The sequence below is a fragment of the Tiliqua scincoides genome, chromosome 2 (genome assembly GCF_035046505.1).
Source record: "Tiliqua scincoides isolate rTilSci1 chromosome 2, rTilSci1.hap2, whole genome shotgun sequence".
NCBI classification, from domain to species: domain Eukaryota; kingdom Metazoa; phylum Chordata; class Lepidosauria; order Squamata; family Scincidae; genus Tiliqua; species Tiliqua scincoides.
The window spans coordinates 184,880,359-185,024,537 of record NC_089822.1 but is presented as its reverse complement, the minus strand read 5'-3'; the positions used below and the strand labels follow the sequence as shown (position 1 = coordinate 185,024,537).

General features: G+C 44.1%; 1 protein-coding gene and 1 pseudogene across 4 annotated transcripts; both read right to left on the bottom strand.

Moving 5' to 3' along the window:
• Positions 1-43,881: 43,881 nt before the first annotated feature.
• Positions 43,882-43,997, bottom strand: LOC136642868 (5S ribosomal RNA; annotated as a pseudogene).
• Positions 43,998-55,317: 11,320 nt separating this feature from the next.
• P4HA2 (prolyl 4-hydroxylase subunit alpha 2) lies at positions 55,318-113,525 on the bottom strand. Of its 4 annotated transcripts, none has more exons than XM_066613819.1 (17): positions 113,469-113,525; positions 113,039-113,092; positions 108,834-108,890; positions 96,061-96,160; positions 89,171-89,267; positions 87,483-87,634; positions 81,470-81,607; positions 78,753-78,992; positions 74,771-74,970; positions 74,383-74,559; positions 67,961-68,031; positions 67,597-67,696; positions 65,512-65,565; positions 61,737-61,802; positions 60,241-60,309; positions 57,906-58,002; positions 55,319-56,236 (listed from the first exon to the last, which is right to left on the bottom strand). In XM_066613819.1, the coding sequence occupies exons 4-17, from the start codon at positions 96,140-96,142 to the stop codon at positions 56,166-56,168; spliced, it is 1,614 nt and encodes a 537-aa protein (XP_066469916.1). In that variant the 5' UTR covers positions 96,143-96,160; positions 108,834-108,890; positions 113,039-113,092; positions 113,469-113,525; the 3' UTR covers positions 55,319-56,165. The 4 variants fall into 4 exon arrangements, with proteins under 4 accessions (XP_066469919.1, XP_066469916.1, XP_066469917.1 ...); XM_066613820.1 differs by having other exon boundaries at positions 113,446-113,486; XM_066613822.1 differs by lacking the exon at positions 61,737-61,802 and adding an exon at positions 61,868-61,927 and having other exon boundaries at positions 55,318-56,236; positions 113,039-113,524.
• Between the last annotated feature and the right edge of the window lie 30,654 nt (positions 113,526-144,179).

Genomic DNA, 144,179 nt, shown 5'->3' with positions numbered 1-144,179 from the left:
TGAGGAAGGTAAGACTGCTGCCATGTTTTCAGCCCACCACATAGTCATCCAAAGAGGAGTGATGGGCAGAGAAATAACCACCCAGTCCTAAATCCGGGATCTTCTTCATAGGTGCAGTGATGCCAAAACTGCTACCGCTACACCCAGCGGCACTGCAGAGGCCGCCAGAGGTTTCCTCATGGGAAAGGGACTTTTATCCCCTTCCTAGGGAAAGCCCCAAGTCCCTCAATAGGGCTTCTCAAATCAGCTCCAGCAATTTTGCTGGTGCAAACTTGAGAGACCCAGTGTCAGGGCCTTCTGGCCCAACAAGGAGTCCCACCCCCCCCAGCTCCAGTTCCTCCCTCGCCCTGCCCTTTCCTTGCTCTGGACCGCCTCCGACCTCCCACCCCAAGACCCTTACCGCCACCCAGAGCTTTTACCTAGCTCCAGGTGGCATCTGGTTGGCACTGGGCTTAGTGCTGACTGATGCTGGGCTCACGCCTGCTCTGACTCTGCACAGCATGTTGCGGACGTGCCTTATGGCATGTTTGTGACACCCAGCACCAGCACTGGAGCTCAGCACTGGTGCTGCACGTCTTTAGGATTGGGCCCTAAGCCAACTGCCTCTAGCAACAAAGTGACTTGGAAATGATGAGGTGATCAGTGGTTCCACAGCTATATGGGTGAGGATGTTGCCTCACTGGAGAGACCTCAGAGGAGGCTGGGCATGTCTTGTGACCTCCTTCCTGTCATACTGTGTGGCTTGCCATGCTCTTTGTGAAGGAGACAGGAAGAATAACAAGGGCAAAAGTTAAGCAGACAATTAATAGCTCTCAGAAGAGGAGTGAGCTGAAGGAAGCTATCAAACAATGATGGAAAAAGATACAGGTGATGGCCAACTCCCTTACCTCACCTGTTTGAGGTATTTGCAAGGGCAGACTGAAAGAGAACAAAGGACCCCCTGGGTTGGTGATACCCAAGCTGGGAAGGGTACCTCAAAGAGGGACTTATTTTTAGTTAGACTATTGCAACATGCATTCTGCATGGAGCTGCCAATGAAAAGCACTCAGAAATGGCAACTAGTGTAAAATGTTACAGCGGTTTGGTGTCAGAGGCCTCACTTGTGGAGCACATTATTCCCATTTTATTTAATATTCCTTGGCTCTCTCGTTTGTTTTTGGGGGCAGTTCAAGGCCTGGTCATTACTTCAAAAACGTTACCTATTTTTTATTTACCTCAAGGTAGGCCACCTGGCCACTTATGGGTCTTCTTGGACCTCACCATGTATTTAGGTGGTGTAAGTCTGAGGAGACGGAATATGCAAGGAAAGTTCTGGATCAAAGAGGGAGATACCTTGACCCATACCTTTTTACGTACCTCTCACTGGCCATCTGATTACACACACCCCACCATAGCATGCAGTGCATGCTCATTGGTGCAGTTTCATGCTATCTCAGGGGATAGGATTGGGCTGTAAGCTGATGAGCATTTAACCAATCTTGCTCAGCTATCAGAGGCTGAAAAATAGGCCTACATGAATTTCGTAGGCAGGGGACTTTGAGATCTCACATTCCTCAGTGGAGAAGCAGTATGGCTGAGCACCTGTCCCAATTTTACCTTTAGGGTCAGCTGATGCCAGAAGAATTAGTGCACTGTGATTTTAGTTCCATTTGACTGTTGCTGTGCTTTTATTGTTAATTTTATCACTATATTTTATTTACCGTATACTGTGAACCACCAGGAGGCTTGTATCTTAATGGCCCTTCCTCTGCAGCCTTTTGCACCCCTGAAAACCTGCTCCTGAGGGTTGGAGGACCATTCAGAACAAGATGGTGTGTGGCAATGGACTGCAGCAGGAAGAGGGAAGTGGTCAAAATGCCCCCTCCTTTATCTCATGAATGGAAATTCTGTTCCCAGAACATTTTAGGATATAGCACAGTATGCTTATTTTGGATAATGAAGTAACTAGGATGATCTTTATGTCAACAGGGAAGATTGGTTAGGGTCATCAACTTACACTATCATTCTAATAGCTATGATGCAGTGCTATGTACATCCTTATGATGACTCAGGAAAATTCTGGATGGCAAAACAGTAAGATCTTGAATTTCTGCAACACGAATGAAGGTGTAAACATCCGAGAGATGTCAGCCCCCAAGTCAATATGGCTCAGTTGGTGAGCACATGATGGTTATGTGCTACCTCCTGGCTTAGTGGTAATATGTAGTGGGACAATCCCAGAAGCAGCAGTGTATGCCAGGATGCTATCCCCTTTTTTTGTAGCCCAACATGCCCCCTTCATATCCTTGGATTTACACCAGCAGAGTAGCTAGCATGGGTCCAAAGAGACCCACAGGTAATCAGGCAGCCTATCAGGAAGTAGTTGGCAACCTTCAGTCTTGAAAGACTATGGTATCATGCTCTGGAAGGTGGTTCTGGAACAGCGTCTAGTGTGGCTGAAAAGGCCAATTCGGGAGTGACAATCCCTTCCACACTGGGAGCAAGTGCAGTCTGTCCCTGGTCTGTCTCCCTGGCTATGGGCCTTCCTTCTTTGCCTCTTTGCCTCAGACTGTTGGTATAAATGTTTTTTTCTACCTTTTTCTGGCCATCTGGTCACCCTCCCATCCCCATAGCACATACTCTGTTGTTGTGGCTGCATGCTGTGGACTGGCAGGGAATAGGATTGGGCCTTAACAAGGTCATTCAAGGTCATTCAAGATCCACTTATTAGAGACTTCCAGTCAAGTCTCTAGTACTGCTTTAACTGAAAATGGCTTAAGATCTGGCCTAGGATGGTCTGGGAATCTGGCATAAGCCAGCTCCCTCTGTTGACACTTTTCCATATTGCTACAATCAGTACAAGTCAGTCAGTAGCATCAAAATGGAGATGCAAAGGAGAAATTGTGTTGTTCTGTCTCAGTTTGCTGGTGTGAATTGTTAATGATAGATCCAAAATTCAAACACTAATGCAAATGACAAAATGTTTGTAACAAAGAAAATAGTACATGGACATGTGACTCCAATGAATGCAGAACTTTAAAAATTGTCAATTAGTAATACAAACATGAGTCAGGTAGCTATGATAAAATGCTATATTCATCTTGATGATGATTGATGGAATCCCCAGAGATCCAAGCAGCAAGCTGCAGAATTTCCACTCACTAAAAGGGTGTGACTTCCTAGAAAGAGACATCAACACCCAAGACAGTATAATTCAGGTGGCAGTGATGAAGATGTGAGATAACCTTTAGTGTTCACTAAAATGTCTCCAACTAAAATTGCTTGTGAAGATTTAAGGGAAGCTAGAACATGAGGAAATTTTAACATCTGGGTGGAACATCATTGCATTTGAATATAGTTCTTTAGTAAAAATTCACAGACTTGAATATGCACAAAACTGATTCAGAGCTGTTGGCCCTATTTACCTTTTTCTAATAGGATTTGACTTAGATTTGACTCAATATGGATACCTGACCAGTGCTGAATGGCCTCACCTGACCTCCCAGACATAACTGGAAGCACCTTGTGTCCAAGAGGATTTCTGAGGTCCAAGAAGACCACACTTGGCCTCACTGGTCCTCAGAACACTTCTTGATGCAGCCAAAAGGCACTTCCAATCATATCTAAGAGGTACAGGGATGGCCAATCCGTGGTTTTGGTATCTGGGGGGGGGGGGGTCTGGGAACTGAGGTCCAACTGTAATACATTTTGATTTTTGGCAAAGTTTGAAAATCTATTAGCAATTCTATTACACAGCTCTTGTATCCAAGTTATGTAACGTTTTGGATACATTTCAGAATTTAAACAATAGAATTAAAAATAGGTGAGACTGGGTCTAAAACTGGGTCTTACTTCAGAATGCCAGATGCAAGGGAGGGCACCAGGATGCAGGTCTCTTGTCTTGTGTGCCCCCTGAGGCATTGGGTGGGTCACTGAGATATACAGGAACAGGGAGGTGTGGTGGGTGGGGAGGCAGGTGAGGCACTAGAGCTTCCCCACTGGAGTCCTTTGAAAAGTGCTGCTACTGTGGGAGGTGTGCAAGCACACACAACACACCTCCCCACCCACTTCACATCCCTGTACAGGAAGCTGGACTTGATGGGCTTTTGGCCTGATCCAGCAGGGCTCTTCTTATGTTCTTATAAAATGCCTAGCTATTTACTTATAATAAGGGAGCTTGTGCTCTCCTGTAAGGACTCTGAGCCAATGTTTCAAAGCCTTTACAGATGCAATCCTAACCTTGGGTTAGGCTGGTGCAAGTTCCTTGTGCCGGCCCAGGAGGGTGGGTCACAAATGTGCTGTAAAGCACATTTACACCACCTTGGGAGTTGGCTGGGCTGGCACAGGGACGCACCCTGGCCCACTGAGGCTGTATCCACCCTCTGTGCTGACTTGGGGAGGGAGGCGGACACAGGGGAGGGTGGGGAGGAGGCAGGAGGGAGGCGTTCCAGGGCAGGGGAAGGGCAGACAAAGGGCAGTCTTTGGGCAGGCGTGGAGCGGGAGGTGAGGCTGGGACCTGGCTGTTATGCCGGATCCCTCCCCTGTTCCCAAGGCATCGTGGAGCAGCTTGAAGCTGCTCCATTCTCCTTGGACTTGTGCTACCTTCGGAGGTGGTACAAGTCCAAGGAGAACCATTGGGGCTGTGGTGTCTTACCTGGGGGTAAGGGGAAGAGTTTTCTCTTGCCTCCAACTGAGCCACTTCTGACTCAATCGTGCAGTGGATACAGCGTAGGCCTCTTGGCCTGCCTGTTCTAGTGCAAGATAGGATTGCGCTGCACAGGAGAGAACATGTGTTAAAAATAGGAAGAGAAATACACTAAACACTAAATAGGGAAAAAGACCATGCAGTTCACAGGTTCATTCATGAAGGAGGAAGGTCCAATAGCCAAGAAGTTTTATCTATTTCAGGGCCAATCCTATCAGGCCTTGTGCAGCTGAAACTTGAGCTCTGGCATCACAAGGCATCACATCACAAAAATATTTTCCCTCACCTCTCCCAGGCTTCCTGATCACACACACACACACACACACACCATTGGATGCAGCACATGCCCCACTGCACAGCAGCAGCAGCAGCAATGGTGGGGGATAGGACTGGGTTGTCAGGCTGCTGTGATGAGTTGGTACCTGAAGAGCCATGTTGAGTTGCTCAGGCTGATGCAGTTGAGTAAACCTACTGGTCATTGACTAGGCCTATCTGCAGAAGAAAGGGAGAGATATAGAAGGTTTGCAGAAAGAGACTTGGCAAGCCCATTCAATTTATCACTTGGTGTTTTGTTGGCATCCATCAGTCTCAGAAGTATTGGACTCTGAATGATGGTTCTGGAACAGTGTTTAATGTGACTGAAAAGGCTGATTTGGGAGGGAAAATCCCTTCCACACCGGGAGCAAGTGCAGTCTGTCCCTGGTCTGTCTCCCTGGCTATGGGCCTTCCTTCTTTGCCTCGCTGCCTCAGTCTGTTGGGCAAGTGTCTCTTCAAACTGGGAGAGGCCATGCTGCACAGCCTGCCTCCATATAAAGTTATAAAATTGGTGTGATTTGTGTTTTTTCTCAGCTCTGCTGTGATTTCAGCTTATAGTGATCTCACTGTTATCTCAGCTTTATAGCAATTTCCTCTCAGCCACTGAAAGGGCAACATAATGTTTTGCAAGCAGGCCAGCCTAGATCCAGGGAATGAAGAGGAGATGCAGAGAGAGAAGGAGCGCCATAGGTGGGCAGCTAAGTTGGGTTCTTCCAGGGTGAGGAGGAGTGAGGGAGGAAGAAGAGATGGGGATGGCTGATAGTCCTATAGCTGAGCATCTAGGCTTGATACTTCAAGAGTGAAGAGGAGGTGGGGAAGAACTGGGGACAAGAGAACAGGAAGCAGAGAAGGAAGAAAGAAGAAAGGATAGGAGTCCACTGAGAAGTGAATATTACCTTCCTGGCTCCGTAGGAGCACTGCAACAAGGGAATGGGTTGCTCTCTAATGTAGCACAATGAAGATACTTCAACTAGGGAGGATATGGAATTCTGAACCGTGGCTCTGTCACTTATTCCTTTATAGATTATTTCCCAATAGACTAGCATAGGCTCAGTAGCGTCCCCCGAGGGGGAACACAGTGCTAAGTTTTGCAGGGCTCCTCAACGCACTAAGTAAGTTGCCTCTTCCTCTCACTGTCAGAGCTATTCCGGGTGGTGAGAGAAGCACAGAGGAGATGCCTTTGCATTGCCCAGAATGGCTTCAAGGGGAAGGGGCAGCGCCTTGAGACAACCAGCAAAACGTAGTGTTGTGCCCCTTCAGTGGGAATCCCACTGCATGGGCTCTTTTGTTTTACCAAAGCTCAAGTCTTCTAAGCTTGACTCTCAGGTTCATCTTTTGTTTTACTCTCAGTTCCTGCGCCTTGTGCTTGCTGGCCTTTTGGTAGATAATCAGGTTAAAACTACAGCCACTGATTGCTTCCTTCATTCCTCACAAAGGTTTGAGCCATTTGCAAGGGCACAGCAAATTTAATCAAGATTTGATGGGGAGATGGTTGGTTTTAGTCCCTTGCTCTATTGTGGCATCAAATGGCCACAAGGCATTGTGCCAAAGGCTTCATGGAAAAGGGTGATTTTGAGAAGGGATTTGAAGTGAGAGAGGAGACATCATGCAGGTGTTCCAGAAGGCAGCTCCATGCGTTGTCATTTAATTTAGCCCATGTCTTGTATTTTTAAAATCTCAAGGCAGCATAATAAAACAGGATAGCTCAGAAACCTGGCCCAATGCTTTCTGGGATAACTCTCCTGTCCATTGTACTCCTGCACTGCTGGCATTTGTGGATTAAATTCCCTTTGTGGTTCTAATTCATTTCACTTCCTTTGATTTTCCAGAAACTGAGCCAATGTGAAGCAGTTGCTCAACTGCTGGCTGTTAGATATGGAACATCCTTCTTCAGACATGTAGAATTAACTGAGATGCTGGACATATTGTTAAGGCAGTGGTGAAATTCTTATTTTTCTTGCTTAGTGCCACCTGGTGGCTCTTGTACTTAAATAGCTTATGCAGTGTTCGGAGAAGGAAAGATCACAACTGAACAATAGATAAACAAAACATACCAAACTATAAAATACTGTTTTTTTTCAGACTGAACAGGAAGATCTGGGCGGATTACCTGAGCCTTCAGCTTCATGTCAGGGATTATTCGCCTTGTGCAAGATTCAGCTACTAACAGCTGAATCCTATCCGCTACCAAGGTAGCATGCACTGTATGCTATGGGGGGGGGGGGCCTCAATCAGACAGCCAACACGAAAGAAGTAAAAAATGTACCTCCCAGCAGGCTGCCTTATCACCTATGGGTCTCCTCTGACCCATGCCAGCTATTTTGCTGGCATTAAGTTCAAGGAGAGGAAGGGCCAGGGTAGCTTGAAAAATTAGGGGTAGAATCTGGCATGCATTTGTGCCACCAAGATACCCACTTCCACTGCTGCCTTCCCCCCCTTCCTGCCCCAAACCTCCCCCTGCTTCCCTCTGAAGTATACTAGATACAGTTCTGGACTTTACATTTCTTCACTAGGTTTTCTGCTCCTGGCACTTATTTCTATTTCGAAACTTATTATATTCATTAAAAGATGCTTCTCATCTCATTCCAAATTCTTGGGAGTGAGTAGCAGTTGTTCAAGAAATGTATAAACATTTGAAGGTGGTATAAAAAATATCTGAAATATTTATTTTATTTAAATGCTGTAGAGACTGCCTTTCTCTCTGAATACAGCATGTATTAGAATGCACTCCTATGTATTTAGAAGAAGTAAGACCCACTGCTTGAGTTTTCTCACCCAGCAAAAAAATGTGCTTTTTTTTTTTTAAAGCTGGCAGTCTCCTCTGTGGGGGCATGACCCAGTTGTACCATCTTTCCAATCACTGCCTCCCCTCCCCCTCCATCTCATTTGGGGGCAGGGAAGACTTAATCCCCTAGGTCAGTGTTTCTCAAACTATGGGTCAGGATCCACTAGGTGGGCCATGAACCAATTTCAGGTGGGTTCCCATTCATTTCAATATTTTATTTTTATTCTATTAGACTTGATGCTACACAGAGTGTGAATGCATTTGGGGAAGTGTTACAGACTGGTACTTTTAACAAGCTACTATTCTTTTAACTATGATAGTAAATGGGACTTACTGCTGGGTAAGTGTTGGTAGGATTGCAGCCTATGATGGTTAAAAATTTTCCTGCTTGATCATGTCACTTCCAGTCATGACATCACTTCTGGTGGGTCCTCCTGACAGATTCTCATTCTAAAAAGTGGGTCCCAGTGCTAAATGTGTGAGAACCACTGCCCTAGGTAAATGTCTCAGATTGCTTTCTGTTGTCCATGGTTCCTGCTCAGGCCAGGTCTTTTGAAGAAGAAAAAAATTCAAAGACAGCACACTGAGTGCTCCTGGTGTCCATACATCCATGGCTGGAGATCCCAAAGCCAGAGATGCCAGGAGCAGCATTCTGAACCAGAAACTTAGCCCCTTGCAGGCACCCTAGCCTGCATATCAGCACTGACAGGAGGCCAGGAAATAGGGCCTAGGAGAGGGGGGTGAAGGGGGTAATTCGTACCTGCGTCCAAGGGGGGCCCAAGATCCAAAGGAGGGGGCCCAGAAATTTCCTGGGATCTGACATTTTCCTTTCTACTCAGACTTGTTGCCTGTACGGGATGCTGGGGACATTACCATGACTGGGGATGCTGGGGGCACTACTGATGCCACATGGGTGAGTAGACCTGGGCTCCAAAGACTTTTCCAGCTGTCTCCCTCCCTTCACCCTGCTTCGCCCCTCCCTGCCCCTATTCTGCTCACCCGTCACCACTCTGCCCTGCTCTGTTTCGCCCCCCCCTTTGCAAAGGGGCCCAAAAGAAATTTTGTATCCCCTGATAAAATTCCTCTCAGAGGCCCTGCCAGGAAGAATATGATGCATGACTCCAAGGCAGAGAACGAAATTTTTCCAATTTTCAGGAGAGAGGTGGAGCCTGTGAAGGGTATTGTACTCTGAATCTAGATCTCTCAGGCCACCTCTTTTCCTTGTTGGAGCAAGTTGCTCCTTTGGTGCTTTCTGTAGCTCTGCAAACTTCAACCTGGGCTCCCACTTGCAAGACTGGAAAGCCTAACTTACCATACTACCTCATGAGATTGTTGAGATGCTACAGCAATGCTCACCTACTTTAAAAAGGGTAGAATATCCTTGCTACCTCTTTAAGAGGCGAGGCTGGAAGGACTCAGGATAAGAAGAAATGTCCCAGTTTAGCTCTTACTTAGACTTAGGGGGCAGGAGGTCTGGTCTAGAGGGTAGAGCCTCCATTTGCCTGAAGATTAACATCCACAAAGTCGGCAGTTCGAGGCCACCGGCACCGTGCGACCTTGAAGCAGCTGGCAAGCTGCAGCTGAGCTGTTCCATCTGCTCGGAGCGTGGGAGGATGGAGGCCAGAATGTTAAACCAGATCGGAGCGTAACATCTTGAATGTGGTGGTTCTTGAAAGAGAGAACCTTCTTTCAATTTGTAAAAATCCCTGCGTGGATTTAATAAGCCTGCCTGTGTAAACCGCCTTGAATAAAGTCTTGAATAAAGACCAAGAAAGGCGGTATATAAATACTGTATATTATTATTATTATTTTTTATATATTATTATTTTTTTTTAAAATCCTTTAGTTTCCAGTAGAGAATGGAATAACCCCTGAGTTTTGGATTGTGACAGTACTGAGTGATATAAATAACTCAACCTTTCTTCCCCTGAATGTTCTCAACAGAAGAACTTAAGACAGCACTGATGTGTGATCTTGTAAGTCATTTCAATCTATGTATCATCAACTTGAACCTGACCACACAAACCAAAATAGTTATGAAAAAGTCAGATCTTGACGGAGGCTCTGGCAATTGGGAAGGGGCAGGGTGGAAAGATATAGTAGTTTGTCCCTCTAAGCAAACACAACCAGAGGCAACCAAGGCAAGAAACCTCAGTGCTTAAAATAATTTACATAAGTGACAAGGCAAGTCAGATTTTAAGCTTCCCATGTCTGGATTTCAAATTTAAATCTTATATTAGCAAGTTTGATTTAAGATTCTCTCTCTCGCCTCAGATTAACAGCTTTAGTAGGGGTTGCCTCACAGCTTGGGCCTGTTGGGACATAGGCCAACATATACATAGCCTGAGGGGGCTCACATATACATATACATATAGGGACATAGGCCCAACATATACATAGCCTGAGGGGGCTCACAACAGACACAACCTGGGGCCTGGGGCCCTCTGAGGCAGCTTGCCTCTAAAACCAAGAGCTTGCACATACTACTATGACTTGTAACCCATAGTGAACTTCTCCAGAAATGTGTCCAGTCCCCTCTTAAAGGCATCCAGGCAAGATACCATCACTACTTCTTGTAGCAAAGAGTTCCACAAACTAATTACATGCTGGGTAAAGAAATATTTTCTTCTGTCTGTTCTAACTCTTCCAACACTCAACTTTTGTGGATGTCCCCTGGTTCTGGTGTTATGTGAGAGGGAAAAGAGCGTCTCTCTATCCACTTTGTGCATCCCCTGCATGATTTTGTACGTCTCAATCATGTCCCTCCTCAGGCACCTCTTTTCTAGACTGAAGAGGCCCAAGCCTTTCCTCATAGGGAAAGTGCCCCAGCCCAGCAATCATTTTGGTTGCTCTCTTCTGCACCTTTTCCTTCTCCACTATATCCTTTTTGAGATGTGGGGACCAGAACTGGACACAACAGCATTACAATATTAGCTGTCTTATTCTCAATGCCTTTTCTAATGATCCCAAGCATGGAATTAGCCCTCTTCACTGCCGCCGCACATTGGGTTGACACTTTCATTGAGCTGTCCACAAGGACCCCATCTTCCTTGAAGATATTTGAAGATATTGTCCTTGAAGATATTTGAAGGCACATAAGAGCAAGGGCCAGGCTACCTCATTTTGGCATCTTGTGGGTTAAAAAGAGAGGGGGAAATGGTACCTGGCAGTGATGGCCACTACAATCAGAACAACAAACAATTGAATAAGGGCCAAAGGGGAGCGATGGGTGGGATGGTGCCTGTGAAATTCTTTGTATTCAACCACCCAATGCCTTCAGTTGAACCTAAAAAGTACACCTGCAAATGTCCAACTCAGCCTTAGTTTGGCCCATGGAAAAATACCTCAGAGGCATATATAGGTTTGTGACTTCTGGTGCAGAAGATGCTATTTTGGTGCTCACACCAAATGCTTTCCCTCTGCCATGATTCTTTTGCAATTCTCCCTATATTTATTTGTTACTGTGTATTTGTTACCATTGTGATGCTTTGTATGATTGTGTCACAAAGTTGTGTGATGGCTATGAATATTTAGCCACTTTGGGTGCCCTCGGGGGAGAAAGGCAGGTTACAAACAAACAAACAATATTTACTGTAATGGGTTTGCATTTGTGACCCCATTCCCTTCTTTGCCAGCCTAACTAGTTTATTGTTCTGCAGCTCAATCTAATTTACTTGAAAGAAATGAAACGCGCTCAATGGCATTTACTTGGGATTTAGAAATGGGATTTAGAAATGCCTACCTATGAAAACTGCCTTGAATAAAGTCAGAGGAGTAATCCGATGACCAGAAAGGCTGTATATATATACCGAGTTATTATTATTATTATTATTATTATTATTATTATTATTATTATTATTACTTCCAAGTAGCTACACTAGAGAGAAGAAAATCTGTGAGTTTGATTATAATATCTTTGGCATGATGTGTGGGGACCTATGAACAATAGATGCCAGGCGAATGATTCACAGTGCAATCCTATGTGTGTCTACTCAGAATTAAGACCCATTGTGTTCAGTGGGGCTTACTCCCAGGATAGTATGTATAGGATTGCTGCCTCAGTGGTCAGGCAGCCCAATCCTGAATTGCCCCATTGCACCTGGACTGCCGCAGCGCTGAAACGGCTGCTATGGCATCCTGTGCACAACAAGGCAGCTGCCGATGGCTCCCTGGTAAGGGAAGAAGCCCCACAGTGGGACTACTTGATTCTGTGGCAGCCCTTGGACTGGCACAGAATCAAGAGACTTTGTGTTGGGCCCACAGCCCGACAAGGAGGCTCTGGATGCGGTGGAGCAGAGCTCCACCAGTCCCACCTCCCTTCCGTTCTGCTCCTTCCCCTGGCATGCCTCCTCCCTGCCCTCTCCCACCCCGGAACGCCTTCTCCCTGCCTCTCCCACGTCCCCACCCACCTCTCCGCCACCCCGCAGTCCGCACAAGCAGCTGAGCATCGGCAATCCACCAGCAGTAGCCCAGTGCCAGCTGGCGCTGAGCTACCTCCAGTGCTGGGCTAGCATTGAGGGCCATGAAGTTGCTTTATGGCACGTTTGCAACACTCACCACTGGCAGCGTGCCTGTGGTACAAGCTCAGGATTGGGCTCTAAGACTCTCTCTTGATTTCTGGTACTTTCTGGAACATATCACTTTCCAAGTTTCCCTCAACAATCCTGATATTGAGAAACCTGGCTTTAAGAACTAGTGAAAACTACTTTTAAATGAAGACAAATTCTGTGCTGAGAATCCAGTTTTTCACCAAAGGGATGATGAAATGAGTGCTCAGAATGTACCCATACCTGGATGGAGTTCCCTAGGTAGAGAAATTACATGGTAAGGTAATTTTCTTAATATAATTTTCTTATATTTTCTTAAAAAGCATTGCTATTTTGAGAGGAAAAATCTACTAGTATAGAGGAGACGGCTGGATCCCTCTGCAGAACTAGAAACTGAAGAGGAAGTGTAAAAGAAACTAAATAGAAATAATTCATTAGACCAACTCATTGTATAAATGTCTAAGTTCTGTTATATTAAGTACTCTGGGCCAAATCCTATCCAACTTTCCAGCACTGGTACAGCTGTGCCAATGGAGCATATGCTGCATCCTGTATAGGGAGGCCTTCGTGGATGCCTCCTTCAGGTATGGGAACATCTGTTTCCTTTTCTTAGTGCTGCATTGCAGCTGTACCAGCACTGGAAAGTTGGATAGGATTGGGTCCTCTGGCATTTAAGATCACTGGTTAATACAACAACATCAAGGGTCTATAAGGATGCCCAAGTGTGCTCTATTATCAACCAGCTCTGCTTATGAGAGTTATAGCAGCTCAATATAACACCCAAAAAATGCCCAGCTGGATGAGTCCATCTAGACCAGCATCTTGTTTCCTGCAATGACCAAACAGCTGCCTTTGGGAAAGCCTGGAAGTGGGACATATTAACAAGTTACTGTCTTCCACTGCTGAGTCCCAGAAAATGATATTCAGAGGGCTGCTGCTTCTCTGAAGGAGCATTCATAAGTCAATGAACAAACCAGACTTATTTTGTGACGTGTGTATGTAATAGCAGGTCACATGTCTCCTGTCACTGCTTGATTTTAATCAATCTCTCACTTTTTTTTTTAAAGTTCCTGTGGTGGTTATAATCGAAAACTGCAATCTGTAGCTGTTAATGGAAATTTGTCTGCCAATCAAAGATGGTAACATCTTAATCATTTTATTTTTTCCAGCTATGAAACTCTCTGTCTCCATGATTTCACTCTCTCAGTTCACTCCTTGCCACTGCATTTCTGATTATCAGCACCAGACAAGGAATTTTATATCGTGTCATCGAACTTAAGGGCTACAGAAAGTGCTTGGTGACTCCCACAAACCACTGACTGAAGAGTACTTGCACTGAAATTGCCTGGTTTCTTGTAGGTTTACTTCAGTGGGAGTATGTTTACTTGCTGCCTGGTTTCTTGTATGTTTACTTCAGTGGGAGGTAAATATCTTAATGGGGCTTACTCATAAGTAGGTGTGCATAGTACTGCAGTCTTCACTGAAGTCTGTGGGACCACAGAATGTCTATAGCCCATTTTAAGAAAGTTGAAAATCAAATATTGAACAGGTCCATCATGTCAGCAAAAAACTGGAATAAAACCTGGTAAACAGTGCATAAAGGAACCATTTTCTTTGACAATTATGGGGGAATCCCTCTCATATAGACCACCTTGAATGCGAAGGCAAAGAGGTGTTATATAAATGCACTATACAATACAGGTCCAGCCTTGTCATACACAGATTTTTTATGCATGGATTTGACTCAGTATGAATGGCCACTGCAAATGAGAATGAATGTGCTGATCCCTGGAGAAGGGGAAAAATGCATCCCTTTAAAATCAGTTTTAAAAACAGAACAGTCCTTTAACAATAGCCTCCTTAATGAGAGAGGGAGAGAGAGGGCAGCTGGCTGACAATCCATCAATCCTTCTCTCTCCAGGCGACCCCTCCCATCCCCGAGCACGTGAAAGAAAGGTGATCACTTTGCATTGGTGAAGGGAGGGGCTGAGTGAAGCGCCTTTCTAAGCCCTTGGAAGAAGATGATTGATGGATCGTCTTCTTAATGACTCTTATCTTACATCACAAAGGTCAGCAAGGCTGTTTTTCAATCATCAGAGCAACGAAACTTTGTTTTTTTTAAATTGATTTGCTATCGTGCATTTTTTTGCCATCCACATGAGTGCTTGGAACGGAACCCACATGAATAATGAGGCTCAGCTTATAAATGATATTTTCTCTACTAGTCCCATTTTAGCTATGGTTTTTATGAAACCCAATGAAAAAATCAAGGTCTTGGATCTCAGCCCTTTCTCACAAGAGAGCCCCTTGGGACAAAAAGGCAAAGAGCCATCTCTTAAAAGTGCCACTATTCCTATGCATACTCAGCATATTTTCCAGTGGCTATTGCTGGTGTTTCTTCTGCATGGGCAGAGCACCATTTATTTATTTATTTATTTATTTATTTATTTGGCAAAACATTTTGCAAACCTCTTTGTTGAAAAGCAGGATATAGATTATAATAAAGTAACGGCAGTCCAAAAATGTCCAATGTGGATAGCCGTGAACAGATTGTAAATATAAGTTGCACTCCTGTTCCCCACAGATAGGAGAATCAGTGGGAACAGAATGCATGAGTAACAAGGATTGACTGTAGTTGAAGCTACCAAATATACTGCGTAAAAATCTTCTGCAAACAATTTTTCTCCACAACCCCTTTGGGTGAGAGTGGGCCTGTAGTTATGAGAGTGTCTTGTTATTAGGTTATTATTAGGATTGTTTTCCCAAATAGTGTGGAAGAGTTAAATGTACCAATGCTATCTGAACACAGGATATGACATTTGACACATCCTAAGCCTGTCCTGGCAATGCCCGATCGATAGCACACTGATATTGGTGCAAAAAAGGGCCAAATGCAGTGCCTGTCCTTGTAAAGCAATGCTAATGCAGCCAGTGGCACACCTCCCCAACCTCGCACCCCAGTTCAAAGGTCTGCGATGGCGCCCCCCACAGGCTGTCGCCAGCCTCCCGTGTGCAAATCGCCCCCCCCTCACCTGAGGCTCATGGAGCCTAGCGCAACCCATGCCCACGTCGGGGAAGCCTCCTGAAGGTTCCCCGATGTTATAAACTGTGCTTCCAGGAAACCAGAAGCACAGTTTCCAATCCTATCGGGAGCCTTAGAGAGGCTTCCGTGGGGTCCTAGAGGCTTGCGCCCAGGGCATTTGCCCCAGTGTCCACTGAAACACTGGCACAGGCTAGTATCCACAGAGTGGCATTCTGACATCATCACATCATTGGTGTCACACCCATGTGTCACACCATGACACTGAGTTCATGGCAGAGAGTAAGATTTGAACGAGGGAAATTCTGATTTGTTGCCAAGTTTCTTCACCACTGTACTTTGATCACAAATACTGCAGATATCCTCATTATAGTCTTAATTCTCTAACAAATGATGTTTCAATAGTAATGTTTAAGTGAACAGACTTAGGGCGCAATCCGAACCAACTTTCCAGCACTGGCATAGCTATGCTAGTGGGGCATGTGCTATATCCTGCTGTTGGGGGGCAGTCATGGAGGCCTCCTCAAGGTAGGGCAATGTTTGTTCCCTTACCTCAGAGTTGCGCTGCCCTTATGTCAGTGCTGGAAAATTGGTTAGGATTACGGCATTAAGGCACAATCCTACCCTGCAATGGAACAGGCAAGCCAAGAGGCTTGCGCTGTATCCAGCTCAGGAGAGGAGCCCAAAGTGCCTCAGCCAGAGGCAAGGGGAAACTTTTCCTCTTACCTCTTCCTCTTACCTTACCTACCTTCCACTTACCTCCTCTTGCCCCTATCGGTCGCCTTGGACTTGTGCCACCTCCTGGTACAAGTGGTACAAGTCCAAGGAGAGCGGAGCGGCTTGAAGCCGCTCCAAGCTCCCAGGAACGAGGGTTGGGATCCAGCATAAGTGCCCCACCTCCCGCTCCCCACTCACCTGCCCCCGGGGCCACCCACTGCCCGTCCTCCCCCTGCCTAGGAACACCTCCCTCCCACTTCCTCCCCACCCAGCCCAGAGCCTTGCGTTGGCATGGAGGCTTGTTTCAGCTTCCACAGGCCGGCGCACCTCTGTGTGCCGGTCTGGCTTACTCCCAAGGAGGCGCAAACTTGCTTTACGGCACGTTTGCAACCCTCCTGGGCCGGCGCAAGGGACTTGAGTGGGCCCAAGTGAAGGGTAGGATTGCGCCCTTATTTACTTTTGAAAGCTGTTATATTCATGGGAATAACTGCTGGGAAGCTGTGCCTTTGACCACAGATATGCAAGGTCACACACATTAATCCAGCATGCAGTTTCCAGTACACAGCACACACTGGACATCAACTCAGGACACAGTGCAAAAAGGTGTTGGGAATAGTGCAAACTGACGAAACAATGAAGGGTCCAATCCTGTCCAACGTTCCAGCATCAGTGCAGCTGCAATGTTGCCATACCTTGAGGAGGCCTCTGTGACTGCCTCCCCACTACAGGATCCAGTGCATGCCCCTTTGGCACAGCTGCACCGGCACTGGAAAATTGGATAGGATTGGGCTCGAAGTTGGGATGCAATTATAGCATTCACTATTTTGTACAATAAGTAAATAAATAGCTAGGAAGATAGCTATTTGCTGCCATCAGATGCACTGTAAGGTCACAGCTGCAAGATATTTCACACGCACCCCTCCCCACACACATACAGTTATGGCTTCTTTTTAATTTTATTTCGAAAAAGCTTGCAAAGTCAAAAAAACAAAAACAAAAACAAAAACAAAATAGCAGGATGTGACACAGAACTATGGATTGCAATAGGGTTATCAGCTCTGACAAGCTATTCCTGGAGATCCCCCCCCCCCACTCCCAAACATGATTTCTGGGAGCCCTTTTGAAACTTCCAGAATTTCTTTCAGTAGTCAGCTGAAGATTGATACTGGTTCATGAAAACTCCAGATCAATCCTGGTGGGTCAGTAACTCTACTGGTCAAATTCTTTTAAAGCTGCCACAAAGGCACTACACAGTATAAGGTGCTGTTATGTAAAATCTATGTTGAAAATGATCCAGTATGAGATGCACAGTTGTTCCTTCGAATAAGTACTACACATGAACCACCAGGGCTTTAATCAGCATTGACATTGGTTGGAGGTGACGCCCCAATTCCAAACCCTCTCACTTTCTAGCCTTTTTAACATTATATTGAAGTATAGGGCATAATTAACCAAAGGTTAAGCACATTTAAGTCCCATTGATTCCAAGGGAGAAGATGTTAGTGCATCTGCCTTTCACTAAAGCCAGTGGGCCCAAGTGCTTACCTTTGTCTGGATTGTGCCCATATATGTATATATTTCCCTTTAAAATTGAAGGAGATGTCTTATCAAGTGACATACACCTCAACATCAGATAAGCGACTAGGAGATTCCATTATTCAAGGTAAATTCCCCCCTCCTCCTCCCTTAAGATGCTTGACTTTGTGGTGAGATATTAATCATTTCCTTTAGCATTCATGTCTATATAAAAGAGCAACAGTCTTGCCAGGTTTAGTTCAAGAAAGATGAAGCACACTGCTGTTGCCAAAATGCCATCCAGCTGTTTGATCTTCCTTTTAATGGGAGCGTTCATCACTTGTAGGCCAACGACATCCAAACCTCAAATAAATGTACTCCGTGCACTAAATCAGGAAATTCAGGACCATTTGAATGGAATAATAGAACAGGTATGCTCTATGTAGAAACAGGAACAATATTTGTCTATGTTTTAAAACCTTTTACTTGTTAATGTTTTTTTTCCCCCATTATCTAACTTCATTCTGTATTTTCTTATTTTCAGTCTCCTGTGGCCCAAAATCTCAACACGGTAAGAAACCTGAACTGTAATCTTATATACACTTAGCTGGAATTCGTAAACTATGACTCTCCACTGATTTCAGTGGGCCTTGGTTCTGAGGACAGGATAGAATTGGACTTTAAATGTCTGCCTAAATAAATTGGCAGGAGGACTCAATAAATTGATGAGGACTCAGAGCAGAGAAATAAATAATGTAAGTTCCATAGGTACAAATAAATATAAGAACATCCACACTTTATTCTTCAGCAGCAGCTCAACCAAATTGAGGTGCTATCTGAAATTTTTTTTTTTAATTAAGAGACACTGAAGTTATTGCATTCTGAAATAAAAGGACATCCATTTTAAGTGCCACAGGTGTGGAAATGGAAGATGGGGAGAGGGGAACCAGGTCAATAACACACAATGGAACTGGGTTTCTGAATGATAGCAAGGAACTTTCCTACAGCATTCACAAAAGGGCCCATAGAAATGAATGTGCTGCTGGTTCTGGAATGTTCTTAAGCAGCAAACAATACTTCTTAGAAGGCAGTAAATTAAAACTAGCAGGACATGGCTAACCTTTGCTACTATGACTTTTGTGTGTCCACTACTTAACTATGTTTTATCATTTGCTCTTTGTAGACCACATTCCATATCCCAGTTTTAACAAAAAAGGTAAGAAATTAAAATGAACTTTCTGAAATTAGAAATGATGACATAATTTTATAATGATAAAAATGTTTAAGGTGTTTCAGCTGCTTCAGGGAATAATATGAGGAAAACAAACAGCCAGGGTATGGAAATGGAAGAACACTGGTGGGCTGTTAGGAGGGGTGTCCTGAATTGAGAGATATTTGGAATAGGTTGGTTCTGCAAATAGAGCTATTTATGACTATGTTTTATCCTTAAAACAAAGGATATGATGCAGCCAAAATTAGGTTCCATTGTTTTCAATGGGACTGAAAAATGCTTACTTACGTTACAATCCAGCTGATATATATTATACCTTAACTGGAGATAGACAATGATGCCATTGTTATTCAAGCTTCAGCTCTTTTAAAAACTATGTCTATCTCCCTTAGAAGATAGCTCCAATGACTTGTAGAATGCAGAATGTCCGTAGTCAAAGGTGATGGCCATTATTTTTGAACCAGTATTCCCCTGACATTCTTAACCTGGGACAGATAACTTACAGACCCCTTTGACACAGCAAACACTACTTGTGAAAAGAGTAGACATAAAAATTTCTGTGTGGAAGTTTTACAGAAATAGATGTGAGCTACACAAGAATAGTAGGTTGAATCCTTTCTTAAATAACTGTGGGCTCAATCCTTTCCAGTGCCAGTGCAGCTATTCCAATGGGGTGTGCACTAAATCCCCTGTGGTGGGTAGGCAGTCACAGAGGCCTCCTCATAGTAAAGGGACACTTGTTCTCTTATCTTGGGGCTGCACTCGGCTGCACTGGTGCTGGAAAGTTGGAAGGAATTGGGCCCTGTGGCATGTACAGTTGCTCTACAATAGCCTCTGAATTCCAATATCTATGACACAGTATATAGGACTGACAAATGTATGAATGTACATTAAATTTAAGGAAATGGTCTCATTTCAGGAACAATGTGTAATGCTTAGGTTGAAAGAGTTTATCAAGTTATTGAACCGAGAAAAGATTGAAGATGACAAAGAGCTGAACTTTCATAGATTGCGCGGAAAACTTCAAGATTTTGACGAGCGGTCTTCACTGCAAGTAAGTAGATGTTTCAGTTGCCTTTTAAAATAATACTATAATATAGAGTTAAACATTTCATTTATAGAGTTACAGTCAACTGTAACTTCAGTGACAGCTGTTGGCAATGATTGTTATTATGGTGCCACAAAATTCAAAGCCTTCACTAGAACCATGCACAGACATTCAGTTAATGTAATTTTGGGTTTTTGTTTGAAGCATGGTTGTATCACAGGTAGGCAGCCTGATCATGAAGACCTGCACTATTTAAAAAGCCACAAAAGAATTGTTTGCACAGTTGAGGCAAAGGGTCAAAGAGAACTGACTCATTCCTTTCTGTTTATGAAAGTGTAATTCTCTGAATGCCCATGAGCACTTCCTTGACATCACCTTAATAGTCCTAAATCTAAGGTGCTGTTTTGTGCTAGTGCTGGAGTCCAGAAGCCACTTCAGTCATTCTCAGTGATGCTGCTCATTCTTGCAATACTTCAGTAATGACCAAACCCATGTCAGCATCTAAAATGCACAGGAACTACAGAGATGGAGAGCTGCTGCAGCCTTGACCATGTTACATGGCTTGCTGGACCATGTTCCACTGGGAGAAGGTCCCCTAACTGGTACCATGGAAGGGATGTTGCCTTTTCTCCATGCAAGGTCTTACTGCCCCATTGCTGTAACACACTGTGTCAGTGCATTAGCTCACAGAGAACTAGCTCCCAAAGAAATTAGCTCCCTAAGAAAAATTAGCTCCCTAAGAACTAGATTCTGTCTTCTTCTATTGACATTTAACAATGTAGGTTGTAGAGTTCACTAGCCAGAAAGATTACTATCGCTGTAGGTTTCAGATTTCAGATTCAGGAACCTTTACTGGCATTTCATTACACTCTTAATAAACCACATACATATAAGGCCCCAACGCTTCAATAGGTTACCCCCAACAATCTCAATCAGGATTGGTGTGATTGTGCATTGCACTAATCACGGTATGTAATTAATCTGTTTGGTATATTTGTTTAAGATTATGTCCCTGATTCAGCTCTAGTCACATAGAATAACTAGTGGTCCAGATATGAACACTCCCACTTTCATCAAAAGTGCCTTCAGTAGGCATCACAGTGTGGATATGCACATGATCCCTGTTGGATGTTTGCATTCACATTCACTGAATATGGAGAAGCCTCTTCCTGCCTATGGACTTCCCTTGTTTGGTTCAGCATCCAGACATCTACTCTTTGGGAAGAGACCAAGCATCAAAGATCACTTTGGTGAAGTTGATCTACACACTGTGATGAAAACAGCTTCTTTGACTAAAAATGACTGGTCATTTTTAGAAGTTCCTAAATGACTAGGTGCAGCATGCTATTGAAATGAATGGCCACCAGTCAAAATGTGGGATAGGTGGGAGAAGAGAGTTCTGATACTTAGCCGGTGGTACCATAGAAGATAGCCTTCTAATACTGTACAATGTTCTTCAACCTTGGGGTTGGAACCTCAATGGGGTCGCGCAGCCTCAGTTGTGGAAACTTACAGAAATGAAAGAGGTTGAAGACCACTAGACTAGAGCTCCACCAGGTAAAGGGAGAGACATCTGATGTCTGACCCCTTCAGGTACCAGGAGACTGTGTCCCAATAGTGCTCAGGTTCTTAGCAATTATGCTAAAATTAGCTTTCGCCAGTGCCAGGTTTCATGGTAACTTTTTCTGCTCTAATAAGGATATTTAGTTACAGTGGACAGTGTTGGGAGGGCGTAATAGGGGTGGGGAGTTGACGGTGACAGGGATGGGGTTGGGTGGATAGAGTCCTGGGAATGGGGCAAGATCACTGGTGGAGTCCCCAGTCTCATACTTATTTATTTATATACTGGGTCGTGGCATGAAAAAGGTTGAAGACCATTGTTCTAATACATCCCCCATGAACAGAAAGAGTGGGAGGAACCATAAACAGTTTGAAATTGATCACAAACATGTTTTGTTTTTCTTAACAGCAGAAAAGTGACCATGAATGTGAGACTGAAGAATACCTGCACCGTGGATTCAGGAAAGTTCTAGAAGATCTTAGAAGGCTCATGCGGGAATTGTACTGTATACAAGAGAAATGTTAATGATTAAGGCCCAGCATTAGTTCTTCCAAAGACTTCTTCCTTTGCCATTCTCAAGAAAGAAATCATGATGTCTGCTATTGGACCAAGTTTAGTGAAGAAAGCTGAATGCATATAGACTCTCAGCGACATGTTTTATATGGATGGAAAAATAACTCATATTCTAACATATGTCTAACAGCAGGTGGTTTAAAAATGCAAGTCAGGGCTTTGATCTTAGGCATGTTTACTCAGATGTAAGTTCCACTGAATCAAGTAGGACATACTTCTGAGGAACCATGTAAAGGTTCAAGCTGTTTGTCTTTTTAAAAATGTATGTTGGTGGAATAATTTGCCATTTTCAAATATTTATTTATTTATTTATTATAATATTTATTTTTACTCTTTCTGATGTATTTATTTCTTCTAGTGAAAGGATGGGTGGTCATTCTGGTAATCATGCTATTCAAGTCATCAAGCTGACATAAATATATTTATGATATTTATATAACATGCTAGTGTGAGTTGATGCTCTTATAATTCTTGTGGATACATAAAGCATCTTATATTTCCGATATAGCCTCATGTTGAGGACTAAAAAAAATGTAAGTTTCGTAAAATCCAAATCTAAATTAAAGAAAAAAGATATATAATTATGTATATAATTGATGATTAATGTTATTTATATGGCATTAAATGTTCCTTTGTACTTGCCAAAGAAGATCAACAATGTGTTTATGAAATTTTTGTAGTATGTGCATGTATATTCGAATAAATTCTGATGCCCAGGATTTTAGTTTTCTTTATTGTGGAATTATTGTGGAATTGTAGATGGAATTGCTAAGAATACATTATAAATATACTTTGTTCACCGTGGGTGGCTCTTCTCCACCTCTGTCACCATTTCTACCCACATTCACTGAGGTTTGTATGTAAGTGCTTTTGACAAAAGGATGAAGGATGCTTTGGGCACAAGATATCTTTTAATGATGGCAAAGAAAATTTCAGAGCCAAAGAAGAAATGCCAAAGAAGAAATGCAGTGGTTGCTAGAGCTTCAGTGCCTATGCAGCTCTATCACCTACAAAAATTGACACTTAATTTTAATAGATGCAGAAAATCTCTGAATGGTTTCTTTTGTACATTTGGATCAGCCAGTCCCGTCCCCCCATTTCTGTTAATGGACAATTTCATATGCATAACACAGCTGGAACATAAAACCTATGACTCTCATGCCCCACAGTGTTATCACCCAAGTCTTATTGAGCCCTCTGCCAACAGCTGCTTCCAAGTGTTTAAAAACTTTCAAGAGATCTGATCATAGGACTGCTACGAATCATGAACTCCAGCCCTAACAATTACATTACTGAGCCTCCCCAACAGGGGGCAATAAACACGCACACATTACATGGAGGGACCCCATGGGGGACAGCACCAACATGCTGTAGGCTTGCATCACATCCATAATGGCTAGAGATTATTCATGATTTGGAAACTCCCTGCCTGATATATAGAAAGAACGTTATAGATGCAGTTTTTCCATAGATTTTGTATTAACAAAATCATCTGTCCAGATAAAATGTAATCAGCCAAATGTTAATGTGACACCTCCAAGAAGAAATTGCCCCATGTTTTATTCTGCAAGCAGCTACCAGAAAGGGAGGAGGCAGCTAATTTGATCTGGAGAGGGGCACTGGGGAAAGGAAGTTAGTCTGAAGTGGTTATTAGTCCGGGGGGGGGGGGATAGCATTATGAAATAGTTCCCTTTGTCCTCTGCCTGGCCTAATAGCAGTTTTAAGGAGAGTTCATTTGGGGAAATTGTATGGGTTAATCTCTCTTTCCCAGCACTTTGCTGCTTGGAAGTAGTGATCCATGGCTCAATGGCAGAGCACTTATTTTGCAAGCAGAAAGTCCCATGTCCTAGGATCAGGTGCACCAGAATCTAGAAATAGTCCTCAAAGAAGTTAATTTTTTTTCTATCCAATTTAACATTTCAGTCTAAACTGTATGTACTAGGTTTTTCTAACAAGCCGTGAGCAATAAATAATCAAGGTATTAGAAGTGGTCTGTTGTGTGCTGCTTGTTACATTTGTAATTTAGCCATTCCTCGAGGCCGGTATTCGCCCTAGTTTAGTCACAGACCAGAAGCCCGTTCCAGGATTTCTGTTAGGTAAATGGGGCAATGGGGATTCCAAAACGAGTGGACAGCAGTTTGTCTGTTTCTGAGCATCTACAGAGAAAGAACCGCAGCAATAAACCATGCCTTTTGATAATTAAATTCCGTTTACTAGATCTCATGTTTCAGAGCTCCTGACTTTCTGCTACACTCTTGTCCTTAAGTGGCACTACTCTGTTTAAAAAGACTGTCCTGCACATAGAAAGCTAGCTGTCAGAAAGATTAATATTAGCCCCATTTTCTGCCTTACATCTTCCCTTTCTCTGTGTGGAAACCATTTTTTTAAATGGGGGAAACATATAATCATATAAGCCTCCATCTGCTTGCTGAAGTGATGGAGTCACACAATTTTAGCAGCTTAGCTGCTCTGTGAGAACTAAGACTTTAATGCAGAAGTACACTGTGGGTCATGTGTGAAAAAGAACTTTTTCTATTGGAAATGTGGAGAGATAGACAGAGATGTATTCTTCATGCATTACTGTACACCCACGTTTTCCTACCCCAATGATATCACTGTTGGAAAAATTCAGTGTAGGAGCAGCTCCAAGGCCGACTTGACACATCACGTGATACATGCAGTCACAGACGTGGGAGGAGTGGCCCTTTGTAAGACAGCCACAGGGTTCTCCACATAAAGAACATTTCCGTGAAACGCACAGATGTTCCTTCTGGCTGTTTTCCAGATTTGAGCAGTCACTGCAAACTTTCTTTTGAATGCAGTCGTGCAACCTATGGCAACTCTGCTCCTCCATTCAAAATACAGTTTCAAAAGCAAGTCTCACTTGCCTGCAGAGTAGCTTTTTCAGACACTTGGAGCCATTTCCACAAGGTTGTGTTTGGAAGAGCCGTAGCACATGGGTCATGCACGGAAAAGTTAAGGCCTAACTTGAGATTGGTCTGCTGTAATAGGGGAAATTGTAGCACAGAAAACCTGTATTATATACGCATATTTACAGTGTAGGCCACAGAACTGAACTTGTGGCCATAAGGCCTGAGCTTGGAATGTAGCTGGAACTGCTCAGGCCTGCTCCCATGCTCACACAGGGCAGGGATACAGCCCACCCTAGAGATGCATAACCAATCCTATGGATGATTTTCCCCCATTTTATATACACAAGGTTTCTTACAGCCCAATCCTATGGGCTTTTAGTGCTGGCAGAACTAGCGTCCCACCAGCGGCGACTGCCTCACAGCAGCCACAAAAAACACTCTGACAACAAACAAAGGAAGCCTGGAGCCTTCCTGCATGCATTGGGACCGTGAGAAGAACTCTCTGATGCAGCTAAGGCAGTGAGGGAAGGTGGAATGGAGGCAGGGGAGGGCAGAACAAGGCCGCAACGGGGGGTAGGGGTAAGGCAGAATGGGGCAATGTTGGGGGCACTGGAAAAGCAGATTAGGCCCATGATGAGGGTAGAATCGGCAGCGGCGGCAGCTGCTAAACATCTAACCCCTTTTCTGGACCCAACGCCACATCGCAGGCAGGATCCCATCAGTTGAGGAATGTCTGGAGAAAAGAGTTTCCTTCAACATATAGTTGTTAGGGACAAGCACCCCTCTCACAGAAAACTTTTTTTTTTCCTCTACAAGACAGCTCTTTGTAGATGAGGGTGACTTAGAAAGCATTCTGCCCACAGTTCTAGTCACGTATCACATATAGCCTCCCTCATTCAGGTGTTAACTGGGTCCTGTGACTGCTCTGTAACACCAGAGAAGAACTTGACCAAAACTGAGCTCACACCTGGATTGGACCTGTTTTGCTCACCTGACTTGAAAGCAGGACACTTGAATGTCAGTTACCATAAAACCAGAACTTTGGGGGCTAGGATCACAAAAAGGGGATAAAAAATAACTGCCTTGCAGGGTTGCTTTGAGGGGCTCCAAGAAACCTGAGTTAAAGAAAGGAATTAATTAATTGAAAGATCCTTCTCTCTGGTGCTACAGTCATACTGTAGGTGGATGCTGAAGTCAGGTAAATCCTAGTTAGACCCTGTTTTATTTTGGAACTTTGCTTCTTGATCACAAATATCAAATTTGTCTGTATTTTCCCCCTTGTTCTATTTTGAACAGTAAACCTTTTCCCTGAGTGCGTTAAAACAATCTGCCTAGCGCTTTTACCCATAGAATACTTGACCTTCCACCTGGTCAGGATACTCCCCTTCCTCCACAGGTAACTTAATGTGAAGGCTGTCAGTGGGCAGACTGGCTCCCAGTTGGTTGCAGGGGTGGAAATGTGACTCTTTATTCTACATTTCTAGTGACAGGGACTCTACCCTTTGTGAATCCAGAGCAAGACTGTACAGGTGGTTTTGACATGATATCAGGGTAGGCTGAAACACCAGATTTCCTTCTTGGTGCTACCCTGGAGATCACTTCAGTAGTTTCCATAGGCCCATCTTCTGCTACAAAAGGCTACCCTTAAACTGTGCCTTGCAGGCTCTTTCCATATCCAAAGACCACACAAACCAGTGAACACTCCCTTTATAACTCAATCCTGACATTTTAGGAAGGCAAATTAACTTGACAGGCAAAACTTTTTCCTGACTATGGCTGCCAACCGAGCATCAGAAGCTGTGCTGCATTCAGGAGAATTTCCAAGCTACGTAGATGAATTTCACTGGATACAGGTGATCAGCAGTCACATCTACCCCACACTGTTGCAAAGAGATGGAGGCCATGCCCCCACACACCACTGGCTCCATCACTTCCAGATTCCATTTCTAGTGCTTGCTGCAGATTTTGCTACATAGTCGTGACTCCTTTGACCACAAAGGCAGGCAACATAAAATGGTGGAGCGAAAACACCCAAGAGCCTTGAAGCACATTAAAGAAAAGCAATTTCAGCAGAAGTGATCATAGACGATTTCATCAGATGGCATCTGATGAAGTAGGATCTAAGGCCTAAATCCTAATCAATGTTCCAGCACTGACACAACTGTGCCAATGGGGCATGTGCTGTATCCTGCGGTTGGGTGTCAGTCACAGAGGCCTCTTCAAGGTAAGTGAATGTTTGTTCCCTTATGTCGGAACTGCATTGTCCTTACCTCAGTGCTGGAAAGTTGGTTAGGATTGCACCATAAGTCACAAAACCTTATGCTGAATTAAATTGACTGATCACCAAAGTGCTACAAGCTCTTGGCTGTTACTACTGCAAGCAGAACTTATGGGGTGACTTTTTCAAGTATTTTTCTCAATAGTTTTCTTTCTCCTTGGCAGTGAAACAGTGCAAAACTTGTCCTTCTAACTGCCTTGTCTTTGAATGAAGATATGTTCAAAGTGCTTTTTCTTTTCTTAGGCCCTGTGTTCAGATCAAGATAAAATCAGAAGCCACTACACGAAGCAGAGCCTATCTGCACTGAAACCACAATGAAAAATATCCGTTCTAACATTGGTCTGTTTCCTGGCAGATGTTCCTGCCACCTTGCAGAAACAAATGCTGACAGGTCAGTGCATCTGAAGGGATCCAGGAATGGATCGCTAGTCACTGACCCTTTTCCAAAGAGGCTTAATAAATGCACCTACAATGCAGTTGAAGGCAATATTGTAGCATGTCAACTGCAATGAAATTAACAAATGAATTTGCAACTGTTTATGGTTAGATATCTGGTCAGGTGACAAGATTCACTTGTGCAGAACTTGAAGATGCCTGGAGATCCAGTCATTGGTGAACACCCAAACAAATGTTTGCAGGATTTGAGCAGCGCTTCTGAAGATCAAATGGTAAATGTGCATTGCAAGAGAAAATAAGATCAAATTGTTACTACATACAACACTTCAATCTGGTTTGCAATTAGGGCCATCCTACCCATGAAGTCACTGGACCATAAGGAGGACTGAGTGCCGAAGAATAGATGCTTTCAAATTATGGTGTTGGAGAAGACTTTTGAGTCTCCTGGACTACAAGGAGATCAAATCTGTCAATCCTACAGGAAATCAACCCTGACTGTTCATTGGAAGGACAGATGATGAAGCTGAAAGTATTTCTTTGGTCATCTCATGAGGACTCTTTAGAAAAGACCCTGATGCTGGGAAACTTTGAAAGCCAAAGTCGAAGGGGACAGCAGAGGATGAGATGGTTGGATAGCGTCATGGAGGCAATGAACATGAAATTGGACAAACTCTGGAAGTTAGTGGTAGACTGGGGTGCCTGGCAAGCCGTGGTCCATGGAGTCATGAAGAGTCGGACACGACTTAATGACTGAACAACAACAACCCATGAAGTCAACTGAGACTGTCACCTCCAGTGTTGGGTTCGCAAGGAATGCCTCTGCAATTTGCAGGAGAGCCCTACAGCTCATCACCTCTGGCTGGCAAAAAATATTCTGAAGGAGTTACTTTACTCACTCAAAGGAAAGAAATGTACATGTTCCAACCATTTTCCCCTTTCACTTGTAACAGCTAATTATGAACAACTGCCCGAGCTCCTTGGTTACAGGAAGTGGTTATTTCCAATTATGGCTCAGTGAGAACTGAGCAGTACTTAGGGGAAAAAGTTATAGGCTGCCCATTTTCTATGCAAAGGTCTATATTAATTATTAAAGAATATTAATAGTAGTTAGCCTAATTACTATTGGCCTTAATTATTATCAATATTAATGAAACAATATATTAATTATAAATCTTAATTGATAATATTAAATATTAATGCTGATTAAAGAATAATTCTTCTTATTTATTTCTCTTCCTTGATTTTGTCATGAGCTGTTGCCACCAGAAATGTCTATGCTGGATGTCAAGAGTTCTGCAAGGTTTTAAACAGGAGGACCTTTCTCCACTTTTCTGGGAAATGCTGAGTGGTTGAGGCTTGCATGCAAAGCATGGCTTTACTAGTTGCATCCCCCCCCTCCCCTCTTAGCCATGGAAAATACTGCTTGTGAGTTGATCTTCGGATATTATTTTGGTACTATACTTCTGGTAATATAGTCTCTAAGATAGTTCAAGGATGTCACAAGATCCACGTTTTAACTGATTATAATGTAGCTTTCTTATCTAATGTAATAGTGTATCATGTTGCTAAATATGTCCCGTTTCTTCCCCAACTTCATACAGTGCACACTAATACAGCCACTTGAGATAGTACAAAATAATAGTTATGCTTTGCTTGACAAATCTTCCTTTCTTGTAAACAGTTTTTAAAAAAACACATTTTGATCAGTGGCTATATTTAATTTCCTTGTAATTAATCTGTGGAACTCCTTGCCACAGGATGTGGTGATGGCACCTGGCCTAGATGCCTTTAAGAAGGAACTGGACAGATTTTTGGAAGAAAAGTCCATCACAGGTTACAAGCCACGATGGGTATGTGCAACTTCCTGGTTTCAGAAACAGACTGCCTCAGAATGCCAGGTATAAGGGAGGAAACCAGGTGCAGGTATCTTGTTGGTCTTGTGTGATCCTTGAGGCATCTGGTGGGCCTCTGTGAGATACAGGAAGCTGTATGGGCCTTTGGCCTAATCCAGCTTAAGAACATAAGGTTCTTAATTTTTTTTATTGAGTAAAAAGTAATCTTTCATTACTTCTGATGATTAGATTAGAAGTGATGTGCTTTTGCTTTCTTAGAATATTTAGGGTATGAAAACAAAATTTCAAGCTCTGAATAAGTTCCCTACAGCCTGGACTTCAGAATATCTTTCTTCTATTTATTCAGTCTGCTTTTTGTGGTTAACATCTCAGTTTCTCTAAGCCCACAAAGGGTGGTTTTCTTTTTCATTTTTCAAATGCCATTTAACTATTTGCAACCTGCAGTTTACTGCTATTTATTCCGCCTCAATAGCAGAAGCTGCTGCTGGAGCAGAAGCAATTCACACTAGTAAATAGTGTTAAGAGCTTAGAAAGCTATTTGCTTCCAAGTTCTATTTTTATGACCTACTATGGGAGTGCAGAACCTGCATGTTGAGGTTCTGATTGCACCTCAAGGTCACAACTGACATGAACTCGACTCAGGTTTCAGCCCCAGCACTGGCAGAGGAGCACTTGGCCATGCTTCAGATCCCCTGACAATATTCCCTGCAAGCCTATCAGGTGGAATTAAGTTGGAACACCATTAAGACTGTGCCCATACCCAGTCCTGGCTGCTGCTCAGAACATAAGAAGAGCCCTGCTGGATCAGGCCAAAGGCCCATCTAGTCCAGCTTCCTGTATCTCACTGTGGCCCACCAAATGCTTCAGGGAGCACACAAGACAACAGACACAACCTGCGTCCTGGTGCCCTCCCCTGCATCTGGCAATCAGAGGCAGCCTACCTCTAAAACCAGGATCTTGCACATACCCACCATGATTTGTAACCCATGATGAACTTTTCCTTCAGAAATTTGTCCAATTACCTCTTAAAGGCATCTAGGCAAGATCCCATCACTACTTCCTGTGGCAAGGAGTTCCACAAAAGTCAAGGATGATTAGGAGAGAGAATATATGACGGGGCGGGGCATGTTTCCCATGCTGGGGTGTTGGAAACACTATTGCTTCCACCAGGCTAAGCAACTGTTACCCTGCAAATGCCTGATCTCGGAAGCTAAGCAGGGTCAGGCCTGGTTAGTACTTGGATGGGAGACTGCCAGGGAATACCAGGTGGTGTAGGCTTATACCATAGTCTTTTGAGACTGAAGGTTGCCAACCACCAGGCTATTTTAGGCATATGATTCCTGCCAGATCTGTAACTGGATGCCCATAAACCTGCCAGGCACTGGCCAGGGAGGATCAGCCTCAGTGCCCCCAGCAGTCCAAAGAGAACAGGGAAAAATGAAAATGGACCAGGGAAGAGAGCAAGAGGACTAATATAAGCCCCCTTCTCTCAGCTGTAGCTGGAATCGGGAATGAGCCATGAGGAAGTCGGGTTTGCTGCTCCCCACCTACCATGTCATTGAAGGCATGGTGGATGTACAAGAGCATATTATGCTGCTCTGTTAAGGACTAGATAAGGGTGGGGTGGGATAGGTTCTTCATGTGACACCTTTTGCCCTCTTTCAGAGCCATTCGAGGTTGGGTAGTGTCACCAAGAACGTACTAAGGATCATACCCATCCAGTATCCTTTCTGACATTTGATAAGTTCACATTACTTCCCTGGAGAAAAACTTGCTGTTGTGATATACAAAATGACCCACACTTTAGGTTCTGGGATGGTCTGGTTATCTGACCAAGGAAAATAGATACTAAAGGCCAGTGGCTTGTTCTAATAATCTGAAATGCTAATCACTGTCTTCTACAAGGTCTTGCACAAGGGGGAAGATAAGGAGAAAGAAAGCTGAATAGCAGCACTTTGGATTTCATATTGAACAGCCTCACTTCAGTGTAAGGGGACAGGACTAACAGCCCAATCCTAATGGGGCTGGGCAGCAGTGGAGTGTGTGTTCTGCTGGCATGACTGCCATAAAGGTGCTCTGGCAGCGCACGAACTCACAAGCTGCTGGAAGGCCTACGGGAAGGCTGGAGCCTTCTCATGTGCTCCAGAGCTGCTGGAAGAAGCCACTGAGGGAAGTAAGGTGATGGGGAAGGCGGGATGGAGTTGGCGAGGGTGGAATAGGGCAGGGGGAGGGCAGAATGGAGCAGCAACTGGGTGGGGGATTGGTAGATTTGGTTTGGGAAGGGGGCAGCTCCTGCAGAATCCTAACACCTTTCACAGAAGCAATCCCACAGCACAGGTCCATGCAGATCTGCACTAGCAATTTCAATACTGCAAATGTGAGTAGACCTCCACATGCTACAGAGGCTTACCCTGGGTAAGGTGACAATTGCTCCCTTACCTGGAGGAGACTTCCTCAGGGTGGTCTGAGGGAAGCTATGTTTTGGCTTCCACATCTCTGTGCATAGATCCTCTTTTCCTCTTCCTTATAGTTCCCCAAATCTGTTTATGTGTGATCCACAACATCACCCAATGTTTATCTTGAATCTCCCTGGACCCCCAACCTTTTTATGACTGAACAGCTTTTAAGTGCTTCCAGGCAAACATGAAGATCTTCTCACTTCATCCACAAGCCTTCCTTAGATTCCCTTGGTCTCTCTTTATCTTCAAGTTATCTGTGCATACATAGAGTATGCTTTATTCTAGGATTAGCATCTTCCTTGAGACATGGGGGATGCAATCACCCTCCCCCCAACTTGTAGCTCACTCCCTCTTCTGCTTCCGTTTCCGGACCTATATCATCATGGCTATTCCTCCACTCTCAGTACACCCCAGTATTGCTATAATTACTCTATTCTGCGGGCTGTAGACACCAGGTGTTTTTTCCCAAATGAGTGTGTGTGCATGCGTGGGCATGTCCAAATTTCCTCTTGCTAATGGAATATAGGCACATATAAACTAAAAAAAAACGTCAGCTGCCCACAATTAACATAATCCCTCTGACTGTACTTAACAGCTTTGAAAATCCTCTTTTTGCTTCATAATTAGAAAGAGACCAGAAATAAACCTACCTGTTCCAGGTAGTGAAGGTGCCATAATAAATGCAGGCTCTTTCATGACTGTGTCTCTTATGAATCAAGCATGTATATTTCAACATTTCGTGTCTCTGGGTTCAACAGAAGCATGGAGAATGAATGTTGCTAACAAGAAGAAGCGCTCAGCAAAATGCCTGTTGTCTAAAACAGAAAAGGAAAACGATGTGATGTGTAGATAGGACCATACCTCAGGCACAAAGTTACAAATAAAACTGTGGCTAGGAAGGGAAGTCACAGTGAAAGAGAAGGATGTCTGTAGTGGTCATTGCTGCTTCTTATTGTTTCCTGCCCACTCTTCTTCAACAAAGTTGTTATAAAGTTGAGTTTTCTTGCTACTTAAATTTGTTTAGTTTTTCTAAAAGATGCCCGGAGGCTAATATTTTCTTTTTTCTAGTTGCGAGGACAAAAGGATACTTAAAAGAGTACAACTCTGTGTCAATTCAACAATTCCCCAAGGATCCCCTGAGTCAATTCAACAATTCCCCAAATGGGTTGAGTGACTGAGGGCGCAATCCTAACCAACTCTCCAGAACTGGCATAACTGTGCCAGTGGGGCATGTGGTGCATCCTGCAGTTGGGCGGCAGTCATGGAGGCTTCCTCAATGTAGGGCAATGTTTGTTCCCTTACCTCGGAGTTGCATTGCCTTTATGTCAGTGCTGGAAAATTGGTTAGGATTGCAACCTGACTTAGAACCCAATCCTATGTCACTCCCAATCCTATGTCACTCCCCATGTGGCAAAGCATTGGTGCCAATGTGGTTTCTGTTGTATTCCGCAAGGGAGTGTCAACATATTGAGGCCTCTTCAGGGTAAGGGAACATTTGCTCCCTTGTTCTGGGGTAAGTCCAGCAGTTGCCACAGGACTATAGCTGGTGCAAGTCTGTGTTGACACATGAAAGTGGATCAGGTCCAGGCAGGGGGTTAGGATTCAGCAGATGCCGCTGCTGCCAAATACACCTCCTTTCTAGGCCCAACCTCCTCCCTGCCCCCATTGTCTCCCTGTTGCAATAATTATGGGCCTTGTAGCAATACCACCAATGGGGCAGTTTTGTTTTTGTTTTTTGCAGTTCTTAACTAACGGGTTATTTTGTATATATTTAACTTGTTTTAATATTTAATGTGCAAATCAATTGCAAGAAGTTTTGTTTTAATAAATCAATGTAAGTGGTGGCTGATCTGAATAAATGCCACTTTTCTTTTGTTAGGCTGAAAAAAAACTGAGCATCCGAATCCAAGCCACAGTGAAACTGCTAAACCATGAAACTGACTGGCACAGAACAATCATGCTCCAGAGAGCTGCCTTTGGATTTCTCCTGCCTTGTTCATCAAGCCCTTCCGTGCCTTACTGCAAAATGCTTCTGAAACACTATCAAGTGCCCTAAACAGGTTGCGCATTCTGTGTGAGTGTGCATGCATGCAGAGGCTATTGCAAAATGAGAAATACAAGCCCAAGACTGCTCTGGATTGTGGCTAACATGTTCAGAAAGGCGCTGCAAACTACATAGTCCCTGTCAGACACCTAGCAGAAAAATCAAACAAACCTCAGAAAGTGAGATGATAATCACAACACCCCTTTTCAGAAAAGAAAGCAGCGTGCAATCTTAGTTTCAGAGTTGCAGAATTGTAGCCCTGGGGCTTGCTCCCTTCAGAGATAGGCCAGACCTCTCCTGTTCATTCATCTTTCTTGAAAAACTCAGGGCCCAATCCTATCCAAATTTTCAGTGATACTGTAGCTGTGCCAACAGGGCATGTGCTAGATTCTGTGTTGGTATGACAGTCATGGAGGTCTCCTCAAGTGCTGATGCAGTGCTGATTTTCCAGTTTTCCAGTGCTGATGCAGCCCTGAGGTAAGGGAACATTTGTTCCCTTACCTCAGGGCTGCATCAGCACTGGAAAATTGGGCATGATAAGGCCGGATTCTCTACCACCTTTTACTTGTGGAGATATTCAGCAAAGTATGCAGGCAGGATTCTACCCAGGCCTGCTTCCACTTTCAAGTGTTCTGGTCAATCAGTGAAAAGAGACTGGAATAATTTTTTAAATCAAATTTTAATTGTATTAACTTTTTATATTAAGATTTAATGCAATTAACTTTAAACATATCAGGCTACTTTTATTTATGCTCTGCAATTATTCTCCTTACCACAACATTTTTGGCTATGAGTTGTTACAATGGAAAAATGGCAGAGATGGCTTTTGATGAACAAGAGGCTCAATGGAAATCAACCAACTAAGAAGCCTTGCCAGTAACCACTTGATAATGCAGAAAAACCAACCATCTAACCAACCAACCAAGAAGAGCAGCTGTCTAAGAATATCACTGATTGTTCCAAGAGCCAATCAGGTGTTATTATGACACATAAGGGAACCAATAAGGTGTTAGTATGAGTCAGCTCTCATTTCCATGTATCAGAGGTAGTACTAGAAGAACTCTTATTCAGTAGAGTGAGTGTCATCAGGTTGGCCACTGGCTTTTTGTTGGTAATTGATTTGTTGGGTGACCTGTACTGTTCTATATTAACAAAAATAAATAAAGTTAATGGGGGTTATACCAACCCATGTGATCCTTCTAAATTTAGGTTGTGCATAAGATATTGTAATTTAATCTGTATGGTCTGGTATGGGAGGAGGTCCATCATGGGGGTGACACAATGAACTCTTGCATTGGGTGATGCAAACCATGTCTGCATCAAGGAGTACTGAAACGATTACTCCTAGCCATCGCCTTTTACAAGCAGGTCATGCAAGAGTTCCCTACTATACAGTCCCTTCATTTCACAGTCTGCTCTGAACAGCAACAAAACTCATAATCATATTTCTTCATGTGTATCAGTGGAGGATTTTTTGGGTTAATTTTGGCTCATTTGTATCTCCAACCTGCGATATTAAATTTTTGCTCTGCCATTTTATCAGGGGTTCAAAGTTTCTTTTGGGCTCCTTCCCAAAGGGGGAGGGGAGGGCAAAATAGGGCAGGGTGAGGGTGCTGATAGCCAGATCTACCAGGTCCAGGTCTACCAGGCTTCTTGATGCAGAGCCTAGGTCTACCTGACCATGCTGCACCGGCAGCTAGATAAAGTAAGATGGAAAACCAAACACACTCCCATTGGCATAGCTAATGATTGTGTAGCCTGGTGCCAAATTCAAAATGTTGCCCGGGAAGTGATGTCACAACCAGAAATGGCATCATGCCCAGGCTTTTTAAAAAGTGAAAATTGGGAGGAACCCACCTCCTCCCCCCAGCAGCTCACCATCCACTTGCTCTGCTGCCTACCCCCAGTCAGTGGCATAGCTAAGGTATATATCTACTACCTGAGGTCAAAGATTTTGTAGCCCCCCCCCCCGCATGACAAAACCAAATTCAATTAATTAAATAAATAAAAAGTTATTGGTTCCATGCTGTATCATAATATCCAACTGGCACTCAGAACAATCAGTCTCACTGGTCAGTTTGGAGTTAAGCAAATCCACTTTTTGTTTCACAAGGCAGTTGTGTTTTCATTTTCTGGTTAATTGACCATAACTTTTGATAGAATACATATATTCCAGTGCAGTTTGTTGCACTGCATTCAGTATTAAATTACCTTTCCAATTATATATAACGTGATGGTATGGTTCATACATACCAAGATTTTTACAATTTTGGTCACTAGTGTCAAGCTCAACTTGTTGCCCCCCTAAAGCTTGATGCCCGGTGCAACTGCTACCCCCTGCACCCCCTTAGCTACACCACTGCATAATCCTAAGTGTCTTTAAAATCTTTGAAATATAGAAAAGCTATTGCAGAAAATTTGTATCTACATATTTGGGTTCATACTAAGAACATAAGAACAGCCCCACTGGATCAGGCCATAGGCCCATCTAGTCCAGCTTCCTGTATCTCACAGCGGCCCACCAAATGCCCCAGGGAGCACACCAGATAACAAGAAACCTCATCCTGGTGCCCTCCCTTGCATCTGGCATTCTGACATAACCCATTTCTAAAATCAGGAGGTTGCACATAAACATCATGGCTTGTACCCCATAATGGATTTTTCCTCCAGAAACTTGTCCAATCCCCTTTTAAAGGCGTCTAGGCCAGACGCCAGCACCACATCCTGTGGCAAGGAGTTCCACAGACCAACCACACGCTGAGTAAATAAATATTTTCTTTTGTCTGTCCCATCCAACACTCAATTTTAGTGGATGTCCCCTGGTTCTGGTATTATGTGAGAGTGTAAAGAGCATCTCCCTATCCACTCTGTCCATCCCCTGCATAATTTTGTATGTCTCAATCATGTCCCCCCTCAGGCATCTCTTTTCTAGGCTGAAGAGGCCCAAACACCGTAGCCTTTCCTCATAAGGAAAGTGCCCCAGCCCCGTAATCATCTTAGTCGCTCTCTTTTGCACCTTTTCCATTTCCACTATGTCTTTTTTGAGATGTGGCGACCAGAACTGGACACAATACTCCAGGTGTGGTCTTACCATAGATTTGTACAACAGCATTATAATATTAGCCGTTTTGTTCTCAATACCCTTCCTAATGATCCCAAGCATAGAATTGGCCTTCTTCACTGCCGCCGCACATTGGGTTGACACTTTCATCGACCTGTCCACCACCACCCCAAGTTCTCTCTCCTGATCTGTCATAGACAGCTCAGAACCCATCAGCCTATATCTAAAGTTTTGATTTTTTGCCCCAATGTGCATGACTTTACACTTACTGACATTGAAGCGCATCTGCCATTTTGCTGCCCATTCTGCCAGTCTGGAGAGACTTTTCTGGAGCTCCTCACAATCACTCCTCACAATCACTAGAATGGACAGTGTGCTGTGTGCACCAAAATGAACTTCTGCAGCAGCTGTAGCCCCACAGCTGGGTCCCTAAGCTCCTATACACTCCTTATAGTTATCGGATCCACAAGCTGTCCTGTCCAAATATTCCAACTCCCTTCTAATGCCCACTTTTTGGCTAATTAACACCCTCCTTTTCCAAGAACAACAGCTGTAGTGTGCAAAGAAATGAACAGAACTCCTTATCAGTTAAGCAATTAACAAGAATTTATTGCTACCAACACAGACACTCCCTGCAAGTCCTCTTGTCCTGAAGCATTCCCTCCCCAAAACTCCACTTAACTCAGTAGATAAAAAGGTCCAAAGCCTCCAGTCCAAGTTCAATCCAGTCTCCAAAGCACAGTCCAGTCTTTCCAGTTCAGTCTTCTGCAGCAGAGTCCCTCCTCTGTGTCCTCTCCAGCAGAGAGTCTCCTCCAGCAGGGTCCTGGCAGTCCTCTCTTCTGTGTCCTCCAGCAGAGTCCTGGCAGTCCCCTTCTCCTGTAGGTCTGGGTCAGGGTAGCTCTTGGTCAGGGAGCCTTTGCTCCTTCTGAAGCTGGCATTTATTCCTGCAGCCCCTTGTTAAGTCCAAATGCAGCTTAGCTGTGAGCTACCTTCAGTCCATGTCCATTCAAAGTCCCATCAAAGTCATATGAAGCTCAGGTGTCCATCCAGGTCTCCATTAGCCTTGATTGATTACAGCTGTGGAGCCAGCCCTGCCCTTCCCAGAGCTGTCAAACAGCTGTCAAAACATGGAATCGCTGTCAACACCACATCATCCACCTGATGGTCTTCTGATCTTCCATCACACAAGCCAAAGAGCTACAGTAGCAGATCTGTTCCTTCCAAGATTTGACACTGTGTTAAGGAGGGTCATGGATGCATTCCTGGGCTGGGTGTGTATGGCTTGCAGCTGCAGTTGCCCCTGCATGCCCGCAGTTGTGCCTCCAGCATCATGCATAGGCAGCAAATTCAGATGAGATAGGAAAATGTAAGATCCCAGGAACTTTCTGGCCCCCCTCCTTTGACTCTTGGGACCCCTTTCTGACCCTGGGCCCATGTACAAATTACCCCCTTTACCCCCCTCTCCTAGCCCTTCTGCCCACAGGTATACACATTAGGTCCCTGTTGCATATATGCAACATTGTCAGGATTATTTGGCTAAATATCCCTGAGAAATTTACTGTCTGAATAGGGCCTTGATGCCTGGACCTATGGATGTAAGCCCACGTAACTGTGCAACTCTCTGTGTCCCTTGTGACTCCAAGCAAACCAAAGGAATGTATGTAAAACTGCTGAGTCACAGTGACTATGCATCTGTAATATAAGTGAATGTAAAAGTATGAGTAGTGCATTATGGGAGCTGATGTAATCAGACACAAGAGTGTTGCGAGGTCCGCAACAAAGTTCAAAAGCAAACTTTAAAAGTAAAGTTGAAAACAAACTCAGTAGGCAAGAATGGTGATCATCTGCAAGCTTTTATTTCGTTGCCAGCAACAGGCTTCTCAGGGACTCCTTGTCCAAAGTAGTGAGAACATTGGGAGCTAGATGGGAACTCTCAATGTCTCCAGAGAAAAGCAATATTCCAATCTGAACCCTTTGCTTAAATAGGATTCTGGCTTCTTTGTTTGAAAAATCTCACTGTCATTGGCTAGGGGCTCATGACATCAGAAATGGAAATTTTCTTAGGATTGGCTACAAGATTACAAACATCTGATTGGTCAGTCTCAAGTTACTATTTCCTTTTACGGCAAAAGCATACATATTTTAAAACCACTAGGTGGCACTGTTTACCCATCCATTACAGGACTAATTTGAATTCCCTTTATCAAACAATGTAGATTCTCTATAATCTAAACCTTTGGTCTTCTATCATTCTCAGTATGTATATTAACACAATTCAATACAAAACAAACTAAATTCTTCCTGCAAACAAGGATTTTTAAGAGACTTTCTCTTTGTTAAATCCTGCTTTCTTTGTGAACTTTAGAGTTCAGACAGAGTTTCTCTGGAATGTTTTTGTTAATCAGGGCTTCTAATGATATTTTCCAGATCAGGAGACGCTCTTAGGAATGCTCTTTGCTTATCTGTTTTCTGTCCAGCAGATTTGTTGGTGTTTTGTATCTACCAAGCACTATCTCTGTCTGTCAAACAAGATAGACTGTCCTTTACATTAAACTTCTTCTGAACCCAACTAACTACTCTTGGCGCCAGGGGAAAGACATAAGTTTTCTGATCACTCCCTAATTCTCTGTATGTTGTACTTTCCTAGTTCCAATTATAAGTCTTTAAATCTGTCACCTGAGTCTACAGAGTTCTTATCTGTGAGATGCAATAAATTCTGAAAGACTTGGAGTTTTCAAGGTAACAGGGATACATTTTCAAACTAAAGGCTTTAAGTAAAACTTAATAGCTTTCTCCTTTCTGTGTATTTCATCTAACTAATTTTAACAGAACTATTTTTAACAGCTAAAATTCACTCTTTCATTTATATTGTTAATTGTATTCTCTAACCATTAACGCAGTGAAGAATATTAACATACATGCTGTCTTTCATGATTCATTTGGTATTTCTATAAACCTTTGGGTGTGAGGCTTTGGCAGCTTCCAGTTACCTTCTTCTGTTAATTTACAACCCTAGAGGCATTACTCATTAGACTTTGCACAGTAGCCTGTCAGTAGCAGGATCTGTAACATTTTCCCAAATGCAGTCACACATCATGATGTTGCTTTTGGTAGAATGCATACACAAAACATGAAACCTTCCTGATAGCTTTGCCAGTGCACAATTTGGTTTTTAAAGAAAGCTTATTTAAACCCTAAATTGCTCTTATTCAGAAGCTGGCATTCAAGTTTGAAAGTGTAATTTTAAAACAAACCTACTCTGTTCAGCCTAGCTTCATCCATCACTTTGACAATTAGCCTGATAGCTGGTAATTCCAGTCTCCTCTTATCTGATGCTTTTATTGCTGATGCTTTTATTGCTTAGCAATAAAACATCTTCTGATTTATGACTTTTGCCTTCAGCCTGCTGTTTTAAACTTCTTCAGAGAGGGTAAACATGAATCCAAGCCAGTTTTTTTGTGGGCATGCTGAATATAACATTTCCATTATTTCTTACTTAACTAATTCACCCATTGCATTAACATTATTAAGCATTTGTTTTAAACTGATTCACTTATAAATGACTTGGATGCTCTCTGGCAACTTTGTCTCTATAAAAGAGCAGGAGGGAATGTATTTCTCCCCAAAAACTCCCTTGTGTTGTCTGCTTAGAAAGCAGAGGAGACATTCCTCTGCTATTTCAGTAAAACTGCTAATTAGCCTGCACTTGTAATTTCAGACTTTAGACTCAGAGATGGATTTAGCTGGCTTTTGGGCATGCTAAACACATATAGGCTTTTTAAACATTTGAACAAAACATATAAACTATAATGTGTGAGCATGGCATTACATTTGCTTCATTGAACCTTTGTACATTTGGTCTGTTAGCATATGTTTGTTTGTGTTTGGCTTTTTGGCTTTCACCAGCATGCATCTAGAGGATTAGGTAATGGGATGAGGTCATCCCAAATATGATTGGTGCACTGCAGTATATAAGGGAGGCAGGCACAGCCTACCTTAATGGGTTGTTGTGTGGAGTCATTGTTGCTGTAAATACGTTTGCTGCTTTGCTTCCAGAGAGACTGCTTATCTGTATATAGTTTGTAAATACAGCTTGGTGGTGGACATCTGCCTTGTCTTTGTTCCTTCTTCCTGGGACATCTTTGGTGCCCTTGGAGCTAGCAATCCACTACACTCTGCTAGAAACTGGCACAACACTATCTACATTCTTCAACAAACATTGGGCAGAAATGGCGTAACAATGTGTCATGTTGTGGGGCTGTTGTGAGCTCTATCTCTTCATCACAGGCTCTCCAACCTGCAATACGAGCAATATGGACTGTATTATGTCCATTAAGAAGCAGACTTTTTACCTACCTGAATTCTACTTTGGCTGTCCTGAAGACCTTTGCTAGGGGAAGCAGCAGTAGGATTATTTGTGCTTATTGGCCTATTATTAATTATTATTATTATTATTATTAACAGTATTTATATACCGCTTTTCAACTAAAAGTTCACAAAGCGGTTTACAGAGAAAAATCAAATAACTAAATGGCTCCCTGTCCCAAAAGGGCTCACAATCTAAAAAGATGCAAATGAATACCAGCAGACAGCCACTAGAACAGACACTGCTGGGGTGAGGTGGGCCAGTTACTCTCCCCCTGCTAAAAAAAGGAGCACCCACTTGAAAAAGTGCCTTTTACCCAATTAGCAGGGTAAGAGGCACTGTGTCTTGATGCTTCCTAAACTTTTATTTAGCTTCCAAAACAAATTAATTTTAAAGAGAAAAAGCACATGCTTTTTGTGGGTCTCTATGTTAGCTTAGAGCCCAATCCTATCCAATTTTCCAGTGCTGGTGCAACTGTACCAATGGGGTACACTGCATCCTGTGGTGGGGAGGCAGTCACAGAGGCCTCCTCAATGTATGGGAACATTTGTTCCTTTACCCCTGAGCTGCATTGTGGCTGCGCCGGTGCTGAAAAGTTGAATAGGATTGGGCCCTTAGTCATTCCATTGTCTGTGGTAATCCTGTAGTTACCAACCTCAAGTTTGGAGACTGGAAGGGGTGGGTCTCAATGGCAACAGCTCCCGCCAGGATCCTATCCTTGTTTTGTTTTTCCCCCCAACTCAGCCAACCTCCTTCCTCATATGCCAGCAAAATAGTCATCCAAGGAGACCCAATGGTGACCTACTAGGAAACAAGTAAAGATAATTTTACTGACCTCTTGCTGACCATATGATCAGCATTGCATGCAACCGTGCCCTATCAGCAAGGCTACCCGGCAGAAGATGGTGGGGGATAGGACTGGGCTGCAAATATTACATTAAAAAAATTAGAATGCTAAAGATAAAATATCTGGCCACTATGAAGAAGCCTGTGGGCTTTATTTCTGTGTCTAATGGCAAAGGCTCATACAGTTTTTTACAAGAAAACTTCCAGTAAAAATAAACATGATGACGTTCAGTCAACGAGTACAGGATTTGGGCTGCGATCCTATACATATTTTCCTGGGAGTAGGCCTCATTGGACACAATGGGGTTTACTTCTGAGTAGACAAATAAAGACTTGTGCTGTTAGGAACGAAAATTTGTATTTGTGTTCGTTCTAATTTCTATGAACCAAAACTCTGAAAATCTCTGGCATGCCAACTTTTCCAAAAACCATCCTCAAATCTGACATGGTAATTCAGATATAAGAAGCCACCATCAGATATGGCACCATCTGTTGGCAGGAAGTGGAGAGTAACACTTCTTAGCAGCTGCTTTTTGGGTATATCACTTTGTCATCTCCTGCTTTAACATTTTGGAAAATCCCCACTCATTTCTGAACTGAACTGCTTTTGCCTCTCGCCTCTCAAACTAGGTTGTAGGATATTAAGGGTAATTTTTAAATACGGTGGCAAAGGGAGAATGAGAAAAACTGGTCAGTGAAACTTGTTGGGTGCAAAATACTTAGAAAACCCTCATTTATGAATGGAAATGTGATTAATCTAAAGGAAGCAAGATTTATGTTAAGATTTCAATGAATTTTTGTTGGGGGTTTCTTTTTCAAAAATTCATCCTGTTTGTTGTGACTCTTGATCTAGGTTACCAGACATATGACATTATGGTTGCTGGCCAGTAGATTCTTTTAGGTAGATTGCTGGTTAATAGCACAGGATAGTTGGCTAAGCATTAGTGTCACAGACTGGTAGCATAACTAGTACCACAAAACCATTCATAAAACAGCTGCGTGTACTTGCAACTTTAAAACTGGAATGCTTTAAATCTGGAATGCTTGGAAAACGGTCTTTCCTCTGGAATAGCTGCCTTGTCAGGGGAACATCGTCAGAATCTCCTGCAAAAAAACAGCAGTAGTTGTGACTTTTTCTTGTTATTTGGCTTTAAGGAAGTAACTCTTATTCTTGATAAAGATTACATATTAAGTTAAGCTACGTATAAAAATAGAGTACCATGGTTGGTTGGTTGGCAACCTTCAGTCTCGAAAGACTATGGTATAAGCCAGGGGTGCCCAAACCCCGGCCCGGGGGCCACTTGCTGCCCTCAGGGACTCACAATCTGGCCCGCGGGGAGCCCCCAGTCTCCAATGAGCATCTGGCCCTCTGGAAACTTGCTGGAACCCATTCTGGCCTGACATAACTGCTCTCAGTGTGAAGATGACTGATCTCTTGCATGAACTGTGGGACAAGGGTTCCCTCCCCTGCTTGCTGTTTCACATCTGTGATGCAGCAGTGGCCTTGAAGGGAAGGCTAGCCTTGCTTTGTGCAAGGACTTTTACAGGCCTTGAGCTATTGCAAGACCTTCATTCATTCATACAAGTTCCATCTCTAATATATTCATTTATGCAAATTTATTCAAATTTGAAAATTAATTTAGCCCCCGACACAGTGTCAGAGAGATGATGTGGCTCTTCTGCCAAAAGGTTTAGACACCCCTGGTATTCCCACGCAGTCTCCCATCCAAGTACTAACCAGGCCTGACCCTGCTTAGCTTCTGAGATCAGACGAGATCAGGCGTGTGCAGAGTAACAGTACTAGAGGCAAAGTACCATGAAGTGTCTGTATAAATAATCTCTAGCTGATCCAGTAGACAAATGGATAAGACATATAATGATATTAGACCCGACTGATAGAACCAAATATTGTCCATTTTCAATAGCATGGGAGAGAAGAGCATGGGAATTTTCAATATTGAGAGAAACAGGTTCTTCTCTTCTTCTAAGTAAGATTTTTGTGTTAATACCGTGTCATCATGACAACTTCCACAGGGTCAACTGTGTTAGTCTTGTGGCATCTTAAAGACTAGCGATGTTATTGAATCATAAGCTTAATTAATTAATTAATTAATTAATTAATTAGCTTGCTAATGCCTGCTTGCTTGCTTGCTTATTGGCAGCCCAATCCTGACCTGAAAATGGCTTCTGCTGCATCCAGTGCACCCCAGGCATCCACCACTGCCTCCTCGGGAGAAAGGAACTTTCATCCCCTTCCCCTTGGTACTTGATTCTAAGGCAACCCAAGGGTGTAGTATTTAAAGCCTCTGTGTTGGGGGAGGGGGTGGCCTAATGCAGAGGCTCAGGATTTGGTCCCGCTTCCCCCCACCCCGCTCCACCAGTCCCACCTCCCTCCCACCCCACTTCCTTCCCCCGCCCCAGAACACCTCCTCCCCACCTCCCCACCTACCTCTCCACTGTGTGACCTCCGAGCTCCGGTGCTCCACTGGTGCTCCACTGGTGCTCCACTGGTGCTGAGGGCTTCAAACGTGCCTTACAGTGAGCTGGCGTGCATTGCGTAGGATTGGGCCCTTGCTTACTTACTTACAGAATTTCTGCTCTGCGTTCTCTTCCTGCCAGGTACGCAAAGCAGCATCCAGAAAATTATCAAAAATACACACACACATATATATAAATATTAAAAAGTCGTAAAAAGAGTAAACTCATTAAAAGCCCAGAGTATGATTTTAAAAAAATTTCATGAACTAGAGCCATTTCACCAGATATATGAAATGTTATTCTCAGTTTTACATCACCCCGCTTCAGAGAGAGCCACTTTGGAGAGATTCCTAAAGAGAACACAAAGAAGTCTTCCTGCCTTCTCCTTGTCTCAGACTACCTAGATCCTTTTCTACCACTTATGAAACATGTTTTCCAAATAGTGACAGGGATTTGAAGGGGGAAGTCAGGCAAGTCTGATAGGCAAGGATCAATGTGATTGATAAGCCGGAGCTGTCTGTGAAGCACATAGCTCAAGGTTCTCCAAACTTTTCAGTACAAGGGGCACATAGTATATTTTACATATTTTTGCAGATAGAAAAAAAATCAGTTTTATAAATGAATGAATGTATGAATGAAATTTAAATGAATGAAGACTTTTACCTGGATTTTTTTTTTTTTTGTAACCAGCACAAAAGAGAAAAGTGACAATTACGAAGAAGCAATGCCATGCTTAAACTGAGAAATGATATATGAGTAAAAATGTCAAACATTAGAAAATACTCTGACAAAAAAAAGTTGCTGGGGACAATCAGTTCCTTCCAGTTATCAATTCATCCTCATCCATTTTTCTTCTATAGGTATGTAATTTAGGGCACAATCCTAACCTCTTATGTCAATGCTTTCCAGCACTGTCTTAAGGGCAATGCAGCTCTGAGGTAAGGGAACAAACATTCCCTTACTTTGAGGAGGCCTCCATGAGTGACACCCAACTGCAGGATGCGGCACACGTCTCATTGGTAACACTATGCCAGTGCTGGAAAGCACTGACATAAGGGGTTAGGATTGTGCCCTTATTTATAGTGTAAGATTCCCCCCCCCCATTAGTTCAACCCAACCATCCCAAACATTTTCACTCTTCATTTTTTTAGTTGTTAGTATTTTGTTTGTCTGTGTAGTGTAGTGGATGTAGTTTTATCTTTTTTTAATGTGAGATGCAGTTCCCCCTGCTTGAAGGGACAGGAAATTATTTAAAATGGAAACAACCAAATCAGGAACAAAATGAAGCAAGTTGTTGATCTGAGCCAACAAAATCAAACAGGCTATCAAACAAAGCACCAAACAAAATAAATATACAGTATATAGATATATATATATGTTTACACATCCCATATCTATCTATTCACCCAAGCACATGCATGTGTTCACACACACGCAGGAAAATAGCGAGAAAGTGTAAACAGTAGCACCAAAAGGCCACGAGAAAATGTCTGATCTGTACCAATTCTGTGTAAAGCCTACATATATGCAAGATAAGTATGGTGACCTTTCACAACGGTAGTAATTGGTGATAGTATCTGTAGCTTTGTTGTGCTAACTAATTTCAACCCTTGGGTGGCACAGAAAACCATACTCTTTCATCAATATAATATAATAATAATATACAGTATTTATATACCGCCTTTCTTGGTCTTTATTCAAGACTTTATTCAAGGCGGTTTACACAGGCAGGCTTATTAAATCCACGCAGGGATTTTTACAAATTGAAAGAAGGTTCTCTCTTTCAAGAACCACCACATTCAAGATGTTACGCTCCGATCTGGTTTAACATTCTGGCCTCCATCCTCCCACGCTCCGAGCAGATGGAACAGCTCAGCTGCAGCTTGCCAGCTGCTTCAAGGTCGCACGGTGCCGGTGGCCTCGAACTGCCGACCTTGTGGATGTTAATCTTCAGGCAAATGGAGGCTCTACCCTCTAGACCAGACCTCCTGCCCAAGCCTGCATCATAGAAAGTTACCGAAAGGTACTGAAAAGTTCTCTCTGGAGTCTCCCTTAGAAGAAAGGTGACTTCCAAGTCAGCAGCACAAAATGTCCAGTAAGCACATACGTACTGAAAAGCTCTCCTATTGGTTTCTGGACTGTGGTCCATAACAGCTCATGCTACAGATGTGTCAATTTTTAAGGCACCACAAAATCTGGTGGTTTTTGCCACTAAAGCAAACTAATACAGCAATGCCTCTTGCAGCAGTTCTACTTGGTTGCCAATAGGTGGCAAAATTCACAGACTTACAACACCTTGCAGCTTATCCAGCCAGAGAAAATTTAATGAGAATCTCCCCAAACACTGATCCCAGACACTGAACATGTGTGAATGCAGGAAGAGGAATGAACAGGAAGTGTAGGTGAGATTCTAGCTTTAAAAAACACAAACATTTTCCTGAAAATATTCAATCACAACAGATCTGGGGTAAAAACACTGTTGTACTTCAGGTTAACCAGGCAGATAAAAGGAGGACACAAACATGATCATTATTCCTCCTGACAGTGATTAGCTTCCCCCCCTTCCCGCCACAGCATTTCCTATTCCTCTCACCCTACCCACTGCTGCTATCTGTTGGTGTCCCTGCCAGCCAGCCTACCCAATGGTGAGTGGGAATTGTGACAGCGGGCCCATAGCAGAGGAACAGATTTGGCTTCTATGCGCATGTGTGATACCAGGACACAGTGGCTCAGGGTCCACGGCTACACCAGGTGGTTGCACAGGGTGCTGATCCTGAACGGTTATTGAAAACACATGTGACTGCCCAGAGCACCCAAGAGCCCAGATCTGCCCAGGAGAGGAGCCGCACAGAGGCAGAATGGAAAGCTGCAGCCTGGACAGGGACTGCATTCTCCAAACACAGCAGTTGCAACTTTGGGCAGTGGGATGCAGCTGCAGTATTATGGTGGCTACACTGGTGGCAGCAACCTCCTTGCTCTTCTTCCAGCTTTTCTGCCACCATCTTGGATAACATTACTGGAGATTGCCCCTCCACCTTGGCCACCCACTGACCCTTCTTTGACCTCCTCCATCCTTACTCCACTGCTCTGTATTTTAAAATAGAGAGGCTGAGCTGAGACCAATGAAGCTGGGAGAAGACCGCCACACTCCCCGAAAGGGAAGCTTTTATGGAAGTGGGGCGATGAGGCTTCCTTGTTCTAACACCACTATACTCTGTTTCAAAACACAGAGTGGCAGGGTGAGGATGGAGGAGATTGCAGTGGCAAATGGAGGCTGCAGAGATGGCTGATTGATGTACAGTGTTGCCATTGCCCACCCAGTGCCTGAGGCAGCCCATCTCAGCTTGCCTCATAGATAGGCCAACCATGGGCAAGGGAAGACTGAAACACAAGACTGCTGTTTTTAGCAACAGAGCCATGCTCACCATAATGACTTGTTCTACCCATCGGGTACATGCCACAGCAGAATTAAGTTCATGCTCCAGAGTGACAGGAGTTCATCACTCCCACCAGCTGATGCTCCTTCTCAATCACTCTGTCTCTAGTGCCAGAACTCCTGAAATATACACCTGGGCCATATTTTCAAACTTTAACTGTGAAGATTTAACCCTTTCTGTAAGAACTGTCAACTAATTGAACATGTTAGGATGATCAACTTTATGGTGAACTTTATCCTATGACCACAGTGAGCAGCCTTGGCTAACTGGGTTCCCTGAGTTTTGAAGACACTTTGAATGTCTCTTTGGACATTTGGAACTTTGCTACTGATTCAATTTGTGCAAAAGCAGCATACAGCATAGAGAACTGGTAGTGACTAAGGGCACAATCCTAACCAAGTCTACTCAGACATAGGTCCTATTTTGTTCAGTGGGGCTTACTCTCAGGAAAGTGCGGTTAGGATTGCAGCCTAAGTGAGCTTCAAATTATGATTCCTCTGCTTCAACCGCCTACCTCTATTTGCTTTGTTGTTACCATACATCCAACTTAGAAAACTGGAGTTGCAAAGAAGGTTATTGGTCAGAGAAGAATTTCTGGGGTAATAATTGTAGCTTGTGGCATTTAGTGAATTGATTTGGGAAAACACCGTACATCTCATTATGAATCAGACACTCTGCTGACATCATGCCCTTCATTCACTAACTGAAAGCAGCACGTGGTTCTTGAGGCGAGGCACTCAGATGCATGATCAGGATGGGAGGCCGAGGAAGAGCCTGCAGTGCTGTGGTCTTGTCCAAATCTTCATGTTGAATACAGTTAGCCACATACTAGACATTTTTTTACTCCTTTAATTTCAAAGCTTTGTTAACCAACCATAATGTACAATACACTGGGAAGGATTTTTGGATGCAGTAATGCAAAGCAGGCTTCTGATTGATGTGGCTGGCTTGACATCATACAATGGACGCAGAAGATCCTGTTGAAGATTGCCTGAGAGGAAAGCATAAGCCAAGGCTGGTCTCTTCAGTGTAACCCTTGAGACCAGCTGCCCTACACTGTGTCAGAGCACTTCATGTAGGAATAGGGAAGGGGTTATAGGATCCTAAGTAGGTGAGGCAGAGAGGCATACAGTAACTTTCATTCAGGATCAGTTTATTATCTCTACTCCGGTCAAGACACCGTATCCTGATCAAGAGAAAAGCAAAGTGTTTCACCTTTGCCGTATTGAAAGGAACAACCATTTTCCATGAGCTAAGGAACAATTTAACCAGTTTTGCATAATCACAAGCCTGTGTGGCTTTCTCAAGCAGACAGTGGTGGTCCACTTCCCTATCCACTCACCTGACTCCTTTTTCATTCAGTCCCAAATAAAACAGATAGTGCACTCTCCAACTTCCTCTTTTGAGGAAAGGGATCACACCATTTGAGTTTATGTCAGGTATTTGGTCTCCTGATCTTTCTATCCTGTGCCTGGAATCTCACTCAAGTACTTGTTGGGAGGGGGAGGGGGGAGAAGAGATTCAATAAGGAAAACAGAAATTGGTGTCAGTGAGAAGGGAAAGGGAAAGAGGAAGATTGGTTAATATAAACAAGCCAAAACCTTCTACAATGTTTTAATTCTTTAGCTAGTTAAGGGATTCATGTCTCACATAAGGAATGGAATGAGGGGCAGGAGAGAATGGTGGGCTAGAGTATCTCTATTCTCTCCACCACACTTTCTCTTCTGTTTCATTCCTCTCCACGTTTTAAAATCCATGGATGAGGTGCAGGAAGAAAAGCAGTGACAGAGAGAGTGTTTGGCAGGCAAATGGAAGGTCTTGGGGCTGCACCTGCCAATGGTCTCAGTCAGCCTTATGGACAGCATGGCCCTGGCTGGCATCCCAGGCATTGTGGAAAAAGTAACTCATAGCCATGGCTACTACATATTCCTGTCATTTGCCTAAATAAAGAATGCTGGGGACCGGCCAATAATTATTGACTTTTAGCAATTCTTGAATCAAACAAGCACAGAGAACCTAGTGCATCTCTCTCTCTTTCTCTCTCTCATATTTGTATACTCTTGCTGCTTCAGCATTTTAGCTTGATGTGTGTTTTTACCTATCGCTACCTAAAGGTTTTTATTGAAATGCTGATATAACTTGTCTGCTCTGATTTTTAAGTATGCTCTGGATTTTAGATTTTCTTCTTTGAACTTGACATCTTATACTAATTCTGAGTCCTGTAAGCTGTCTTGAGCTTCTGAAAAGGCAGGGTATAAATGTTTTAAATAAAAATGAATAAATCTGTGCAATAAAGAAAAATACTGAACTAAATTCATAGCTGAATATGCATTGATCAAATAATGAGAGATTATCATTCTTTTATATACAGTTGACTATAAGATTTAGTTGGGCACATCATTTAAATGGGAGGGGAAGCCAGCAATTTTTCAGAGCAAAAGAAAGAGCAGATGACTGCCATACCTTCCTATGTACAAAGTTGGAGTAGAACCTCCTTAGTCATTTGGTGAGGGGCTTGATATCCTGTGCAGGAGAAAAGCAAAGACTTGCAGCTTAGAGGGCCCAAAGCAGATAACTAGATCTTCTATAATATAGTTTCTGAATAACAAAGGAAGTAAAACCCAAGGGCAAAAACTTCTGTTGCCCTGTCAAATAGTAATAGATAGTCATTCAGTTGTCTCTAAGTAACAATCCAAACTCATTTTTGTGACTTTTTCTTTCCCTTGAAGTTGGATCTATTGGTACTGACAAGTGAAATAACTGAGAAGGTGATTGTTGACCACTTGGTCAGTTGCTAATTAAAAAATAGTTGTGTGTGCAGATTTTTTAAAAGTAGAGTATTTTTGCTTATACAGTACTTGGATTTTAGGTGATTTCCTACATTGGTAAAAATAATAGATTTAAAGATTGGCATTCACACTATCTTGGAAACACATTTGTAGCGTAAGTGGGAGGGTTGTAGAATGAGCAAGCCTCTTTCCATGGAGTCAGGGAGCAAAAATACCCCAGGTCTTTGATAACATTAACATCAAATATATTAGCTTGGGCAGTTTAAAAAAATTATATTTTCACATTTAAATATCATACATTGGTACAGTTTCTCATAATATGTTCCACTTACCAAACGCTAAAGGTTTTGGAACTTTGTAAGGCGAGATGCACTCAATAAAAATAAATTGTGAGATGAGCAGAGCGATCCACAGCACCTGTTGTGGCGGCACCGGCCCCCTGAGCTGGCCTAGGAGTGTCGCAAATGTGCCACAATGCACATTTGCAGCTACTTGAGAGCCAGGAGTACTGGTAGGGAGGCCTGCATCAACTCCTGGAAGCTGGATCCAGACCTGGATGGGCTAAATTTCAGCCAGCCGAGGCAGGTCAGTGGGAGGTGGGAGAGGGTGATGGGAGAGCAAAACAAAAGCAGGGAGGCATGTTTTAGGGGCAGGGAAGGGTGGACTGGGGGGCAGATTGGTCCTGGGAAGGGGGCGGGATCGGCCGCAGCAGTGCAGACAAAATCTTAACCCCCACTCCCGGCTTGATCAGCCTTTTAGAGGCTGCTCAGATTTGCACCAGCAAAATCACTAGCGCAGATCTGAGTAGCTCCGTAGGGGTGGTTCAGACTCAACATGGGAGAAGGGGAAAATTATTCCCTTACCCTGAGGTGACCTCCAGCCAGCACCTAACTTGCACTTGATACAGCGCAGGCTACCTGGACTATTTTCCAGGTCTGAAGCAGTACAGAATGCTGAAAACGGCAGGTGATGACAATATAGTGCACCTTGTAATTAGCTTTAGCAATTATAGGACTCCAAAAGCATAACCACTAGAATTTTGATCCCCCAGCATTACATTCCAAGAACTTTCAATTTGAAGCTGTGGTTTTGGATGAGTCTCAACTTCACCCCAATGTTTATGTCTGCCATATGCTGCACACATTGTCAAAAAGCACAAACACATTGTTCCCTGTGCTGTTACTGCTTGCCTAGAGCTTTTGTTCTTGCTGCTTCAGTGCAAGAAAGGCGCTGCATGGATAGCCAGAGCCACAAATATGTGTAGCAATTATTAATGGCTGAGAACTGTGAAAAGCCACAGAAGGCAAGTTAGCAGGCTTGCTTAGAAAGAGGAAAAAATGTGATGTAATTTCCCCCCCTTTGAGTTTGGCAGTGGGGTCATGTGTGTAGGAAAAGCAAGAGGGTCACCACTATTTTCTGCTCTTTATTGCAATTCCAGCTTACGTGGTGAAAGTACGTAGTTCCAAAAGATTCATTTACATATTACAGCCACTCAATATGTGACCGTAACTCTGGTCATTTGCATTTTGCACTTAGCACCAGAATGCATTTACTCTTCTCTATGCTTCCGTTTCAACACTGTTAGAGTTGGTATCATCTACGGATTTTTACACAGCATTTTTAATTGTTAACAGGCATATTTGCAACAACAGTAAGTGTGCAGTTCCAGTCTGTCGCTGCTGTAGTGAAACAGGATTTTCAAACCCACAACTGTTTTCTACGCCTCTACTCTGTGATCAATGGCAGGCCACCACCGTGAATTGAGCGTGCAAACCTCCAGCAACACCATACTACAGTTATACCATACATCTTTTCTCAAGGTGCCATCTAAAGCTTTCTTACTACACAAGCTGGTGTAACAGGGCCACAAGTGCCATATGTGCTGAAAGGCATCTGAAAGCAAACACTGGCTGCAAAACATTATGTGGATCAGTTTCTTAAGTAACAGGAAGGTGCTCCTTTTCTGGTGCCATACAGAAACCTGGCCTCTGTAGTATCACATGTGACAGCAGCTCTTCTATGATCACTAAGGTGAGTGTTTAACACTCAGAGCTTGGACATCACCAGTAATCACCGTTGTACTTTCTTGCAACAACATCTGGTTTTGAAAACAGGCTTCTAGACTGTATAAATTATTTTATGTGAAACTTGGCTGAATTGTATAACCAACTGTTATAAAATAGTCAGAAATGGACATCAACTTCAGAATCTTGCATGTTTGCATTATGGTCAAAAATGGATAACACACTTTTCAACTGCTTATCATTTAAAAAAAAAATCTAAACTAGCTGCAATGAGAATCATGTCAAATATTAACACATTACCAGTGGTTCCCAAACGTTTTCAACTGGTGGCTCACCTGATCTACTGGACCATTGGCTGCAGCTCCCCATTAGGACTTCAATCCTAAACATTGGCTAGGATGGTGGATTTTTTGGGAGGATTACACGACTTCCCTAAATGGTTTCTGCAGCTTCCTAGGAAGCCACAACTCACAGTTTGGGAACCACTGTATTAAACAATTAGTCTTATCCGGGGTCTTCAAATTCTGGCTCCTGTTTGGAGACAGGTCAAGACTTATAGTAGCTTTTTTGGGCTGCCTAGGCACTGCCTAGGTCTCAGCAGCCAAAGAGCAAGCCTCTCTGGAACCAGAGGGGAAGACTGGGGCTTGTTTTGGCACTTGCTCCCAGGAACTCCAAGTGCCTCAGCAGTCCAGCACCAAAACAGCAACCCCAAGCATTCTTCTCCAGCTCTATCAGAATTGCACTTCTGAGCATAGTGCATCAGTAGGGACAATTCCAGCCCCTTCCCTAACTCCAAACTGGAGAAAAGAGCTGACACTCCTTTCATCATACCTGTCAAAAGGCGATGGAGCACTCACCATGGGAAGAGTGCGATTGTGGACTGCTGGTCTTGTAAAGTATAGAAGGTTGGGAGGAAAGAAAAGAGAAAATATCAATAAAACCACCCTGAGTTCAGGAATTAGTAAGAAAACTGATGAACCCAGTATTAAAAAAAGTTCGCACATGAGGAATGCAATGGCTCATCTAGATTGGTCCCTGGATCTCCGATACAGAATATTTGGGAAGCAGCAGGACAAAACTAGAGATGGAAATAGAAGATGTCACAGGAACTGTGGGGCAATGGCATGAGTAGGTTCACTAGTAAGTCACTATTCATGTAGTCATCTCTGAATTGCAAATATATAGGGTGCGTTTCTCCTAAATGTCCACATAGCATGCTATCGGTCCTGCAATTGCATGGGATAGTAAACATAGGCAACATCTTTCTGCATCGCTGAAGATTCAACTCCTAACCTTATTTCCACAGTCTGCCTAATGTTAAATAGTAGCACTTCTTATACCAATTAGTGTACCTTCTTGTTAGTCTCAAATGCTTGTGTTCTAGTGAGCTAAAGGAGAGAATGCAGAAAAATGTTCTCATTAATCTGTTTTGTGAATCTCATTACCCAGGGCCAGCTTCATAAATGTGTTCTCTGCTACTGAGAAATCCATGAGTACTTGCCTGGAAGGTCTGCAGTCTTTCCAAGCACAACTGTGACCAAGGATTATGCAATAAGATGATTGTTTAAAACAGAAACAAAACTTGGAGGCAGGGACAAGCCTGAACTGTTAAGGCACTGACAAAAATGTATGGTGCCCAACGGACTGAGGGCCAGCACTGCATCCAAATGTGCTCAGTTTGCATTCTCTAGTGGGCAGCAGCCCATAGATAACTGAGTAGGCTGAAAGCCTTTGCTTGTTAAGAGGATAAGGAATTAAGGGCCCAGTCCTATCCAACTTTTCAGCACTGATGAAGCCATGCCAATTGGGTGTGTGCTGAATTCTGTGGTGGGGGGCAGTCATATAGGCCTCAAGGGAGGGGAATGTTTGTTCCCTTACCTCGGGGCAGCATTGTAGTTGCATCAGCACTGGAAAATTGGATAGGATTGGCCCTAATACAATTGTCATAAATATCCAACATAGGCCTAAATCCTAACCAACTTTCCCGCACTGACATAGTTGTGCTGAGGCCTCTTTAAGGTAAGGGAATCTTTGTTCCCTTACCTCAGAGCTACATTGCCTTACTTCAGTGCTGGAAAGTTGGTTAGGATTGCACCCTAAATAAATAAAGTCTAGTTCAAGGACACAAAGACTCTCTTTAGTGGAACTCAGTGCTAAAGTCAATTTGAACTGAGGGAAGCAAATGCACTTCCAGAACCTAACCTCTATAAGCAGGATAGCCCAATCCCAACCCATAGTGTGCAGTAGTGCTGGTGGGTGCACTGCGTGCTATGGGCTGGTGGGAGACCATGATGTGATGGAGAGGTCCTAAACGACGAATATGACGCACATTGTATCTTCAACTGCAGTAGCATATTGGTTGGAATAGACTGTCTTAGGGAGACACCCACAATTTTCCTTCCTCTGAGGCAAGAACTCTTTGCTCCATTGGAAGAGTCCTTGTTCTGGAAGAAAGGAAACTGGATGCCACCTTTTTTCTTCCCCTCAAGACTTGTCAGAGCCAGCATCCTTTCCTCAGCAAAAGCTTCCCACAGCATGTGATCTAAATCTGAGGGTGTTGTATTCCTTAGCAAGTGCCATAAAGAAGCCTGACCTTTCAGCCAAGTGAGGCTCCAGTCTTCTAACACCACAGCAGAGGAAGGCCTGAACATGAGTTCCCTGTTATCAGAGTGGCGTGTAGGTCTGGCATGGTAAGTAGATAACCTTTGCCACCAACAAAATGCACATGCCATTTTTTTTAAAATAACATTTTTTTTATTTTTTGTTAAAAGTTGTACACCCTAGAAATACAGTAAGATTAAAACTGTACATTTGAAAAATTGGTTCAGTGACAATATCTAATGTTCAGAAGGCACAGGGCTAGTATACCCAAACACACTAAGGCCCCAATCCTAGGCATGTCTACTCCGAAGTAAGTCCCACTATACTTAATGGGACTTATTTCCAGGTGTTGATAAGATTGCAACCTTAGTCACCAACAGGACAGTTTCTGCTGCTGTTACGGAAAATGGATAGGGCTGGATAATGAAGAATGGAGACTTGAGGAGAGGAAAAAACCAAATACAACATGTAGCACCAAGTGTACAAAGAGCTTTCTTCTTTCATTGACAGACACTGCCTTAAATTTAAATAAAAAGTACCATTGTTCTTTCATAGTAGAGTAGGGGTCATTTCTCAGAAATGAACTGGTTGATGCACAAAGACATGGGCAGGCTGGAGGAAACCAACTTATTCACAAGCCAGCTTCAGTCGACTTCTGTTCTCCCACATGGTCTTAAAAATTCATTTCCTCTTTCATGGAACCATTTGTTTGATACTGGGAAGAAAAAACAAATCACAGTTGCAACATTGGGCCTGTTTACAACATTGGCATTATGGATATTCAGGAACAAAATTTCACTACATGCCAGGGGCAGCATCAGGGGTCAACCAAGTTAGGCACTGGCCAAGGACCTAGACCCATCAGAGAGCCCACCTGGTCAAACCCCCTGAACCTCCCAACATCATCACAGGAAACTGCCTTATACTCAGACCATTGGTCCATCTAGATCAGTATGGTCAAAATAGGCTGGCAATGGCTCTTCAAGATTTCTGAGAAGAGGTTTTTTTCTGCCCTAAGTAGAGATGCCAGGGATGGAATCTGCAACCTTCTGCATGCAAAGATGATGCTCCACCATTAAGCCACAGGCCCTCCCCAAAGGTCAACCACCACATAATTCCTCTGTACATTTGCCTCTGCCACACATCAGCCACTGCCAATAAACTTGACAAGGGGACTACTGCAAAGATTTCCTCCCAGCCTCCAGTGACCTGATGCTGGCACACATCTGCCATTTTAATTCTCCTTTTGGCATTACACACAGAACAGTAATGAGAAGCAACCGTAATGCCTGTGTTTGCTGAGACCATCCAGCTGAAACTTCAAAATTAGGAGCATCATTGCCCTCCCACCCTAAGGGTGCAGATGTGTATACAGGAGTGGATCAGGATAGGGATCAAGGGAGCTCTCTTTTCTCCCTTCCTGTATGGTTTCTGGCTTATTTGCAGATGCAAGTAATGTGGTCTGGGATTAACAGCATGATGCATATATGGGCTTCCTGCTGCAAGAATTGCTGATAAGCTGCATCCCAGGACGGGCTGTGTAGAAGGCTGGGAAGAGACATCATATGCCAGTCCCCTGCTGCGTCCACAGCTGCGCCCACAGACTGAGAGATGACCAAAATTTTTCAGCTTTAGACCCTTCATAGAATGCCCAGTTCCTCCTGGTCATCCATGTGCTTTTTTCATCCCTGAGAGCACAGCAGGTTTTTACATTATCTGGGGATTGAACTTCAGTATCATGATTATAAGTCCAACAACAAGGGCAGCTTAACCCATTTTTGCCCAGCCCATAAGCAACATTGGGCAGAAATGGTTTAATATCAGTGCTATTCAAACTGGTGCGTTGCGACACCCCACCGTGATGGCCCTGGTCTGTGCCTCCTTAAGGGGCAGGGGCAGCCTAGAGGCTGGGGGAAGGCAAGCTGGGGGCTGCAGGGGCTTGGGTGCACTTACCGAAGCCTCCTGCAGCCTCTCCGGGATGCGGGGAGCCCGGCACAATGTCTGGCAGGGCTCCCCGCAGCAGGGAAAGTGGATGCAGAGTGATCATGCTCCACTTCCGTTTTAGGGGGAGGCGGGGCGCAATCGCTCCGGTAAGTGCACTCAAGCCCCTGTAGCCCCCTGAGCGGCACGATCCTGGCGATCGCACCGCTGCTTTCCCCCCACCCCCGCTGCCTCCTCCCCCCGTCCCTGCAAGGACTTACTGGCTCTCAAACTCTCCCAGAGAGTTTGAGAACCACTGGTTTAATATGATAAGAGATTATCTGAGAACATCTCATAGCAAGGGCCAAGTATTAGGCCAGGAGCTACCCAGCTCTTTATCCCTTAACTGCTTAGTGAGCCTGCAATTTTGGCTGCTAAGACTAAAAAGAGAGATTTTGACTTACCCCACTTGCACCCTACTAACACTGGGCACGCTGCATGCCTTGTTCGGTAATCACCCTCTCCACTTCTGAAGAGATTATACCAAAATACTGCTGTCCCCTGAAAATACAAGGAAGTCACTAATTTAAGTAATGTGCATATGCATATGTACAGGTATTATATCACTTCTGTTGACAGATACTGCAAACACATTGCCATTGCCAGCTCATTCGAAGTGGAACTGAAGGATCCTGAAAATTACCCTCATGGCCCAATCCTATGAGAGCCCTGCACTGCTGGAATTACCATTCTGCAGTACAAGATCCATTATGGCTGCCATAAAACGTGACATGCCATTCAGCATGGCTGGGCTGCTGCTGCAAGCAGCGTCAAAACATGTCTGTCTTCAATGATTTTTCAGCAATTTTTTCCCCAAATGTGGTTGCTTTGTTGCCTTCTCTTGATCTGTCACTGTGAAGCAATTTCATTTTTTCTCAGTGACACTGCCAATTTTGCTTGGCAATATTACATCATGATGTCATTATGTTCAATATATGATCTTTGATTGGCTGGGATCACCCATGTGATGTTTCCAGGAAGTAAAAACAACAAGGAGTGGAGCAAAAATGTTGCTGAAGTAGTGGCAATAGCTAAAGGAAATAGTAGCATCAAATATTGGGGGGGGGGGAGAAAGGGAAATGTTCTTACAGTTGAAGTAGTATTTTGAAGTTACTTTATTCATAACCACTTTTAATTTGAAAGACAAATAAGAGAACGTTTGGCACAGCCATACTTAAACCTTACTGGTCACTATCTCGTGAAGGCTAAGGCACATCACTAAACCAGTCATTTTTTCAGCTTATGCATGACATGAGTTGTTCTAGTTCAGGTCAATCACAGTTTACTAACCAAATTGGAGCTGTCTTATCCAGACTGAATCTGTTTGCACTGGTTCAAATACGAAAACTGTAATCGTGACAGTATTGATTAAAGCTAAAGAATTTATGACTAGATTTGACACAATGAAATATGTTTTCAATTAAACAATCAACACATTGATCAAGGCAGCTGCCACACGCCTAATCAAGTAACCCAAATTTGCCTCGGGCATCTCTCCAGGGCCTCCACATTTTCAGTGTGTTCAGTCTAGACTTGATTTTACAAAATTGCCTGTTCACATATACTGAGAAACTACAGAGGTCAATGGCCTTAAAGGAACAGTGCTTCTGCCTGCCTGTTGCTTACTGGAGACATTTGGGAAAATTCAACCTGTATAAATATCCTTCCAAATGTAGACTTGAAACGCTAGTGACATTTGTTTGGTGGGTTGTTGAACTGTATCAAGAGGTTACACAGGCTGTCTGATCCCCTATTAATTTTCATTTCGTGTTTTCTGCTTTCCACCAGAGGACAATGATTGCTCTCTTCATTTCCATTCCAATTTCCGTTCAGCAAAGGCTCTGAAATAGTACATGAATTTGTGTCCAAAGGAAAAATGATTGGGGACTATTTTTTGGTTCATGTCCTTTCCCTGCCAAAAATGTGTCCTCTGGTGCTGGAGAAACAGAATTCACACTAGAATTAAATATAGAAGGGAAAGGTATGAAAATGCTAGGGGTCTGCAATGGGGGGGGGGGGTTTGCAGCTTTGCTCATGTTTACCAGGATTTCTTGCTCCTATTTCAAAAGCTTTCCTATGATGAAAAAAGTGATCCCATTGGACAGTGTACACAGATAGCTGAGCTGCAGAAATGAACCCAGTTGCAGTTATTCTCATGGAAATGTGTACTCAGGTACAGACAGATGGATGTAACATCATGTGAGAACAGCCCTAACATCAGAGATGCCAGCCAAGAGATATACATGATACTTGTAGTACCATACAACACACAAATGCCAAAGGCTGCTGGGGTGGGAGTAAGAGAACACAGCAAAAATATTTCTATTTAACACTGGAAAATGAAACATGTCAGTTGTGGGAAAGTTTTTGGAGTGTATATAATAACTGAGTACAATTGAACATTTATTATGCAACAAGCGTCTATGTACCCCTTTAAATTGTGTACCTCTTTCATGCAGGCGCTGTCCAGGGGTAGGGATTATCCCTGGACACAGCTCAGCACAGGGCCTCATATTTTCATTAATGATTTTGGTGGCATTTTCTTATCATTAATGGTATTTCACTGTATAGATAAGCCCAGAAAATATTTCAGTGCACATATTAATCAAATTAATGATAAAAATTGCAACACCAGATGTCTGACTGGTTGGAAATAGCGTAAAACAGAAAACTACTAGGCACATAGTATTCAGGCAGTTTTACACAGAAAAATTCTTAACTGACACGCTCAGCTGCTACCTTTTTGGGCCAAATTGCTGCTCCAAAATCTGGGAAAACTGTGGCACCTCCAGCTTCTACATCACTCATCTGAGAAAACAAAATACATATAAAAGCACACAGTTGATAATTTCGCATCACAGCCAGCAATAGATGCTATAAAAATGAATAGGTTAGAAATGTATTTTTCTATAGAGATATTAGAATAAAGGATTACATAGTATGTTAATCAACATAATTTAACTGTTAATTAATTAAAATACGCTAATTTAGCTAGATAAAAACACAGACAGAAACGTAAGCCTATTTAGGACTCTCATAATCATTAGTGATTTTAGTTATTCATTTTTAAATGAGTCTGAATGTCAGCAATGATGTAGAATTTGGTATTAAAAACAATTTTATATTATCTCAGCTGAGATTAAATTCCTTCCAAGGGTATTTTTACGGTACACACCAAGGAGAAAGAGCTACACAGCCATTCAGCTACACATTTCCATTGCAAACTGGAAATATATACCATGGTACCAACTTAACACAGCTTAATTATATGTCTCTGTTGGCCCAGTCCTAACTGGACTGGGCACCAGTGTAATGCAAATTGTGCTGGCAGAGGCAGCTTTATGGCAGTCACAAAGCTTGCATTTTGGGCATCTCCTGTTGGGGAGGAGAAAGGCAAAATATAAATATCTTAAATAAATAAGGCCCAAATCCTAACCAACTTTCCAGCACTGGCATAGCAGTGCCAATGGGACGTGTGCTGCATCCTGCAGTTGGGTGGCACTCACAGAGGACTCCTCAAAGTAAGAGAATGTTTGTTCCCTTACCTCGGAGCTGCATTGCCCTTATGTCAGTGCGGGAAAGTGGGTTAGGATTGCGCCGTAAATGTTTCCGTCAACTTTCAGTAAAAGTTCTTCTCTGAACCAAATTTTCACACTGCCTTACTTACAGTCCTTAAGGAAAGCTGCATAATTATACCAGCGCAGCGCAGGTTGCATTTTTTTATAAACAGGAAAAGGAAATTAATTCACATTTGCTGTGACTGTGTCCAATGCTGAAAGAATCAGAGAATCCCCACATTCAAGGTATCTAGAAAGCTACTACATTTCATGTAATTCCTACATATGAAAATTGGCAGTACAGCAAGTCCTCAGTTAACGTTGTCGATAGGTTCTTGGAAATGGCAACTTTAAACAAAATGACTTACAATGAAACCAATTTTACCATAGGCTAGTTGATATATAAAAAAAGAGTTTAAGTTCCCACATTGTATTTCATGTTGCAAGAACATCACCAAACCTCTAAATAAAACCCCCAAACATGTCTAATATTAAACACTGAATTAAATATGAGCTTTCAGGGCTGGAGAAAACCACATAGACATGGAGAGAATATGCAAACTCCAGACAGACAGTGGTCCTGGCCAGGAATCAATTTTTTTCTCAACAACTTTAAAATAAAACTTGCTGTACAACAAAAAGTTATCAATCTGCACATACAGGGTTGTTCATACTTACATAGTTTAAAAAAGTAGCCACACGATTCCCAGTCCCTAAACTCTTGAAAGCCTCTGGCTCCTCTTTCTACAAAATTAAATAAAAGTAAACTACAAAGCTCAAGCACGCAGACGAGACACAGAGGTACTTACATAGTTAAGAAACGTCGCTAGCCTATTTCCATCCGTTTTGAGTGTGCTGTCAAAGGGTCGCTGAAACAAACAACAACTTTAACCCCACTTTCAAACTGGTGCATCTTTGTAGCTTTGGAAATAGGACAATGCAACCTGATCCTAATCTGTGGAACTATTCAATGGGATTCACTCCCATTCAAGGTTGTGTATAACTGCAGCCTTCACCAGGCTAAACAGGTTGATATCACATAGAGTAACCCAACACAGTTTTACAAAGCCAACATATCCTGTGTCCAAATGAGGGCCACTCAAAGCAGGCACCAGGCGCACTGAGGAGGTATAAGAAGAATGAAGTGAATTCTCGTTTGTTATCCATCTAAATGCCCAACCATTGATGATAAATTTGTTGCTGAATACTAACACTGCTCAGGAAAACTGTAAAACCCTCAGAGGGAAACTCATTATAAGCACCTGAACTATTTTTCTAAATCACATCCAGATGGAACAATAGAACAGTTCTCATTAATCGGAGATTTGAAAGCTGTCGTGGATATATGATGAAACAGCAGCACAAGAGGTTTCCTGCTGGAAAAATTCTGTCTTACGTTTTTGTTTGCTGATCTCAAAATGTTGTTTGCTTTTCTCCCCTCTTTGCTCAGCCTCACTGTCAGTACTGTGTTGATCACTTTGTAATAACAGTGTAATAACAGTACATCTTACAATAGTTTTCAAGCTGAAATCTGTCACCCTGTTAGCACCAGGGCCACGTAAACCAACTTGAGTAGCTTTTCAGGGAAAGGGGATTATTATTTTTTAGCCTTTCAAAACTGTACACTTGTGTGGCAGTAATGAAGGAGGCTCATGATATTTTACTGATGACTAACTTCATTAAGTTCAGAATATTGGCAGCGTCCTGAGCTGAGATTGTCATTGCTGTTCTGGTCCATCAAAAACAAACAAAACAAAACAAACATCTTTTTTTCAGTGGGAAACCTCTTGTGCTGCAGTTTCATCATATAACTGCTACAGTTTTCAAAGGAAGGGATACAAAGCACTATGCAATGGAGATAGACAAAATAGCCAATGTTAACAGAGAGTTCTATGGTAGCGCAGAAAGAGATGGTGTAGTATGGGAAGCAGATAGAAAAAATGTGGTAAAACATTCTTTGTTGCAATTGTCACAAGGTGATCTTCCAAAGGTACAGGAATGTGGTCCTCTTGTGGAAGTATAAAGTGGCCTTCAGAATTTATTGTGGGCTCTGACAGGCTGCGTCCAAAAATGCACATTTGGACTGGATAGCAAAACAATTTCTAACGTAACCAGGATTGCAAAACAAACAAGCAAACAGCTGCAGAACTGCTTGAGAAACGTTAATCACTGTAAAGTAACACCAAACAGCTTCAAGTTTTTAATCTGTGCTACATGCAGAGCCTGGAGGACCAGTCCAAGCCCATAATAAATCCAGCTCTTTACTTTCCTTAACCTTGGCAGTTCACTGTTAGCTAAATTCCAAGTGTGACTCCAGCCATCAAGTCCAAGGGTGAAGATCTTGTTGGTGGTTTGTGATGCTTCTATTAATCCATGTTGTGCAGAGGCTTTAAATGTACAGCAGTGTGTATCCAAAGCACAGTATCTCCACTGGGAGATTCCTGTCCTCTGCCCTTTTTCTCTATGCAAGAAGGCAAGATCTCGATTCATCAGTGTGCACAGGGAGAGGGATTCTCATCCAAGCCCTTCCAATGCAGCTGCAACAGCAGCAGCAACAACAAAATAGAAAAGTGTTTCTAATTTAACCCATTTCTTCCAGACCCAGGTGTACACATTTGGTCCCTGTTGTGTATATGCAACATTGGGCAGAAATGGCTTAACAAGCTTAGCTCAGAAGTCCTGAATTATCAATATTATGCTTTAGGACTAATTTTTTGTTTCAACAACAAAGATCCTGGTCCTGCATTTGATTCCCTTTGATTTGAGTGAGCTGATGTGATCATGAAACTCAACACAAAAATGAAAGCTCACCAAAACGAGTTTAAAGCTGCAATCCACATAAATATTCACCCTCATCCTATAAAAGCAAATGTTAAACCAGGCTATTACAAACATTCTTAACATGAGATGGAGCATTTAAGCTAATGCTGGCAGAGTTATGGCACTCTGACCTACCTCAAAAAGGAATGTTGATAGAAGTTAGTTTGGATGACTAAAACATGAGAGTGGGTAGTTATAGGACTTTGTTCTGCCACCAAGTTGAGGGAGGCTCCATATTTTAGGCACAACTTCACACATGTCTAGATGACACATATAACCCTCTAGCCTAATCATATATATGTGCCTAGGAACCAACACTAGGCTGCGGCATGTATATGAAGTGCACAGAGCATGTACATGAGTGTTCACTCAGTGTATACGAGTGTCATGCGCATAATATCCACTTTTTATCTGTTTGCTGAAGAAAAGTATGCTTGGGTATCTGTAGCAATTTTTTATGCCACATGCAGATGGTTAATTATCTTGGTCCTAAAACAGAGACAGGCACATAATTTATGTGCTTTTCCCTTATCTTTCCCTTACGAGCTCAGAACCTTAGACCACAGTTTCCTGTGAAAACTGAACATGAGAGGTCTGTTTTAAGCACTCCATAAAACAGAGCATCAAGCCATATTCAAACTGTGACTTTACACCCTGGCCTACATACAATAGTAAAATCAAGTTTCTATGTTTGGATGTCATGGAAACCCCTTTTTTAAGAAGGTGGAACATTTCCAGTTTAGCAAGGGGAGGAAAAATGGGGACGGTAGATCAAGGAGTGATTGAGCTCAGCTCTCTTTCCTGGTCCAACAATGTAGTTTGTTGGACCAGGTTCATTATATCTCCATGACTTCTGCCAACATGTAGTTCACAATTTTACAAGGAACATAGGGCTGCCTCAATCAACTTCTCGTAGCATTTAATTAAAGAGGATACGTCAAGCTATTATGCTCAGAGGTTATCCACTTCCATTTCACTTCACTGACTGCTGCTTTTCGGGGGCAAGAAAACAAACAAGTGCCATGACATCACATTACATGTCACTAAGAAACCCTAACTCCACATTTATGAGAAATGTGTGGCTGCCACTGATCCACCTCTCCTCCCATATTTCCCACTAATATTCTGTTAAAGACACAGGAGGAGAAGAATGTTGGAGGCAGCCATGCATTCCTCGTAATATAGTCTGAGTATGAAAATTCCTCTTAAAGAGCACTATGGCCATTTACATACTGTGCATAAGTTTGGAAAAACTAGAAGGATAGCATATTGCAAGAGAGAAACTGTACCACTTGCACTAGAACAGCTGACCTTGTCACATATATACCCTTTTCAGAATAGCCACCACATTGCAAAGAACTGGAAATGTGACAATATATATTAGATTCTTAGTTAAATCCATCCATACTGTTCTCAAGACTGGCCCTCCAGGGTACAAACGTTTCCCAAATGCATCCAATGCCACCAGCAACAACAGCCACTCATACTTCATTGGTAACACTCTCTACCCACACGCTCCATTTTCACAGACCACTGGTATCTGAGAAGAATTTTGTCTGTTGATGGTCACCATCTACTTTCAATATTAAGTTTATCAATAACACAGAAAGAATTTTAAACAGAGAAATCTTACCCTTGAGAAGTCAAAGTGTGGCTCATATTGTCCTCCCATGCCATAATTCGCAACCTAATGTGTGGAGAAAACGAATGTTTTAACACAATAGAGTATATGGAAATATATTCACTAAAGCCTTACGACAAAGTAGACTCACATGCAGAGTATGATGCTTTTATACATATTACAGTTAAGTATCTATGGCTTCTTTTACCAATTATAAGTATTTCCTATAAATTGTAATTGTTAAGGACATTGCATTTATCGTACATCGCTCACGCTATGCAAGATGAATGTGTACCATCCCACCTAGCAGAAGGGGGAATGTCAAGAAACTCACCGAAAGGTCTCAATAGGTGACTTGCTTGCAGCTTGATCATTCACCAACTAGGAGTGGTGTGATGGAAAACATTCTAAGCCGACTTCTGAGAAACAACTTTGCAGGGTCAATAAAATGTCATGACCCTGGTATATATGCTGCTCAATATCACTTTTGTGTGTGGTGGCACACCATGCAATAGCTGTAATATCTGAACATTTTTTTCCCTGTGATTTGCCAATCATAAGGAGATTCTCCTTGCCAGCAGCAACAGCAGCTTCCAGAATCAATACATTTTTGGTTAAACATTATGGAAAGCAGCTTTCAATCATTTCGCAGAGCACTGCCATGTGGAAGTGATTTCTGGCTGTTTCCACCCAGACACCATACTAAGTGAAGTGGCCTTCAGACTGGCCTAAATGAGCTGGAAGCCCACCGTATTTCAAGTTTTTCCAGAACTGATGAAAGATCCAAATACTTGAAATAGTCTATTATCTTTCTAGATAATATTGTGTCCATCTTTTTAGATTGTGAGTCCTTTTGGGACAGGGAGCCATTAGTAATTTGATTTTCTTTGTAAACTACTTTGTGAAATTTTTGTTGAAAAACGGTATATAAATACTGTTATTATTATTACTAAGTCAATTCCCGACTCTTTCCCACTCAATATGAATATAGAAATATGTAATTACAGTTAGAGGTGATTGAGAAATGACATGTGGTCCCTGCCCCCCTCTCTTAAAATACTTGGCAAAAATTAGATTAACATCATCTCCCATCATCTCTTCCTTCCACTTTCTAATTCATAGCCTGTACTTGTGCTGGTGGTTTGTTCATAAATGTCTAGGAATACAGCCCCCCCCATATCCATGGAGGAAAAGTTTCCGGCTGCCACTGCAGATACCCGAAATCGCAAATAACAGCAAACCCTACAAAAAATGTTTCACAAATTCCCTTCCATCATGTAAACGACTTATCTGCCTCTGACTGCAGCCCTCCTGTTGCTGTCTCCCATGTCTCACTGTCTCTGCACTGTCTGCAAACACTACTAACAAGAAGCATTAACAGGAAGTGGGTTGGAGGGATGAAAACAACACGTCCTGTTAGCAATTCCTGCTAGTGCCAGCACTGCCAATATCCTAACCCCCTTCCTGGGCCCAATCCTGTGGTGCAGGTCAACACAGACATGTGACAGCAAAATACCTGTCACAGGTCCAAGCAGACCACCCCCTGCTCAGTGGAGGCTTACTTCTGGATAAAGAAATGATTGTTCCCTTACTTAGAGGAGACCTCAGCAACCACCCACCCCCATAATAGGACACAGCAGTTGCCATTGTGGTGCTGCTGCATCAAGTGGGGGGAGGGGTCAGAAAGGATAAGATTGGGCTGTTAAATGTCCATTTCCATTGGACATTTAGAAGGAAATGCTTTCCATTTAGAAGGAAGACTTCTAGAGCTAAATCAAAACTGAACCTAGGAATAGGATGGAGACTACATATAAGCACTTTTAAGGCACTACTGTGGACACATCCACAATTACAACACATACAGAGGTGCACTAGAAATCCCAGCAAATACCATCAAGGTGCCCCAGCAAGGGCTGCTCGTTGGCCCTTCCTGTCCTTGTGGACAGCTCTGGCTGAAGTGGTAAATGCTTTCCACAGGAGCATGGAGGGCCAGGTCTTGCTGCACCTGTACACACACTGCCTCTGCACACTGAAGGGAACAGACTCTTGAATCACTGGAAATGTACTTCTGGTCTGGAAATGTACTTCTGTGCCTACCTGCAACAATTCAGCTGTTGTCACTGTTAATCCTGTGATCTGTTCCATTCGATAATTCACTTTGGCAACAACTGGATCATCTTCTTCCTCCAACCATGAACTTGCAGAAATAATTTATACAAGAATTAGAAAATCTAAGATCATTATGACATGCAAATAGAGAACCATGCAGCTTGAAAAGGTACCCTACCAAGCATCTTTGAGCCTTTTGCAGTCTTTATCAATTACTCATTTCTACAAGTTCAGTTTTTTTGTTTCCCAAAGCAAAATATAAGAAGCAGACTTTGCAAATAAACTTAATTTTTTTATCAAAAGATTTTGAAATTTTTCATAAGAAAACAATACATATTCTTGGATGACTTACCTTTTAGACACCCTGTAGTTGGCTACAGTGAGTACACCTGTCTTGGGATCACGTACTGTAGCTCTTGCCAACTGCAAAAAGAAAAATGCAAAAGGTTTAAGAATTGAATTAGCACCAAAAACACATTACAAAAACTAATGGAAGTTTCACTTCCCTTCTTCAATTTACAAGCTTCACACTCCTACAACTGCTTTTAAAAACATGCTGGGAATTATTCCATTCTTCCTGAAAGAAGTAACACTGCAAGCTCAGATTTCATTTATTGGAATGGGGGGGGCGCATTTCTGGGAGGGGACGAACCAGGGACTGGGAGAAGGAGAAAGGGGTGGATCCAATGGCAACAACACACACCAGAGCTTATCCCCTCTTTTTGAAATCTCCCTGCCCCTTTTCTCTCTTCTGACATACGCTACCAAAATAGGTGGTGTATTTCCAAGACCCACTGATGATCGGGCAGCCTACCAGATGGTTAAGTGCAAAATGTCTTCACTTACCTCCTGCAAGCTATTTGATTGCCGCCATCCCCCACCTGCTACAGATGCAGAACACGCCTTTTCGGCATGGCAGGGGATAGGATTGGACTGCTAGTCTCACCGCATACAATGGAACTTACTTCTGAGTAAACATGCACAGATTGCAGTGCCACTTTTTCATGTTAGATATTAAGAATATGTTCCTTATAAAGAAAGCATTTGTCTTTTTTTTTTTTTCTTCCTCCAAATCTCTGCATGGTCACATATATGTATTTATCCCATCTGTTTCTACTTTAGAGATGCCACTCTCAAACAGGCAAATTACACACAGCCAGAAATGCTGAAAATGTTTGAGGGTTTGTGTAGCTCAGTTTGGATAAGGAGGATTAATTTTGCTGGAAAGCTTGGAAGGAGGATCCCTTTGCACTTTGAATATGCCCTTCCAGTAAGCTTTTCTAGTGAAGATGAGGTTAGAAGTGATCTAGAATCTCTGAAGATGGGCAAATTATACAGATCAGCAACTGGCACTCTCAGAGAAGTGTAGAAAAGGGAAAGCAGAGCCCTAGCACTCCTCCCACAGCAGGAGCAGTGTCATCAGCAGCAGAAGTGCTCAGGTGCTACTTTTGAAACTTTTTTTTCACAGAATGTAGCTGGGAAGAAGCATCAGGTTCAGCAGGAAGCAGGCTGAGAAATTGGCTGAGGGATATAGGAAAATGTCTCTAGGCCAGTGGTTCACGAAGTCCTAACTGGACATTGGAACCGCTGCGAGTACTTGCAGAGCCGAGTGGGGTCAGGGGGGCTGGTCCAACAGCTCCACAGTGCTCATGGTGCTGCAGGGGCCTTGGGCGTCCCCATGTACCTGGAGGGGTCTTGCAGCCTGCTGGGTGGGGGGGGGGTGCCCGCAGTTGCAGTAAGCTCCGTTCTGATCTTGGAGTTCACTTTGTGCAAACCGGAAGTGAGCTCTGAAATCAGAATGGAGCTCGTTGCAGCCGCACAGAGGGTCATGGAGGCTGCTGCAAGCCTCCAGGATCCCCCAGGTGGCTGCAGGACACCCTAGGTTCCCACAAGGGAACCAAGGGTTCCCACAAAGCAGAGATCACAGTGGCGCTACTGGGGACCCATTCCTGGGCCACTCCCCTTAAGGGGGAATGGCCCAAGTTTTGTTCCCAATGGTGGGTTGTGACCCACACTTTGGGAACCACTGCTCTAGGTCATCATCTTACCCAAAGGCTACCTGAGAGACCATATGCAGCTCATGTTGCAGCAGGGCCACAATCACATGCAAATCTATGTGGGATCATTGGTGTGGCTGCATCAGCACTGCAAAGTTGGATAGGATTAGCCCTCAGTGGCACTGGAAGCAGGTTGCACATCAGGGCTTTGTTCTGAGGAAACGTGTATGACTGCAATACATCTTTTATATTTATTTGGAATAATTTTAACCCCATTTTTCCACTGTTATTTATTTTTAAAACTATTGCAATTTTCTTCAAGGGTTTCAGGTGAAATCAGCTAGAACTTTAGATGAAGGATAATAAGCTTCAAAGTAGAAATAAGTGACAGGAGAAGCAAACAGTTTCATGAAGAAATTTAAGGGTGAATTTTTGTTGAAGCACATCTATGGTATGGGGTGTATGTGTCACAATGAGCTCCTGCACTTTCAGCACTAAAGAAATGATACCACCCAGTAGTTATGAACAGGAGATTTGTAATCCATTTTGAAGACAGTACACAAGAAGATAAGAAAAGCCATGATGGTTTGGATCAAATGTCCATCCAGTACACTTCTAGGGGAACAAGGGCCCAATTCTGATCAGTGTGCGCCGGCTCACTGCTGGCGTGCACTGCTGCAAACATGTCATAAGGCACATCTGCAACCGTTATTGCCGGCCCAGCACTGGATCTAGCCCAGCACGAGCCTGCGCTTGGACACTGCCGGTTGGAGGCTGGTGGACCGATGCCCAGTGCTCCGTGAGAAGCATTGGGCAGTGGAGAGGTGAGTGGAGGCATGGGTGGAGACGTTTCAGGGTGGGAGAGGTGGGGGAGGGCAGGGAGAAGGCGTGATGGGGAAGGGTGCAGGGCGGGAGGGGGATCCAGAGCCCTGTGTTGGGTCGTGTGGCGTCTTTTATCTACGCCAGCTAAATAGCTGGCGCAGAGTCAAGTAGCCCCATTGTGGGGCTACTTTTCTTACCTGCAGGAAGGAGACAAATGTCCCCTTACCTCAAGGAGCTACTAGCGGCTGCCGGGCACATGTAGGATGCTGCGGCAGCCATATTTGGTGCACTGCAGCCTTTCAGCTGGGCAGCTCAGAATTGGGTTGCACATCTGGTCCATTTTGTTTAGTTCCCATAGTGGCCCACCAGCTACCTCTAGGAAACCCACAAGCAGGAGAGAAAGGCATCCTCTTCTCCCACCATTGGTTCCCTGCAACTGGTTTTTATACTGCAGCTGGATTTGCAGGCAAGCCCGAGGCCATCATAACTAGTAGCCACTGATAGACCTGTTCTCCATGAACTTGTCCAATCCTCTGTGAAAGCCAACCAAGCGAGTGACCATGACCACAGCTCTCAGTCTCATCATAACCATTTCTTCCTCTCCCAGTTGATAAAATTTTCCTCTCATTTGTCTTTTAATCCACCTACTAGTTTTCTTGTCTCCATGTGTAGTTCTTGGCACAACCCAGAGCCAAAGTTCTGACTCATCTGTTATTCTCTTGCCCGACAGATCCTTGCCAAAAACTCAATCTGCTGAACATTGCTTAACCGGACAATAAAACATTGCTTGCAGTGTTACAGGCTAACACTCTGAACTCCTCATTAAGCCTGCAATTGTCTTTTAATTGCAATCATTCACCATATGGTTCCTTTCCTTAGCTTCAGTTGCCCAAAACTAAAACTAACTTAAGATCCAGATGCATTCTTATACTAACTAGTTACGGTGAACTCTCCTCAGCTCCATTCAGAATTGGGTCAACAATTAGGAGCATCACTGGAGCCCTGCTAAAAAACACTCATTTTTCCACTTTCAGACAACAGATAATGCAGAAGTGGCTCCAAAAGTTAGCCGTAGGGAAAGTCGATTCAGATCCTGCCTGGAAGCGGATTTAACATCTTCTCCTGCACCATTTTCATGCTCATCCGTCCCAAGTGGTGGTTTGCCCTCAAACACCTGTTCACTGCTAACAACCATTATAGGGGCAAACTGCCACTTCAGGAGACAATTTTTCAGCACAAACTGGCACAAACATCTCCCCTCACCATACACCACAGTCACAGGTCAGATTGGGCTCTCTGCAGCTAATTGTTCAGAGACAAAAAGACAGCTTCAAGTTCACTTCTGCATGAAACCCATTTTTAATGACACCTTTGATGTCACATGTAGTGTGGCCCTAAATAAATTCATGATGCTGGTTGCACCTTATTATCATTTGTTCATTCTTTCATTCATTCAATTTGTATACTGCTTTTATATTGCCTTAATAGTTTATCTCTTCTCCAAATCCTAGATCCCAATTTAAGCTAAAAAAAAAAAAGAAGCAAATTTGTACACATACACATGACTGATAGGTACAGGGACCCACAGGCAAGCCTGGCGATGCTCCTGAGACTTGGGCAAAATGTTACATAGTGTTATAAGGCAGACGTAATAAATTTTTTGCAATATCAGTAACACTAATTGATAACATTCTATCATCAACCAAAAAGAATATCTCAGCAAAAATCTTAGCTTATAGCCTCGCATTTATTGGAAGGGGGATCAACACCTGATTGCAAATACGAGACAAGAAAATGGCATTCTTTCTCAACCCAGTCATACAGGAATTTGACAGAGAAATTACATGCTTTGTAGAGTTAGTGCTAATAATAGTGATGCAGAAAGCTTGGTTTTACGATAAATCTTATGCTTTGCCCATTTATAAAACACCTTCTTCTGAGCAATCATGGTTCTGAAATTTAGTCATTTTTTCCATTTTCCTCTATTTTTCCATGGGCCAGGACATCTAAAACTAGAGCGCCGCAACAACCCAGCCTGAGGGCCCTGATCTCTGCCACCTTAAGAGGTGGGGGAAGGGGGGAAGCAGTGACGTGATCTCTAGGGTCTCGTCACTAAGGGGTGTGCAGGGACTGGTATTTGTTTACCAATCCCCTGCAGCAGGCTCCCGGGGGTGCAGGGAGCCCTGTGCAACCCTCCGCAGCGCTCCCCAAAGCTTAAAAAGTGATAGCGGAGCGATCATGATCCACTTCCGTGGAGGCGGGGTGCGATCACTCCACTTTCATTTTCTAAGCTTCGGGCATTTTCTAACCCCCGGGAGGCTACTGCAGGCACTGTAAACGTGCTGTAAACCACACTTGCGAGGCCCTAGCACCGGCGGAGATTTGCCCAAGGGCAAGTCTGGATTGCGCCCTTAGTTTCTTATTTTGGTCCCAGCAGTGTCTTTATAGCACTCATTTAGTAATAAATGCAGAAGAGTTATACTGACCCTGTAATACTGTTTTTTGGCATAGGAGATCCATATGGACAATAAATGCCATTAACATTTCAGCCCGACATAGGAAGTTGCCTTGTACTGAGACCATTAGTCCATCTAGTTCAGTATGTGCTCCACTGCCTGGCAGTGGGTCTCACAGTTTCAGGGAAGGCCAGGGATTGAAGCAGGGACCTTCTGCAGCAAACCATGTGCCCGTCTACAGAGCTACAGTCATTTCCCAACCATAATACTGTTGCTTACAAAGCTAAAGAATACTTGGGTGCAGTAAAAGCCTTCCTTCCACACCCCAGAAGTGAGAAGGTGTGGTCTTCACCTGCTCTTTGAAAGTGTCCAATGCACTTTCTACTTCAAATCCAAGTCACCATATAGCTGTATTCAAGGGAGCTTTAGATACAAGATTTAATTTGGATCTGAGCTCAGAAGCACTTGGAACTGTTGGAACTAATAACTACGCAGCTCTTGTGACATCATTGCTGACCATCCACAGGCCCCACCTCACCACCACGCAGCCACGGAAGGGCTCCGTGGATTCTTACAAGGCTGGCCACAACTACTACCCACTTGGGTTGATTATTTTATACTCATGAGACATTTGGAGCTGGTTGGTTGGTTTGGGCACACCCAAGTTCCCCATCTTAAGTTAACAGATCATACTAATTGAATACAGTCGGCCCTCATTATGTGTGGGGGATCTGTTCCAGGCCCCCCTGGGGATAATGAAACCCTCAGTTGATGAAATCTGCAAGTCTCGGGTCCTCTAATCCTCTGGAGGTGATGGGAACTGTGCTCCCATTACCTCTGGAGGATTTTCTGAAGGCCAGGGAGAAGGCCTTAGAAGGTCACTTCCAGTTTATAGTAAAAACTGGTTGTGACATTTAAAGGCTTTAAAAGCTTTAAAAGGCCTTCAGAGGGCCAGGGAAGCCCTCCATGGTTCTCCAAATAAATGTCACTTCCAGTTTCTATGACAAACGGGAAAAGCAGTGGTTTTCACATGTTTAGCACCAGGACCCACTTTTAGAATGAGAATCTGTCAGGACCCACCGGAAGTGATATCATGACCGGAAGTGACATCATCAAGCAGGAAAATCTTTAAGAATCCTAGGCTGCAATCCTACCCACACTTACCCAGGAGTAAGTTCCATTTACTATCATTGTTAAAAGAATAAACATAGTAGCTTGTTAAAAGTATAGGTCTGTAACATTTCCCCAAATGCAGTCACATACCATGGTAGCATCAAGTCTAATATATTAGAAATAAAATACTGAAATGAATGGGGACCCACCTGAAATGATCCACCTAGTGGGTCCTAACCACAGTTTGAAAAACACTGCTCTAAGGCCTCTGGAAGACCTCCAAACCCCTTTGGAGCCAAGTGGAGCACACCTACATAGTGAAATCAATGTGCCCTGCATCCACAGATACAGCAGACCCACTGTACTGACCCACTGTACTGACTTACTTTTGGTTTAGCCAGCTCTTTAATCTTCTCTATTTCTTCATCAGACAAGACATCATAGTATCGGACAATGTGTGGGCTGTCCCATTCATCTTCTTCTTTAAAAGGTGCAATGAGCAGGTGGGGATTTTTGTTTCCATCATGGTACCTACAAAACAGTCTCTTCTGTCTTCGAGGTGTCTGTTGAAAAAAAACAAAAACAGATAAACAATGATTACTAATGTTGACCTGTAAAGCTACGATGTCCTGCACACCTGGAACTACACATGAACTTTCTCTTAAGCTAGAGGAAGTGTCAGCAAGTTCGCATACTGCATATTTTCTCTGCAAATGCATTTTGAAAGAAGAGGCTCAACCTTTACCCTTCGGGACTTTCCCCCTTCTCTCTCACCATTTGCACACCTTCTCCTCTGCAAAGGGCCTCATAGATCTCACGCTCTGGTAGGTAATCCTGAGGACGGTCATAAATTCCACCTTGTGCTGCTGGTTCTGTTGTGTCCGATGTCTCATTTAGTGACTTAGCTTCTTTTTCTTTCTCCAGCAGCTTCTCAAAGTATCGCAAGTTGCTACCTGCCCTCTCATGACTGGGATCTTCATTGGAAAATAAGAATAAAAGAGAGAAAGCACTTAAAATTGATACTGTCCCAGGAAGTGGATCAGAGGGAGCCAATGTTAAAATCTTATTTTAAAAAAAGCAATGGAACAGATCCTCTGTGTTGACTTAACTGATTATTGTTTTGGGCTGGGTGAATTAAACTCTAATGCAATTGCTGGACTATGGGCACAATAATAACCAGGTCTACTCAGAAGTAAGTCCTATTTTGTTCAATGGGGCTTACTCTCGAGAAAGTGTGGTTAGGATTGCAGCCTATGCCAACCAGTACCAGACGCAAAGGAGAAACTAACAGAGCAATTCTACCCATGTTTACTCAGAAATAAGTCCCACTATGTTCAGTGGGACTTACTTCTAGGAAAGTGTGCATATGACTGCAGCCTAAGAAACTTTCCTTATCTGCTATTCTGCAGATAACACAATATGATTCCAGAAGGAACATACTGTATAAATGTGTGATAATGTTGATGAACTGTGCTTGCTAGAGAATATATCTTTGCATAGACAACCATACTGCTATTCACCGTAATGTCAGAGTAATGGCGCAATCCAGAGGCGCAATCCAGAGGCAAGCGTGGCATAAAGCATGTTTGTGCCACCTTGGGAGTAAGCTGCATCAGCACACAGAGGTGTGCTGGCACACAGAGACTGAATCCCCGACTGGGCCGACACAAGGCTCTGGGGTGGGTGGGAGGGAGGGAGGCGTTCCTGGGCGGGGGGAGGGTGGGTAGTGGGCGACCCTGGGGGTGGGCGGGTGGAGAGCAAGAGGTGGGACTGGGATCCGGCAGTGCCAGATCCCAACCCTGTTCCTACAGCTTCAAGCCACTCTGTTCTCCTCAGACTTGTGCCACTTCAGGAGGTGGCACAAGTCTGAGGAGACCCATTGGGGCCAAGGCACCTTACCCAGGGGTAAGGGGAAAAGTTTCCCCTTGACTCTAGCTGAGCCACTTTGGGCCCCTATCCTGTGCTGGATACAGTGCAAGCCTCTTGGTTTGCCTGTTCCAGTGCAGGGTAGGATTGTGCCCCAAGACATTCATATTTTATACAGCATGACACTTCAAAGAGCTTTTGGCTGCCATCCGATACATACTAAAACATACTGGTCATTCCCTGGGAGTAAGCCCCATTGAACACACTGGGACTTACTTCTGAGTAAACATGCATAGAATTGCACTGCTAAGAAGCTAAACTAGTTGAGTATCATGTAACCCACTTTTAGGGTGCAGCCATAATGGTTAATAGCCTCTTCATGGCTATGAACGGATTAATGAGATTCCAGGGAAAGCCTAGGAAATTCCAGGGGAAACAGCCTTTTACAAAAAAACCTTTCGAATCAGAGCTGTTTTGGTATAGCATCTGCATGTGACTTTAAATTTCTGCCTCTGCTAATCTCACAGGGTAATAAACACTGAACCATTTTGAGCAAAATGCAAACACAAGCCAAGTCTCTATGTTTGTGGGAAGACAACTTCTTCAGTATTGGAACAAAAGACTTTTTAGTTGGCAAAAAATCCCCAACCTCCAACTCAGACAACCCATGATCCAACCCTGCCTACATTTATAAGACCAAATAAAAAAGCAATGAGATCTACTCCCAAGTAAGATTCTGCAGCTTTAGAAAGGAAGTGAAAAACCTGGCAGGATTAAACAGCAGAAGCAAGACTTACTCAATACAATGAGCCAACAAATAGCTCCAGTTCTAGATATTTAGAGCAAAGTTAACCCATATCTGCCCACATGCCCTACAGGCAATACCTATATGTTGCATGTGTACACCCATGGACACAGATGAGTTTTAAACTCTAGTTCTAGCCTCCAAATGAGTTCTTACGAAGCAAAACCTCACATAAGAACCCCATCGTAAGAGTGGTTAGGCAGCTCAGTGGGTATAACCACGGCCTTGTCAGTGATAACCCCACCATCCTGTGACTCTCTACCTAGAGGGGCCCAGCTGTGCAATCCTTCCTTGCAGAAAAGCTTCAGGAAAATGTTATGAAATGTGAAATACAGGGGTTTGTTTGTTTTTCAAATGGGAATTCAAAATCGTACAACAGACCTCTATGACGATTAGGCCTTGTTTCTTTTTTAATGGTTTCTACTAAGTTTTACCAATTACAGTTTTATGCTTTACCATGTTGCTTGGAACTGTGGAGTATTTGTGATAAGATGGCATTAATAGGGAACTGAATTCTGTTGCTGATTTCCTGCGTTAGCAGTAATGCTATTCCTTGGCATGGGAACATCCTATTCTTCCCTTTGGGCTTTCAAGGAGAAAACTCTCTCTAGTTCCCATGACTGAAGAGGAAAAATTTGGAAACATACTCTCTGGTGAAAGTTCAGAAATAAGAGGGGAACTAGACTGTGGCTGCAGTAATTAGAGGTGAACACTATATGACCTGTCTAGCTTCCTGTCTCAGTCTCAAAACTACTATTTTATCATCTATGAAACCAACTTCCTTCCCAGCATTCCCCTTTCCTTCCCCTGTCACCATTATACTTGGACAACTAAACCTTTCCAAACTCTCCGTGACCCTGTTTCTCACAATCAAGACTATGCAAAAGTGTATGCGCGCGTGCACATGCACACGCACACACACACAAAATTTGTGTAAGTTTTTCCAAGTATGATTTTGCATAACTGAGTCATTCAAACACATCCAGCACCAATGAAGCTGCTATGTGGTCATATTTCATGCTGAAGAGAAGGTCACGTGAAAAACATGACCACACTTGTTGGTCTAATCACAGTGGACTTTCCCGTGCAACAAATAGCCCTCCATCTTTCCCAGGTACATGTAAGTTTTGCATGAAATATGAGTAACTCAAAAAGAATGGGGTAGGATGGGGATGTAAGAAGCACATACAGATCTTCCATTTCAAGGCGAGAAAAAACTGTCTGTTGTTGACTACATGGGAAAGACCCATGGTATCAGACACCAAAGCACTTGCATTATTCATGTACAACATGGAATCATACCACAATGAAGTAGTTTCCATACAAAAATGGATATTTTTCACTGCTGAATATAAGAACCCTTGGGTTTCGTCACTCAGTTCCTGATGACGAAACAACCTAAACTCGCCACAATAAGACTCTGCATTGGTCAGTAAAAATCATCTTTAATGAAGACCATTATCCATTATATTAGCAGACCATTATTTCTAAAATAACGACACAATTTACTGGTGCCACAGACAGCGCTGATGAAAGGGAATTTCAGATGCATGGGAGGTACAATAAGGTATTTTGGGAAATCTATCCCATCTGTCCTAACCTGCCCACAAACCACTATTTATGGTTGCAACTCCAAAACCAGGCGGCAGCAAAGGGGGAATGATAGGTTCCAGGGTATGTTCTGAGGTCACATGATACAGTCACCTCACTGAAGCTAATCTGGTCCAGGTCTAGTCAGTGCCTGGATGGGTAAGTACCTAGGAACTTCATGCATGCCCACCTTGAGTTCCAGGCTAGAAAAAAAGGCATACATAAAATAGGGGTATGAGAGAGACACACAGGCCTCCTATTCCCTCCCCAACATTCCATTGCACTCTCTGTGAATGCTGGGTGGGGCAGAGGGAAAATAAGGCTGCACTGAATCCTGTCACAAACCACCAGGAGTGGGCACTGTTCCTATTCAGCAAATGGATCATCTCCCAAATGAGATACGTATCACAGAAGGTTCAAGTTTCTTCACAAACAATAGTGAGGTACAGGAAACTTTCCACTGCATCAGGAGAATGGATTATTTGTCTTTCTTACCAAGAGAAACCAGACGCCTGGTGAGCTCCATAGCCCTTTGCATATCACCAAGCTGAAAAACAGCATAGCTGAGGTAATCCAGGATCTCCGCTTTCGTGACAGTTGCTTCTTCACTCTCATCGTGCTGTTTCAAAGCCTGTTGCATCCACAGCACAGTGTGGTAATAATCTCCATCATTATAAGCCGTTTTCCCCATACCAAAGCAATCACCCACTGTCAAGGTAGATCTGTACTTCGTTCCTAAATTAAGAATTGGAAATGTATTAAAACCACGCTTTTTTGTAACTGTGTGCAGACTTCATTAAAAACTGAAGACATCTATCATTGCTTTCATATGTTTTATTTATTTATTTATTTGATTTATATTCCGCTTTTCTCCCCGAAGGGCACCCAAGGCGGCTCCGAAGGGCACCCAAGGCGGCTTTATCTTTAGTATTATTTTTATTCTTTATCGTACACTGTTCTGAGCACAGGAATATATAAGTATATAAATCTTTAAAAAAATAAAATAAACAAATTGTTCTATCCTGTTTAATCTATTTCTCCCTCCATTTTCAAGCTGGGCAGGCTCTACATGGGGGAGGCTGGACAGGAGAGGGTCGGAATGAGTTCATGTCAGGGACCCTGCCTATCTTCCTGTCGGGGTTCCCCTCCTCCCCCGAGTTCCCAGCTTACCCAGGGAGGAGGCTTCTGGACCAGAGCAGAGGCAGCAGCCTTCCCAGCCCTCTCAGGAACAAGCCTGGCAACTCCAGGTGAGAGGAGGAAGACAGAGAGAGGAAGGGGAGGAGTTGTGGTAAGCCCAGGGAAGGGCAGGCCCAGAGACAGGCCCTTTTTATACCTTCCCTGTGAGGGAAGGGGAGGGGCCAAAGGGGAGGGGTTTGCCCTACATAAACCTGGAGGCCAGGGATGACAAGGCAGTTGGTAGTTGGAAGAGCAGGCAGGAGGATCTGCTGACAGCAGCCCCTGCTCCTGGCTAATGAATGCTGCCAACCCAAAGAAGGGGAACTGGGTGACGCAACCCCCCCTTCTTGTGGGGAACAAGTCTGAGGCCTCCACCAGGGGTCCCCCTCGGAAAGACTGGCCGGGCCCTCCCCTCCCCCACAGGGAGGCCTCACACTTCCCATAAATCCCTCCGGAGATGGCCAGAGGAGGAACTGGATAAGGGGCCCTATTAGGCCTTGATTAGGCCCTATTAGGCTCATCCAAGTTCCTTGTTTTCACATAATCCTTTAAACTGCAAGACAGAAAGGCCTCTGTATATTTCTAAGGGGGCAGTCCTAACCATCAACATACAGCCAAATGCCTATGCACATTATGTACAGCACATTGCTTCCAACTCAGTGAGCTTCCACGTGCACGTGAGAAAGCAAAGCAATGGAGATATACCTGGATGCATGTTTCGTTATCCTGGCACAACCCACTTTTTCATGAGCATGCACTTGGATTATCCTGCTTTGGATTCTATCCTGCCCTTCCCCCAAGAAGCTCACCAAAGGCATATACAGGGTTAATCCTCTATGAAAGAGGTGAAGCTGAGAATCAGACCACACCTTGAGCTTGAGGGCAGAATAGGGATTTGGACCCATGTCTCTGCTTAATAGCAAGGTTTGAATCACAGCAAAGTCAGGGAGTTCCTAAAACTAAATAAACATGGGCCCTCTCTCTCTCACTCCTGCTTCAAGCATTCTATTCTAGATACAGTGAAGCGGTAGAAACCAAGGTCCAAGCTCACCACATGCAGGAGTTCTGGGTGCAAATATCACCTAAACAGGCCTTCTCCTTCAGCCTAAAGAACCTCACTGAACTGTTGTAAACACAAAACTTCTCTGAGCTCCTTGGAACAAGGGCAGAAAGCAGTTTTGATAAACACCTTGACTCTAAGCCACCATAACCTTGGCTGTATCCTATGTTTTCAGATTTAAAAAATTAGTCATAACTAAGTCTTATTTGGACTCAGGCCACGACTAACTAGGATTAGGACACAACCTTTTGTCTGGAACCAACAGGTCACACCTCTCACACAGACTTTTAGAATTGTATTTATACAATTTCACAACTTGCGGACTTTCTTGTCATCAGTCACCAAATGCATTGCCTGCAGTGAAAAAGTGGAACAAATCCCAAATTTCCATAACTCAAAGCTAAACAAGTCTATAAACATGCAAACTGTGCCAGAGTTAGTTTTCTTACTTCAAAAACTTTTAAGCTCCTGTAAATCTCTGTTATCACTGAAGTGTTAATACAAAGCCTGCCAAGTTCTTGTTCTGCCTGACCTTAAAACGCCCTCTAGTCCAGAAATGCTGAGCTCACATGCCCATTTGAAGTAAAACAGCTCTTAGCAGTGACCTGTATTAGCAAAGGAATTCAGCTTAACAATTTCAATTGTGTGTCCCTGTTTGAAACAAGTACACCACAGCAAACTCCATTACATATATTTCCTGATCCCTTTCTGTGACTACATGATGATGTTTTACAGAATAATAAAGCCAAGTACTGTTACTGAGCCATTTAGGCTTTACTGGAAGGCTGAAAATTACAAGGTTTTCATGGGCAACCACAGTTCTGGAAATGCAGAAAGAAACTGGTTTGGACCTATAAGAAACATGGCTAAAGAAGAAGCAGGTTACATGAAGCATGTCATTATTGGTGGTGATGGGGAACAAAAGGAGAAAGAACCAACAGGTTCAATCAAGCCTGTCAAAGAGCAGAACTATCACCTGGGAATTCTCCTTTAGAAATGGTTTCAGCATCCAGCTTGTAGGTGTCCTGCAAGCGCATTAATGCTTTGGCAGCTCCAGTCTCATCTTCTTCATTTGGGAAGAACTGACGCTGAATTGTGAGGTTTGCAATAAAACCTTTATAGAAACAAGACAGAAACAGCTAGAATCATGTCTCAGTTGTGTATAATCAATACCAGGTGAAACGCAACTGGGAACATCTGCTTTGTTCCAAAGCATATCCTTTGTGGGATTCAAATCATTGAAATTGAAACATAAACAATGTGCTCACCAGGCTCTCTAAATTATATAGAATACATTTGTTCTTTGTTATTTGGCATGAAGATAAAAATCCATAATATAAACATGAAAGAAGCACTGATGGGAAAAACTCTCTATAAGAAATTAAGTATGACTCAATATAGACGTTGGTCAAGGACACTTGAAACTACCTTCAAGTAGGACCCAGATATAGGAATTACATCTCCTAAAAGAGTCCAAAGTATGAGCCACACACTAGTCCAGTTCAGATGTAATGACCAACTCACTGTTTTCCCTCCTCCCACTTCCATCCTCCCTCATGTGCTCAGATTCTCTCCCTCACTTCCTGATTTGGTCATTACATCCAGACTATGGTTTGCAGAAATAACAGTTTGCCTCCAAACCAAAATTAGAAACCTAATTCAAACCATGGTTTGGGCAAACCACAATTTGCCCAGACCGGGGGGGGGGGTGAGAATGAGAGTATATGAAGAGAGGAGAGAAACAGATGATAGAATGTATCATCTAAGGATCAGCCCTAAGGGCCAAACCATGAGTTAGTTTTTATGCTGAGAGTATGGTAGACTTCATTAAATGATCCTGCTCCACAAGGATGTCACCTAATGGTAATTTCACGGTGTGAAAAATGCTGAATATCTGACAGCACAATCCTAACTCACGCTGGAACGGGGAGTCTGGCTGGCCTGCTCTGAATAAAATGCAGGCATGGCATGGGGAATGCAGTCCCCTTACCTGGGGTAATGCTGCAGCGGCCCCAATGGGGCTAGTTGGTTCTGCGCCACTTAAACAGGTGGTGCAGACCTAAGCAGCCCAGAGTTGCTCTGGGTTGCCTGGGACTGATGTTAGGCCCCACTGCCTGGCCCACCCCCTGCTCATTGTGTCCTGCCCATGGGCCTGCCAGCTGCCTACTCTCCCCCCACTCCAGAACTTCTCCTTTCCACCCTCCTCCCACCCTCCCCAAGCCCCCATGCTCGCCTGACTTGGCTGGTGCAGCCTTACTGTTGCACTGGCTCTGCCTCCCTCCTCCCTTGGTGGTGCAAATGTGCCTTACGGGACATATGTCAGCCATGTGCAGGTGACATGTGCTGGCCTATTCCAGGGTCAGGACTGCATCCCCAATTTTTCTTAAAGTAATAGCAGAATAACAAGTTATGTATACTAACTAGGTCTCTTTCTTACACTGGTGGTTTTGTTCTCAAGCAATACCGCAAACAAAAGTAAGAGTGGAATTTCAACCATTGTGATTTAGATTGATGCTACCAAACAGCTACTCTAGACATGGTTTATTTATTAATATGTATTAATGTATATAGCACCAAGAGTGTATATCACACATTAAACAGCAACATAAACCTCTCTAGTAAAGGCATCTAATCTGCAGTGACAAGGATGACAATGGACTTAGTTTAGTCATTAGACATAATTTCAAGAAAATTCCAAGATGGAAACAAGTAATAAAATCAGGGTTATTAGAACAAATGAGGTGTTCCCAACAATGAGGCTTCTTGAAAGAAATAGCTCTAAAATATTACATATCAGAAATTCACATAATGATGGCTCAGATCTATTGATGAGATGATCCGACAATAGGGGGCATAATAAATAAAAATAGAGTGGGGTGGGTCAATACCACAGCCCAATCCTATGCATGGCTACTCAGAAGTAGGTCCAATTGTGTTCAGTGGGGCTTACTCCCCGGTAAGTGTGCATAGGATTGCATCCTTAGATTGATGTGGGTTGCAAGGATAAGACAGCACTTTTTTAAACTGTTCTCCTCGCCAAAGATCAGAAATAAAAAGGAAAGAAGCCGAAAAAGAGGGCGGATTCAAACTCACAGTCCCAAGGGCTGAGATCCAGAAAACAACATAGAACAGCTAGATCTCATTGTCATCTAAGGAAGGCAAAGAACCTTATGCACAGCAAGCAACAGGCAAGGATGGCAGCACTCCCAGGCTACACTCACATATGGCCCATATCTTAAAAGCTTTGGAAACATGAAGCATTAATTGCAAAGAGACCTCTCCCACTCTCATTTTTGTGCTTGCAGCATGAACCGATTCTCAGCAAAGACAGTCATCTCCTGCACGTGGCAAGTCTCAAGAGTTCATTTTCTCTTGGAAAACAGCTACAACATATGCTATAACTTGGAGCTGAAAAAGTCCACTTCAAAGCCTTTATGCTGTCAGTGTAAGCAAAATGAAGGGGGGCGGGGAGAACAGAGAACAGATGCAGTTGCGTTCTGTGAAAAAGTATTTCTTCCTTAATACTCAACTGTCAAGGAAGCAAGGCATTCTTATCAAACAAGATTTTTGCTTCAGAAGACAGAGTTCGTATAGGGAACATTAGTCAAAGAAAAAATAGTGAAAAATTAAGAAAATATAATCACCTTACGTGGCATTTTAGAATATAGCAAGTACCGGGGGGGGGGGCTATATCTACAGTTTCACTTAACTGTGGCTGCGGGGAGCACCCCGCACTCCCCACACCCTTTGGAGGTGAGTTGCGCTCCTCTCACCTCCAGAAGCTCTTCTGAGCCCTGCAGTGACTATGCTCTTTCTTTGGTCCTCTGGCTTCCCCAGCCCTCATAATGCCTTTTAAAGGCATAAAAATGTCACTTACGGGGTTTTTTCCCCCCATAAACTGGAAGCAGCTTTTTTTGGCCTAAACAGCCATTCTGAGCTCCACATAGGCCATGGGTGGAAATACGCAGCCTCTGCAGGACTCAGAAGAACCTCTGAAGGACAGGGGGCAGGGCCTAGGAAAGGGAGGTAAAGGGGGTAATTTGTACCCAGGCCCAGGGTCAAAAAGGGGGCCCAGGAGCCAAAGGAGGGAGCCCAGAAATTTCCTGGGATCCTACATTTTCCTATCTACTCAGACTTGTTGCCCACACGGGATGCTGGTGACACTACCATGAGCATGCTGCTGCAGTTACTGCAGCTTCAGGCAAGCCATAGATGCTGGGCGGAGGAATGCAAATAATGACACTCCTTAACACAGTATCTGATCTGGGAGGAAACTGACCCGCTACAATAGCTCTTTGGCTTGTGGCTCTGCTTACCATGAAGAGTGGATAGGAGCTCAGGGACACAGCTGTGGGGCTACAGCTGCTGCAGAAGTATGCTTTGGTGCAATCAGGACACTTTTCATTCTAATGTGAGCCTAAATGTGATGATGCTGATTTTCTGCATGATTTTCTATATTTAAATTTTTTTATAAAAACTTGGAAGTCTTTGAACATAAGAACATAAGAACATAAGAACAGCCCCACTGGATCAGGCCATAGGCCCATCTAGTCCAGCTTCCTGTATCTCACAGCGGCCCACCAAATGCCCCAGGGAGCACACCAGATAACAAGAGACCTCATCCTGGTGCTCTCCCCTACATCTGGCATTCTGACTTAACCCATTCCTAAAATCAGGAGGTTGCGCATACACATCATGGCTTGTACCCCATAATGGATTTTTCCTCCAGAAACTCATCCAATCCACTTTTAAAGGCGTCTAGGCTAGACGCCAGCACCACATCCTGTGGCAAGGAGTTCCACAGACTGACCACGCGCTGAGTAAAGAAATATTTTCTTTTGTCTGTCCTAACCCGCCCAACACTCAATTTTAGTGGATGTCCCCTGGTTCTGGTATTATGTGAGAGTGTAAAGAGCATCTCCCTATCCACTCTGTCCATCCCCTGCATAATTTTGTATGTCTCAATCATGTCCCCCCTCAAGCGTCTCTTTTCTAGGCTGAAGAGGCCCAAACGCCGTAGCCTTTCCTCATAAGGAAGGTGCCCCAGCCCCGTAATCAGCTTAGTCGCTCTCTTTTGCACCTTCTCCATTTCCACTATGTCTTTTTTGAGATGCGGCGACCAGAACTGGACACAATACTCCAGGTGTGGCCTTACCATCGATTTGTACAACGGCATTATAATATTAGCCGTTTTGTTCTCAATACCCTTCCTAATGATCCCAAGCATAGAATTGGCCTTCTTCACTGCCGCCGCACATTGGGTCGACACTTTCATCGACCTGTCCACCACCACCCCAAGATCTCTCTCCTGATCTGTCACAGACAGCTCAGAACCCATCAGCCTATATCTAAAGTTTTGATTTTTTGCCCCAATGTGCATGACTTTACACTTACTGACATTGAAGCGCATCTGCCATTTTGCTGCCCATTCTGCCAGTCTGGAGAGATCCTTCTGGAGCTCCTCACAATCACTTCTGGTCTTTACCACTCGGAAAAGTTTGGTGTCGTCTGCAAACTTAGCCACTTCACTGCTCAACCCTGTCTCCAGGTCATTTATGAAGAGGTTGAAAAGCACTGGTCCCAGGACAGATCCTTGGGGCACACCGCTTTTCACCTCTCTCCATTGTGAAAATTGCCCATTGACACCCACTCTCTGCTTCCTGGCCTCCAACCAGTTCTCAATCCACGAAAGGACCTGTCCTCTAATTCCCTGACTGTGGAGTTTTTTCAGTAGCCTTTGGTTTTCCATATTACCGTACCTAGCTGCTGATGTCACTTGGGTGGGTAGACCTGGGCTCCAACAACAACAACAACAACAACAGTATTTATATACCGCTTTTCAACAAAAAGTTCAAAGCGGTTTACAGAGAAAATCAAATATCTAATACTCCAAAGACTTTTCCAGCTGTTTCCACCCTCTCCCCACCCTGCATCACCCATCCCTGTTCCTGTCCCCCTGATTGTGTAGCCCAATAACTTCCGCAGCACATATATGGATAGCAGAATTTGATCATCATGTGCCACTGTGACCCAACAAAGACTAAACAAAAGAAAACTGAATAGTACAGATTTATGTTATCATGTTCCAAGAATGGTCTGCCTACTACGAGACCAAATATGGGGAGAGAGCACAGAGAACCTGCCCATGCCCAAATTCCAGCCTGGCAGCTTAAGCATGGTGAAGGGAGAGGAATGAAGCAATCTTCTCAATTGCTACCTTGCTGGTACCGAGTTTTTTCCTTGAATGTCTCCAGCATGTTTAGTTTGTGTACTACTGATACCATTTGACAAGAAAGATTTGCAACAGCAGTGATTCCGCATTGTTAGGTTGCCAGCTGTGGGTGGTTTGCCAGGTTGCCATAATAGTTTTGAGGACAACACAGCAGAGCTGTAGCTTGCTAGTCAAGCAATAGATGGTGGCCAAAGCAACCACTTAATGAAAACTGGAAAAAAAAAATTGGGAACTTCTTTGCTGTAGAAACATCCTGCACCCTTTAGTATATAGCCTTGTTACTACAGCACCATTGTTCCACCCCAAATTTCAGATAGTCAACATGACAATTTGATTAGCGAGAAAAGAAAAGATTAAGCACGTTCCTTGCTGCCCTATTTCTTCACTCACCTATTCTAAAGAGAAAAAGCACAAGACCCTGCTCTCATTAAAGGGAAAGTAGAAGAAAAAGTATCCCAAAAATATAAGTCAGGGGGAAAAATATCTTGGCACCATTCAGCATCATTCCACCGTGACTGAAGTACCGTGTACAGTTTGACTAATAACAACCTGAAACAGAACCTTGACAGCATTTCTTTGGATATTTGCATCATTGGATAAACTCTTGTGAATGAAACCAGCAACTGAACTCCTTAACAAGTAGATATTAGTTAACATGTTTTGGGAACTAATGTAGATTTTGCAGGGAAACCTAAGTCCTGAGTAAGATCACTCTTAACACGTCATTTCAAAACTTTAGTTCCCTTAAAGTCCTCACCCTTAGCCGAATCTTCAAGAACCAGATTCTCCAGCTCCAGCCATTCAGTGTTTAGACGCTTCACCAGTTTATATGCATTGACTGGGTGTGCAAGATAACCCTCTGGATCAGAAGTGGATTTGACGGTCAGGGATTCCATCTTCTCAGCCCAACTGCAAAATAGGAGCAAACACCTCAATGCAAAAAAGGATGTATTTGATTTGATGTTTATTCCACTCCATAACTCCCCAGATGGGTAACACTATATTAATCCAAAAGCCCCAGTAACCTTCCCTATTCCATTTAGGTAAACACCCTTTGGACATTTGTGATCATTTCATAAGCCAATATATGAAGATGTTGCTGCATGAGTGGAAGGCACTTCCACTCATGTAACGGGGTGGGTCCCTGATTTCTGGCAAGTCATCTCTTTTGCAGTAGTTCCCCACATCACATGCCATTCTGTTAAGAAAGACAAAGGCCCCATGGAAATCAAGATCCAAACCATTTTTGAATACAAAAATGTATACTGCAAGAGGGATCTGAAAGCCTTAGGAATGAACCTCAACAGATGGGAAACTTTGGCCTCTGAGTGGCCTGCTTGGAGGCAGGCTGTGCAGCATGGCCTTTCCCAGTTTGAAGAGTCACTTGGCCAACAGACTGAGGCAAAGAGGCAAAGAAGGAAGGCCCATAGCCAGGGAGACAGACCAGGGACACGCTACACTTGCTCCCAGTGTGGAAGGGATTGTCACTCCCGAATTGGCCTCTTCAGCCACACTAGACGCTGTGCCAGAACCACCATTCAGAGTGCGATACCATAAGTCTTTCGAGACTGAAGGTTGCCAACATTGTATACTGTAAAGTGTATACTGTATAAAATATATTTTTGAATACAAGAATTCAGAAAGTCTTATTTTTTACAAAAACCATAATCTGAAATCAGGTTTTCCTGTACCATATAAGCTATCTCATTCAAAAGAAAAACAGGCTATAAAATATTACAGCAGAGCAAAGTCAACTCAGTTTTGCTGGGGTTAGGTATTAACACCGTGAAATAAGTTAGGATAAGGCTATCCCTAGTTACATGGAAGGTGGGCAAGAGTGCTGAACCCTACCCAACCACTGGATTGAAGTTTCAGGCTACAAGAGCATATAGCAGGTGTGGCCAAATCTGTTTAACATGAGCCACATATGATAAACTTCAGATGTTTAAGAGCCACAAGACATGAACAAATATTACACACATGTTTTTATTGTTATAAGCACATTTTGCTATAAAACTTTTTTAAAAAATGTGTACATAAAAATATTTATTCACCATTTGTATTAATTGGGATGCAAGAAGGAGCTCAGCTAACATATTTCCACAAGCCACACATTCCATGTCAAAGAGCCACACGTGGCTCCCGAACCACAGTATCAACCACAGGATATATCATATTAGTATAATTGGACAAACTCTTCTGAATGAAGCCAGAAACTGAACTGGTTTCTGGCCACCCCAGCACATAGCAAGAGAGCTGCTTCATTAGTCTCTCCACTCACAAAAGTGATGCTAATCTGTGCTGAAAACATCCTCATCATTCACATCTATACGCCCTCCTCGATCACATCCAAAAACCAACATAAGTGTGTCAATGTCCTGCAACACATCAGAGGGGTGTAATACATTAACCTTTGAAAAACACACACTTGTCCCATCCAGTTACCTTTTAATTTTAGCAAGCTTAGATTCTTCTTCTTGGATATATGACTTGAGCGACTGTACCAGATCTTTTTCTGCATAAATCAGGTCTGTCATCTGGCCTTAAATTGAAAAACAAATATTATTACTGATTCAAAACAGAAGAGGTCATCATCCTCCTCTGTGAGTACAGGGAGAAAGTAAATAGATTCTGCAGGTTAAGAGATAGGTTTGTCTGCCATGATCTGTTTCATAATGTATGAAAGGCTAAGCAGGCTGAAATTTAGAATGCCAATGAAGCACTTGTTCAAACCTAGAAAATTCCTTCTGCCATGTTAATGGAGCAATTTTATGCAATCTCAGTTTCTAGGGAAGAAAATCTCATTATTTAGGAAAGGAAATTTTCCTAGCATTTTGTTACAAGTTCTGCTTTGAGAGAATACTTCAGAGCACTCTAGAAGAAGCACAGTAGTGTGTTTTATTGACCCAGTTAATCTTTAAAATGTTACATGAAATCTTTAAAGAACAATTCTGAATATTAATTCAAGACATTATATTCGCTTACTCATTCACTCCACAAATCTTGTTCTACTGGATAATACTTATTGGTCACAAAGCTGTCAAGTGAGCAGTGTGAAAGACCTAAATTATTACCATGGCATCACTCCTACAAATAATTCCCCAACATCACTATGGTCGTCCTAGCCACAATCCTCCTTGGGTAATTGCTTGGTGACTAGGTAGACTTGACTGATCAACTTGGTAGATTAGGGGGATGCTGTGGACATAATATATCTGGGTTCCAATAAAGCTTCTGGCAAAAGGAAAGGCAAAAGTCTTTCCCAATGACATTCTGGTGGACAAGTTGGTGGAATGTGGGTTAGACGATGCTAGTGTCACATGAATCCTTGGCTGGCTGACAAACCATACTCAGAGAATACTTGTCAACAGCCTGGAGGGAAGTGACAAGTGAAGAACCTCAGGGTTCTGCCTTGGACCTAGAATTCGATATCTTTCTGAATGACCAGGATGGGGGAATATAGGGGGTGCTTATCAAATCTGCAGGTGCCTTCAAACTGGGAGTAAATAATATGACACAGGATCCAGGATGAATTTGGCAGGATGGAAAATGGAGCAAATGCAAATCAAATGCACTTCAACAAGGATAAACTGATAAATAATCTGCATTTGGGTAGGAAAAATCAGAAGAACATATACAAGATTGGGGATACTTTCCTGAGCAGTAGGACCTATGAAAAAGATCTAGGCATGTTAGCGGAAAATAAGCTAAATATCAGCTGGTAGCGCAGTGCAGCAGCAAAGAAGGCTAACACGTTTCAAGGCTGCATCAACAGAAGTATAGTATTGAGAAAAATAACAGTTACAACTGGATTCAACTTTAGCCAAAAACCCACTTGGACAACTGGGCACTTAGGCCAGATCCTAACTTTTCTCCCAAGCAGCCCAGCCTGACACTGGGTTGTTTGGATCTGTACCAGCCCCATTGTGGTGGCTGGGGCAGTGCTCAGGATAGGGGGAAAAATAGGGGGAAAAATCCCCTTGCCCCAAGTTGTGCAACAGCCACCTCCAACCCTGCACTGGATACAGCACAGGCCAGCCGGCCAGCCTGTTCCAGCAAAATGGGCAAGGAGGCAGCCAGATATCTCCTTGGGGGAACATCAGTTCCTTTACCCCGTTTCAGACCCCAGCAGCTCCTATGGGTCTACTTGGATCTGCACTAGCTACTTAACTGGTGCAGAACTGAGATGACCCGTGTAGAGCTCCAAGGCCCAGAAGGGATATAGGATTAGGCGGCAGTCTTTGCTGCTGTCCCTATCCCCTCCTGGGCCTGAACTGCCTCCCCAGGCCACCCTCCCCCCAGCCAGTTTCACCTCCTCCCCACCTTCCCCACATTCCAGAATGTCTCCCTGAAGCTCAGTAGGATACTCACTGCTACAGAAAAAAAAAGTTTCAGAAATTTTAACTGACTGCACTTCTTGCTTGAAAGAATTTTGTCTATCTCAAAAAAGGTACTTTGAAAGTCATCTTTTAATATCAGAACACAATGTTTTTTTAATTAAGTCTGCTCACACATGGAGAATGAGAAATAGAAAAGCAATCAACCAAGGCATAAAGCATCTACTGTAATCATATATACAGAGAATATATTATTTTAGTATTCCATCTGCTTCTAGTATAGAACAAATGATGCAATTCTATCAACAGCAATTATCAGTTCCGGCTATGGTTCATATTTATTTGTTCAATCACAGAGTTACATTATAAACAGTTTATTACTCAATTTGTCAGAGTAAACAGAAAAATAATAATAAGGAAAAGAAAAATGGCATTTGTAACTTGATACGGTCACAAGCACAGCCACAGAGCATCACGGTAACTGTACTCACACTTACAAGTTTAAGAGCAAGACATGCCAGTCAATTTTACAATCAACCCTTAGCAAGGGCTATTAAATTTAATGTGATCTTTTTGTTTACCAGAGTCATTGGATTTGTCATTGCTCTTGCAAAACTGTCATACCTAACACAAAACCTGCAAACTGGTCTTTGAATTTATAGGTTTTTCTAAAACAGGTTTTTTTTTTTAGAGATTGATTTAGTATTAGAGACTGGATATATTGTGCCTAAGGAAAAACAGGTGCTGCAAACATTAGTAGAACTCTGTGTCCTCCCCCCCCCCACATTCCTAAATTTACTAACTCTATGGTGCTGCAGGTAAATGACTGAGGGCCCAATCCTATCCAACTTTCCAGCATGGGTACTGTTGCAATGCAGCTCCAGTTCACATATGTTGAGGAGGCCTCTGTGACTCCCTCCACACCACAGGATGCCGTGCATGCCCCATTGGCACAGCTGCAGCGGCACTGGAAAACTGGATAGGATTGGGCCCCGAGTTAGGGACCAATCCTACTGTGCCACCAGAACATGTTTCCCAGCAGCACAGTGTGCTTTAGGGCAGTCACAAAAAGTGACCCACCATTCTGCAAAGCTAGACTGTCCCTGCAAGCAGCAAACTGCCACACACCAGAGGCCCCTGGAAAAGCCCTAGTGTCCATACACTGGCACAGAGGTTGGGTGGTGAATAGGGGGTGGGAGAGAGGGGAAGGAAAGAAGAACAGGGAAGGGTTTGTCAGGGCTGAGAAGGGAGCAATATTGGCGGCAGCAGCTCTACCAATGTCCTATTATCCTTCCTGGCCTCAAACCACCTACCCAGGTCCACTTGAACATGCAGCAGCAAAAAACAACTGGCACAGTTCTGAACAGAACTAGCAGGGAAGCAAAAGTTTACTCTGAGGCAAGGGAACAAATGTTCCCTTACCTCAAGGAGGCCTTTGCAGCTTGAAACTCTCCTGCAGGATACAGTACACCCGACGTTGGCACGGCTGCACTGGTGCTGGATTGGGCTGCCCATTTACTTTCAAAAATGAGACAGGTATAGCCTCTACAATCATGTTTAGAATGGTACAATGAAATCTGTATACTTTCACTGGCACAATGCTCCTAATGTGGATGGAGCCCAAATATCATGGTGCATAGAAGGAAGAAAATTAAAGCAGAACTTTCTTAATCACTCAGGATAACCCCAGTGAGTACTCAAAAGACCACATCACATGGTTTAAACATCCTTTGTTTAACGTGGTTAAAAATGATGGAAATATAAAGCAACCTTACACTGAATCAGACCATTGACGCTGACAGGCAGCAGGTTCCAGGCAAGGGTCTTTCCCCAACATTATGTGGAGATGACAGGGATTGAACCTGGGATCATCTGCATGCAAAGCAGGTGCTCAACCACTGTGCTCTATCTCCTCTCCAAGTAAGTGGATTGGTTTTTTACTTTTCAAAGTGGAGTAACAAGTCTAAACTAGATTGATAATTTTCAACAAAGCAGCAAGTTGTCTTAAGGGAGCCTTGTTCAATGGTTAATTTAAAGAGGGCAAAAGGATACCTCCCCAGTTCCCACTCCTTACACTGGAATCCAGGCAGTGGTGTCACTAGGATTTGCATCACCCGGTGCAGGAGGCCTGTGCGTCACCCCATGCAGTGGGCGGGGCAAAGCCCCAGGTGGTGGGCGTGGTGTACCATCACCCTGCCCCCACTGGTTTTTCGGCTGTACCTTCTGTTAGAACACAGATATTTCAATGTGGTTTGTTTCACTGCATTCTGCATGAAATTACGCATTGATTGATATCTAACACGATGGGATTATTCCTCCAAATTCTGATTTTAGTGATTTTGAAAACTTGTAGAGTCTCACACACACACATCCCATGTCAACTTACTAACACCTTATTGCAGCAGTTCTCAAACTTTTAGCACTGGGACCCACTTTTTAGAATGACAATCTGTCCAGGACCCATCAGAAGTGATGTCATGGCCAGAAGTGACATCAAGCGAATTAAAATAAAAAATTATAAATTAAATCAAAAGAAATAATTAAATAAGGGGGAGCCAGTCCTGTTCCACCAAGTGAATCAACTCTGAAGTAAGTCCCATAGTGGTCAATGTGTGGGTCACATGGGTCAATTCTACCCACCAAAGTGTGGGTAGAATTGCAGCCTGTGAGCCCAATCCTATGCATGTCTACTCAAAAGTAAGTTCCATAGTGGTCAATGGAGCTTACTCTGTAGTCTGCCTGCAATAACATCCCCAAAAGAATCAGTGAGATTTGCAGCCCTCCCCACTGCCCAGTTTAAAGTTCAGGCATATCAAGATAAAGACCCACCTGGCTTTGCAGGTGCAAAATAGAAAACTTTCCCCTTACCAGTTCAAGCCTCTTTTTTGAACTTTTTAGTAGGGGGGAAGCTGCCTTCTGGAGCATTTGTTGCACTCCAGCTCCATCGGATTGGGACCATTCTGGTTTCCTCACATTCCCCTTTGCCTGGCCTGACCACCAACCAAGGCATGTCTGCCTACTCACGAGTAAACGCAACCATGAGGCTGCTTTGCTTTCCATAGGGCTCCATAGACCACAGCTGGGAAGGAGAGACCTCCTTCTCGGGTGTTTTTGGGGGCTGCATTCATTGGATCTGGACCATTCAGGTGTTGTTGGATTCCTCTCAGCCTGCACTTTCTGAGGAACTAAGGCAAGTTTGCCTACTCACGAGTAAACACGCAATACGGCTCACTTTCACTTTCCATAGGGATCCATTCATTTTTTCTTTCTGGTTTTTTGGCCGTAACTTTTGAACGAAAGGAGCAATTTCAATTCCGTTTTTTGCACTGCATTCCTCTGGACATTCTGCATCCAACAGTGTATGGCACGTGGGGTAGCTCCTAATGCTGCGATTCTAGCGCATCACCCCCCTGGTGGCCCCCTGGCGCGTCACCTGGTGCAGCCCGCACCCCCCTAGTGACGCCACTGAATCCAGGCTTGACATTTTGCTCTCCAGAGAGTTGGTGGGGAATTAAAATCCCTATCCAACTCCTGCAGGAGGGAACCCCTCCTCCTTCCCATCAGAACAGCCAAAAATAACCTAATGTCATTTGTTGAACTTCCTTGATATCAAGAAAGGGAAGGAACTGTCTACAAACTGACTTTAAACAAAATACCTTTATGTTAAGTTTAACAGAAAGTCAGAAGTAAGTTGCTTCTTCTTTTCTGGTGTGATATTACCTATGCAACTTTTCAACCACAACTTTACTGATTCTGACATTTCACATCTTAAGGCCAAACCGGATAAAATGTTGGAGACCATGGTCTGATCTCCATCACACTGCTTTTATAAGCAGTCACAAGAAACTGAAACTGGATCAGGCCCATAGTGTTGAAGTAGAAAGGAGTGCAATCCTTTCTCCCTAGTGGTTCCCAAACTGTGGGTCCTGACCAGTGGGTCACAACCTGATTTTTGTGGGATGCAAAACTGACAAGCTGATAGTTGACAAGGAAAATTTATTGAGCCCTATGGAAACCGAAACTGTGTGTGCATGTTCATTTGTGAGTAGGCAAATATGCCTCAGCTCTTATCAGAGGCCAGGCAAAGGGATCACAAGGCCACCAGAAAGGTCCTGAACTAATGAATGTGGAGCTCAATAAACACTCCAGAAGGCACTCCCACTATTGTAAAAAGGATAAAAACATTTGAGTGGTTGATAGTGAAACTTTTTAAAGTCTCATATAGCTAGGTGGGTCCTAACTGAGTGTCATTTTAAAAAGTGGGTCAAAAAAGTGAAAAAAAAGTGGCTAAAATGTTTGGGAACCACTGCCACACACTATTTCCCCCTCATTGTAAATCTGGGGCTATATTAAATTTATATTTTCTTTAACCAGATAAATAATTTGGGGCCCAATTTACATATGAAAAAGCATGGGGCAGAAGGGGTTAAACCCCTGTCCTACCACACAGCTGATCCAATTTGGGCTGCAATCCTATCCACACTTACCTTGGAATAAGTGTCATTGACTATAATAAGATTTACATCTGACTAGACATACATAGGATGGGGTCTAGGGCTCCCCCACAGCTGCTTTTAAAAGATATTTGAAGAGAGATAGGAGATCTAATCACAGATGTCTGTCCATGTAATGTAACCTTAGCCAACTTTGTTGTCACTGGACACAAAAATCTCAGAGAAAGCAAGTTTACGCACAGTTTAAAATCATTCTAAACTTTGGAATAAAAAACATGAATGGATCCATTGAGCATTATGGGAAAACACAAAGACAAGCTTTAGAAGACTTACCTGTTTTAACTACTCAACAATGTAGTTAAAATACTCTGGATTCAATACATGATCATATGAGTTCATCTCAAAGAGTGGAGTGGCAGTTCTATTTTTATAGAGGGAAAAGAAAACCACTGGACAGAACATATTCAGATAGTCTTAAAATCAAACCTTTTATAGGTGTAACTACATTTTACAATTCTGCTATCTTGCCTATGCTTTGCCATACCTATAGAAGTGAAAAATTCTGCTTGTGTATGCCATGTGCACATAATGGAAACCAACAACAACGGTGTCATCCAAAGAGTCATCTTGAATCAATGGGAAGCCTGCAAGATATCAAGAAAAAGAACATTAAAAAAAAAATACATCCAGCCCAACACCAAATGTGTGCAATACAAATTAATAATGGTTTTTAACTCCATCAATCAAATTCAAATACTTGGTCACATGGAAAGGAAACCCATATAGCACAGTAATTAGTTGTTACTAACTAAAATTCTCTGCTAGCTATAAATACTCATTTATCACTTTAATAGATCCACACCTCTAACAAAAACTAAAGCTAAAAATCCAAGCTTTAATTTTTCAACCCTCAGACTCAACTACAATGTCAAAGGAAAACACTGTTTTTTGTTTTATGCCTTCACTTACTTCAAAGCCATACCAAAATTCAGGAACATCACAGGAGTGACCAGCAAGACTTCTGCACCTGGGCAGATATACCAGCCAGCCCAGAGTGAAGCCTGGTCATCTCAAGTGACTTCCTACCATCTTACCCCAGGCCACCTCTCAGGGACTGGAAACCCCCAGAGGACTGCTGCCACCTTAGGAATAAATTGCAGTATACTATAATTCACACCACTTCAGGAAAGCCTCGTGGCAGGCAGGGAACCATTTTCTTTGCAAACAGAAAGGCTGAGGCACTTTTTGTCATCAGTTCTTAATTTTTAAACTCTACTACTTTCCTCTTAGAAACATATGCTAAGAAGCACTCAGCTTGGCAGGTACTATGTAGTGGGGAGGTGCATTCGAATCGCAGAAGATATTTCGAGGAGATAGGATGTGATGTCAGTAGTGGCCCTTTGCACTGGTGAGTCTGGGGAATACAGGGCTAAGGCCTGGAAGGTGTGCTGCACAGCTGTAGCCACTAGAAGCAATGGGGTCTTCAGGGATATAAGCAGCACCTGATACAGCAAGAATGTGGGGGTTGTAGTTGGAGAGAAAGTGGAGGAAGGAGAGGAGACTTGTTCGCTAAATGGACTGACCTTTTGGCTAACTGGCCTGTTGACTCACAGCTCTGCTTATCAGACTGACTCTCTGGCTAACTGACTTTCTGGCACACTAGCTCACAGACTGGTGAACAAACAACTTCCTGGCACACCAATTCATGGACTGGCAGACAACAAACTGGCAACCTGACTGACAGACTGGAGGATGGACAACTAACTGGTACACTGACTGACGGACTAATCAAACAGACTGCTGAATAGTGGAGAGCAGAGATGGTGCTGCTGTACCTGAAAGGACTGTTGCTTGGAGAACTGGGAGGAGGGACCCTGCAGACTTACAGTCAACCCATCTACTAGTCTTCTTCTTGCTGGTGCTGGGGTACAGCAGTAGGTGTATACGCTGGTAGAGCTAGCTGTGCTTGAGCCGGGTGAGGGGTTAATTAGCTTGAAGTGGGCATAAGTTCTTTAGACCAAGGCTAGAACAGGAATTTGGCTAAACAGGAGAAGAGAAGCAGTGCCCCTGTCCAATGCACAGGCCTTTCATTCTAGAACTTCAAAAGGCCAACATGCAAACATGAAGTGCTGCCAGTCCTGGTTTTTGTAGTGTGAGATCTGCAGCTCTGCTTTCCTCACCCTATGGCTTAGAGATTCACTGTCCCTCTCTTTTTTTCCTTCCCTATTCTCTGCCTATCATAATCATGGTTGTTATACACTTAAAAATGTTTATCATGAAATATTTGTTCTGAACCACAGAATACAATGTGCGTGTGTCCACACACATGGAGCATGTTCAGCTTTTAAAGTAATCCACAGGTAATATGAGCATTTTGTAAAGCTGAGTGACAAGTGCCATGAAAGGGTCTGCCAAGAGTAAAACCATAGTAAGTGATATAACAGAGCTGGGGAAGATGCCAACAGAATTCTGGAGGTGCATATATTTGGATATATCAAGCCCTGACTGCCCATCTGAAGTGCTTGTTTATGTCTTGAGACATTACACACCACTTGGCTGAAGGACAATGAAGGAATTTTCCAGTTATAATAGCAAACCCCTCCATACCCCACTCCACCCAGACATCTTCCGCACATGCTTCCTTGGTCCAGGGGATTTGCCAAGCCAAAGAACAGTGTTTAACTCAGTCAGGGCAGGGTTTGAATCGTTAGCAGTTTTGCCATCGGACACCGCTTAACAGCATCAAGAAAAGCAATGGCCAGCTGGACTTTGTTTGGGAGAGGGAAGACTCTTGGACTTGTATTGTTTGTGTGCATTCTTTTCACAGCAGTTAAACTTCAAACATAAGTGACAATTCTTTATCACACCAGAACAAACATGGCTTAGCAGATGGGTTTGGGAATAACAACAGAATGCATATGCACATATATACGTGCAGTTCATGTACTCTCACATCTCACCAAAGTTTCAATCTCTTGGAAGGGAAAATGGGTGTTTCGGGACAATCTCTAACAGGAACAGCTATAAAATGAACCTGTTCAGTGAGGCACAGAACTACACAGTACCCCACCAGCCAAAAATGTTTTGCATGACCAGATGAGGAGCAAAAATATTCAGAGCAATTATTTTGATATTACATACTACATTTAACTTACATTGGCAGTTAGCAGGAAAAATGTCCTGTCTTGACCGATTTAATAGATCCTTTTATTTGCCCAACACTCTATATCTATCCTCATAAATTTCAAAGGCCACAGTCACCTGGTTGTCTGATAGTGCACTCAGAATTCACTTCCTCAGTCACTCATGAGGAATGTTGGGTCATTCCTCAGGGGCTGCTGGCTGCAAGAAGGCAGAAATACACAGCATTCCATAGAAAGGGCTCAACAAAATGGGAGTGGTGTTACCCCACATTCACAGTTTAATGTGTCTGGGTTGCATATTTGCTATTTTTCCAGCTGTTAAAATTTTTGCTTGACTTATTAGTGACTTACGCAAGTGTCTGGGGAGATCATGTCTTGAAAGCCTCCAGATTCTGAAACACAAATGTATCACCCTCCTAGACATCCAGATTGAAGCTTGCTCAGAAACCAGACCATTACACACACCTATGCCTAGCAAAAAGTCTCAGCCAACACAGCAAGAGCCAAAACCCAGTCATTTGATGGACAGAGAGTCACTAGGCACAGATTCTCCCATAAACAAAGGACCAACAAGAAGACTCTATTCTCCTTCTAGGACAAATTTCAGGACTGTCAATGGAACTGAATTCCAAATCACATGGAAGTGCTCACTAAAAGTTTGCTTATTCCTATTTCCAGTAGCATATAATTCAGTGGTTACATTCCATTACAAATCAGCATATTCCACACCTGGTTCTTAAGTTATGGCCAATAATCCATGTCAAGCAAGGGTAAATTTTTCTTTCACATTTTCCAGTAAATAATCTGGTGGTTGAACCTCCAAGCCCCTTTGTATCAACCTGCTCTTTGCAACAGCCCACATTAATCTGTATTAACAAATCTGAAGCTGAAGCAAAGCATTCACTTTCTCCAGTTTTCGCTTCAAAACAGAACAAAAAGGTTAGAAAGAAACACCAAGTCAGACTGATCTATTACGCTTCTAAATAAAGCTCAAAATTGGCTTACAGCAAGAGTTACAATCATATCTTTCTTCCTGCCACAGGAAGAGACCTCTCACATTTTTGCACTCTATATAATCATTGCTCATTGCGCAGAAGGTAGTTTACACACTATTAGCTATCAAATATACAGTACAGATCTCCTGAGAACATGTTTCAAAAGACAGACTTTTAAGAGACTATACAGTTCCTCATATCTCAGATGTGGAAACCTATAAAAACAATACTGACCCATGTGTTCTCCATATGGCTCCATCTCCATTTACTTACTCAGACTTGATATATTTTTTTTAACAATATGCATACAAAATACAGAAACTATACAGCACTTCAACATCTCCAAAGCAGACCATTTCAATCCCACAGGAAAACCAAGACTCTCTATATATGTTCTGTAAAATGTATATATTGATTTCATGAGAGAATATGAGCAGCGATATAGAGCAGTAGCAGCAGAGAAGTGGGTGAGGGACTTTCCATCGCTACCATTCTTACAGTCAACGAGGCAAGGTGACACCAGAGACCTAGGACAATGAGGGCCCAAATCTCTTCTGGCTGTGCCAACCCAACGCCAGTGTGCAACGTAAGTTCCCTTACCCTGAGTAGCCCAGCGCTGCTTCCCAACCCCATGGGATGCTACAGTAGCCATTTTGGCGCTGCTGCAGCCCTGGGTGCTAGGAAACACAGGATTGGGCTGTAAGCACAGTGAGTAGCCAGCAGTTTGCACATGCTCCCCAAGCTGGAAGACTGTCATCAGTGCCTTGTGAGCATGCTTCAGGCTCAGCCACAAAGCCTTGTAGCTATTGTCTAAAGCAGGGGTCTCCAAACCCTGGCTCGGGGGCCAGATGTGGCCCGCAGCAAGCCTCTATCTGGCCCATGGCCAGCATGTGATCCCCTGAGAGCCTCTGGCCCAGCTGACCAAATACAACAGGAATTGTGCTTGTGGGGTGAGGGAATGGGGGTCCATTTAAGTGTGTGCTTTATTTCTTGGGCCGTATTGGTGCTTGGAGAAATCCTGAACATTTCAGCCCATTCATTCATCTATGTTGAGTCCCATATGTTTTTGTTTACATTTTTTATTTAATTTTTTTCCGGCCCTCAACACAGTGCCAGTTATCTGATGCAGCCCTGCACATGCCCGATCTCATCTGATCTAGGAAGCTAAGCAGCGTCAGGCCTGGTTAGTACTTGGATGGGAGACCGCCTGGGAATACCGGGTGCTGTAGGCTTATACCATAGTCTTTCGAGACTGAAGGTTGCTAACCAACCTTTGGCCAAAAGGTTTAGAGACCCCTGGTCTAAAGGACTGTCTCTTTGGGCAAAGAGAGTAGGTGACAGACCCTATAACATATTTTTGACAGATCTGGGAAGGGCTCATTGTGACAGTGTGGGCTTCCTTTAGAAATACTGAAATGTATGGCCCTTCCCTTTTCCCCAGGAATGTTAGAAGCAATTGATGCTGTTTAATTTGTTGGTACCTTTACACTTTTATTTGTTGGTTATTTGGAATTTTGTTGCTTTTTTTTTTTTTTTTTGGTCTTCTGCAATATAATAGCAGTAACAAAAGAGGTCTATTTTTGAGATTGTTCTTTATATCTTTAAAAATCCTTGTAAATATTAATTCCTGTTTGGAGATACTGCTGTCTCATTGTTACCCACTTTTAAATTTTCAAAATAAAGCATAATATAAATCAAGGGTGTCAAGTTTATTTCATATAATAATAATAATAATAATAATAATAATAATAATAATAATAAAAACTTTATTTTTATCCCGCCCTTCTCCCAAAAAGGGACCCAGGGCGGCTAACAACATATAAAACAGATTAAAACATAATTTCACAAACAGATAAAAACATATTAAAAAACACATTAGCAGAACCCATAAAAACAGTAGTCAGAAGAGTCAGAATAAAAGAGCATAAAACAGCAGTTCTTAGAGGAATCGGGCCTGTAAAAAAGCAACTAAAAGATATATAAAAGATGTTTAAAAGGCCATAACATCAGAAGGCTTGGTTAAACAACAAGGTCTTCAGGCCTCGCCGAAAGGTCTCGAGGGAGGGAGCCATTCTCAAGTCAAGGGGAAGGGAGTTCCACAACGTTGGTGCCACTACTGAGAAGGCCCTATTTCTTGCCGCCGCCCCACGTACCTCCTTAGGCGGCGGCACTTGTAAAAAGGCCTTCTCTGATGACCTGAGAGGATGAGCCGGATTGTATGGGAGTAGGCGATCTCTAAGATAACCTGGCCCAGAGCAGTATAGGGCTTTAAAGGTCAAAACCAGCACCTTGAATTGGGCCCGGAAACGAATGGGCAGCCAATGCAGCCCCCGGAGAAGCGGGCTGACAGAGTCAAACCGCCTAGCTCCAGTGACCACACGGGCCGCCGCATTCTGCACTAATTGCAGTTTCCGAACCGTCTGAAATGGGCTGAATAGCATTCATGGTGCCTGCTGAAGACCGGAAGTGACATCATTAAGCAGGAAGTGACGTCATTAAGTAGATGCTGCCCAGAAAAAAAGACTTTATTCTCACATAAAAACTCATTAGCTGCAAATAACAGAAGAGAAAATGTGCACATCTTATTTTCAAGATATGAGAGAGCCCAATTATCATGCTAGGAGAGCCCAATTATAATGGGAGCTGGAGAAATTGCTTCCAGGGGCCAGATCCGGCCTTATGTTTGACACTCCTGGCATAAATGAGTAGAATAGAAGACCATTCTCATTCTCTGAAAATGATCTTCATCCAATGTCATTGTCTGTCTATGTCAACAACTTTCTTCTTAGGAATCACAGTGCTTTAGCAATTTCCTGTTGGTTAAATGATAGGGTTCTATAAGCAGTGATGCTTTTGCTTTTAAAATCTGACACGCACTTTCTCTGGTTTTAAGAAGTCAAGAGGTTGCAGCATGTGCCCAAAAAATTTGTCCACTACTAACAGACCTGGTATTTCTACCTCAAAACCAAATATAAACAGAACACGTCTCTGTGCAACTAAATTTAAACGGCATTATGACACAGCTCAACCCATCCTGCTTGAGGAGGGCTCTTCTGAGTCCGAGTCACACATGAGTCCTAGTATTTGCTCCAGAGGTGTGGTCCTGCCTGGAGCCCACAAAGACTTGACTCCTGTATAAACAGCAATCTGAGGTTAGACTTTACATTGGCCTTGCCCTGAAACACTTTCCTTCACAGGAGCACTTTCAATTTCATGCAAGGCAGCAGTGAGGAGAAAACAGCATCGTTTGGACCCCACAGCTTGATTCATTAATCCACAATCCTCCACCCCACCCCATTGAAACAAGACTTTGCTTATTAAAGACCAAAGCTTAATAAATGCAAACCACGTGCCTAGCTACTATTTGAAAGCCCAGTTCCACTTATGTGGCTAACAGCCTCATCCTATAGCGGTTTAGTCCAAAGGAAGTCCCAAATTGATTCCCATGTAAGTGCACACAAGACTGAAGAACATTTCAATGGAGAATAAAAGTGGTAAAATTTAAATGCCAAACACAGTGCGAGAAACCAAATGGTGTGAGCAACACTGAAGATAATTAGTATTGCATGAGAGTGTCACACTTCATAAGCCGAAGAACAGAACAGTGGTAATAAAAATACTCTGCTTCTATTGGCTAGGATCCAAAGAATTGTGAAATGAGTTCTGCAAGCCAAAGGGGCTTTAAAAAAACAACTGTGGAGCATTTTTACAGATATGATCTCCTGTATTTGGCAGAATTTCACCAGCTCACAAAAGAATTCGTTTTGCTCACTGAAACTGAGATTATACATCCCTAATAAAGGTATAATTCTAAGGTATTCTCATACAGTCCAATCTTACACATGTCAGATTCAATGAACTCAGTAGTAAGTTACACTGAGTTCAATGGGGCTTACTAGCAGGACAGTATCTATGCAGTGGTTCTCAAACTGGTGGGTCACGACCCACCAGCTTGCATAAAGCTTCCCCCGTTGCCTGCAGCAACACAATCCCCAGGATTGCATCACTAAGGGTGGTAAAAGGGGGTTGCTTTTACTGACAGCTTGCTAGTGCAAGGTCCAGGAGATGTGGAGAGCCCCACAAAGACCTCTGCAGGGCTCCCCTATGTTTAGAACATTCAAACTCAGAGCAATGGAAAAGCACTTCCGGTTTCCAGATGCTGGCCATCTGTGAGTAAAAGCATCTCCCGCCTTCACTGCCCTTAGCAATAAGATCCTGCCCAAGATAGTTTCCCAGGAGTGCACTTCTTCATCAGGGCTTGTCTTTCATTTGCCTTCAGCTTTAAAGGGCAGCTGTCTCTTCTCCATGTGGGGAGTAGAAGAGCGAGATGCAAAAGCGGCTTTTTCAGAGCAAAAGATCAAGCTAAGACCCAATCCTATCCTAGGCCAGGATTGGTCTCTGGGATACAATGGTGGCAGTTGCAGTGCTGTTATACCATGTCACAGGCAGCCGCATTAGGACTGGGCTGCTAATCTGCTTAGAATGTGGCAGAGAGAAGAGAGGGGAAACCCTATTCCCTTTCCTTTGGGTCAGCTATGAGTAAGCAAGAAGAGAACCGAGACAGTGGGAGCCCCCTTCATGCCAAGCGAAGACTTGCAGGAGGCACTGAACTGATCCTTCAAACTGTCGCTCAGTGTGTCAGGGCCTTGAGGCATGCATAGCACTTTCTCGGATTGGACAAGTTTCTGGAGGAAAAATCCAAAACGGCCATGCTGTGTATGTGCAACCTCCTGATTTTAGAAATGGGCTATGTCAGAATGCCAGATGCAAGGGAGGGCACCAGGATGAGGTCTCTTGTTATCTGGTGTGCTCCCTGGGGCATTTGGTGGGCCGCTGTGAGATACAGGAAGCTGGACTAGATGGGCCTACGGTCTGATCCAGTGGGGCTGTTCTTATGTTCTTAAGTGGAAGGTGCAACTCCATGGCATGTATTCAATGATAAAATTCTATGCATACCTACTCAGAAGTAGGTTCCATTCAATGGGGTTTATTCTCATGAGAGACAGGGCACAAATAACAGCAAGGCAGTGGGTTAGCAAATTCCTGCATCCCAAGAAATGCTCAATTTCTCATATTGGTCATTCACTACTCAGTCTACCAAGAAAAGCAGGGAAGGGGTCAGAGACGTGTGCATGAATGAGAGGGAAGGAATCACACAAGCCCAGCAGTGCTTGGCAATCCTATAATGTTTACTCAGAAATAAGCCACACCATGTTCAATGGGCCTAACTCTCAGATGCAGGCACAGGACTTCATACCCAGAGCCACTCTTTTCCCAAAGAGGTCTGCCCAAGTTCCAGCTGGCTCCTTGCTCCAGAGTTCCTCATCCGCTCCAGAGTTCCTCATCCACCCCAGAGCACTGCAGACATCTCCACATGCCTGCATCACCACCTCCCTTGCCAAGTATGTAAAGTGCATCTGAAAATAATTAAACAGTGAAATGCTAGGCCATCATTAAATCCTTGATGTGCTTTCTTCTCCTAACAGCATACAAGGATGTGGTGTCCCAAATGTTTTTGTTAGCACGGAAATCAACTAGATTCTGCTTCCAATAAATTGAATAATCTTGCGATTGTTCTAGTTATGTAAGCTTAAGAAATAGCAGCATTTAGCTCCCAAAGGTTCTTTTAAGTTATAATGGAGCGTGCATTTCCCTAGCAGTTGAAACAAATTATTTTTAAAAGCCCATACTCTGGTCTCTGTAATTTCAATCCATGTAGCCCACTCTTACAAAACAGAGGAGACCCAGCATACAGGCAGATGCATTCAATGATCAATTTAACTTGTAAACACAAAGAAGAGTCTGCATTGGCTGTACTGTATGCTAATCTTCCCCATCTGAAGCTAGCCAAGATTTCTGCATACAGGATGTATAACTGCATTTTGCTGCACATGGCCCAGAATGTACATAGCATCCATTCAATTAAATCTGAAAATAGCCATAGGTTTTTCACAGAAAAGGCTTCAAAAACCCAGTTCTAAAAGGTTGGGAAGCAAGTCCCAGGAAAGTAAGGCAGTTTAGGATCCCAGCTTCAGTATTTAGAAACTTTTTAGCCCAGGGCCCACTTTTTAGAATGATAATCTGTCGGGAATGATGTCATTAACTTGGAAGTGATGGCATGGCCTGAAGTGCCATCATCAAGAGGAAAAAATTTTTAACAATTCGAGGCTCCAATCCTATCCACACCCAGGAGTAAGCCCCATTGACTATCATCATTACAAGCATATATATTGTAGTCTGTTAAAAGTACAGATCTGCCAAAATACAGTAACATACCTTTTTGGCATTAAGTCTAAAATACTAAAAATAAAATATTGAAATGAATGGGAATCCACCTGAAATTGGATCGCGACCCACCTAATGGATTCCGACCCACAGTTTGAGAAACAGTGTGCTAGGCTATTACCTACTGTGCTACAACATCACCACTGCAGAGAGTCAAACAGGGTACTGCATCTATTGGCTCAGCAGGGGTTAAGTGACACAAACAACCAACAGGGTTCTTTCTGGTCCTTTAAAACTGCTTACTGTGGTTTGGCTTCCAAGTCTCAGCCCATTCATGGCAATCACACTGATTAAGGTAATAATCATGACTGAATTTTGTATTTCTGAACTTTTTCCAGTGCATATGCTCAAGTTACATTGATGTATGTGAAAGTCTGCCCTAAGCCATGACACAGAGACAAGCAGTTCTAAACTGAGCCAGATCAAGTTCACTATCTATGTTATCCGATGGTAATCTGCCTGAAGATGCTCAGGAAACCACAGAGAGCTGCAAAGAGATTCCAGTGTGACTGAGCAGAGCTTTTGTCTATCTTGGTGGTTCCCAAACTGGTGGGTCATGACCCACTAGGCAGAGAAGCACTTGTCCCTGACCCTTTAAGGGTAGGGGGGAAGGCAGAAATGCAATCCCCAGGATTGTGCTGCTTCCAGGATGGGAGGGGTTTGTTTTTTTTAACTTACCTATAGCCAGCGCTACAGTCCTGGGGAATCCAAGGAGCCCTCTGCAGGGCTCCCCATGCCTGTAAACATCTTTAAAAAATTAAAAAACCATGCACTTCCAGTTATGTTGCCTGCAGAGGGCTCCTCGGACCCCCAGATCTCCCAGGATTACAGCACTAGCTGCAGCTAAGTAAAAAACCCTCCCATCACCAGCATGATCCTGGGGATCATGCTACTGCTTTCTCCCCTCCCCTGCAACAACTTAGAGTGCTCCCAACTCCCTTGCAGGAGTTTGGAAAGCACTGGTCTATCTCTTTCTACATCAAAGTTTCTCCTTTGCAGGAATGTTCACAGCTCTATTTCAGCACAACATATTCGTCTCTGCCTCTACATATGTATTGCATCAGACAATCAAATCTCCACCAGAAAACGCAAGCTTTGCCAATGACTAGGTTTTGAGACTTAACCAAGAATGTTCTGTGCAAATCCACAAGACCCGCACAACTTATTTGTATGGAAGAAAGCAGTTTCTAGTTGTGGATTTGCCGTGCAACCATTTATATCCCCTGGCCACTCGTTAATGGTTCCCAAGTACGTGTAAAACCTAGAAAGAGGAATATGAAATGCCTAATAAGCATGAATCATTTTGAATACATTCAGTCACTGCACTGGCATGCATGCCTAGCAGGAGGAAAGCAGCAGACTTGATTGAATCATTCCGATGACATGGTAGTATAAAAGTGTACTCGTGCACTCTACTCTCTTCCCATACGTGCACATCAAAGAGATTAAAGAAGCTAAGCAGGGTCAGGCCTGGTTAGTACTTGGATGGGAGACCGCCTGGGAATACAGGGTGCTGTAGGCTTATAACATAGTCTTTCGAGACTGAAAGTTGCCAACCAAAGAAAGTAAAGAACTAAGCCTGGGACAGAACCCCTAAATGAAGACTGAGGTTAAGAAAAAAAATATGAACATATAGTAATCACAAAACCAAAATTTGAGTCACTTCATAAACTTCCAGTAAGTTAGGGGCCATCATGCAGAGAGTTTGTGCAGCCTCGTAGTTATGAGAACGAGCCAGAAATCTCCTAATTACATGACAGCTCAGTTATGGTGAACTGACTGAACAGCCTTAGGCAAGCCGCTGTCTCTCATCTTTGGTCCTCCATCTAACATACTGCTACACTATAGCAATGTTGGCCCGCAAGGGTGGACCATGAACACAGGGCCAGCATCCACACCCAGCCTGTCCATGATGCAGGAGAGTCCACCACTGCAACTGCTCCCCACTACTGCCCAACAAGCCATGATCCATGGGGCTGTTTATTGGGAACTTGTGGCAGTGCAGTGGCGGCAGCAGATCCCCCAGCGCCATTTTACAAATCCCACACGTCCCATCCCTGAGACTAAACTGGGGCATCTGGGAACTGTTCGATCACATAGGGGAAAAAAGAAGACTGTCCTTTGCTGATGCCAGATCCCCACTGTTTCCCAGGAAAATTTCTGGGTTCTGGGCCTCTTGCTGACTTACCAGAAGGCAGAGGGGAACAGCAGTGGACCAATCTCTTCTTCTCTATGCCTTGCTTAGAAATCCGCAGCACTGGAAGTAAAATAGAACTGGGGAAAGAAAGCCTGCTGTTGTTCCTCATTCACCACTGTTTGGTAAGCCAACCAGGGCCCAGGATCCAGTGAGGAGGCTTACCAATGAGATCATGGCAACAGGTTGCCATAGGAGAAGTAAATCCTCCTTCATGCTGCCACCTGGAACTACTCTGTACCCAGCCAGGCACAATTGATGCGGCCTGGTCAAGAAAACCAAGCAAGAGGCAGCAGGCAAGAGACTTCTTTCAATGCCACCACTGTATCTGCAGGTGACGGTATGAAGGACATGTAGCTATTTGCTGCCTGCGTCCTGGGCATTATGGGGGGGGGGGGTAGCTGGCACACACACAACACACACTTGTACCATTGGGGGACTCATAGGGTTTTTGCCCCAGGACTCCACAAAAGCTAAAGCTGCCTTTGCTGGTCTATTTTACAAAACTGTTGTGAGGAGTACTAAGATAACATGTGAAGTATTTTCAACACGGGGGAGGGGGGAACCTATACTCATACTACGTATTATTTGATGTCAACTGAAGATTCAGCTTGTACTTGACCCAACACAGAGTGCAATTACTTATTATTTAGAACTTGGCAGCATCTGCTCCAAGGTAACATGCAACTCATCACCTTACCTCTTGGAAATCGTTGCAAGATGTTCTGTATAGTTGACCAATTCCTTTCTAGTACACCTAGAAAACAAGCAGAGGCATTCATAGATGTACAACCTGACATGAGCACCTATTGGGGGAAGGTAGGATTGAAATGGATTAAATAAATAAATAAGAATCAGCATCCTGAAATCACACATCTTACCCTTCTTAAGCAGCAAAAAAGAATGCAAAGACTGACACCATTTTCCTTCCACAAACTCCAGGAATCAGGAATTGATTCCCTCCCAGAAACTCCAGGAAAAAGGGAATTGATATGGTAAAAGCGAAAGCAGAATAATGAGGAAGAACTATTCTCTGAATCTGAATAGTCATCTTGTGGTGAAAAACACATTCAACTTCATATTAACAACTAAAGCAGAACACCACCAGAGTTAAAAAAAAATAAAATAAACTCAAGTCGTATTGTACAAATCAGTTTGCAAAGTCAGCAAGCCCGTCATCACTGTATCCTATGTTACTAAACAAACATTTCATTTTGGAAAAAGGAACAAAGAAAAAGGCATTATACAAAATATTATAAAAGAAACATATTGCCTTGAGATCACTGTGCCTGTGTAAAGATAGCTGTAAGCTCCTGCCACCTCACAGCATTTCAAGACCATCAGAGACACAAGAGAGATCAGTAAGAATTGATAGTGGTTTAATTGAAAGTTATTGAAAGTGGTTTAATTGAAGTGATTTAATTGAAAGTTAGGCTTTCTTACTTTAAAATACACACATTTCTGATGGCTGTTTTCTAGCCAAACCAATAGCACTGGTTTGGAGAGAGGCGCGACAAACTTTACATCTCCTTTATGATTCAGTCAAAACTGAGCACTGTTCAATCCCAATGGCCTCCGCAGGAAAGATCTGTACATGTCGTACACTCAACTCACTTTCTCTAAAGTCAATAGAACTTAAAAGTGTGCAAGTTCAGGTTGGCTCGGGCCCTATCTAACTTGGTTTCTTGGATAATGCAAACCACAGCATTTATCTATCATGAATAACAGACTGTGGCTGAATGAGAATACCCTCCATTCGGATTCAAAGACTACAGTTACCAAATCATTTGAGAAATGCGGGCATCAAGGATGAATACTGCTTCAAAAACTATGCTTTGTGTCTACTTAACTGGGTGGATTTTATTATTTTTATTATTATTTTTTATTACAATGCTTATAACATACGTAAGGCTAAGATCACAATGAAGTAATATTGATATGCAGTACTCCTAAAACTGTGGTTCCCAAACTTACTGTGGTCACAGAGCCCTTCCTTCACAGCTGCCTTTTCTTCCCAGTTCTCCTGGCACCACCATTTTGCATCGCATAAGATCATGTGTGATTCTCACCGGGTCTTACACAATCCAAGATGGAAATGCCTGCAAGAACCAGGAAGAAGAGGCCAGCAGGGACATCCCATGGTGCCCTTAAGAGTTTGCCACAGCACCTGAAGGCACTGCTGCACACGGTTTAGGAACCTCTGCCCTAAGACACTACAAGCACACACAAACAAATATTCTGAAAGAGGCTTACGGGGGGGGGGCGGTATGATAGAGGTATGGTTATTTACACATCTCAAGTTCAAATTCACTGATCCTGATCTAAGGTCAAACACATTTTGCAGGTTCTGAAATATACAAAATTAGATCAGATACCTTAATGTAGTGGTTCCAGTGGCATTGTTAGCAGGGTGTGGGCCACACCGGGGTGACACTACTAATCGCCACAATTTTTTAAAATCTTGGTACTGTATTTTCAAATAATACCATCAATCAATCTATGTGAAAATCCATGCAGAATGCAATGAAACAAACCACATTGAAATCTCTGGATTCTATCAAAAGTTATAGCCAAAAATCCAACAGATCCAATGGTACATAACTACATTGCCCCACCCACCGCATGGAAAGAAGTCCATTATAGGGGTGACGCGCTGATGTCCCCTACCATGTGATGTAAACCCCTGAGTGGTTTCCAAAACTTTTAGCATTGGGATCCATTTTTTAAAACACTCTCACAGGACCCATCCACCCAATTTTTTTTGAGAATTTAAAAAAAATCTAGAAAGAAATAATTGTTTCATTTATTTACACACAACAATAACCAGAAAAAAAAGATGTTTCAACATTTATCTTCCTATATTTACCCGTGCTTGAAATCTGCAGGAGCTCTTTCAGGGCAATTAGCAGGTAACTCATTTTTGAAAAGCCTCAAGGCTTGAGGCAATTAGTTATCTGATCCTTCCATCACCTGTGTTTTCATTATAGTCTCTGCTCAGCTACTACGGACCCACCAAAAATCAGGTCCAGACCCACCAGTGGGTCCTGAGTCACAGTTTGGGAACCACTGTCATAATGGGATACGAGAAAACAAATATTTGTGGATTTTGCATATTTCAGTTCACTGTAAAGTTTTATGTCTGCGTGGCCTTAGCAGAACTGCGCAAGTCAGTCTGAAATTGGCTAGGTTCCAATTCACAACACTGACCTATGTTATCAACACCCTGTTGCGAGCCTGTGATTGATCAGTTGTACAGTGCTCAGGCAACTAAGCCATGGGATAATCCACACTGGCCCACTTCCACAGACTATGAAACTCTTACATAACATTGGTCTACCAGCAATGCTGATCTTAGACACCTATCAGAATTCAGAAAGTGCCCAATCACTGCCCAAAGAAATGTCCAAATGCAGTTGTCTTCCCTCCAAAGCACACAAGAATCAAGGAAGAGGACATGACTCTCAGTGACACTTTTTTCAAAAAAGTCAAAGTATCAGAGGTGAGCCTTGTGGCATTTCAGGCAAATTACATAGGAAGTACGAAAGTACGAGAATGACCAGGATGAATGAGCTATCTATCCACAGCACCAGAGCAATGTAGAAAGCAAGGTAGATGAGGCTTCACTACAACCAAAGCAAAGAGCTGTCACCCTCAATTCGTCTCTTGTCCTCCACCCCAAACACTTCTCAGAGAAACGTAGTAAGTTCTGTGATACTTCCCCCTGTAAGACCTTCCGTGTTACTGTCTGAAAATGGCTATAAATAAAAGAGCAGTTGCTAATCCTCCCGCTCTAATAGCACATTAGCTACTGAGCATGTCTACTCAGAAGCAAGTCCCACTGTGTTCAATGGAACTCACTCTCAGGTAAAGCATGTTGCAGTCCAACAGCCCAATCCTATCCACTTTCCTGGGAGTAAGCCCCATTGACTCTAATGGGATTTACTTCTGAGTAGAAATGCATAAGATTGGGCTATAAGGCATCCATCCTATCCACACTTTCCTGGGAGTAAGCCCCACTGACTCTAATGGGACTTACTTCTGAGTAGACATGCATAGGATTGGACTCCCAGTTCCTTCTCAAGTTCAGAGAAAACTGTGTGATTAACATTTGTGTGGGATTTTTTTTTACTTGCTGTTTTGCTGTCTCATAGCAAACAATATTTAGATCGCTGTGTAAGAGCCACATCCTAGTGATACTTTTAACAAGGGCCAACCAAAAAGATACAGGAACGTAAGCAAGTCTTCGAATTTTCCAGAACTTGTTATCAGGCTGGATGCAAAGCAAACAGGGAGTGGTGTGAGTAATTAACCTTATAAGAACTGCAGTTTATAAAAGTCTTATGAAAGGCAGAGTGAAGCAGACATGTGTTGTTTAGTCTCTAGGTTCGAGATGTGATCTGAGTTTGCACCCAAAGCTTCCGGGATGAAGAAGCAACATTAAAAGAGCAATGTGCTGCTCCAAGGATATGCCCATAGCAGCCGCCCCCCCCCCCGCTCCCCTCTGCTCCTCCTGGGATGCCTGGATGCAACCAAGACAGCCTGAACTTGTTTCCAGGTGAAATTCCTGCAGTGACTCACCTTTACCAGACCTGAGGTGACCTCCAGCCAGGTGAAGATCCCGGTTCTCACCCCTCAGCTACTCTCCTGGGAGTACAACTAGGTGGCCAGGTGGTGCAGCTTACCTGCCAACCAAGCTCTTTCGAACTCCCCATCCACACCACGACATGCCTCTCGCCTCCTCCCAATCCGTTTGGGGGAGTGGCAGCCCAATCCTAGTCTACTCAGAAGTAAGCCCCGTTATAGTCAAAGGTGCTTACTCCCGGGTAAGTGAGGACAGGGTGGCAGCCTGAGCCTCCCCGCTCCCAGCCCTCCGCAGGAGTAGGATCGGGGCCAAAAGTCCTTTACCTGCTGTGAGCACCGCCGAGGAGAGGCTCGGCTCGCCCGCACCTGGAGGTGGCCCTGCAAACAAGTCAGACAGGAGGGTTTGGCTCAGCCACGCGTGGAAACGTTCCGCGCTCCCAGCGATGAAGTCATCCCCGCTTTTCCACTGCGCCTTCCCAAACAAGCATGTTGCCGGTGGCTTCGAGTTACTTCCCCGGGCTCGTCTGCCAAGCCACGCGGGGCGGCCGCAGCAGAGGGCAGGGGCAAGGCGGAGCGGGGCACGGGCGCAGAGGGGGCGAGGGGAGGAGAGGTGGGCAACGCGACCCCAGCAGCAGATCTCCACGGCCAGCCAAGAGCGCAGCGGAGACCGGCGAGCTGCAGGCAATCGGCGCCCAGGCAGCGAGGAAGGGGTGTCCAAGGGGTGCACTGACCCTGCCCTGCCTGCGAGCAGTACCTTCGCCGGCGCAGCCAAGAACACGCAGCCCCCTCCCGCTCCGCGCGTTCTAGAACGGCCCGGGCACTTCCAGCCCCGGCGCCGCCCCCTTCGCTGATGCGCTCGCAGTGCTCCGCTCCGATTGAGCCGCTGCCACGTCGGGACCTCCTCCTCTCCCCCCTGAGATTCTAGGCGTTACCGTAATGCTCCGAAGCGCCTCCTCCGCCAAAGCCTGGCTCACCACTGCCAACTGTCTTGGAAAGGGTGCAGCAGTGAGTGGTGGACGTGAGATGGCTTGACGGTTGGCTCCTCCATGTGTGGCCATCAGTGTCCATCATGCCCATCAGTGCAGATTGTGCCCATCAGTGCCCACAAGTGCCCATCATACCTATCAGTGTCCATTGTGCCCATCAGTGCCCACAAGTGCTGATCAGTGCCCATCATACCCATAAGTGCCCATCAGTGCCCATCATACCTATCAGTATCCATTGTGCCCATCAGTGCCCATCATACCTATCAGTGTCCATTGTGCCCATCAATGCCCATAAGTACCCATCAGTGCCCAACATACCCATCAGTGCCCATCATGCCCATCAGTGTCCATCATCATGGCCATATCTCACTGTGCAAGAGCAATGTGATCCTGCTGAGTTTTCCGATACATCTTCTCTGAAAAGGGAACCAGGGGAGATCCAGACCCGAAAGGAAGAATGTTGTCCTGAGCGTGCACACCCACTTTCATTTTGTGTTTTTCCCTCTCTTTTAGAAGGAGGTATGTGTGCATTGTGGTGGTTCGAGAAGTTGAAACACAGAAGTGTGGCCTGAATAGTAGTGCACCGAATTTCATGTTGATGTCTCCCATGGATTTATGTCATTTATGTTGCACCGTTCTTCCAGTGTGTAACTCTCAAACAAGTTATTTCAAGGTGGTCTCCCATCCAGGTTGCACTGACAAGCCTTTGATCTGCTTAACTCAGGAAGACAGTTACATTATATACTTTAAGAACATGCGCTGGGAACAGAGGAGTTGAGCATGTTACACACAGAAGCACAAACTTACAAATGGAATGCAGAACGGTCTAGTTATACTGAAGGCCTGAGAGTAGTGGTGTCAAACATAAGGCCCATGGGCTGAATGTAGCCCCAGGAAGCAATGTATCCTTGTCACAGGATGTGGTGCTGGCGTCTAGCCTAGACACCTTTAAAAGGGGATTGGACAAGTTTCTGGAGGAAAAATCCATTATGGGGTACAAGCCATGATGCGTATGCGCAACCTCCTGATTTTAGAAATGGGTTATGTCAGAATGCCAGATGCAAGGGAGGGCACCAGGATGAGGTCTCTTGTTATCTGGTGTGCTCCCTGGGGCATTTGGTGGGCCGCTGTGAGATACAAGAAGCTGGACTAGATGGGCCTATGGCCTGATCCAGTGGGGCTGTTCTTACGTTCTTATGTTCTTATCCAGACCCTGCTATAAGAGGTTCTCCCATAATTGGTCTTGATAATTGAGCTCTCTCAAAGCTTGAAAATATGAACAAGATTTGCACATTTTCTCTTCTGTCATTTGCAACTAAGGAGTTTCTATGTGAGAACAAAGTGGTTATTTCTGGCCATCATCTGCTTAATGATGTCACTTCCGGCCCTCAGTTGGCACCATGAATGCTAACTTCGGCCCTCGTATGAAACAACTTTGACATCCCTATCCTAGAGCTTACCCAGGAGACACATGTAATGGTCTCCCTCGGAGGCTTTTGGTGTTTTTTTAAAGCCTGTAAACTGTGATCAGGAGCAGTGGCATCACTAGGGTTATAGAGATATTTCAACGCAGTTTGTTTCATTGCAATCTGCATGAAAGTAAGCATCAATTGAAATATAACATGATAGTTGGTTAGTTGGTTGGCAACCTTCAGTCTCGAAAGACTATGGTATAAGCCTACAGCACCAGGTATTCCCAGGCAGTCTCCCATCCAAGTATTAACCAGGCCTGACCCTGCTTAGTTTCCAAGATAGACGAGATAAGGCACATGCAGGGTAATAGTATTATTTGAAAATACCAAGATTTTAAAATTTTGGCCAGTAGTGGTGTCACCCCTCCCCTGGCATGTCACCCAGTGAAGCCTGAACCCCCCTAGCAACACCACTAATCAGGAGTAGAGAAATGGCAGGGAAGAGGGTGCTTACATTACATTACTGGACTAATGTAGCTTTGCCTCAGTAACCGTGCCAACTGTGCCCTATCTGAGGAGGGCAAATCTGGCTAGCATTACACATACCATAGGGCCCTATCCTAACCAATTTTCCAGTGCTGGTGCAGCTGTGCCAATGGGGTGTGTGCTGAATCCTGTGGTGGGGAGGCTGTCACAGAGGGGTCCTCAAAGTAAGGGAGCAATTGTTCCCTGACCTGGGGGCTGCATTGTGGTTGCACCAGTGCTGGAAAGTTGGATTGAGCCTGTTACTCTGCACAAGCCTGAACTCGTCTGATCTTGGAAGCTAAGCAGGGTCAGGCCTGGATAGTACTTGGATGGGAGACCGCCTGGGAATACCAGGTGCTGTAGGCTTATATCATAGTCTTTCAAGACTGAAGGTTGCCAACCATTAATCTCATCAAGACTGGATTACTGCAATGCTTTCTACATAGGGTTACCCCAAAGAGGATCCAGAAACTTCAGCTGGTACAAAATGCTGCAACAAGTTCTGGTTGGAAGCATGGAACATCCTTGTAGCATTGTGTTTCCAGGCTCAGTTCAAGCTGCTGGTTACAACTGGGAAAGTCCTTGGCAGTTTGGGACCAGGTTATTCAAGGGAAAGTCTCTCCCCACATGAATCTGTCTACCCACATTGTTTGACAGCTGAGATCTCACACAGTGGTCCCTCTTTCTGAAATTTGCTTAGAAAGACAATATGTGACAGGGCTTCTTCAGTCACAGCCCTGAGGGGAGCCCTGTCTTTGAGGGGTGACCCCAATATTAATTCTTTGCCTCCTGGCTAAAACTTTTTTGTTTTCACAGGTATTTGAGTCCCCAAGTTGATTTGGTCAGTCCTGTACTCGAAGGTGTTTTAACTGTTGGTTTATTTGATGTTGCTTTCTTGTTTTAGTTGTCTTGTCTTGCATGAATTTTACTGATTTATTGTTTATTTTTTTATATGTTGTAAGCTGCCTTGAGGCATAACTAGAAACTTTGGTGCCTGAGGCAGTGACATTGGTCTCCACTGTTAAGTGCTTTTGGGAGTGGACCATTTTCATTACAGAAGGAGTGAGAGGGAAAGGGAAGAGAGTGCTCAATCCTTGTCTTGCCAATCACTTTTCCTTTGAAACATCTTCTTCCAGCCCATCAGTTGAGAACATAAGAAAAGCCCCACTGGATCAGGCTATAGGCCCATCTAGTCCAGCTTCCTGTATCTCACAACGCCCTCACCAAATGCCCCAGGGAGCACATCTGATAACAAGAGATCTGCATCCTGGTGCCCTCCCTTGCATCTGACATAGCAAATTTCTAAAATCAGGAGGTTGCACATACACATCATGGCTTGTAACCCGTAATGGATTTTTCCTCCAGAAACTTGTCCAATCCCCTTTTAAAGGCATCCAGGCCAGATGCAGTCACCACATCCTGTGGCAAGGAGTTCTACAGGCCAACCACATGCTGAGTAAAGAAATATTTTCTTTTGTCTGTCCTGACTCTCCCAACACTCAATTTTAGCGGATGTCCCCTGGTTCTGGTGTTATGTGAGAGTGTAAGAGCATCTCTTTATTCACTTTATCCTTCCCATGCATAATTTTGTATATCTCAATCATGTCCCCCCTCAGGCATTTCTTTTCTACGCTGGAGGCTCATACGCCATAGCCTTTCCTCATAAGGAAGGTGCCCCAGCCCAGCAATCATCTTAGTTGCTCTCTTTTGCACCTTTTCCATTTCCACTGTATCCTTTTTGAGATGTGGCGACCAGAACTGGACACAGTACTCCAGTTGTGTCCTTACCATAGATTTATACAACGGTATTATAATATTAGCTGTTTTGTTCTCAATACCTTTTCTAATTATCCCAAGCATAGAAATGGCCTTCTTTACTGCTGCTGCACATTGGGTTGACACTTTCATCAACCTGTCCACCACCACCCCAAGATCTCTCTCCTGATCTGTCACAGACAGCTCAGAACCCATTAGTCTGTATGTGAAGTTTTGATTTTTTGCTCCAATGTGCATGACTTTACACTTACTGACATTGAAACGCACCTGCCATTTTGCCAGTTTGGAGAGATCCTTCCAGAGCTCCTCACAATCACTTCTGGTCTTCACCACGTGGAAAAGTTTGGTGTCGTCTGCAAACTTAGCCACCTCACTGCTCAACCCTGTCTCCAGGTCATTTATGAAGAGGTTGAAGAGCACCAGTCCCAGAACAGATCCTTGGGGCACACTGCTTTTCACCTCTCTCCTTTGTGAAAATTGCCCATTGACACCCACTCTCTGTTTCCTGGTCTTCAACCAGGTCTCAATCCAGGAGAGGACCTGCCCTCTAATTCCCTGACTGTGGAGTTTTTTCAGTAGCCTTTGGTGAGGGACCATGTCGAACGCCTTCTGAAAGTCCAGATATATAATGTCCACGGGTTCTCCCTTATCCACATGACTGCTGACCTTTTCAAAGAATTCTAAAAGGTTCGTGAGGCAAGACTTACCCTTACAGAAGCCATGCTGATTCTCCCTCTGCAAGGCTTGTTCATCTATGTGTTTTGACATCCTATCTTTGATGAGGCATTCCACCATCTTACCCTGTATAGATGTTAGGCTGACCAGCCTATAGTTTCCCAGGTCCCCACTCTTTCCCTTTTTAAAGATCGGCGTGACATTTGCTATCCTCTAATCCTCTGGCACTTTGGCCGTTTTGAGGGACAAGTTGCATATTTTAGTCAAGAGATCATCAACTTCATTCTTCAATTCCTTTATAACTCTTGGGTGGATGCCATCAGGGCCTGGTGACTTATTGAACTTTAATTTATCAATCAGGTCTAAAACATCTTCTCTTTCAACCTCTATCTGACTTAATTCCTTGGTCAGGACAGGCTGTTTGGGCAGTCCCCCATGATTACAACCCTGTCCCTCCTTGTCACCTCCCTGATCTGCTTCCTCATTTCAAGGTTCCTTTCTGGTTTTTGGTCTGGAGGATGATAGTACACCCCCAGTATTACATCACTCCTCAGGCCTGATAATTTAACCCATAGAGATTAAAGGGAGTCGGACCCATCTTCAATCTCTACTTTGCTGGATTCTATCCCTTCCTTGACATAAATGGCCACCCCACCTCCAACATGCCCTTCCCTGTCCCTCCTGTAGAGTTTATAGCCTGGGATTGCGGTATCCCACTGATTCTCTGCATTCCACCAGGTTTCTATTATGCCCACTATGTCAATGTTTTCCTGTGTCACCAGACATTCCAGTTCTCCCGTCTTTGCTCGCAGACTTCAGGCATTTGCATAAGAGGATTTGTTCATGGAAAGCCCCAGGATGGGCTGCTTATTAGCTCCTTTATCCCTGAATCCTCTCATTGTGCCAAACCGTCTATCACATCCCATCATGATACCATTCCCAATTTCTTCTCCTACTCTGTCTTTGCCTTGTTGTTCTCTAACCTCCCCATCCTTGTCCCATAGGGATGAGGAGTCCCGAACCGGATGCCCCTCGGCTACTGTCGGCCTTCCCCCAGGGATCAGTTTAAAAGCTGCTCTGCCACCTTTTTAATGTTATGCACCAGCAGTCTGGTTCCATTCTGGTTCAAGTGAAGCCCGTCTCTCTTGTACAGGCCCCGCCTGTCCCAACATGTTCCCCAATGCCTAATGAATCTAAACCCCTCCTCCCTACACCACCGTCTCATCCATGCATTGAGACCCCTGATCTCCGCCTGCCTAGTTGGCCCTGCGCATGGAACAGGTAGCACTTCCAAGAACGCTACCTTTGAGGTTCTGGCTTTCAGCTTCCTACCTAATAGCCTAAATTTGGCCTCTAGGACTTCCCGGCTACACTTGCCCACATCGTTGGTGCCGACATGCACCACAACCGCTACCTCCTCCCCAGCACTATCTACCAGCCTGTATAGACAAGAAGTGATGTCCGCAACCTTCGCACTGTGCTTTATCTTCATGGAGTTTCAGTCCAGTGCTTGCAAGATAGAGCATCAGTATAAGCTCAGGAGATCCTGCCTCAGTGGTGACTTTGGAACTTAATGATCAACATACAGCAGCAATTTTTTACCCTTTTCACCTCATGGCGCACTGACAAAACACTAAGGGCGCAATCCAGAAAGCGCCCTGGGTCAGAACAAATCCCTTGTGCCGGCCAATGACTGTCATGAAAGTGCCATAAAGCACTTTTGCAATGACTTAGGAGGAGGGAGGCCGAAACACAGACATGGCTGTCCTCTGTACACTGGCCCAAGTCCCACTGGGTGTGGGAAAGGCAGGAGGGAGGTGTTTCAGAGAGGGGGAAGGGCTGGCAGTGGGTGGGGCAGGGCCTTTCCCCGGCCCCAGGCAACCTGGGGCAGCTCCAGGCTGCTTGGATCTGCGCCACCTCTTTAGGTGCTCTTTAGGGATGCAATTCCCCTTGCCCCAGGCTGAGTCACTTTTGGCCCCAACCCTGGTCTGGATGCAGGGCAGGCCTACCAGTTAGCAGGTTAGGATTGGGCTGTAAATTTGTCAGAGCACACCATTGGTTTTTTATCAATTGACAAAGCACACTATGCTGCCAGTAGGAGGCTCACATCCCCCAAATGACTTCCCAATAAATGACCCTCCCCCAAACACCAATGGCACACATAATAGTATATAGTATATACTATTGTATAGTATAATAGTATAATGTACACACAATAGTATAATGGCACACAGTGGATAGTATATAGTATATATAATATACTAATAAAACACTAAATAAAACACTAATCATCACAGAATCAAACCAATTTGTGCTGCTGCCGCCTGCTACACTGAACAGTTTAAGGCGCAGCAGATTTGGGGCTCTCAGCTAATTTCTGAGCTAGCCAATCTCTGGCTTTGCAGCATCTTATCTGATTTCAGATTTACTCAGTGCTTTTTTTGTAAAAGAAAAGGTGCAGGAACTCACAACTTGTTAATCTTTTATTTATTTATTTATTTATTTATTTATTTATTTATTTATTTATTTATTTTTAAACCATTTTTTATTGGAGAAATAAAATATTTTTTTATGTGCTTCCCCCTAAAGATGAACTTACTTCTGAATAGACATGCATAGGATTGGGCTGTCAATCTCCACATCCCCTTCCCCCTAGCTACTTTTTCTACACTTGGGAGAAAAATACTGTACAGGTGCACTTGTAGCATGTAGTATGTAGTGTGGCTCTACTTTGAGGAGAGGAAGCAGTGAATGGATTCTGAAAAATGGCTTACATGAGTTCCATGTAGTAAAATTACACTAAGCAACTGTGGGAGTAAGAACAAAAAAGGAATTCTTACATGAGAGGGGTCCTTAGGTGCACATAGAAACAGCTACAAGTGATTAAATATGGTTTAATTCAGGTATCAGAATACTCTGTGTCTTTGGGAAGGTGCTTGGCATGCAAATGTATGTTCTCTGCTGCCCTGAGCAGCTCCTGTGCATTGCTGGAGAGGAGCTGCAAATGCTGGCTGGCGGAGGGCATGCTTGTGGGGGAAGGAGGATCTCTGGCAAGGCTGGACAGCACGTTGTACACACGTAGAATCCCTTTTCACCTGCCCTTAGCATGTGAAAACGGGTGCAGATATATATCTCTGCCAGGATTAAGAGCCCAATCCTAGGTATGTCTACTCTGAAGTAAGTTTCTTTCTAGTCAATGGAGCTTACTCCCAGGAAAGTGCCTAGGATTGCAGCCTAAGAGCCCAATCCTATGCATGTCTACTCAGAAGTCCACTTTAGTAAATGGGGCTTACTGTGGATAGGATGACAGCCTTAGAGTCCAATCCTGTGCCTATCTACTCAGAAGTCAGTCCCATTAGAGTCAATGGGGCTTCCTCCCAGGAAGGTGTGGAGAGGACTGCAGGCTCAGAGCCAAAGCCTATGGCTGTCTCCTCAGAAAGTCCCAGTAGAGGCAGTGGGGCTTCCCCCCAGGAAAGTGTGGAGAGGACTGCAGCCTCAGAGCCCTTCTTCTGCCTGTCTACTCAGGCTGCAAGGCTATGACACTTTCCCGGGAGTAAGCCCCATTGAACACAATGGAACTTACTTCTGAGTAGACATGCATACGCTTGGGCTCTCAGGCTGCAAAGCTATGCACCCTTTCCCAGGAGCAAGCCCCTTTGAGCACAATGAGACTTATTTCTGAGTAGACACACCTAGGCTGGTGCTGCAGATTGGCACGGGGGGGGGGGGGGCTGCACCAGCCAGCTTCCTTCCCCTCCTCCTCTGCCAAGCCAGTACCTGGGCATTCCATGGGTGCCGCAGCCCATCTCCCTGGCTGGCTGGCTGGCTGGCTGGCTGTCCATCCTCCTCCTCGGTGTCGATGCGTGTCCCCCGTGCCCTCCACTGGCTTGGAAGCTGCGTAGGGAAGTGGAGCACAGGGGGAGGGGAGGCAGGCTGGGCTCAGGTGAGAGCTTGGGGATGGGGCAGGAGGGGGTCATTGTGCGGTCAGGCAGGGGCCAGGCGCCCACCCACCCTGCACACCCCAGCACCCACCCAGCGAATGCTCCCCACCCGGAATGCCTCCAAAGGGGAGGGGCCCCTGCAAAAAGGTGCCGGAACTCCGTCCCCCCGCGTTCCATTAGAAAAAAAGCCCTGGATGTACTAAATTAAAAGGCAGTGAAGCAAATATCAAATCCAGCACAGGTCTCTTTGCAGTATGAGGAACTTTGTTCAATGTTTAGCCTACACTCAGCATGTTCTGATTTCTGGCTTCAGTACCTGATGATTTGCACAGATGTGTGTTGTGTTTTCATTCATAAGTAACCAGGGGAAAAATGCACAAGTTAGCTCAAACAGAAACTACTGTACTTTCGGTTGAGTACATCTTTTCAGAATAAATTTTAAGCAAACTTTTCTACACATGTATTCCATTACAATTATATTTCGTTGATATACTAACAACAATTGTGCAGTACTATTATTCTATGACCCCAATAGAGGTATAAAAACAGCACTGATGTGTATAATTGACCTATTAAAAGTATTCTGTCCTGCTTTCAGATAAAAACCTGGTGATACAATAGATGGAATTAAAATATTTTTTCTATGTGCTGTTAAGGTAATTTTTAGGAAAATGCCTTGCATGACAGAGAGAGAAATGTGCTCTCAATTTTTAAGAACTATGTTCTTATAAAATAATAAAATCATTTATTTGGACATCATCTTGCTTAATAGTCTTGTTTATTTTAGATTTGGAATTAACTGTCAGTGTGTACCTGGAATAAAACACAGTAGTTATCACAAGCAATGTGCTAAATTACTAACAGCCCAATCATATCTGAGTTCCCCTGTACCAATGCAGTGGTGCCAGGGTGTGCGTACCAAAGAACATGGCTAAAAATAGGCTGAGAAATTCTGACTTGGCTGAAGTTACTTTGAGATTCTTCAGCTACAAGCAAGACTGAGGCTTGTGATGCAACTTCCCTTTTGAACTTAGATGCCCCTTTTAGCTCCCAGGAAAAATACCAAGCTATAAACACCAATGGAGTATAAATAGTATTGGAACCATCACTTCCTGATGTCATGAATGAACATCTGGCTAAGAACCAGGGAAGGCTTTGATAAAGAAGCAACTGGAAAAGTTATCTCCAATGTAAGATCACTGAATGACATCAAAGAGAGGAAGAGATGTCTGGATTGGTAAAGATCAGGGGGAGGAGGGAGGGATGCAGACTTCACGGGGTCTGACAGAAGTGCAATAAAGGCAGGGCCACAAAGAAGAGACGAAAAGACACACACACTGACCCACTGACAAGGCAACCTACGTATCAACCCCAGGCTTCAGAAATGTAGTTGCACTTAGGGCCCAATCCTATGAAGGGGAGGCATGGGGAGAAGACCAGGGTGAAATGGGGGTGCACAACAAGGCCTGTAAGTGTGCAGTATCAGTGGCAGTGCTTCCGCCAATATCCTATCCCCCTTCCAGGCCTCAACTCACCTTCCTGGGTCCAGTCAGACTTGTGCTGGCTAAATTGCTCACTCATATCCCACCAGACAAATTCCAGTGCCAATAATATACCCCTGGGTAAGGGAAAAAAAAAAGTTCCCTTACCTAGAGGAGACCTCAAGGACTCCCCCCCCACACACACACACACATACGCAGGATGCATATGCAGGATGCAGTACGTGCAAATTGCAAATGTTAATTGCAGACAGTACAACATTCTAAACTGGCTGATATAGTTATGTAATGTGGACCTCATTGCATACATTTGTTCTAATGTACCATTGCATCACTTTGTCTAGTCTTTGTTGGATTTACAAAAATATATCAGGGCTCCGGACTTGACAGATGCAATAGACTAGCCATCTTTGTGGATTCCTGTTAAGAATGTGTGTATAGCCTACATCAGAATTATCAAGATTATGGTCCCCCTATGGTATTATCGACCCTCTGCTAATTGGGTAAGAGGCACTTTTTCAAGTGGGTGCTCCTCTTTTTTTAGTAGGGGGAGAGTAACTGGCCCACCTCACCCCAGCAGTGTCTGTTCTAGTGGCTGTCTGCTGGTATTCTTTTGCATCTTTTTAAATTGTGAGCCCTTTTGGGACAGGGAGCCATTTAGTTATTTGATTTTTCTCTGTAAACTGCTTTGTGAACTTTTAGTTGAAAAGCGGTATATAAATACTGTTAATAATAATAAATAATAATATGGAAAGTGCAGATAATAGTTTTGCAGAACGAGCAGATGCACTAGTAAAGCCTATTAACTAAATATGAACTAAAACTAAGAGAAGCTGGCTAATCTCGAACATTATACAATTAACAGATGTCTAGCAGCAAGGATTTTTAAATTTTCAACAAATATGTAAATGTAAGACCCCACTGTACGATCCAACCATCTAAATATAAATCCTTGACTATACCAGCCAGGCAAAACAATAATCTTACTATTGACATGACAACAATATTTTGCAACACTTTCAAATGATGTGACATTCTGCACCCTGCCCAGTTGATAGGAGGTATGCCTTGATCTTTAAAGAAAGCATAAATTCATACCTCCAATTGATGATCTGATTCCTGCATCCAAACTCCCAGAAACCAAATACAGGCATCCGCCGCTTAACAATGGTTCACTTAATGACAGACTGCATATATGACGGTGGTTAAAGCACAGTAAAGATGCTCTTATGAGGCAATCACATCTCCCATAGCCTGCAGCAGAATATTTACACAACAGAGAGACTCTTAACGCAAAGAACAGACAATCTATCTCCAGTAGCCTGTACAGCCAGCGAGTGTCTGGCAGGGAGTGTCTGTTTACACAACAAAGGCAATAGATTGGACTGAATGTTCACTTAATGAACTAATTGCATAACAACCGGGGTAGGAGAACATATCCCTGTCATTAAGTGGTGCACACCTGTATTTCTTTTCATTCAATTTCTCTGAGTCTTGTCACCTGGGCCCGGCTCAGGTGGCCAGGAGTTCCCTGGATGCAGGGGTCTCTTTGGGAGTCAAGGCCTACTTGGGAGTAAGCCTTGAGTGTCAGCAGGACTGGAGGCCCGTGCTGGACAACTATACAGAAGTAGGGACAGGGAACAGCTGTGAGCAGGAAGACATGTGGGCTGGAAGGGTAGGGTTAGGCAGACCTGAGGTAAGCCTCATAAGGTAGCTGGAGAGGGAAGAGGGAGGTCATTCCTCTCCAGAGGGGTGGAAGGCCAGAGGGAAGGGGGGGGGGAGAAAAGAGAAGGCAACCCAGGCCAAAGAAGAAGAAGAAGGAGAGAGTTCTCCATAGGGAGGGGGCTGTGGTCATCTCTAGAAGGAGGAGGCTGGGACAGAGACTTCCCTGACCCAGGCCCTGCCCAGATCCAGAGGGCATACCCTAGAGAGCCTTGGTGGGCGAGATGGGCGCTCACCGCCAACTACAACCCAGGAGGACCTATGAAGAAGGGGGCCAACACCAACGGACAGTGGGCTCTCCCAAGGCCAACCAGCCCAACCCCAGCCAGCCAGGGCAGGGTCTTCCAGAACACTGGCACAGGGCCAAGGGGCCCGGGCAGGGAGGCCTGGACCACAAGCTCCAAAGAACCCGAAGGACTGGGGCCGGAGCTGCGCCAATGGCAGCGATATCAGTCAGCCTAGACGGAAGGGGGTCGTGAAGTAACGAGCCCCCATGAATGTAAAGAGGCTGACTCAAATAAACCGTCTATGTAAAGCTGCCATACCTGTTTCCCGCTCATTTGTTCATTGCCAACCACCACGCCTAGACCGGGTAAGCCCCTCGCGCTCGGAATCGACCCCAGGGCAGGGGCCTCTGCCTGCCATGGACATTACAAGTCTATAAATTTAATCAAGGATATTATTACGTTTGAGCGAACTGCACGTAACCAGAAGTTATGAATGCAGCCTGAGTGTTGTAAGATCAATCGAAGTGTTTGCCTTTAATGTGACTGATGGCTCAGAATTGATTGATGGCTGAAAAGCAGTCACATACAATGAAATCAAATGAGCAAACGACAAGAATTATTTTCCTCTCACAATAAATTGTAACAAGAGCTTCTCTGATCAAAAACCAAGCTCATACATGATGGGAAAGGTACGGTTTCATTATGAACTCCCTTTTACCACTGCTAAATTTCAGAAGCCAAGTATTGGCTGAATCCAAAACAATGTTAAAAATTTAATAGCGACCAAGGGAATGATTTGAGTGCCTCATGCTTCAGTTTAATGTAATTATGGTAAAAGCAAATGATAGTCTGGCAGCCTGACTAGCCGTGTCCTGCTGCACGTTCACAAGGGCATAGAAAGGCTGGGGCATAAAAATACTGCCGGCAATTGCCAGTGGCTTGTGTTATTTTTAAACTGTCTAAATGTTCCCATGTGCCCAGATATGCTTGTGAGAGTCGAAAAGTTGTAATGGTGTGTAAGGAAAAAATGAATCAGTTTGTGTTCTTGTGTGGTCAGTATGTGGTTTCAACATCCAACACAAATGTTAGCATTTGGATCTGATTTTTTTTTCTTTTCTGGATGAGAACATCAAATGGGTTCAGTTTAAAAAAGCTTAAGAGCTTCAGTTTGAAAACCCGCAGTTGTAAAAGATGACACAGAAGTGTCGTTTGCATTTGCTCCTTCAAAGGGAATTTTCCTGTTGTCTTCAGCAAGATGTGAATTACAGAAGCTGTTGTGTTCAAACAGACAACACTGCTCTCCTCAGCTTATAGTCACATACAGTTCGGTTCAGACGGGACATTTAGGAATCTCTGAAGGTCACAGATCAAACATCCACACACGTGCCTTTAAATGTGCGGCATTCTCTACTGCAAACTGGCATCTGTTTTAGATTGTTTTCTCAGAGAAATTGCTATTAAAAGACTACAGAGTCTGTCAGTAGGGGGATGAGATCACCTCATACATTTGGGACACATTTTGAAAGTGTATCTTAAATTACAGCCTTCCCTCCCCTTATACTCCAGCAGGGCAGGCACAATTTGTAGTGAAGGTAAGGATGCCTTGCTGACAGACCCAGTCCAACGTACCCAGTGCATGATGAGCCCATGGCACCTCTTCCTCAGGGCCTACTGTGTCCCTAATCACAGCATCCCTAGTCACTGCGCCCCTTTCTCTGACTGCAGTGTTCATTGCTGCAGAGAAACACTGTAATTATGGTGAGCTGAGTGACAGCCCAATCCTATCCAGTTTCCTGGGAGTAAGTCCGACTGACTCTAATGGCACTTACATCTGAGTAGACGTGCATAGAATTGGGCTGTCAGTCATTAGAGCACATTGGCATGTGGGAGGCCTTGTCAGCACACTCTTGTAGCTGCTGCACCTATGTACAGTATTAATTATATGGACAGCTTCAGTATTCTCTACCTTCACTTGCTCTCAGGACTTACTAACATGCCCACTTCACATCTGTCCAGCACTCCGTCAAATCTAATTGGCATTTCCTCCATATATGAGGTAAAGAGAAAGGGCTGCTCTAGCCATTGTTTCTCTTCACTTCACCAAGACGCACTTAGCCTTGATGAGTGAATGAGGAGAGAAAGAGAACTGCAGGAGAGCCGGCACCATTTCACAATTTGTAAGAGTTAGGTGTCTGGCAGGCTCTGATGAGTCAGAAATACAGTATTCGCATTCTGATCAGTTTTTCGAAAACCTTAACCTCTGCTTTGATTTAATGGGAGAGGATGAAAGGATTAAACTGTTAATGACGGGAATGCACAAAAATCACTGAATATACTGGGATTCATAGCATTACTTCTGTTTGTACATGAATGCTATAACTGACATAGCAAAGATGCCTGTACTGTATTTCTGTGGTGGATACACCCACGCAATACATCTATATTTTCAGTCCCCCGTCCCAAAATCTATGCCAGTTTGAACCTCTAGATGAGGAGTTACCTTCAACCAAGTGGTTAAAGCATAGGGTTTTTAATCATCACCTGACCAGCCTTTTGAGTGCTGGAAATGAGGAAGCAGATTCCTTTTGGAAAAATGATTAACTGATGGAATGCCAAGAGCTCCTTCTGGGGCATGTCATCTGATGTTAAGAAAACTTCATGGAGCAGAACTGTGATGCTTTATTCGTTGCTGGGCAAAGAAAAACCACAGGCCTAGTTTGCTCAGAGTAAGACAACAGTGGAATAACTGAGCAAGTAACCTCATCAGATGGCAGATTTAGTCAATAAGATTTATAAATTAACCAGCACACTTCACATTCACTCTTGTTATAAAAAAGACTTCTTCTTTTTTTTACCTCAATGTCCATTGAGAAATAGACACATAATTGCTGGGATTATTTTTGAAAGGAACATTTTTATTATGTCCATGATCATCATAGGAGACATGAGCACAAATTTATTGTACTCATATTGGAAGTTTGACTCTTCCATTATTATTCAATTAATGGTGCCAGCTAGTCAAGAAATTCAATAGATTCCTTTCTGAGCTATAATAAGCTGCTCAAAACAATAAAGGGAACACTTAAACAACACATCCGAGATCTGAATGAACAAAATATTCCTATTAAATACTTTGTTCCTGACATAGTTGAATGTGCTGACAACAAAATCACGCAACAATCATCAATGGAAATCACATTTATTAACCCATGGAGGTCTGAGTTTGGTGTCATACTCAAAATTGAAGTGGAAAAATACACTACAGGCTGATCCAACTTCGATGTAATGTCCATAAAGCAAGTCAAAATGAGGCTCAGTAGTGTGTGTGGCCTCCACGTGCCTGTATGAGCTCCCTACAATGCCTGGCCATGCTCCTGATGAGGTGGTGGATAGTCTCCTGGGGGATCGCCTCCCAGACCTGGACTAAAGCATCTGTCAACTCCTGGACAGTCTGTGGTGCAACGTGGCGCTGGTGGATGGAGCGAGACATGATGTCCCAGATGTGCTCAATTGGATTCAGGTCTGGGGAACAGGCAGGCCAGTCCATAGCATCAATGCCTTCATCTTGCAGGAACTGCTGACACATTCAAGCCACATGAGGTCTAGCATTGTCTTGCATTAGGAGGAACCCAGGGCCAACCGCGCCAGCATATGGTCTCACAAGGGGTCTGAGGATCTCATCTCGGTACCTAATGGCAGTCAGGCTACCTCTGGCGAGCACATGGAGGGCTGTGTGGCCCCCCAAAGAAATGTCACCCCACACTATTACTGACCCACTGCCAAACCGGTCATGCTGGAGGATGTTGCAGGCAGCAGAACGTTCTCCCTGGCGTCTCCAGACTCTGTCACGTCTATCACATGTGCTCAATGTGAACCTGCTTTCATCTGTGAAGAGCACAGGGCGCCAGTGGCGAGGTTGCCAATCTTGGTGTTCTCTGGCAAATGCCAAACATCCTGCAGCACAACCCCCACCTGTGGACGTCGGGCCCTCATACCACCCTCATGGAGTCTATTTCTGACCGTTTGAGCAGGCACATGCACATTTGTGGCCTGCTGAAGGTCATTTTGCAGGGCTCTGGCAGTGCTCCTCCTGTTCCTCCTGGCACGAAGGCGGAGGTAGCGGTCCTGATGCTGGGTTGTTGCCCTCCTACGGCCTCCTCCACGTCTCCTGGTGTACTGGCCTGTCTCCTGGTAGCGCCTCCATGCTCTGGACACCACACTGACAGAAACAGCAAACCTTCTTGCCACAGCTTGCATTGATGTGCCATCCTGGATGAGCTGCACTACCTGAGCCACTTGTGTGGGTTGCAGACTCTGCCTCATGCTGCCACTAGAGTGACAGCATTGCCAGCATTCAAAGGTCACCCAAACATCAGCCAGAAAGCATAGGGACTGCGAAGTGGTCTGTGGTCACCAACTGCAGAACCACTCCTTTATTGGGGGTGTCTTGTTACTTGCCTATGATTTCCACCTGTTGTCTACTCCATTTGTGCAACAGCATGTGAACTTGATTGCCAATCCTAGGTGGCTTCCTAGGTGGGCAGTTTGATTTCACAGAAGTGTGATTGACTTGGAGTGACATTGTGTTGTTTGAGTGTTCCCGTTATTGTTTTGAGCAGTGTATATATTAACAAAGTGAGAATTCATTGCATTTGGAATTAAGGTACCTGTTCTTAGAAATGCTTGGCCCACCTCCCCTAGGGCTCCCATCGCTGGCCAGTCTTTGCTATAGTACTGGGAAGAAGGTAATATACTTAAAGACAATACAGTTTACATTTCCATAAGGTAAGCACTGCCTTCCTTGGTCTTCTGTAATGTCTTAAAACTAAATAAAGTTTATTGTAAATTACCATAAGAACAGCCCCACTGGATCAGGCCATAGGCCCATCTAGTCCAGCTTCCTGTATCTCACAGCAGCCCACCAAATGCCCCAGGGAGCACACCAGATAACAAGAGACCTGCATCCTGGTGCCTTCCCTTGTATCTGACATTCTGACATAGCCCATTTCTAAAATCAGGAGGTTGCACATACATATCATGGCTTGTAACCCGTAATGGATTTTTCCTCCAGAAACTTGTCCAATTCCCTTTTAAAGGTGTCCAGGCCAGACGCCATCACCACATCCTGTGGCAAGGAGTTCCACAGACCAACCACATGCTGAGTAAAGAAATATTTTCTTTTGTCTGTCCAACTCTCCCAACACTCAATTTTAGTGGATGTCTCCTGGTTCTGGTGTTATGTGAGAGTGTAAAGAGCATCTCTCTATCCACTCTATCCATCCCCTGCATAATTTTGTACGTCTCAATCATGTCCCCCCTCAGGCGCCTCTTTTCTAGGCTGAAGAGGTCCAAACACCATAGCCTTTCCTCATAAGGAAGGTGCCCCAACCCAGTAATCATCTTAGTTGCTCTTTTTTGCACCTTTTCCATTTCCACTATGTCTTTTTTAAGATGCGGCGACTAGAACTGGACACAATACTTCAGGTGTGGCCTTACCATTGATTTGTATAACAGCATTATAGTATTAGCCGTTTTGTTCTCAATACCTTTTCTAATTATCTCAAGCATAGAATTGGCCTTCCTCACTGCCACTGCACATTGGGTTGACACTTTCATCGACCTGTCCACCACCCCCCCAAGATTTCTCTCCTGATCTGTCACAGATAGCTCAGAACCCATCAGCCTATATGTAAAATTTTGATTTTTTTGCCCCAATGTGCATGACTTTACACTTACTGACATTGAAGCGCATCTGCCATTTTGCTGCCCATTCTGCCAGTCTGGAGCGCCTCACAATCACTTCTGGTCTTCACCACTCGGAAAAATTTGGTGTCGTCTGCAAACTTAGCCACCTCGCTGCTCACCACTGTCTCCAGGTCATTTATGAAGAGGTTGAAGAGCACCGGTCCCAGGACAGATCCTTGGGGCACACTGCTTTTCACTTCTCTCCATTGTGAAAATTGCCCATTGACATCCACTCTCTGCTTCCTGGTCTTCAACCAGGTCTCAATCCAGGAGAGGACTGCCCTCTTATTCCCTGACTGTGCAGTTTTTTCAGTAGCCTTTGGTGAGGGACCGTGTCAAACGCCTTCTGAAAGTCCAGTTATATGTCTACGGGTTCTCCCGCATCCACATGCCTGTTGACCTTTTCAAAGAATTCTATAAGGTTCATGAGGCAAGACTTACCCTTACAGAAGCCATGCTGATTCTCCCTCAGCAAGGCCTGTTCGTCTATGTGTTTTGAGATCCTATCTTTGATGAGGCATTCCACCATCTTACCCGGTATAGATGTTAGGCTGACTGGCCTATAGTTTCCTGGGTCCCCCCTCTTTCCCTTTTTAAAGATCAGCATGACATTTGCTATCGTCCAACCTTCTGGCACCGTGGCCGTTTTGAGGGACAAGTTGCATATTTTAGTCAAGAGATCAACTTCATTCTTCAATTTCTACCATATTGACAGTTCATAAAATGTGCATGCTGTTGTCATTTGAGCCTCTGCTCTGGCTGGGTTTCTCACTGAATTTCCATGCTTTGCTTGACTGTCCTCAATCCCCCCTCCCCCCCAGGCAATAGGCACTGACAATGGTACATGAAACAGAAATGGCAGACGAAGGTTTTGAATGGAGAGGAGGCTGAACCCATACATGCCTACAAGGCCTAAGAGCTGTGTTTCTCAAGCAGTGGTACAGGTACCACCAGTGGTACTTGAGGTGGTGTCTGGTGGTAGTCGCAGGACCCCTGGACACCTGCTGCCCAGCAGCGAGACCAGGAATGTGACGCAACAAACAGCAACAGGAGGCTCCAAAGCGTGCTCTTCCATGATTGAAAAAAGCCATCCCATCTACCCTGAGCCTCTTACTGGAGTTTAACATGTCACATCTGGCCTCCCAACCCAGATGCAACTGGCAATGATGTCATCACCAGTTAGTTTGGGTCAGAGGTGGACCTCCCCTCGAGGCGTCCTGGTCTGTGAAGCCACCCTCCCGCATGAAGCTAAGCCACCCTCCCCCACTCACCTGGGGTGACAGGGAGCCTCGTGCGGCTCCATAATTGACCGGAGAAGCTGTCAGAGTCTTCCCCACAGTCTTAAACTGTGCTTCCGGCAAACCAGAAACACAGTTTCCAACGACGTTGGGAGCGCGTCCTGGAGGCGCGCATGTTCTGCGCACAGGGCATTTGCCCTATTCAGTGAAAGGGAGGTTTGCTGCTTGCCCCAGTCAATGCTGATGATGAGCAGGATGCAAGGTTTGGGGCTCTGGTTGAGAAACTGGGGTCCAAGGAAGCTGTTCTGTAGAGGAGGATGAGGAATCAGTAGATGTTGTTTGACCCCCCTCCTGCTTTCATAGCACTGAGGCATCCTAGATAAGTGGAACCTATCCCCAGGAGACACTAAATAATCCCCCCTTTTCAATGAGCTTAAACCTCTTAGTCCTGGTGCTAGTAGACCCTCCATAGCACCAGGAGAATGTTACTTGGGGGTAAGCTTCAGACAGTAACATTATTAGACAGGGCTCCCTGTTTTTGGACTTGGAATTCCAGCTACCTCTACCTTGGTGGAGAATATAGAATCATAGAATCATAGTTGGAAGCCAACCCCCTGCCTGCAGCAGGAAATCCTCCTAGAGCAGCATTTCTCAAACTGGGAGTCAGGACCCACTAGGTGCATTGCAAGCCAATTTCAGGTGAGTCACATAGCACCTAGCTCAGCTGCCATTGAAAATACAGAGCTGAAAATGCAGGATACAGAGCTGCTGGGCAGGGCAGACTCCTGGTGGGAGAAAGGCATGGTGCTTTGCCCTGAATAGGTGGAAAGATTGGATGCTGGAAAGGGGGGGAGGGATGTGTGGTTGGAGAAGGATCCAAGTCCGCGCTCTGCTTTCTCTTCTGAGCTGGAATATTTGAATTCTGAGCTAGGCAAAATTATCACTTCCCAGACAGCCATCTGTTCCACTGTCGAACTGCCCTTACCATCAATAATTTCTTTCCTGATGTCCAACTGGAATCTGCTCTTTTGCAGTTTGTACCCATTTGATCCGAAGCAGAGTGAAGCAGGGCTGTGTTCTTGCACCAACCTTGTTTGGAATTTTCTTCGCTGTCCTGCTGAAGCAGGCCTTTGGAACTGCAACAGAAGGCATCTATCTCCGGACCAGATCAGACGGAAAGCTCTTCAACCTCTCCAGACTGAGAGCAAAATCCAAAGTCCAGCTGAAATGTCTGCGCGACTTCCTCTTTGCCGACGATGCAGCTGTCACTACCCACTCTGCCAAAGATCTCCAGCAGCTCATGGATCGTTTTAGCAAGGCCTGCCAAGATTTTGGACTGACAATCAGCCTGAAGAAAACACAGGTCATGGTTCAGGATGTGGACTCACCTCCCTGCATTACAATCTCTGAGCATGAACTGGAGGTTGTCCATGACTTTGTGTACCTTGGCTCAACGATCTCCGACACACATTCTCTCGATACCGAGCTAAACAAGCGCATCGGTAAAGCAGCTACCACGTTTTCCAGACTCACAAAGAGAGTCTGGTCCAACAAGAAGCTGACGGAACATACCAAGATCCAGGTCTACAGAGCTTGCGTCCTGAGTACACTTCTGTACTGCAGCGAGTCATGGACTCTTTGTTCACAACAGGAGAGGAAACTGAGCGCTTTCCACATGCGCTGCCTCCGACGCATCCTCGGCATCACCTGGCAGGACAAAGTTCCAAACAACACAGTCCTGGAACGTGCTGGAATCCCTAGCATGTATTCACTGCTGAAACAGAGACGCCTGCGTTGGCTTGGTCATGTCGTGAGAATGGATGATGGCCGGATCCCAAAGGATCTCCTCTATGGAGAACTCGTGCAAGGAAAGCGCCCTACAGGTAGACCACAGCTGCGATACAAGGACATCTGCAAGAGGGATCTGAAGGCCTTAGGGATGGACCCCAACAAGTGGGAAACCCTGGCCTCTGAGCGGCCCGCTTGGAGGCAGGCTGTGCAGCATGGCCTTTCCCAGTTTGAAGAGACACTTTGCCAACAGTCTGAGGCTAAGAGGCAAAGAAGGAAGGCCCATAGCCAGGGAGACAGACCAGGGACAGACTGCACTTGCTCCCGGTGTGGAAGGGATTGTCACTCCCGGATTGGCCTTTTCAGCCACACTAGACGCTGTGACAGAACCACCTTTCAGAGCGCGATACCATAGTCTTTCGAGACTGAAGGTTGCCAATACAATACCCATTTGATCTAGTTCTACTCTCAGAGGCAGTTGAGAACAAATTTGTCCCTTCTTCCATACGACAGCCCTTCAGCTATTTGAAGAGAGCTCTCATAACCCCATCTCAGCCTCTTCTTCTCCAGGGTAAACATACCAAGATCCCTCAACCTTTCCTCTCAGGGCTTGTTCTCCAGCTCTCTGATCATTCTCATTCCTCTTCTCTGAACCTGCTCCAGTTTGACTGCATCTTTCTTAAAGTGAGGCACCCTGAATTGGTCCCGTACCCCAGGTGCGTTCTGACCAATGTGGAGTAAAGCAGAACCACAACATCTTACAACTTGGAAGCTACATTTCTACTAATGCAGCTCAAATTGTGCTAGCTTTCTTTGCAGCCGCATCACACTGCTGACTCATGTTCACCTTGTGATTCACTGCAACTCCAAGATTCCTCTCACATGTTGTGCTGTCAAGCCAGGTATCTCCCATTCAGTACCTGCATCTTTAGTTATTTTTGTGTAAGTACAGAACCTTGCATTTGTCCTTCTTGAACTTCATCTTACTCATTTCAGCCCAGTAGTCCATTCTGCCAAGGTCTTTCTGAATCATTCTACTGTCTTCTGTTGTGTTTGCTACTCCTCCCAGTTTGGTGTCATCTGCAGATTTGATGAGGCCTCCTTGTATCCCTTCATCCAAGTCATTGATGAAGATGTTAAAGAGAATGAGGCTCAAGACAGAGCCCTGGGGCACTTCACTTGAAACCATCCTCCATGTTGATGCAAAGCACTTATCAAGCATTCTTTGTGAGTGGTTGTCCATCAGTTACAAATTCACTGAAAAGTATCATCTAATGATTCTTTGATGATATGGGAGTAATGGAATTTCTGCAGCGTATGCCCAGTCACAATTATTATGCTGGTAGTACAGTAAAGATTTAGTGCAGCAGCAACTAGACTGCCAGACTACTATGGTGGGGGACCTCTGCAAGGGAAATGCCACCAGGTAAGCCTCTCTTTGGCTAGTGGAGTGACTGATGGTGGAAACCAAGAGTTACAAGTGATGCCAGCTGATGCCAGGATGTGGCCTTGACCCCAAAAAGTGCTACTAGAATGCTGGAAAAGTATCTAGTAGCAAAGGCTATAAAAGACACCCTCTCAGGGCTGAATGAGAAAAACCCAAGCCACAGGAAGAGGCCTCTCCACCAGCACTATGGTGGCTGGACTCCTTTGGCCTCTTGAGGCCTACCTGGGGGTTAACCCATAACAGGGTCTATTTCATTAATGGAAGCTTATGGATGCAGGCTAGGATCAGGTCCACTATCACCTTAACTTCTCAAGTCCATCTGAGCCCCCAAGTCCAGCAATCCCAGGGCCTCTGAGGGGACCCTGCTATACTTGTGACCAGATGAGGCATTTCCATCAGGAGTGCCTAAATATGGAGTGGGATGTAACCTGTGCTTGTTGGTTGCACCAGACCCGCAAAGCCGCCCCTGTTCATTGTCACAGTCCACTTTGGAGGTTGAACCTTTTGGTCTTGTTGGACTCGGGTAGTAAAGTAACAACTGAGTCTGAACAATGGCAAAAAAAGAAAAATTGGAAATAGCATTTATGTATGCTTATCCCGAAAAAAAACCTTAAGTACAACATCATTACACTGTAGTGACTTAGAGCCCAATCCTGAGCTCGATGTGCTGGCTTACCACTGGCATGCACTCTCACAAATGTGCTGGAAGCGCTGGCTGGTGCTGGGCTAGCACCGGGCGGGCGGTCACACAGACCGCCGAGCCACTGTAAAGAAAGCAGGGGCATGGGGGGGAGGCGGGGAGGAGGCGTTCTGGGGAGGAGGGCAGAGGGCAGAGAGAGGGCGAGGAGGAAGTGTGACAGGGAGGTGGGAGGTGGAGAGAGGGTGGGTGGGAGGTGTGCTGGGGAGAGGAAACAGGGAAGGGAGCCCAGTGTGGGGCTATTTCTCTTACCCGGGAAAAGGGGACGAAAGTCCCCTTTTCCCGAGGTGCCGCCTGCGGTAGCCTGTGGCCCGCAGGATCCGGCAGCAGCCATTTTCAGAGGTACTGAAGCTGCGTGCACAGGAGCTCAGGATTGGGCTGTTAGAGAGATGCCCCATACATGAATACAAATAATATCTAGGCTGATGAAAATTATACTATGAGCTCAGAAGTCTTGATGAATGTCAAATCAACAGTGACTTATGCTAACCAGACTAGGACTGCAATCCTATACAGTCCAGTGGTTCCCAAACTTTTTAGCATTGGGACCCACTTTTTTAAACAACACTCTATCAGGACCCACTTAGGTTTACCAGACTTTAAAAGAAAAAGGAGATGGAGAAAGAAATATTTTATCTATGTATTTTTTATAAGTAATAATAACCAGACAAAAGACCCTCAAATATTTATCTCCCTATATTTACACATGTTTGTAAAGAGATCCTTGCAGGGCAATTAGCAGCTATCTTGCAAACTGCAGGAACTGTGCTCTTTCCAGGGTAATTAACAGCTACAGTATCTGATTTTTTAATCGCCTCAGGGATTGAGGCAATTTGTTATCTGATCTTTTCATCACCCTTTGGTAACCCACCAAAAATCAGGTTTTGACCCACCTAACATCAGGTTGCGACTCACCGGTGGGTCCCAACCCATAGTATTATACTATACATATACCATAGTACACTTGCATAGGAATAGGTATCCATAGGGTTGTGCTGTAAGCCAGTGACTTTCCTGCAGGTAACACGTTATTCTATTCTGTTTTTGTGTGTGAACAAAAAAAGTTCACATAATTTATTTGACTGTCTGCCAATTATGATACTGAACTGCCCCAGAAACCTCACTTTCAAAGTCGAGCTAGACCTCCGGTATACAAAGTAATGACTGGCTTGTTCCAAGCACCCGAGGAATTCACTAAACTTTGTCGTGGCAACTTTGTTCCACAAGGGGGCACCAAAACACACGGCATTCTATTGGTTAAACTGGGGGAAAGGCAAATATTATGTCTTCTTGATGTTGATGTTGGATGGGTCTTCATTCCCTCTTCAGACTGCAAGCAAAATATGTTACATTAAGTTTTCTCAACTGAAGAGCAATGCAAGCTGTTTCTGTACCTTTTCCTGTGTACCCAAAGTGCTTTGACAGATCTTTTTCTTTATTCTGAGTCTGCAGACCTTTAATGTTGGGGAGACCATTTAATCAAAAGGGGGAGGGGAGTGTGGATTCTGTCAGTGAGTTTTCCAAAACAAATGGAAATGGTAAAAATGTTTCCAGTTACTGAACAAAGAGAAATAATGGACAACCATGAAAATCAGATTTTGATTAGCAAATTGTAATTCCAGTTCTAAATGATGCAAGTGCAAAAGTGACATGTTCCACCAGTGAAATTTAAAATACTGTATTGTTCCAGTGTCTTTATCTTAGGGTCCAATCCTGTCCAACTTTCCAGTGCCAATGCAGCCCTAAGGTAAGGGAACAAACATTCTCTTACCTTGAAGAGGCCCCCATGACTGTTAAACCCCCTTTCCCCCCACACACAGAATGCAGCACATGCCACATTGGTATGGCTACATTAGCGCTGAAAAGTGGGATAGGATTGGGACCTGAGTAGCTTAATGTTGGACTAATGAGGACTTGCTGTAAATAAGAACATTATCTGCTTAAGTTTGCAATTGCATTATGTGATAGGAGAGATGCACATGGAAATGAATAACAGGAGACCACTGAGAGACACTGTGGTCCAGTGGGGAGAGCAGTGAATCTGTGTCTGGGACACTTGAATTTAAAAAAAAAAAAATCCCAACTTTAGCAGCATAGATGCTTGGAGCCTTGAAAAATCATTCTCGGTCAGTTCATTTCTCCATCAAAAAAACAGAGAATTGAAGTTAAATTGAGATAAAGTTTCAGAACTGTTTTTTAAGATGAATAAGCTGCCGTCTTGGCAAATTAGAAATGTGTAAGATATGATTAATAATTACTGTTATTCTGGTAATGGTAATTCTTTCTACTGTGGCAAATTTGATGCACTATATTTACATTTTATTTAGTATGCACAGCCTTTCTCCATGGAGCTCAGGACAACATGTATGAACCCCCCCCCCCTTCACCTTATGTTATGCTTACAACCAGAAACCATGAAAGGGGGTTAGGGGGGTAAATTGTACCCAGGGTTAAAAAGGGGAGCCCAGGAGCTAAAGGAGAGGGCCCAAAAATTTCTTGGGATGTTACATTTTCCAATCTCAACAATTCACAAGAAAGGTTTGGTTCAGAGATAGTAACTAACTTATGATCACACACTGTTTCATAACCAGAGGGGAATTTGAACCAAGGTCTCCCCAGTCCTAGTCTATCGCTAACCACTACACCATATGAGCTTCCATTACACAACCACATAAGAGATAGGCAGTGCAATCCTAACTTGTGCTGGAACAGGCAGGCCACCAGACCTGTGCAGTATCCAGTGCAAGTTTCAAACTGGCTGTGGCTTGGCCCGAGGCAAGGGGAAATAATTCCCCTCACCCTACATCACGCTGCAGCAGCCCCAAAGGATCTACACAGATCTGCAGCACCTGAAGAAGTGGTGTTAATTCGAGCAGCCGGAGCTATACCGGGCTGCCCAGGAACGGGGCTAGGATCTGGCATATGTGCTGGATCCTGGCCCCGCCCCTGCTTCCCTGCCACCCACCCATGGGACCATCCACAGCTCTCCCTCCCCCTGCCCCAAAACACCTTGTTCCTGCTTCCTCCCCACCCTCCCCACCCCCACCCCCAGACTCCTGCACCAGCCTGGAAAGGGTGACACAAACTTACTGTGTCCAGGGCATGCGTCAGTACAGGGAAGCCGGTGTGCATCCTTGCACTGGCCTCCCTGACTCACAAGTTGGTGCAAACGTGCCTTATGGCACGTTTGTGACAGTTCTGGGCCAGCGCAAGAGACACCAGCCCAAGGGCACATTTGGATTATGTAAGTCATTCAGCAGTATGGAAAGATGGATTAGGAAAATTAGGAAATGTGATGCCAGGGATCTTTGAATTTCAAAATCTCAATACTTTGTGGTATCAATGAATGTATACCTCTCAATTGGTCTGATCGAGTTCTTTCTTCAATTCCACATAAACTGTAAGAACATGAACGACCATTAGGAGGAGCTTCGACATCAGCTTTTCATATTACCACAATGCTATTCATACAAGTGAAAGCTGTTTCCATAGGAGACACTCACAACATCAGCAAGGCATTTTATAAGGGTGGCAATGGTCACATGACACAATTTGCAGCCCATGGTTCTCTCATGTTAACTCTAAGCTGACATCTGCATCTTTTGAGACTGCAGGAAATCCAGCTTGCAATTCAAGGATGGAGCAGTGAAAAAATTCTGTGGATGGAAAACTCTGCAACTATTTGATGTACTTTCAGGACCAATGTCTCCTGTTTTGGTTTATATAATGGATGCTGCTTCCCTGGGTGATATCCCTTCACTTACACATCATAGGCATTTCATTGCTGGTTACTGAATGTAATGATTTTGGGTTCCCCCCCCCCCGATGTTTTAGGTTAGTGCACATCCGCAGACCCAGGAGAAGGAGAGTGGAGCTGGCTGCTGCTAAGGTTGCCAACTTGGAGTTTTCAGAAATCAACATGAATCTCCAGGTAACTACTGAAAGCAATCCTGGAGATTTTAACAGTGACCAGGAATTTCCAATGCTGCGTCATGCTGGAAAAATCACAACAAATGGCTTCAGTCGACCTTGGCAACCTGAACTGCTGCCAGCATCTCCCCTTTTCAAAATCAAGAAGGCTTTGAAAGACTTGTTGAAGGCTTTGAAAGGAAGACCCAATGAAGATGGGAAGTGATGGCCACAGCTGCCCTTTCTGCTGGGCCAGGGGTCCCTTTGAAAGACCATTGAACAGTTAGGAGAGGCAGCTGGCGTCCTTTCTTCTTGCCCCCTCCCCCTTAAGGGGTGGGGTGAGCAGCACTTGGTACATTACATAAGAACATAAGAACAGCCCCACTGGATCAGGCCATAGGCCCATCTAGTCCAGCTTCCTGTATCTCACAGCGGCCCACCAAATGCCCCAGGGAGCACACCAGATAACAAGAGACCTCATCCTGGTGCCCTCCCTTGCATCTATGGCATTCTGACATAGCCCATTTCATTGTTTCAGGTGTCCAAATACCAAATCTCTTGGGCTGTCCCTGAACATGTAGACACACACAGCATGCACACCACCCCATCTGTCTATGAATGCCTGAGTCAGGTATCACCTAGTTATTTGATTTTTCTCTGTAAACCGCTTTGTGAACTTGAACTTTTCACAAACTTGAAGTTGTGAACTTGAACTTGTGAACTTTTAGTTGAAAAGTGGTATATGAATACTGTTAATAATGTTAATAATATCATTTGTGGTGTTGGTCATGCCCAGCAACTTTTTGAATGCGAGTCCCCTTTAATTTAACTAATTTTTTTTCCAGAGTATCTTAAACTTCCAAAACTCTCTGAAGAATTCCAAGATTCTAATATATCATGTGGATTTGACACCAAATATCAAGAATATGAATGCAGGCTCGAGGCAACAAATGCATTTTAAAGCTGGTTCTATCATACACTATGGAAAATTACCGTTGCAGACATACAAGCAGTTCAGCATGAATCCCTGATACCATGCCATTGATGAACTCTCATAAAACCTCATTTGTGGAACTCAGCCAGAGAGCTGTGGCCATGAGTACACGAAGCTAGGTTATTGAGACATGGCTGACAGCTCATTTATAATGCTTGACATTGTGCCTCGCTTGTTTTTTGCCCCTTCGTTTCTGAAATACTACATGCTATTATAGTCATGGGAGGTTCTTCAAAAGCTGTGAGAGCCATGGAACAAATGCCACACCCAGTCCTTTGAACATTGCTACATTCCATTCTGTTACTTCTCACAGACATAAAACTTTTGTCTTGAATGTTTGCTGTTGGCCAAACCCCAAGGCCTCAGTCAATGTTTTTTTCACCCGTGCAAATGACGTTACTAACTATATTAACTACTGGTGGGTTTGTTTTTTTTTCACCTCCTGCAGATTTACCGGGAGATCTCAAAATGACAGATCCTCATAGACTCATAGTATAGAAATAAGAGTGATTTTGAAGCGGAGTGAATTATACTCTCCTGTTTTGCATTCAGCTGCCCACTCATCATACCTTTCATGCAGTCTTAGAATTAGCTCCTCACACATACTCCATGACAGAGTAACAGCCCAATCCTATCAAAATCTACCCCCACCAATGCAGCCGTACTATATCCGGGGAGGAGGGCGGTCCCAGAAGTCTTGCCTGAATAAGGGAATATTTGTTCACCTGGCCTGGGGGTAGGCCTCCACTGCCCATAAGGATCTACTTGGACCATCACCAGCTGTTTTGCTGGCACAAATTCAAGTGGACCCAGGAAGGTAGATTGAGGCTGAAAGGGGGTAGGATTATAATCGCACTGCTGCCACCAATGGCACTGCTGCCTCTTCCTGACCTTGATCCGCCCCTTCAGCTTTGGTCTCCACTCCATTCCTCCCCTGTCCTCTCCTGTTCTGCCCACCCCCTGCCTCCCTCTGCACTAACTTACCAGCACCAGGGGTCATTGAGAGGTTACTGTTGTACAATGGTGGCCCAGCTGCTCTGAATGAAACATTGGAAACATAGAGAGGGGGGTTTGCGACGGATGTGAGGACCGCATGGTGACTTGCCTGCCTGGTGCGAAGGTTGCGGACATCACTTCTCGTCTAGACAGGCTAGTAGACAGTGCTGGGGGAGAGGTAGCGGCTGTGGTGCATGTCGGCACCAACGACGTGGGCAAGTGTAGCTGGGAGGTCCTGGAGGCCAAATTTAGGCTTTTAGGCAGGAAGCTGAAAACCAGGACCTCAAAGGTAGCGTTCTCTGAAGTGCTACCTATTCCATGCGCAGGGCCAGCTAGGCAGGCGGAGATCAGGGGTCTCAATGCATGGATGAGACGGTGGTGTAGGGAGAAGGGGTTTAGATTCTTTAGGCACTGGGGAACCTTTTGGGACAAGCGGGGCCTGTACAAGAGAGACGGGCTTCACTTGAACCAGAATGGAACCAGACTGCTGGCGCATAACATTAAAAAGGTGGCAGAGCAGCTTTTAAACTGATCCCTAGGGGAAGGCTGACAGGAGCCGAGGGGCATCCGATTCGGGACTCCTCATCCCTATGGGATGAGGATGGGGAGGTTAGAGAACAACAAGACAAAGGCAGAGTAGGAGAAGAAATTGGGAAAGGTAGCTTGATGGGATGTGATAGACGGTTTGGCACAATGAGAGGATGTGGGGACAAAGGAGCGAATAAGCAGCGCATCCTGGGGCATTCCGTGTACAAATGCTTTTATGCGAATGCCCGAAGTCTCCGAGCAAAGGTGGGAGAACTGGAATGTCTGGTGACAAGGGAAAATATTGACATAGTGGGCATAACGGAAACCTGGTGGAATGCGGAGAATCAGTGGGATACCGCAATCCCAGGCTATAAACTCTACAGGAGGGACAGGCAGGGGCGTGTTGGAGGTGGGGTGGCCGTTTATGTTAAGGAAGGGATAGAATCCAGCAAAGTAGAGATTGAAGGTGGGTCCGACTCCACCGTAGAATCTCTGTGGGTTAAATTACCAGGCTTGTGCAGCGATGTAATACTGGGGGCGTGCTATCGTCCTCCAGACCAGAAATCGGATGGGGACCTTGAAATGAGGAAACAGATCAGGGAGGTGACAAGGAGGGACAGGGTTGTAATCATGGGGGACTTCAATTATCCTCATCTTGACTGGGTCAATTTGTGTTCTGGTCATGATAAGGAAACCGGATTTCTTGACGTGCTAAATGACTGTGGCTTATATCAGCTAGTCATGGAGCCCACCAGAGGACAGGTGATTCTGGATTTAATATTGTGTGGTACGCAGGACCTGGTTAGAGATGTAAACATTACTGAGCCATTGGGGAACAGTGATCATGCTGCGATCCGTTTTGACATGCAGGTTGGGGGAAGAATACCAGGCAAATCTCTAACAAAAACCCATGACTTCCGACGGGCAGACTTCCCTCAAATGAGGAGGCTGGTTAGAAGGAGGTTGAAAGGGAGGGTAAAAAGAGTCCAATCTCTCCAGAGTGCATGGAGGCTGCTTAAAACAACAGTAATAGAGGCCCAGCAGAGGTGTATACTGCAAAGAAAGAAGGGTTCCACTAAATCCAGGAGGGTGCCCGCATGGCTAACCAGCCAAGTTAGAGAGGCTGTGAAGGGCAAGGAAGCTTCCTTCCGTAAATGGAAGTCTTGCCCTAATGAGGAGAATAAAAAGGAACATAAACTGTGGCAAAAGAAATGTAAGAAGGTGATACTGGAGGCCAAGCGAGACTATGAGGAACGCATGGCCAGCAACATTAAGGGGAATAATAAAAGCTTCTTCAAATATGTTAGAAGCAGGAAACCCGCCAGAGAAGAGGTTGGCCCTCTGGATAGTGAGGGAGGGA

What these genes read in the sequence shown, in the direction of transcription:
- P4HA2 (XM_066613819.1), bottom strand. Translation starts at nt 96,142, where the DNA reads ATGACTCTTTGGATGACACCGTTGTTGTTGGTTTCCATTATGTGCACA. An exon ending in CAACAGCTGAATTGTTGCAG is followed by an intron (nt 65,566 to 67,596) that starts GTAGGCACAGAA and finishes TCCACACATTAG; the next exon opens with GTTGCGAATTATGGCATGGG. An exon ending in CAGCAATTTGGCCCAAAAAG is followed by an intron (nt 58,003 to 60,240) that starts GTAGCAGCTGAG and finishes TTGTATTTTCAG; the next exon opens with GGGACAGCAGTATTTTGGTA.